Raw genomic sequence first — 144,179 nt, forward strand, 5'->3', positions numbered from 1 at the left:
AGTAGAAGTGCTCCAGAGACAAGATCCTTCACTGGCAAATAAACATGTGAGGCTGGGCCTGTTCGATGCCCAGCTCTCATCTCTGTGAATTCTCCAAGTTGCCAAACAATGGGATGGTGCTTCCCTCCACTTTCTGTGTTGAATCTGAGCCACTATGAAAAAAAAAATAAGATGCAAAGAAGCAAAGAGCAAGAGAGAGCAAGACCCATGTAGCTTTGTTGCAGGGAGATCTGGAGAGGATGCAAGGTGCTTTGCGTTTCCAAGAGTACCTGTAAGTTTTCCCGCAGACATTGGATAAAACATAAGTGGCACCTGTTGATCATAGTGGTGATCCTGCCCACTAAGCTGCAGAATCAGGCTTCCTTTTCCATACACTATTACAGGCTCATGAATTTTGCATTGTTTTCAGCTAGGTGCCTCAAATCACCTGCTCAGGCCTGGCATCATCCCTAATACCTATATAAAGAGCACTGTGAATTAGGCTCTATATCTCTAGTGATGATTTTCATCTTGCTTGAGATGAAGATTGCAAGAAACATTTTCTGTGTATTTTAGAAATTACTTACTGCTTCACATATGAAATGATCCCAAGCCTACACCCTGTAGCTTGCAGAAATGTTCTCTTTGGACTGTGGTTGCTGAAATGGAACATCTGCATTTCCAAGAGCAACCAAATCCTCTGAATCAAAGGGCTGTGGTAGTAGCCAGCACAAAACAACAGAGCAGGAAATGTTGCTGTAGCCTGTATTTTTGCTTTAACTGAACATACTTCTCAGCAGAAAACAAAAACAAAGATGCAGACAGCTGTGGATAAGAAAAAGCAAAATGTAGAATGCCATTTCTTATTTTTTCTGAATAAAGCAAGACAGCAAGTACTGACATCCAATACTGAATAGCTCAAACGCTCTAACACTTGGCTGGTAATTTGTTTCCTAACCAAGACATGGAAAATAACTTATAGTGCTAATGATTCAGGTTTCTTATTGGCAACTGTTCGGTGACCAGAGATCAATGACTTGACAATCTCTAAGCAATTTATAGTGATCTCTGTAAGAATGCCATTGCCATTTATGGAACTGCAGTGGAAGTCAAAGAACTGAAACAGTACAGTGGCCTCTGTCCAGTAATATTTGAAATCATTACTTTGCTCGAGTCTCAAGCTGACCCACAGGAAGGTCAGGTTGGACATTAGGAGGAATTTCTTCATAGAAAGGGTTGTTAAACATTGGAATGGACTGCCCAGGGAGATGGTGGAATCACTATTCCTGAAGGTGTTGTAGAAAAGACAGGATGTAGCACTTAGCGGCATGTTCTAATTGACATGGTGGTGTTTGGTCAGAGGTTGGCTACGGGACTGTGATTTTTTTCCTTATTTGAAGAAAAGATCCCTGCTGCAGTCTGAGGGTAAGGTTTGAATTGGAAACACCAGCACAGGCTGCACAGGTTACATGTTTAGTGCTGGTATCTCTTCTTTCTGTTGGTGTGCTACCTTGCTGTTGTCTGGACATAAAGCAGAATGCTTGGAACTTCTGGCACTGTGGAAGCTGGCCTCTCCTTCCCTGGACACGCACGATGGCAGAGTGGCTGCCACTGAAATGGATCTCTGGAGGCCAGCTTCTCCAGTCCCCCTGATCATGTAGGACAGAACCGCAGAATCACAGAATGGGTCAAGCTGGAAAGGTACTACAGTGGCAATCTGGTCCAATCTCCCTGCTCAAGCAGGATCATCCCAAAAAACATGGCAAAGGATTGTGCCCATGTGGTTCTGGAATACCTGCAGCGAGGGCTCACCTAAGGACCACCGACAGCGGCTGCCCAGGGCCTGGCTTTTGAAGATCCGTAAGGACGGAGTCCGCAACAGCTCTTGGGGTGACCCTCACTGCCACTTGTTCCCCCGTGCCTGTGCTCGTGCCGTGCCGAGGCGGCGGGAGCCACCAGCGCTGAGGCGCGTCCGGGGAGCCGGGGGGAAAACGCGGCGGCAACATCCCCCCCCATGGCACGGGGAGCCCGCAAAAAGGGGCGCTTTTCCCGGCGGGATGCGGCCCCTGGGCTCCGCGCAATTCCCGCCGGAACCGCCGGGCGGGGGCGGGCGCTCAAAGACAGCGGCTCCCGGAAAGGGGATCCCGGGCTGTCCCACGGGGGCCGGCCCGAGCCGAGCGCGCTGCCTCCCGCCCGCTCTCGCTTTTTCCTTCACTTGGGCAACGAGGCTGGTGAAGGGTCTGGAGCGCATATCCCACGAGGAGCGGCTCAGGGGGCTGGGGGTGTTTATCCTGGAGAAAAGGAGGCTCAGGAGTGACCTTACCGCTCTCTACAACCACTGAAAGGAGGCTGGAGCCAGCTGGGGGTCGGCCTCTTTTCCCAGGCAACAAGCAACAGGACCAGAGAACACAGCCTCAAGCTGCGCCAGGGGAGGTTTAGATTGGACATTAGGAAGAGTTTCTTCACAGAAGGGGTGATTAGACACTGGAATAGACTGCTCAGGGAGGTGGTGGTGACTACCCTGGAGGTGTTTAAGAAAAGACTGGGTGTGGCACTCAGTGCCCTGGTCTGGTTGTTACGGTGGTGTTCGGTCACACATTGGCTTGGGTGGTCTCGGGGGTCTGTTCCAACCTCACCGATTCGGTGACTGTGATTCCTTCCCAAGCGCGCGCGCGCACCTCCTGCCGCCGTCCCGTCCCCGCCGGCACCGGAGCCGTTCCCCCCCGCGCATGCGCCCCGTCCCACTGTTCAAACAGGAAGGCGGACATGTTGGTGCCTCTCGCAGGTTCCCTTGCAGCCGCCGGACCTCACGCTCTCCCCTCCCCTTAAGCCGCCTCCTTCCCTCCCCTCTCACGCCGCAACCTCGGGTCCGTCCTGAGGCGGTCAGGGCTGCCGTCCCGTCCGTGAGGCAGCGAGAGGCGGAGAGGGAGGGGCTGAACCGGCGTTGGCAGCGGCGGGAGGCAGCGAGAGGAGGAGAGGAAGAAAGATGCTGCTGCGGCCGTTCCGCCGGTGAGGTTACTCGTCCGCCGCCCGCGGGGGCAACTCGCCCGGTGCCTTCCTCGCTTCCTCGCCCTGTGCCCACGGACGGACCGACCCCACGGCGCTGAGACATGCCGTCGAGAGGATTCCCCTAATTTTTATTTTTCCATCCATTTTTGCCTTGTTGGTGTGGCTGCAGGCTTTTGTCTTTCTTCTGTTCTTTTTTTATTTCTTTTTTTCCCCCCCTTTTTTTTTTTGCTTCCCCTCTTCTGTTGTTTCTTCTGGTTCACCGGAAAGAAAGCCGCGCTCCGGAACCTGGCACCGACCCGCCGGCGCTGCAGCAGCAGGGCGAGGAGGAGGGACCGCTACGCTGGAGCCCAGGACGGCTTCCCCGGCTGGGAAAATGGGAATGCTGAGGCGGTGGGGCCCGAGCAGAGGAGGGAGGGAGAGGAAACCTGCTGCTGCGGAGCTGTGAGCATCCCGGGAAACTGCGTGCGTGCCTGGAGGAGGGGGAGAAGCAGCCTCGTCCCCCGCCTGCTGCGGGCTCCCCTTGGATTCTCTGCCCCCTTGGCGGGGACTTGCCCCAGAGACTTCTGTGATTGAAGGGATCTCGCAGGAGGCGCTTCCTCAGCCGGGTGCAGGCTGCAGTTTCTCTTTTGTGCTCGCCTGTTCCTGGTTTTTTTTTTTTTTTTTTTACTTTATCATTATTATTATTTTTTAACCTTAACTTTGCTCTGGAATAAGGGAAACTTTTTAACTCCGGAAACATGTCGACGGGAGAGAGTTTTGAGTCTCGGTTTGAGAAAATCGACGTGACTTTGAAGGACCCCAAATCCGAAGTGAACGTGGACTGTTTGCTGGTGAGTACGGAGCGCCGATGGGCCCCCGGTCACGTCTCCCCGAATTCCTTACCCTGTGGGACCGAATCTCGCTCTCCTGGCTGAGTCACCGCCCTGCTCGGCTCCGTGCTGGTGTTTTGTTTACCCAGCGTTGGGCTGAGGGTGCGTGAATGTGCCCGTGTGCCGGGAGAGCGGCTCCTGCCAAGGAGGCGCCTGCCCAGCCCTGCCTCACGCTTGTCATCTCTCGCTGCCGGCGCTGCCCTGTGCCCCGCCGGCTGTCACAGGGGCGGCGGAGCCTTTCTTTCCACAAAGGCGGAATTCGTGAGTGCCGCTCCTCTGTGTGAGCACAGGACGTCAAATAGCTTTGACACCAGTTCTCTCTACAGCAGCTTTTTTAAAGACTGAGGTCTTCTTATGCTGTGGTCATGCACTGCAGCGCTGACAGTCGCATACAATGCGATTAATAAGCCCTTACAGGTGGGGGCAGGTGTTTAAATGCATTTTAAACTGGTGGTTGTGCTAGGCCTGCTCGCTTGTTGTTTCCCTAATTGATCACACCTAATAGCTGGATCTCACCAGTGCTGTCAGTGTTAAAACCGCATAGGAAAGCAAGCCATACCACTTCCTGATATAAAACCAACCAACGTCATTTGGTGGCTGATCGACAGAATTGGATGCTCTTTTAGTCCTCATTTAGTTCACTTAGTACCGCAGTAAACTGCATGCCAAATACAAGCAATTTGCTTGGGATACTTCTGGGTCCTTAGATACGCCTAGAGATGTCCTTAAATAGTACCAAGTGTAATTTGTGCTTTCACACTGAAGTAGAGGGCTTATTTTCTTTGGAGCAAGTGATGGAAGTTCTTTAGTGTATTTTTTTCCCTGGCTTCCCTGTTGTCAGAGAGAGGAACAAATAAATTGAATTTGTTCCTCGTATGAACTCTGACATTTGGGGTTGGAAGGGAAGGGAGGTGTGGGGGTGGAGATAGCTCTTAATAGTCATTCTTCATTTTCTTCTGCATGGTTCTTGGCAGAAAGCTTGCTCGAGCATAAGGCGGCGAATAGATTACAAGAATAATGCAAGAATCTGGGCAAGTTCACAATATTGTTTACTCTCTTTAACTTATTACAGGTTTGTGAGCTTCTGAAGTGTTGGCATATCAAGCCTACATCCCTAGATAAAAGCAGAGCCTTGTGGATGCTGCTGTCACAAAGGAAAATAGCACTGCATCTTCTAGTTGGCTTGCTTCTCTTGATCTGCTTTACCTATCTGTCATCTTAGAGCCACAGCTAATGAGGAAGCCTCTGGTTCCTGGGATATAGTGTGTCAATTTTGATACCTCGAGACTTATCAGACATTTTTACAGCCAGGTACTATTGATAGGTGTCAAGAGTATAAAGTCAGATAAGAGTTCAGAGTTTACATTAACCATGGCTCAGTTTGTTAGTATGTGCTGAAGTGCTGGCAGTTCTATGGAAACCTTCCTGCAGTGGTAGGAAGGAGTTGGCAGGTATCGGACATGCAGTTGGTAGTATCTTTAACTGTATTCCTTAATCTTATAATCAGTTTAAGGATTTGCCCCATTTCAGTTATCTTAATTGTGATTAGGAGCTAAGCTGTAGTCAGTTTGGGAATGAACTTGCTGGGATGCTTCCTGTCATGCTTGTTGAAAGTTTCAGAACATGTGTTTGCATTACAGATTTTAAGGTCCTTTGAAGTGACAATTTTTTTGGTAATTTCTTTTAAACTATTATCAATTAAAAAAGAAATGCTGCTTCTGAGGAAATCACTTGGTAAGCTAACTTTGTATATGTTTGGTCAATATATCAGTCTTAACTGCTGGCAGGACATATACTTTGCTTCACTCGTTCTTGGGGTCTTTTCTATAGAAGAATTTAAGTATCCTAACATTTTCTAAACGGCTTAAATATTTTACACCAGTTCTTAATGTGATGATTCACACTGCAAGCATCATTCTTGGCCCAAAGTACTATTTATATAACAAATCCATTAAAATCTGTATGGATATGCTTTTAAGGAAGAAATGCTTAGGTGTAGGTGTGATTGATCTGCATTTGAATACCTTCTGAAATGAACTCCCCATTCTCCTCTCTGCAAGTCTCAGTTAAAGAGGGAAGTTTAAAAGACTTTGTCTAGTGGTACACTTAACAAGAAAGTTAAATCATATTCTTCTGCTCCGACTACATACAACAATTCTTTCTAGTAAAACTTTAAAAATCTAAAATATTTTTATCTTTGATTAAAGTTGTGCATTGATGTTCCTTATAACTGCTTTGGCTTTTCCTAAGCAAAGGTGGTAGCTAACTGTGTGTGTCTGAGTGGAAATACAGGAATAGCAGATACACAGACACTTCAGCATCTAATACTCTGTATGTGGAGGTTTAAAATGCTGTGGTTCATTTAGGTTCAGGGAACATTTTATTTGGCTGTACCATGAAAAGTCCCAGCAGTGCTCTTGGCTTCTCTTAGGATGGTTTTATCCTCTAACTTGGTTCCATTTTTCTTCTGCTCTTATATTTCTTCCCCATCAGTTTGTACCCTTTGTAGACTAACAGACAAGACATGGCCTAACCTTTAAATCAGCTTTGTAGCCGTTTTGGGTTTTGGTGACTGTCATAAGCTATGTTCTGTATGCTAGAAAGAGTCTAAATTTAAATGTGAAGTAGTATGAGAACTCTAAGAAAAGAAGGTGGGGGTGGGGCCTGATACAAAGGAAGATGTGTTTGTTACCGTTTCAGGAAGGTGTGGGAGAAGAGTGCTGACAACAGAGCAAGCAGGCGGAAAAGGCACACTGAGGGCCTTGTAACTTCAATTTACATGCTGCAGGAAGGAAATTCATAAAGCCCAAGTGCAGGGCAGAGATGTGTTTATTTTTCCTGTTTGCTCTTATGTAATAAAAAACAGAATAAGAAAATGAGTTTAGGTTGCAACTGTCTGTGACAAATTTGTTTCTTTGGGACTTCCATGCACTTGATTTAGTATTAGGCAGGGGAATCACAGATAAGCTGTTTTGGTGTTTTTTTTGTTTTTTTTTTTGTTTTTTTTTTTTTTTTTTTTTTTTTTTTGATGAGGCCTGAGGAGACTCAAGCCTGGCCTGATTTAAGTATAGACAATGTGTCACAGCATCATGTAGTGCATTTTCTCAAAATATTTGTTACTAGGAGTCCTACAGTCCCCAAAAGATATAATAACAGTGAAGACTGTGTTAGAGAGGTGTCACACTGTGGGGTGTACAGTGCTCAGATCTGGTAATTTCCATAAGGGTGCTGAATAGGCCCAAAGGCAGTGAAGTGACTAACTATTAACTTGAGCTAAGTGAGCTTAAACACTGAAAAGCAGTATTCAGTGAGCATCATTCTACAACAGTTTTTGGAATGAACCCGTGTTTTAGTAAATTCTTGGGTTTTATGGGCTTCCAGTTTTTGGAGAGTGGGAGGTAAGGGGTGTAATAAGTGTGGAGATATGGGACATTTTGATCTGGAATATGTTTTTGATTCTAAAATAACTAGTAAGTTTTCATGGAAATGTATTTTGGTTCTCTCTCTGTTCAGGTAGGTGCTCACAAAGAGTGTTTTCATGGTTTATACAGGCACTTGAATTATTATATACTCTTTATATGTATATAACAATATAATATTGTAATTATTCAGGTACTCAGTCAGTTACTTCCATAGTTGATTTTAGAAACTTCACACTTTTGGTGGTCTTAATCTTTCAAGTTGTCAAATATTTCATTTGCTGAGCAGTTTGTCTTCAAAATAACTGACAGCAGTAAACGTTGCAAATCAAAGCATATCACAGACTTGTTTTATCTGCTCTGAAGAGGTTTCCATTTTTGTTGCACCAGAAATGCATAGCTACAGAGCTTGATTCACCTGTTTTTCCTAGGCCTGTTTCATCAGCTAGATGAATTCATATTCATCTGTCTTGCATAGGAAAAGGCAAGATGATCTCCTCGTCTTTGATATTTGGAGTTCTGTATATCTGTGTTACTAGACATATTTCCCTTCTGTTAAATATGTTAGAAAGCACTTCTGAAAACTTTGTGATTAGGAATTTGGATAATAAAATTTTAAAAAGCAATAAATAAAAAGTAAATAACTGAAAGTATTTTTACTTTAGAGGTATCTGTCCAGATAGCTGTTGAAATCATATTGGCTGAAACCACATTAGCTCTGCTCTTAAAGTCTGAGTGATTAAATGCTAGAAAAATTTGGTGTCTGAGAAGCTTCCTTGATTGCTAATGAAGCTTCTTGTGTGTATATATATATATGTTTTCAAGAAGCAGAACTTCACGAACAGTTGCAGATTGTCAGCTTCAGGATTCTTTAAGTTGCTGAAGCTGGTCCAAAGTAAGGAAAGGTTTTGTGACTGACACAATCTCCTTGGACATCTTTCCACCATTCTTTAGATCCCAGTGGAAGGTCTGCAGTTGCATTGGGACAATCATCAGCATCACTACAGACTGGGTGTTGAATGGTTTGAGAGCAGCCCTGTGGAGAAGGATTTAGGGGTTTTATCTGAATTTCTGGTTCATCTGTCAGAAAATGTCGTTTTTGACAGGGGCTGTTAGTGTCAGGGCAAGGGTTTTAAATTGAAATGGATGCAGATTTAGATTGGACATGAGAAAGAAATTTTTTACTGGGAGGGTGGTGAAATGCTGGAACAGCTGGCCTAGAGAAGTTGTGGATACACCATCCATGGAAGTGTTCAGGGCTGGATTGGATGGGGCTTTGAGCAGCCTGATCTAGGGGAAGGTGTCTTTCCTATGGCAGGGCTTTGGTACTAGATGATCCTTAAAGGTCCCTTCTCACCCAAACCATTCTGTGATTTGGTAGTTAGATTCAAAATAAGACTTCTGGCTGACCTAGAAATACAATTCCATGTCTTCAGGTTACCATATCTGAACTTTATATGCAAAAATAATTTATGTTAATTATTATTATTAGTTATTAATGTTAATTAACATTATTAATAATGTTATTTAACGTTAATGTTATCTTCTCATCACTACAGATTATGAAATATAAAGATTCATGGTAAGTTAATGATAGAATATATCTTGATATGTTAGTCAAAGGTAAAATGCAACTCTAAGTCAACTTTGAGAATACAGTAATTAGGTGGTTTCTTATTTCAGGTTGCATCTCTTGAGAGTTTTTTAGTAATATGTTAGCCTTTAGAAATTTAACAATAGAGATGTAGAACTGTCAAAATATTAGCATTTGTTTCATGGTGTATGGTAGATGTTAGAGAGGAATTAATAGTTCACTTAGCCAATTCTTCTGCTTATAAAACTAGAGGCTGTGTAGGAATGTAATTATTTATTTTTCCTATAAAAAGTTTTAATGAGGAATGATAATAGAAAGTTGGTGTTGACACGTTTCAACAAGAGGAATAAAACACCCAACTAAGCTATAAATGCTCTTACAAAGTAAAAATATTTGTAAACAATGTCCTTTTCCCTGGCAACTACAGAGTGGTTTTTTTTTTTTGCTTGAGGGAAGGAAGAGGGAAACACCTGGAATTTGTTTGCTGGACAAATTGAAAATCAACCTGTTGGTCTGTGAATCTTTGAGGACAGTGATAGTTTCAGGAGCCACTCATTGAGAATTTAATAAATACTGAGGAGCCTTGTGAGCAGATGATGTTGGTAGCCTCACAGTTGCTGTTACCAGAATTCCCTAGGTCATACTTGAGTACTATATAAAAATAAAAAGCTTTTTAAGGTCTCTTACTAAAGAACACTGAGATGTTTGTCTTGATACAGGATGTTTATCTTGAATTTAATAGGTCCCAAACCATGTAATTAAAATCTTTTTTTGGTGGATGTTGCTTGATTCTATTTATCAAAACTTCCTTGTTGTCAAGAAATTGCAATTCCAAATAGAAATACTAAAAAACTGAACTTTTCTTCTGAGAAAAAAATTGGAGAATGGTTAAAAACTTTTCTGTCTTTGCCTTCAATTGTCCAGTCATTCCATCAGCAATAAAGCCAGAAGGATGTTGAGACAGTACTGGTGAAACTGCAGGTAACACCCAGTTATAGCTCAGTTAAAGCAAATGCAGATAACACCGTTTTTTAGCTTCCTTAGCAAGCTGCTGAAATTAACCCTGAAATTAATGCCAAGGCACATGGTGTGGACAGCAAACAGGAGGAGCAGGGAGCACTGGAACACTGGCATGGAACAGGCTCCCCTGGGCTGTGATGGAGTCCCCATCCCTGGAAGGGACGTGTGCATGTGGCACATGGGGACACGGTGTAGGGATTGTGCTTGGCAGTGCTGAGGAAATGATTGGACTCGATGACCTTACAGGTCTTTCCCAGCCTAAATGGTTCTGTGAACAGTGATTGAACAAGTGCTGAAACAGGATCTTTGAGAAGAAGAAAAGTGGTTTGGAGCTTCTCTTGTCCTCGTTTTTGATGTGCTGAGAGGATGGGATTGCCTGTGCTGGAGTCTGGAGGCAGCAGGGCAGAGCTGCCTGTGTGGTGTCTCACCTCCAGCAGGGTGGCAGGGTGTGAGGTGTGTGGGGCATCTTCAGTTACAGCTGTCTGGGGCTGTCTAGACCAGCAGGAGCTGCTTGGCTGCCCATGTTGCTACGGGAGAACCAGCACAGGATCAGCACCAGCTTTTGACTGGAGCAGGGGTCAAAGTCTATTCTGATACTCAAAATCTTGCAAAGGATTGGCTTTCCTTAGCTGAAAGCTTGCCACTCCCTGTCAATATTTATACAATAAAAACTGTCATGGGGACAGTATGTAAGATTTCTTTATTAGTGGATCCTATTTGAAATCCAACTGCAGATTTCTTTATTTTAGCTTCTCTTATGTTTTTATATGCATTCATTTTTCTGTTCTTTCATAGAGTTCAGAAATATTTGAAGGTTTGCTTGTTTTTTGTCAGTTGCATGGTCTAAGATGATGCAAAGACTGTGCTTGGAAATCTCTGTAGTAAACACTGCACACACTAAGGCTTTATTTTGGACTCTAGATTGGAACTACCTAAGAGTGTTTCTAGCTTGAGTGTGTCTGGGCTGTGGAGCTTATAATTGAACTGGAAACACAAGTGGAACATGTCCTTGTTTTTTTCTTACAGATCTTCATGAGTCATAATATTCATTAAAAAAATCTTCAAATTCTAATAGTTATGTAAATATTGACTAATTGTGTTTTTATATTTTTTTCTCTAACATAGTAGAAAGCAGCACAGTACTTAGTGCTGCACTATATTCAGATGTATTAAATGCCAAGGTATGAGTATATGCAGAAAAAAACTTGATGTTAGATAGAAGATGGCTGTTTTCCTGTGTAGTCAGTGACTGCTATGAAAATACTGTTTCTGTGGAGGCTGAGCTTAATTTTTAGCAAATAAATAATGGCCAAAAAAACCCCTGACTACACAAAACTAAGTATGTCATCTGGAATGTGCTTTTTGAAGAAGAGGAAGCCAGAAGATTGTCTTGACATCTGGAAATTTCAGCTAGGAAATTTTTTCCTGTTTTGTGGTTGGAGATGGTACATTTTTCAGCAGATGGTTAGTAAAACTTGTATTATAGCCATAATGGTTATTTCCAGTGGGAAAGTGTAGAGGAACAGTGGTTTCAGGCATTCATCTCCAACTGGCTGCTGTTTGATCATTTGTTTCTTTTGTCTAAATCAGTTACTTTGGATGGTGATTTGGAAGTCTGCCTTCTCAATTTTTATTACCTTGTATTGTGGGAAAGTAGTATATTGTTGAGTACAAATGATGTTTTTTTCATAGAATGATTGAGGCTGGAAGGAACCTCTGGGGGTCCCTCATCCCCCTGCTCTGATAGAGTGGCCTAGACCAGGTTGCCCAGGAAGGCTTTTGACAACTCTACAACCTCTCTGGGCAACCTGCAATTTTCCACTTCTCAGAATACTTTCTCTGTTGAAGCTTCACACAGCGGAAAATAAAATTCACCAAAACTAAATAGAAAAGTCATCAGTACTCACTTGGCATTTATTTGCAGAGTTCTGGCCTTCTTGTTCAGTAAATCTATTTCTAGCCCAAATAATTTTTTAAAGGTATCTGTCACAGAAGACTAGAAGAACTTTCTGTGTGGAGGCATTTGTAGATTTGGATATTTTAAGCATAAAAATTTGTATTTGAGGGGTCAGTTGCTGTGAATTTATAAGCTCATATTTAATTTGTGAGTATGGTTGAAACAGATGTAGGATTTTTCTATTGGAGCTAAAAAGAGAGTGATTGCCTTTATGTGATCTCCAGTTTGCACTCCACTAGTGCCACTTCAGTTTTTTATGGTTATGTAGCCTTGTGTTTTCTGTATGTGTACACAGATAATTTTCCTCTTGACAAGCAGTGAGGGGTGCTGGGTAGGGCTTCCTTATTGTCCTGGAAGTGTGAAAAACTTTTTGATACTGATGTGACAGGAACCTGTCCCTGAGAGACTGGAGGAGAGACTGCTTGTGGAGTTTTTGGGCAGAGTCTTCAGAGGAGAAACTTCAGCTTCAGACTTTGACTTCAGAGAAGCTGAAGTGTAAGGTGTCAGTACAACAAGCACCATCTTCCTAGAGTATGAGATCTGGGGGCTCATTTGGCTACAAGTGTTAAACTGACTCTGTCAAGTAGTTAAGAGGGGAGGAAACCTCTCCAGCCACGATCTAACCAAGTAGGAGTGGATGGGGAAGATTCCAGGAGGGGTGAGGTGAGGGTGGGACAGGAGTGAGAGTGCGCTGGTTATAGTTGTCTTGTGCTTTTTGCAGATCCTAGGTTGTACAAATAATACTGGGCAGGACATGAAGCTCTGGCTGAAAATAGAGATAATACTCATGCCTCACAACTTTGTCGTGATACTCTGCACTGCTGAGGTGGAATCATAGAATTCTCTTCTTTGTTATTAAATCTGATTATACAAATGTGCTTTTATACTAATCTCTTCTTAGAAATTAGCTTTGATTGTAGGCATGTGAAGAATCCTGTCGGTATTGAGCTGAGAGAGTTTATTCTCCCCTTTCAAAGAGGGAAGGTGGTTCTGCCACTTCACTGGTTGTTTGTTTGTTGCTCTAATACATCTTCTGTGGGTAGCTGTCCTCCTCCTTCAACTTACTACTAAGTTCATTGGCAATTAAACAAACAATTGCCAGCATAACAATGATACAATTTTTGGTGGTCTTGGGATCTTTCAAATCTGCTGTTACATGCTATATATCCTCTTTTGTGGAAATTCAAGGCCAAAAGTGGTGCCAGCCAAGTGGTAGACTCACTAGGCATTGAAGTTTTTGCTCTGCTAGTACTGGCAACAGTCACCGTGGCTTTTGAAAGAGGGACCATTGTTGCCAACATTTGTGTAGCAAAGATGGTGACATAAATAAAAAAATTGCCCATGAAGACCTGTGAGTGAAAGCTGAACTATTGATGTGATTGTGTATTTTAATGGGTTGCTTTTTGTTTGAGCAATGGGTTTGTTGGTTGGTTTTTATGGGGTTTTTTTTGTCCAATACACTGAATTTATAATTAGACATGTCATTAATGAGCTAGGCTTTCTCTGTAGCAGATAAATCAGTAGGTTTCCTGGGTGAGCTTTTGTCTGCTGTCTTTTACTAAAATGCCCATGGCTATTTTTAGCCTTTCTCATACTCCACAAACTGTTTTGTGTATATGGGTTTTGGAAGTAGCGTGACCTTAAAGTGTTGGGAGATAGTTTTGACTTGCAAAATCAGGTGGTCAGAGAAATCATCAGAGCTAGTCACAATGTGCTTCTGAGTCAAGCTATGAAGACTCTTGGTAGGAAAGCCATATTTAGGAGAATTCTGGGTTGTTTTTCCCTAAAGAAAAAAGTAACACAAAGAAGGTCTTGTATCACATAACTTGCAAGCTCAGAGCTGTTAATTGATTCTGCATGGCAGATTGGATTGGAGTAAGGAAAGGACTAAAAATCTCTCTTGTTCTTGTTCTTGATGAGTGTAAGGTCAGAGGAATCTTTGAAGTGTTTTCCTTTTGTTTTTTTTTTTTTTCTGTCCTCAAATGCCTTCTGGCTTTGATAAGAAAGCTTTTGTCCTTCTGAATGCAATGTGAACATAACACTATTATCGTTAGTGGTTTGGATTTGGGATTGATGCAGATACCATGTAGAGGCAAAACTGGGGTGTTGGATGCTGGTGCTGCAGGAGCTGCTTTGGGTCTGGGACTGCAGTGACTGTAGGCAGCTCCTCTGTGCCTCTCTGCCTTCTGTACAGTTGATTTTTGGTTGGTGTCAGGGAATAGTGTCAGGCTGCATTGTTCTTTTCTTTGGTTGCCTCCTCTTTGAGCTCCTGTCAAAGAACAGAGTCAGATTAACTTCACCTTCATATAAAGAATAGTTTCTGTCATAGATCTTTGCAAGTTCATGGGAAAGAAGGGTGTGAAAACCATGAATTCTAGAGGAGAGAAAAAGGGATTTTTTTTTTCTTTTTATATACCCTGTTTCATTGCAATTTGACAAACTCCTAGATATGGTCAGGATAAAAGAAAAGGTTCATCATAAAACCATTTATTTGCAGTATGGGAAGTTTCTTTCCAAGTTTCTGATGCCCTGTAAGTAGAAGCTTATTTTTTCAGTGTAAGATTCAACCAGAATAGGCAGCTGAAGGTTTTCATTCAAATCTGGCTGTCTTGTGGGAGGTTGACTAACTCTACCAATGCAGGACATCTTTTGCTTTCTTTCTTGTATTGTTTCAACGTCAAAAAACTTACCTTACAGTGGTGCTGCATTACTCATATTTTGTGGGAGTAAATAGCAGTGTTCAGCAAAAATGTAATTCTTCTTTCAAGTTGAAATTCTAAGCTTTCTTCTGAATGATAATTCCATTTATAGGCCCTTACATGTAATTTAAGAACAAGTCTTCTGAACTGATGGGTTAGCAAAAGTGGAAAAAAAAAAGAAATAGAGACATAAATTTTTGAAGAATTACTTCAAAAAGTTATGTGATGTTTTTACAAAATAAGTTGTTTTTTTTTTTTTCAGAGGAGTTGGAATCAACACAACCTCTTTCATGACAATGGAAAAATACACAATCTTTAACAAATAACTTGCAACTTAGAGCTAAAGCTTATGCTTAAGATTAGATAATTCTCTCTATATCTTGCTTCCCTTGAATTTCATCATGATAAACAAATGTCTTTCAAGTATAATGAAGTGCAGCTCACAGAAATGAGCTGGTTTATTTGTTAAGCTTCCTTCCCACATCCAGAAGAAGGAGGAAGCAGTGTTAGCCATAAGAGCACCTGATGAAGTTGGGCAGGATAACCATGTCTTCATCTCTGCAAAATACAAGAATCACCTCATTTTTAAATCCAGAAAGGTGGTGTCTGTTGTCATGATTTTATGTTCTTCAGCCGTCACATAATTTCTCTTTCACTTCTGCAGTAGAAATAAAACCAATAATCATGTTCTGACATGGAAAGGAGAAGCAACTAAGGGGACAGTCAACAAAAATTATTTTGTCAGTAATGCCAGTATTGTCAATTTATAGTTTCCAGTTAATTCTTAAACTTGTTCAATGGGTATTTGCCTACCGTAAATTACTTAATTATTGACAGTTATAAAAAATAACTTTATCCTTTTGATGTTGAGGTTGGGAAAAGTCAATTATTCAATTTAAATTCTTACTCTTGTTTGAGTACTAGTCAAATATCTCTTGAAAAGAGAGGAGGTGAAATGAAAATTGGTGTGCCATGTTATCCTCTTGCCTTGGTAAATAAAATATCAGCAAATAGAAGCATCAGTGCAGTATCCTTGATACTGTGATACATCTTTCTTTGCTTTTGAATATTTTAAGCTGCAGAACACAACAGATTACATTTATGGTGTGGCAGGGGTAGGGTACAAGACCAAAAAAAACACCCTTTGTGGAGAAGGAAGTCTTGTCTGTGTGGAAGATAATTACACAAATATGAGGTTTGGAAAACAGGCAGAGAAATTAGTAAGATGATAATTAAAGATGATTTTGGTGTTAGAATTGTTTGTTTGGCCTAATGTGCCTAAAGTTAGGGTTTCCTGATTTCTTCAGTCTTTTTCTGAGACTGTTTTGTATTTCTGTTTCCTGCATCTAAAATAAGGAAGTACTTCCCCCAACCCCCACAATTTGTGGGTTTGATGGCATGGAGGCAAGTTACTTTTTGTACTCCTTTTAAGGGGTAGGGAAATTTCGCTGGTAGTACCGTTAAGTATTCGAAAAGCAGACCTCAAGCTACAAGGGCATGTGTCAAACATGAATGGCCAACAAAAACCTCCACAGCAAGACTTAAAGCCAAAAGACAGGCATGAGTCTGTTTAACATTGCATCTTCACTGGTATGTTGCAAACTGCTTTTTAAATATAATTAGTTGCTTTCAAATTCTTTAATTATTTTTGTGGAATCACAGAAGTACAGAGTTGGACCCACAAGGATCACCCTGACCTTGCACATTTTACAAACCCCAAGGATCACACCATGTGCCTTAGGGTGTTGTTAGAATGCTTCTTGAACTCTGTCAGGGTTGGTGGTGTGACCAGTTCCCTGAGGAGCCTGTTCCAGTGCCTAACCACTCTCTGGGTGAAGAACCTTTCCTAATACCTAACTTAAACTTCCCTTGACACAGCTTCGTGCCATTCTCTTGGGTCCTGTCCCTGATCACCAGAGAGAAATCAGTGTCTGCCCCTGTACTTCCTCTCATGAGGATGTGACAGGCTACAGTGAGGTCACCCCTGACTCCTCCAGGCTGAGCAAGCTGAGTGATCTCAGCCACTCCTTGTAAAGTCCTGAGCCATCTCAGTGGCCCTCCTTTGGACAGTCTCTAATAGCTCTGTATCTTTCTCACTTTGTGACACCCAGAACTGCCCCCCGCGCTTGGAAACTGCCCCCAGCACTCGAGGTGAGGCTGCCCCAGTGCAGAGCAGGGCAGGACAATCCCCTCCCTTGCCAGGCTGGTGATGCTGTGTCTGATGCCCCCAGGACACGGCTGCCCCTCCTGGCTGCCAGGGCACTGCTGACTCAGATTCAACTTGCCATGGACCAGAACCCCCTGGTCCCTTCCCCTGGTGCTCCTGTTCAGCATCTCATTCTGGTCTGAGTGTACATCCAGGGCTGCCCATCCTTGGTGCAGAATCCAGCACTTGTCTTTTGTTTATGGTTTGTGGTTGCCCAGCCCTCAGATTTGTTGATGTGTCTCTGCAGGGCCTCCCTGCCTTCGAGGGAGTCAACAAGTCTTCTCAATTTAGTATCACTGGAAAAATTACTTAGTATTCCTTCCAGTCCTGCATCCAAGTAATTGATGAAGGGGTTGATGAGCACAAGGCCCTGTGGAGGGATAGAGCCCTGCAGACCCCTGCTAGTGGCAGGTTGGCAGTCTGATGTCACCCCAATTGCTACAACTCTTTGTGCCTGACCCCTGAGCCAGCTGCTCACCTGTCCCATGCTGTGTTTATCCAGCCGAATGCTGGACATTTCATCTGGTGGGACACTGTGAGACAGTACTGAAAGCTTCACTGAAATCCCAAAAGATTAGATCAGCTGGCTTCCCTTGGTGAGTTACCTTGTCCTAAGAGGGAATTAACTTTGTCGAGCAGGACTTTCCCCTCAGGAGCCCATACTGATTGTGACTGATGGCTGCATTGTCCTTCAGGTGTTTTTCAGTACCCCCCCCCCCCAATAAGCTTTTCTCTAATAGTCATTGAAGTGACATTGACAGGCCTGGAGTTTCCAGGGTCATCCTTCTTGCCCTTCTTAAACTGGGACAATGTTTACCAGCTTCCAGTCAGCTGGAACCTCTCTAGATTCCCAAAATCATTAAAAAATCATTGAGTGGGTTATCCTTTTGAGTTAGAGCTGTAGTTTTCTTAAGTTCCAGATGTTCCCACAGATGAGTAGGGAAAACTGATTTACATGGACAGATGCTTATGACTGCAAAATTCTGGTTTTGGGTAAAGAAAATTAGTTTCTCTGCATGCTAATGCATATTAGTACATGAACCTAGAAATTACTGTGCTTCAATATAAGTAAATTTTTACGATACATTAGCTTTTGTAGTAGCATGTTCATAATGTTTATCACTCTCTTTGCATTGAATGTGTGATAGAGAATTACTGTATTTTTAGGAGGGAAATTGTATACAAAGAGGAGCTTAATAAAATTTGATGCTTTCAATGGAAAAATGTCAGTACTGGCTGTTGGAACTGTGCTGTGCATGTATATGAAGCTGTTAAAATGAAGATATATGCACTTTAAGTTGCACTTAAACTGCAGGGTCCAGTGCTCAACTGATAATGCTCAGTAGTATAAAGGGAGACTCTTCCTGTTTGCCATAGTTTCCAGTGGTGTAATCACTGGAGGAAAGGAGGGAGATCACTAAAATGTTCCATTGACCTAAGCAGTTGGAGGGTTGTAATAAATAAAGTTTATTAGTTCTCAGAAATAATTTTCCTTCTTGTTAGCCTCACCTACTGAGTAGGTAGTGGTTTTGTACCTTAATGAATTCATATACAACTATTGCTTGCTTTTTACACCTGTGAAAAGCTTCATTAATCACTCAAGATCATAATTAAATAAATGCATTGGATAAAAAAAATTATTACTACCTCCACAGACTTTTATATATGTATACGCAGTATATGTGATGAAAAATATAAAATCATGACTTTCATTTTCCTTTTAAAAAAATCTGCAAATTCAGTAGAAGTACTCTAAGTTTCAGAAAAATTGATAAGAGTTTTTGTTTTCAGTACTGTGCAGTTATAATTTTCTACTCTAAATTTTATTAGAAGGAAACTGTGATGAGAATATTTCTGTATAGTGAATGGTGACACAAAAATTGCACAAGGAATAATCTACCTAAATTTTGCTAATATAGAGTTGAAATAATTTTGGTGGGACATCAAATATGTATTATTTTAAAAATAGATCAGAACTTGTGGTGGTCAGTAGGTTTTACTCAGGCTTGCAGCCTGTCACAAATGGGGTCTTCCAGAGTGGATGCTGGTCAGTGTCTTCCTGCATGACCTGGATGGTGGCATTAAAAGTAGCCTCAGTAAATTTGTTGATGGCACTGAACTGAGTAGTGAGGAGACCTTTCAGAAGGAAGAGACATTTTACAGAGAGATCTGGATAGGCTGGAGGAGTGGGCGAGCAAGAACAGTATGAAGTTTAAGGAAGCCAAGAGCAGTGTCTTACATCTGGGATGGCACAACCAGAGAGCCTGGTCCAAGCTGGCATCTGTGAGGTTGGGAGCAGCCTTGCTGACCTGGGGCTCCATTGGACAGCAAGGTGGGCATGAGCCAGCAGAGCATGGCTGCAGCAACAAAGGCAGATTGGATCCTGGGCTGCATCTACAGCAGGGTCAGTAGCAGAGTTGGAGGTGTGATCATTCCACTCAGTGCTGGTAAGGCCACATCTGTCGGAGGTGTGCAGTTGTTGTTCCTGCAGTTCAAGGAGAGCTCTAAAGGGGGGATTGCAAAGGTGATCAAAGGGCTGGAGAACTTGGTTTGTGAGGGAAAAGTGAAGGTGCTTCCCCAGAGATGGCTTGGGGGACCTCATCACGGTGTTCCAGTACTAAAAAGACAGCTACAGAGAAGATGAAAGCTGTCTTTTCAGGAGGAGAAACAAGGGCCAGCATGTACATTGCATGGGCATTGGGAGAGTTTTACGTGCAATGTCCCATGTTGCATTGGGGGAGGTTTACGTAAATAAATTTTTTACTGTGACAATAGTCAGTCATGGGAGCAATGTCCTCAGGGATGAAGTAGAGTCCCCATTGGTGGTGGTTTTCAAGACTCAGCAGGGTGCTGGGCAATGTCATCAAGGCTCCCTTTTGCTTGAACAGTCAGACAAGGTGAACTTTTGAGGTACCACCAAATCTAGACTGATCCCCCGTCTTTGGACAAAACATCTTTACAGTTTCACTGGTTGATTTTCCCTTTGCCTTTTCCTAGCTTTGTTTCAGAGCCTCAGTGAAGCTCTTAAATCAGTGCAACAACATGTTTGCAGCAGCGCTGGTTAAGCAGAAAGTAATGGTATGTGCTATATGTATAAATTGTTTCCTCAGCTATCAAGGTCCCATTTTGTGACCTGTGACACCGTACAGGATATCAGGATATGATATCTGTGCTGAGCACTGCGATGTTAATTCCTCTTTTAAGGGCAGACCTGGTCTTATGAGGGTGAAAGAGACTTAAAGAGAAAAACCTTTAAAGGTAGTGGCCTGGAGACATGGAAGAAACTCAACCACAAAATGCATGCATAAAAAATGTACTTTCTAAGTGGACAAAAATATAAATCACCTTTATTTTCTTAAATATTTTGCACTCTAAATAGCAATAGTATTGGAATTTAAAAAGGAAAGCAGCAGGAAAAGCAGCTCCCACAGAGTTAATTTTTGTCTCTTTGTGACATTTAATACTCTAGAAGTTAAGATGAACTCTGTCTGGAAGGAGGGAAAGAGTATTCTGAGAATTTAAACCAGTAAGTTCACGTTATCTATTTAGATTGGAAAGATACCTCTGTTAAGGTAAGAGGAAATTGCAGAATGATCAGGAGCAAGTAGTTTTGTCTTATGATGGTTTCAGGTGAGATTAGTATATGCCTCCAAATTAAGAATTAGCATAGAATGAAGTTTTCAGTAAATGGGATGTGATTCTTCTTTGTGAGTATGGAAGTAATACAGGTAATTTGGATATGACAGGTTGTTACCATATACAGTCAGATATAGCCAAGCAACATTTAACTTTTACTAGATGAAGATTCGTAGTTTGTTTGGGCACAAAATGAAGGCTATAGGTACACTTTCAAAAAATAACTAAAGTAATTGGTTGAATCTGTATTTCTGTTAGAGTCCTAAGAATTATATAGAAAAAAATAGTCTAAACTCTGCTCTTAAAGTGTATTTTATTTCTCTGCTGATTATTTTTCTGTAGTAAAACTTAGAAAGTGCAAGAGATTTGTTTTAGAATTCCACTGTACAGTAAGACTGGTATTGGAGGGTTCTGTAGCAGCAATCCTCAGGCCAGTCCATCAGGAGTGAGGCCACAATCTTTCTACAGCAGCCTCTTGTCTCTGTTTTGCATGCCAGCATCTAATACAGCTACTGCCTTTGTGCTGCATTCAGGAGCTGTAGTAGTTAGCCACAGGCCTTTTAGAACTTACCTCCCTCCTATGTTTTGGGTTGTGGGCCAGGAGGACACCTACCATGATCCATACTGTGATCCACCAGTGAAGGTGTATTAGATGAAATAAGAAGGCATTAGAAGAACTCAGTGGAAAGAGAAAATCAAATTCCAGCTCTTGATTATGGGCTTTTCTCACTGGCCATTGGCATTCTGCATGCACTTTTGAAGAAATGAGATGCTCCAACATCTGTGGTGCCAAACAGGCAAATTCAGTCACTGTCACTGTGGTGTTGGAAGGAAAAGAAATTAAATCAGGATGCCTTTTAGTCATCCCTTTACCATCAGGCTCCTGTTATGTTTCTGCCAGTTCAGAATAATTCAGTGTGTTGGTAGTTGACTCTTGACAGAGCAGATCTAAGCCATATTGGCCTTCTAAGGCACTCAAAGGTATGCTTCTCCCCTTCTACAGAAAATAGCATATTTATTTTGAGGATTGATAAGGAATGTAAGCTGTATTATCCCGATTTGGGGGTTGTAATTTTAAAGACCATACTGCTTGTAATTAAAAGTTTTTAAAAACTTGGTACTGAAAAGTCAAAATATGTTTTTGGCATGCTCATGACATTGAACAGCATTTGGAAACAGAGCAAGTCAGGCTGTAGGATATTCAGATGATTTTCTACTGTTAAGATTAACTTCTATGTAGAAATAGTATGTGAGAACTTAGAACTATTCCACTTAGCTTTTCTTCTGAATTTTCTTGCTCATGTCTTCTGGACAGCCATGGATTTTTATATTGGTTTTCAGAAGGAATGGTTTATCTATTCATAGACTGGTTTTCTGCTGTTTTCTTAATTCTTTACAGCAACATGTACAAAAAGAGGTATAATCTCGAAGTAGTATTACCTCAGTGTTCTTATTTATAAATAAGTTGGCTTTTAACTGAATCTGTTGTACTGGACTAAGTGTCGTCTTCAGGGAGTAAGCAGATTAAGAGGTTTTTCAATGAGGTAAGGTTAAGTAAATTGGAAATTTGTCATGTCAAAGTTCAGTAGGTAAAGGGAGTAAACTATAAGAAATGACCAATTTTCATATTTGTCCCTTAATTCTACATTGGAAGAAAAGAAGGAGAGCTCTAAACATGTGAATGGGACATGATCTTAGAGTTGATCTACAGCAGTTCAGAAAAGGGGAAATTCAGTTCTTTTCTGTTTGCTGCAAGTTACACAATGTGTTATCTTGACTGAGGCAAGTAAGGGGGATTTTAAATGTGCTTTACATGACAGTATTAGATGAAATGCTGCATTGCTATTCTTCTCTGAAGACTGCATATAGAGCTTTGCACCATGAACTACTTGTAATTTTGCAAGTGAAAAGGCGTTTGTCTCTGTTTGTTGTCTCTGTTGAAGTATTTGATACTTCTTATTTCTCTTGCCAAGCAAACAGTTTGTAAAATGTGAATCTGAATGAAAGTGCTAGTCACTTAAAAAAAATAAATTATTATTTGAAATGCTTGGTTGTTTGGGATGGGTAAATCTGTGTGTAGAGAATGTATGCATGCACACACTTTCTGGTGTTAGACCTTTCTTAATGTCAGATGGTCGGGTTTTTCCTTTTTTTTAATCTGTAGTTCAGAGTTTAGTTAAATTTAATGATAGTTTACCTCAATGCCAGTGCATTTCGTTTGAATATCACAAAAGATACAACTGCCTTCTTCATTTCCTTTTGAAGTCTCTGAGGCTAGATACATTCAGTTATAAAATGACCATGATTGGTAACAAGCATCTGTTTCCAAAATTACTGTTTCCATCCATGTTTTATGTAGTTCTTCAGAAATTGGCTCTGTCATCCAGCAGACTTCTGGAAAGTGAAGTGCAGGACGTCTGACAAAAATGTGACTCTAAATTCTCGAACTGATTATTACTCTTAATTACATTCCAGAATATCTCATGTTGATACTGCATAGTATTTAGAAATTGGAAACCTGCTTTCCTTAGTGTTTTACAAACACAGAATTTATATGAATAGGAAGTGGCAGATACTGCCTGACCTCATTTGACATGGTCTTTGAATGACTTGTTTTTTTAATATTTTTATACACACATACACTGTATCTCTAATCTCTTAGTTCATGTAGATTTCCAAGAAATCAGTGCTTTTAAAATGACTTCTTTTAAAAAATTAGATACTGGAAAAATGTTCTCATAAAGCAAATCCTGGGGTAAAAATCTTATAGAATTCGGATGGAAGTAAAAAGTAGCCTTTCAATTCCTTTTGGTTTATTTTGTAAAAGACACACTTCTATCAGTTTTGCTCTCTGCTTGATGACAAAGTAAATGACAGCTACTCAGAATGAATGGTCTGTGGGATGGAGGAACAGAAAATATCATGTTAGTGTGCTCTGATTTGCCTCATGGCAGGCTTTTATGGTGTGACAAAAATATTGCCTGCCCTCATCTCCTGTAGAGATTAAGTTAATCAGCCCAGGCTCAGTCTTGCTCCCTTGTAAGGACAGGCAAGAGAGACTTTGACAGGATTCCATGGTTGTGGCAATGGTCCAGACAGCCCTGGCTCTCTTTCCTTTTGGGTTAAGATTTGTTTTCTCCCGTGTTCTAAATCCAAAAGAAAATCATGCCTTTGGAGTCTCCTGTATCCTGTTTGGGTGTTGGGGGGTTGGTTTTCTCAGGTTCTAGAGTGCTATGGAGGAAGAATGGTATTGGGGAGGAGTTGACTTATTTTTGTGTTGTAGCTGGACAAGTTGGTAAAAGAGTTGCTTTTGCAGTTCTTTCTTAGTATTTTAGTAGTTTTCATCCTTATAATCGCAATATATGAGCTTGGTGAAAATACCCAGTGTTGTAGAAGTTGAATACCCCTGTTTTATGAAGTTCTGCTCTCTGTGTCTCATGCTTTAGGAAGTGTATTAGGAATGCATGTGTCATGCTTGACCAATGGAAATGTTGGGAAAAAACTTCTTTCTTGGTGTATGGAGTCAGTGGCTTTAGTTTTCCTCAAACTTTAGTCTCAAAGCTTGAAAAGGCACAAAGAAAAACTTAGGTGCATGTCCCTAACAATCTTGTAAGCGTGATAAATCACATCATCTTTGGACTTCCTTGAAATTAAAAATGTTGGATCCTCTAATGGATTTCTAACATTTCCTCTCCTCCTCTAGTGTTGAAATACTGTACTTGAAAATCCCAGATGAACTGGCTTACATTGTTGCAGTATTACATATGGTAAAATCCTTACTGATTATGATGAGACAGACGCACAGATTGTAGAAAGCCACCCTCAAGTTTTCATGGACAGCTTTGGTTCTGTTCTGTCATTTCAGTATTGGAATGTGGAGCCATGATTTCATGTAAATTTTTGATTTTATAGTTACACCTTTCTTTTTTCACATGCAGTCCAAAGCATTCAGGATTTTAGTCATGATTCTACTATGGTGTCAGAAAGGGTAAAAAGAGTACTTAGAGATTTGGTTTAAATCAGAGAACTGTAGAATGGTTTTTGGTTAGAAGGGACCTTAAAGATCATCTAGTTCCAACCACCTTGCTATGGACAGCCACTATCCACTAGACTAGGTTGCTCAAAGCCCTGTCCAGCTTGGCTTGAAGACTTTTGGGAATGGGACATCCACAATTTCTCTGAAAGCATCTGTTGGGGGAGTATTTTTCGACCTGAAAGTATTCACTGTTAGTGACTTGAATATACACTGAAACATCCAGTATTCATTAAAATGGTGTAACTAGTGGCATTGTCTGTATATGCTACCCTTTTTTCTTCAGGTGGGTTTTGAAAGAGAGCTTGTCTCTTCACACTTAAAAAAAAATTGCTTGAGGGTAATGGGTAAAACATGTTTTTTAAAATTTATAAATTTAATTAATTGGGTTCTGGACTCTGGAAACAATCGGTTAGCAGAACTGTTTTGGTTCTACATTAACAGTGAAAATTTCCCAAAAATGTGGAAAACTTCCTGTTTTGTTCCTGTTAGTTACAAAATCCTATTAAGTCTGACGAATCTAAGTGGTTGGAAATAGAAGTGACTTGTCTATAGCTAAAATAATTCTCATGGAATTTTTATAACCTTTTTTAAAAATAGCATCACTTGAAAGTCATTTTTGTGGGTATATTCATCATGGAAAAAAGAACAAATATGAAAATCTTTGGGTTTATGCATACAGACATCTTTTTTATTGAAAGTGAAGTTTTTCTTTTAATCAATGCACAAAAAAGTCTATGGGCTTCACTAGGGCTTGCGATACAGAACTGCCTAATGATGCACAAATTCTTAAATAGTGTTAAGTTCTTGTTTAGTTGCATATTTCAAATATCTGCTTGACGTGTGATTGCTTGTGCTGGAATGTTTATTGCAGAAATGTAGCGAGAGCTCTGACAGGAGATTGTGCAATCAAAGAAGCTTCTCAGAGTTGATTCCTTGCTTCAGTTGTGCTCAACTTCCCATATTTTTTGTTTTGCAGATTGGTTAGCATGTGACACTAAGGAAAGACATTGCTTTACAAGTCACTAATTCAGTTTCTGCAGAGTTTTTTTAGCGTAATTCTTTCATAATCTTCATTTCTGGACTTCTCTCATGTAATTGTAGAAGTGTTTTGACTTGCAGAGTTTTAGGGAAGAATTTCCCTTTTAGTGGTGGGGAAGGGGAGATTTTGTGCAATGTTTCCAGACTGCTAGAAAAATTATGATGTTCCCACTCTTTCTTGAAAAATTATTAAATTAATTGTCTGTGCTCTGTTAAAAAAATTAAGTACTTTTGTTCTCAGCATCTGTTTCCAGTCCCCAGATTATTTTTCTGTGGGGTGGATTTTATTACTACCAGAGGACTTTTTTTCCTTGATGTACCTTTTTAGAGTCTTTTTTAAAGCATAATTATTGAGCTAATATGATCTCCAAGACCAAATTGTCAAAGCTAAAGAGAGAACTTCCCTTTTTATTGTTGCATAGTTTATTGTTCATGTCTGTAGTTAGCACTTAGTTATGTTTGCAGCAAACATAATCCAGGTCAGGTGACAGCAGGTTCAGTGTGGCTGATAAGGTATTGTTGCTATACAGAAAAATTAGCATCCTTTCCAGTGACTTATTATATTGCATACTTTGATGGTAATATTTTTTGTTTGGTTTTTTTTTTTCATAGCAGAGGTATCACTTTTCAGGTAAAAGCATGATGGGAGGGCTAGAAGCAGCAATTTAAGCTGCTGATGGGAGAACTTACACTAATTTTAGTGTAATGTAAAGCTAAGAGATCTAAAGTTGCTTTACATATTTGACAGCTTTTAGAAGAGCTAAAGCAATTTTCTTGATGTTGCTTTCAATAACTTCTATGAACGTGTTGCTGTCTTGTTATTTCACATCTTGCCCAAGTGACTAAACCTTACTTTCTGAAGTCAAGTTTCATGGATACCTGCCTGGAAAAAATATGGGAGGCAGACAGCAATTTCCTAGGCAACAGATGTAGAGGGGGTTCTGTTTCCTTTGGTAAATACCACTATTTCCTAATGGAGTTGTGCAGTTTCTCTTCTTTTGTTGAAGTCTTTACTTGACTCCTTGCCGGTTGCTGCAAAAGAAGCCTTAGACTTTTGAGCTGGGACTGGACCAGTTTGTCTTCATTCTTTCCTATCTCTGATCTGTCTTTATACATTTTGTTGAAGGGAAGTTATGTACCAGCATTTGCATCCATAGTGTTAATTTTTATCCACGTTACTTTTGCTTTCTAATGAGCGTTTCTTAGAGTGTTGGCTCCCATTGATCTAAATTGGTAGTTTTGAGTGTTTGTGTTTCAAATGAAAAGGTTGGGAGTCCCAAATCAGAACAGGAGATCTCTCTGCTGCCTGTGGAAGAATCTGCCCTCACAGGATAACCAAGAAAGCTGTGGGGACCTCAAAGAGTGTTTGCTGATATTATTTACAAGTGATGTTTGGTTTAAAAAAAAATGAAGTAGTTATCTTATATCTTAGTTGAGGGAACAGGTCTTGCCTTATATTTTTGGTTAGCAGCATCACTTTGAGAAGTGGAAAGGATGTGAGGTCACTTTTTTCCACGGCGAGGTATTTCTGTGGATAGTGTGTCAGGTTGTCTGCTCATCTCCAGTTGCAGTTGTTACAGTAGCTGGGAACTCTAGACCTGTGAGGCATTTCCTAATGCCAAGTGCTGCAGTGGCTGTGGAATGCTGCTTCCATGGTGATAAACATCAGTCACTGCTCCTGACCAGGACTCCTTCTTCTTCTAACACTATTTAAATATATATGTTTTAGGTGTACTTGTGTTAATCACATTTAGTACAGTTTTCTTGAAAAGGGCCATTTTAACAAGCTGTACTTAGGCTTTATTTAATTCTAGTGTTAGTCAAACGTGGTTTAATAAATCATTTAAACCTAAAGTAGGCTATCTATTTTCTTATTTTCTACACATTAAAATATAAAGAATCTCTGTACCCTTCCAGATAGTTCTACAATGGTGTTAGTCTTTTTATGTAAAGTACTGTTTTCATGGTAGAATGTGCCACATTTGATATAGAAGCTTTGAAGTTTGGAAAACTTGTCCACAGAGCATATTAACCAATGCAAGTGAACCTTTTTTAAGGAAATGAAGCTGCAAAGATCCAGTGGTCTCACTTGCTGTGAAATGAATCAGTATAATTTGACTTAATGGCAATCAGGTTTTACTCCCATTTCACATCTTCCTGAACTGTTTTCAAATTATATGGTACCTGTTTTCTGCGTAGATGTTACTCAATACATTCTTGGTCCTGTATTGGTCTATGTTCTTCATCATCCTTGAAGACACTGCTCTCTCATCTGATAGTTGTTCCTAAAGATGCAATACTAATTAATACTGGAATTAATTCTGATGAGAAATTGCAATAATAAAGCAGTAATGTAATAAATTCAAGTTTGGATGTAAAGACTATTGACCACAAGAAATTATGTTATTGTGGTAAAATTAATGTTGTAATATAGTGTTAGAATTTGGAGTGGAAAGAAACACCCACTGAAATACATTTTCTGGAATGCATCTTCAAACAATTTCAGTTTTCCATAATTTAGCCACAAAATAGCCTCACCAATAGATGTCATTCAGAACAGATGTAGTGATTGACAATTTCTCCATCTGGTCAGTGGACAGAGAGGAGCTCTGGTGTGAAGGATCTATGACTTAGCCTCTGTTTTAGTGGAAGACTGAGGTGTGCAGTGGGTGTTGGCAGTACTCCTGTGTGCTTACTGTATATTGGTTGATTTCACAGATGTACACTACATTTTGTTTTAGTTTATTTTTGGAGATGCTTCAGGTGGTAAGATCCATTGCTGGAGTGATGAAACAGCAGCACCCAGAAATGCATGTGAAAAAAAAATTATTACTTGTATGTGTATCTGTCTGTAGACTTGCACCTGAGGTTTCCTAAAGTGCTAATATGGATATAAAAAAAATGGAAAGGTCTTTTGGCTCTGGTGTTAGTTTCAATGGATATTTTGATGTATGTGTTTGTGTATATCAGTATAATTTGAGATATCAGTATAATTTGAGCTATCTGGATTGATTTATAATCTGGTGAGTCATGTAGGAAATGCATATTCCAGGAATTTGTCAGTGCAAGTATTGAACAGCTACTGTTTGAGCAGAAGGCAAGTACATGTACTTATACATGGGAGCACACAGAATGTGGGTGAAGTTTGCAGCTACACTTGAAATAACCCTTTAAAATGGTCAAAATGAAAGCAATAATCCATACTGCTTTCAATAATGCTGCCTTGAAGTTTCAAGATCTCTTTATTCAGTTGTTAAATCTTCACTGAGTCAAACTCTTTGCTCTTTGTTGAGTTAACACCCCAGCCCCCCAATATTTCTGTTTGAAAGGCTATCTGTTTAAGCAAATTTGCAGTAACTCCTAGGAGTATTGCAGGATACTAGGGAGCAAGGAGCTCTGTAGAGTTCTGTCGTGCTGGGTGATGAATCAAGGGCTTTTTACCAGGCTCACATGTCAGTTTGTGTACTTTGCCTGCTCTAACAATTTAATGAAAATTCTTAAGTGAAGTGCCTTAACTCTGTCTACATTTTCTTGTCCACTTTAAAGATGAAGTGTTAAATTGCAGTTTTCTCTTATTTGGACAGCAAAATTAATGGCTATGATTAACTTAAAACTTAATGGGATCTTTTGTGTATTTGATTAGAGATTGCCAGTAGTGCTACATTTATCTTAGTTGACCAGAGAATTATGTGTGACAGGATGTTATTGTGAATTATGATGAACACGTGCAAAAACAAGGTGAGTCGGGTTTGTTGATTTGATAGTGAGGGGGGGAGATCATAGTGCTATAGGGATAGGAAAATGGCTACAATACAGGGAACCAAAATATGGATAGTTAAGTCGCAGATTTTAAGAGTTACTTTTGTCTCTTGGAAAAAGGAAAAGTGGCAAAGAGTTTAAACTTGGGTAACTGCCAGTCTGTCCAAGAAATGCAAATTTTCTATGCTGGTAATACTCATTAGGTATTTTTTTAGTGCTTTGAATGCTAAATAAATAGTAAAGTAATTAAGTGTCTCAATAACAAAGTTTCAACTGAATTTTGTGTATTTTTGACTTGTGCTAGATGATACTGCATCATAATGAAATGTGTATAAATAAAATTTCAAAATATAGAAATGCTATAATTGTACCCTGATAATGTCGGTCATTTATTGCATTTTCTACTTCATATCACTTATGAATCATGAGATATGTTTTGCTAAATTGGAATTGGTTGATAGTGCATATTTTCAAATATCCCTATAAAATTATATTAATATTAATTCATGCATTTGAATGAAACCAGCATTACATAATTGTAGTGAGTTTTGAAATTAGGGAATGTAGTTGCAGAGTGAAGAACTCTAGTATAGTCATAGTGGCACTGGCAGTTTGATGCGTTAAAACTTTGGAAGTAGGTATAGATCAAAATTTGGGAAAAATTCAGTTAATGTGGGACTGCTTAGGACAAACGGAAGAAAGCCAGTCAATTGCAGATGAATCTAATGAAAAGAAGTTAGCATAACAACCTGAGAAATTCAGCTTTTAGAGATTGTGTAGTTAATATATGTGATATTGGTAAGTTTTGTGTTACAGCATTCTGTATTTTTAGAACAAGTGAAGGGAAAGTATTGACAAAGGCAGTTGGGCTTGGCTACTTGTATGAATGGATGAATAGATGGAAAGCTGGTGAGCAGTGTATTCAAAACAGATTGGTAATGAAGTTTAACCAGGTGTGTGGTATTTCAAAGTCATAAGGGATATAAAATGGTGAATAATGATCAATTTATGATGGTAGAGCAGTAAAAATTAAAGATCTAGCAAGTCAAAGAAGAAATTAATAATTTGTGCATGGCTGATTAAAAGTGGTAGGTAAAATTTGTCTTTGAATGTTGATTGAGTGCATGGGAGAAAAACCTCTCATCTTTACTTATGTTGAACTAGCTTTGATTTCTAATGCCTAGTTTTGTGAAAGAATCAATCTAATACACAGTGACTATAAAAACTAAGCAGATATTTCAGTGAAGAGCTGGAAATATAATGAAGCACAGAACAGGAACTGTTGTAATGCATTGTGTACTTAGGGTGTGCTCACAACTTAAATACAACATGCAGTTTCTCCCTATGTGCCCCTGCTCCAGTTAAAAAGTACATGGTGGAAGTAACAAATCATCAGAGGGTGCTGATGGAGGGAATTGAAATAACTTTCATCCAAGGATAATTGGAAGAGAGTTGGCCAGTGGTGAAATACTTCAAGTGTGTAAAGCTGTGTCTTGGGGGAGGTGGGTAAAGAGTCATTGTCCCTTCTTTGGCTGAAGAGTGGTAAGCTTGAGATGAGGTACGCTTTTGTATAGCCTGTAGGTGGTGAAATTCATATCTGTGCAATGCTGTAAGAGCAAGAAACTAAAACAGAGAAAACATTTAGACAAAAATCACCAAAAAAATGTTGTCTAGAAAATGTTCATCATAGTTAGCTGTGACAGTGCCATTTCTGGCTCACACATACAGCTGAGCAGTGCTTGCTCGTATCCTCTTTCCTGGACACTCCTACTATCACCTCCAGAGCCAGTCTATGCATCTAGACTGACCTTTGGTTTTATTCCATATAACTATGCCTTTTAAACTTTTAATTACGGTGTATTAATGAACAAAATTCAACCAACAGAGTATGTTGAACTGTTGGTTTCATAAGGAAGAACTCTGCATTTTGTAATGACTCCCTAGTGTGCCCTCTTTAAAATTTAAGGATGATATGAGGTCTTCTAAACAGATAATGAAACTATTGAATGAATGTGATATAGAAAAGGCTGTATCAGATCATGAAACTGACTGAAGAACATTAGAAAAGAAGTTTTTTCCCTGTTCTTTTTTAATCACCTCTGAAATACTATTACCATGTAAGTGGAGGTATAGATCAATTTATCTTAGTAATCTAATTTAACTGTTACAAGGAAAATGTCTGTGTAGGTCTGAAGGCTTAACAGGAAAATTGCTCTGTAATGACAAAATAGGTAGAACTTAGTGTTAGCTGAAAATACCTCTAAGCCACAATATATGTTTCCAAGAAATATGGAATGAGCTGTATTTAAAGATACATACATGGCACCCATCCAAGTGGAGGAAAAATCCATCATAAAATTGAGGCTGTCTTGTTTAATACGGTGCATGGTTGCCTGTTATAATGACATCTTGTCATCCTTCAAGAGGAGAAGAGCATGGCTGCTGTAGGTCTTGATGGAAAGGTGATGCCCCTTCCTTTCTGTCTTGCCAGAAAAGTCAGATGACATATTGAAAGCTTGACCAAGATGCAGTGAAGAAAGTTGAGAGATGAGCTATCTCAGCAGCCACTGGCAGTAATGATCATGTCCATTTGGACTTAACCCTTTCCCTGCAAGGCATTATTTCTACAACTCCATAGTGTGTTCCCATCTCTCTGACCCGCTCCACTTTGAACCAGACTCACTCTGAGCTTGTGTACTCCTCCCTGTTTGTCCTCTAGTGATACCATTTAAAAATAGCTGTGCTTCTGTGCTTCCCTTTGTGCTGGGACAGCTTGTAGTGTTTGCAAGTTCTTCTGCTTTAGCTAATGTAACTAAGGCTGTTTCATATTTTTTGTTATACACTAGGTATCCCAAGTATTTTACTTCCATTAATTATGATTCCAAAAATTGCTTCAAGCTTAGTCTTATATTTGCAGTCTGACACTAAAATAATACCAAGGTCTTTTTTTCTTCAGAAACTTACTTCAGTTCAAGAAAAGAATTGTTTTGAGAGTTAAGGATTTGCAAGTCTCTTTAATTACAGAATATCACCCATCCTTACCTTTTTTTAATGGGAGTTTTGAACCAGTTTATTCTCTGGATACTGTAATGAAAGGGAGCTGATTCTTGAAGAGCCTTTTAAATAAGCAATTCTTGGCATGTAGCTTCCTTAGATATTGTTTGCATGATCATGAAATATGATTTCAAATGAATGGAAGATCAAGAGCTTAAATCTGTATTTCAGAGTTGTTAAGTATTTTAATTGATAGAGTTCATATATAAGAACTGGAAGGTTAAGAACAGAACAGGAAACTTTGTATATGGTGAATTCTGAATTAAACAGTATTGAAATTTGCTTTTGCATGTTAAAACTGAATTTGTATACTTTTCCCCATATTTAAATTAAAACTTTTAAAAATAACACAACAAAATACCTAACATGCCTGAGACACCAAGGAAACCATGAAGTTTTCTGTACTTTATGCTTCTTTAGCATGGGCTTATATTTTAGTATTTTGAAAGAAAAAGTATGATACAAAAGTAAGATTAATGTTATTAATTTAAACATATTGCCATTTTTCATATATTTCTTGTATTTGGTGTTTAAAACCTCTCTTTCTGTAAAGTAAGACTGAATTTTGCCTTTTGAAGCAAGCCCTGAATTGAAACAGATAATTGCACAACCCCAGAGCCAACCAGGATTTGATAATTTTGTGCTTCTGCTTGGCATGGGGAAGTTTTGTGTTAGCTGTGGACCTGGACAAATCAATTGACTCTACAGGTTGGAAGGCTTCACAGCAGATTGAACCCCAGATTTCGATAGTTCATTGCCATCTCTAATTTGCTTTTAAAAATCACTGGATGGGACCCAGCAGCTTCTTAGCTGGTGTTTTCCTACTGCTTCACACAGCATGGAGATAAAGGCACAGAAGCTGCTGGTGGACTTTGTACTGCTGTGCAAGCAGTTATCATGGTTCACCCTTAAATTTATTCAACAGAACCAGAGAATTTAAGTTTTTTCCTGGATTTCCTGGATATTTACCATGTGTCATTGGAAGAGGTGTCTTTTAGTAGTTTGCAAAGTATTTCTCACCAAATTAGTTACCCTACCTTCATAGTTTTATTTCTGTAACTGCCTTGAGTCTAAATTGTTGTTGGCCTCTTACTTTGTTATTTCTAGTACTGACTGGTTTAATGTTGTTTCCTTGCAATTTGTTTTCTTTTTTCATCATCAGTGTCAGTCCAAAAAGATGATCCTTTAGTGCACAAGATGCAAAACTGCCTTTATTTTAGAGAAGTGAAATACTGCAATGCTTTTCTTGATTTGTGTTATTTTCATTTTAGCATTTCTTAGTTCAAAATGAGCCACTGCAGGCAAAGGTAGCTAAAAAACGGAATATTTTTATGAAATTGACAATTTTAATAATATCCAGCCTTTAAAGTAATTCTGATTATCCTCGCAGGTACCCGTGTTCAAATTCTAGCGTGATTTTACTGCTTACCCTTATTATATCTGAAGTAAATAATTTCTGTCTCACATACTTTAAAACTGAGGACTGCAAGCCAGGAAATAATTTGATTTTGATAGCACTTGGGATTTTTTATAGTTAAAAGTCAGTTGTGAAGACTGAGGTGAAATATAGGTTTGAATTTGAAGTGAAAGATCAAAGACTAATATTTCAGTCTAAATCAAATGTGTTCTCCACTATATATTCCTGGAAAATAAGCTTTCAGAAAGCTTGTGCTCTACCTTTTGTTCATGCATAGTTACTTGATATACTTAGCAAAGACTTATGGATCAGTTTTCAATCGTGAAAAAAAGGATAGGAAAATCCTTTTAAAAGCTGAAAGCAATCAAATTAGGTCTAGTCAGATCTGAACTGATCAGATCAAAGATATGTCTGGTCTAATATCTCACTCCAAGCAGGTTAAAAATAGGTAACATGAACACCTAGCTATGAATGGACAATTACATCTCTTGCATACTTTGGTAGCATTCATCAATTTGTATTTTAGGACCTTTCTCTCTGTTTTTGCAGTTGTCACTTACCCTTACCTGAGGGAGAGAGGACTCCCTACTGCACTTTGATTCTTTGTTACATAATTCCTAGAATCCTTGATCATTTTCAAGTCAAAGCCATATCTGTGGTTTTCAGCCAAAAAAACTGGGTTTAGTTTTTCTCCAAGAAGATGCAACCCATTGAGGAGTTATTAATACCTAGTGACAAACTTAGACTTAAACTGTAAGTCCCAAAGTTCACAGCACTTAACAAGCCCTTAAAACTATCTCCTTCTTTGTTGTGTTTGGGTTTCCTGATGGTGTTTGGTTTGCTTTTGTTTATAGGGATGTATGCTGTGGTAGTAGTGCCAGATGGGCTTGTGGCTGTTTGTTTCTAGACTTAAATAGGAGTGTATAAAGCCAACATCTTGTTCATGAGAATTCACACTGAATTCAGTGGATAAAATGCAGGGGTTTGATTTTGTGAATTAAATTACCATCTTTGTTCTATTTGCCAGTTGCCATTTCATGTTCAAGTGCCTACTGTGTGATGCATTGTGACTTTTTAATATTACTGAACTTCATTAGAACTGCTATTCTTTTTTGTATTTGGAAAAAGTAATTATTTTCATGTAAGTATGGAGCTAATTAAGGTAATCATACATAGAAGCATATGGAATTAAATTTTGATGAGTCCCATGGAAGTGAAGGAGTAACAGCTGCTTCACATAACTGCTAACAGTCATTAAATAAATGTGAATGATTTCATTTGCATGGAAGATTGATAGGGACAACTGTTTTTTTTTTACTTGGCTCTTTAGTTAGCAGCATGTGTAATTATTTTTTCAAATACTTAATTTTGCTTGTTGTTTTGTTTGTTTTTTTTTTTTCAGGATGGATTAGATGCTTTGGTATATGACTTGGATTTTCCTGCCTTAAGAAAAAACAAGAACATTGATAACTTCTTAAACAGGTGTAAGTATTTAATGTTTAATTTACTAAATAACAGAAGTCTGTAATATCAAAAAGAAAACACCTGTTCTAGCTGTTTGAAAGGCAGCTAGGGGTTTGGAGTGCACTGAGTTTTTGGGTGCAAGAGTCTTATTTATTTATTTCCCACTGAGCAGTGACAGCTGCCTATGCAAATCTCATCCCCAGCAATTGAATGTCCAATCTGTTGCCCCTGTAAATGGCCTTGTCTGAAGTGGCACAAAGCCTTTTAAGAGAAAGGCCTGTTGTCTTTGTTAGGGCAACTCCCTAGATTCCCATAACTTGTTTTCTATTTTCATGTACTAGGATATCATAAGCAATTAGCAATAAAATGGCTTATTGATGTGTACAATGTCATGGAATCATATTAAATATTTGTTCACTAACAGAATTGGAGCATTATTTTGTAAGCCTTTGGGTTTTTTGGTATAAAAGGTCTCTTTTAATGAAAATCTTACACTGCATGGCTGGTGCATTTACTTGTGTATGCAGCTGATGTGTCTGCAGAATTCTCTGCATTTACTTTGTATTTTTCCACTGCAAGATTTCCTGCACATTATACCCTATAACAACATTTTAAAATAGTAAAGTTGATTTTTAAATAGAAATGAGTTCCATAATTTTCATAGTTTAAAAAAAATCAAGATACAAACAAAGAAAACCCCAGAAAAGGCAATTATGAATCAACACTTATCTGAAGGCTGCCAAACTGGCAAATTCTGAAGATCATGGCAGCAATGTTTGCTGATTGAAGACTTGTTTCTGCCTGTAGACTAAATGGGCAAAACTTGAAATTAAGCTAATACTGTTAAATCTTTACAGGCTTAAGCAATGCAATTCTATAATAAAAGTGGGTTTTTTGTAAATACAAAATAATTTGACTAAAATAATTTTGTCTTTGGTTTGAAATTTATGTGGAATGGTTTTTTTTTGTTTCCATGGTGTTTTCAAATGGTTTATTGGGTGCAACTGTAACCTGTAATAGTGAATTTGTGGTGATTATTTTACATTAATCTCCATTTGTGTGAATATTTGAGTCCACTAGATCTCTTTGATGGCTCATTTGCACGTAAGCTGGTTACTGAAAGCCTAAGCTCAAATGTTCTGTTTAACTTTTCACAGTTCAAACTGTATTGATACCATATGCTGAGTTACATGCACATTTTGTATACTCAGTTATTTACTGAGAAGGTGTGGTGAAACTCTTGGAGAAAAGAGAAGTTATATCAGGCAAAGGAAATACTCATTGCAACAGATAATTTGAATGTAATTTTTATGAGTAGTGAAATCATTAGTGTGTCTCAGAAAGCTTCACTTCTGCAATGGGGGCTGAGTGAAAGAAAACTTTTACATTTACAACCTGATAATGAATATCTTTTAGGTATAAATTATATACTGTGTAAGATGTGACCTGAAGTAATCTGAAGGTGGAGAACAGAACACATTAGTTCCCTTCAAACTGCCTTTGAAACATTAACTTGCAGTGTTTGCTGAAATATGAAAGCAAGCTGTGGATGTGTGAGTAGTGGCCTTAGAGAGAACTGTGAAGTCTTAGTTTGCCTTGAATTTCTATTAAAAAAATTTCATGTTTATTTTATTTTATTAGGAGACTGTTTAAAATATCTTTCTGCAGTATCAGCTGTCTGGTTGCAGAATTATTATGGCAAATAAAATGGGAGTTTGCTTCCTTTATTTTGTAGACTGATTGCCCTATGAACTACTCCTTATCCCCTCTTTACTTCTCCCTAATTTACATTGTATATTTGTGGAGCCTCCAAAATCTGCCTCTACTGGCTGAGGTTGTGAGGATGATTTTTGCAAATGTAGAACCTTATTGTTTCTCTACCATATAGAATTGAAAGAATGAAGAAATGAGTATTGCAGGTGTCTGAGAGTCCTGCTTTGCAGTGGTGACTCAGTTTATTTCAAGGCAGCATCTGAGCCTATACCCAAAGTTCAGGGCAAGTTGGGAGAGGGTGATTTTGCCATGGGAGCCACCCCAGCTGTTCATACAGCATAAACTGGGCAGGTCCTCCACTGGTCCTGGGAGATAAGGAACTGCCTATTGAGGTTTATTGCAGCCTGATAAACCTTGTTTAACAGATCTAGAATGTGGAGGTCGAATTTCCAACACTCTTGTTACTATAACATGGTCTCTGAAAATAACTGAGTGTTAGTATGTATCTCAAGCAGTAAATTTCAATTCGCAACTGATCAGAAGCTTGGCTTACATAATTTTAAAATCCTTAGTTTAGCTTGCTCTTCAGATGTATTTGCCTTAATTCTGCTTTGTTCAAAGGCAATGCTTGTGATTGAATACCATTTAAAGGATTCATATTGTGCTTAGGCTTTTTTGTTCAGAAGAGGGGAACCTCCTGTTGTGAGATTACTGGGGAGGAAGTTAGCAATAGCTAGAAAATTGCTGTCACGAAAATTGCTGTCACGAAAATTGCTGCATTTTAGTTCTGTGCAATCTTGCTCCTCCTCTTCTGTAAGCCAGTTGTCACCAGGGCAAATAAGGCAATGCATTATTTGTTGGAACTATTGAATATTTTGATCCTTATGTGGAAGAATTTGTCAGAATTTAAAATTTTGCTATAATTTACCGGAATAAGCCTGTGCTATGCTGCATTGCAAATGGTTACTTTATATTAGATAATAATGCTGCAGAGTATTTATTCAAACAGAACTATGTTTGTTTCTCTTGAGGTAATAAAATCTTATTGAATTTTTATTGTAGATAGGCAGCTTTTGTTTTAGATTGTGGCCTGTGTAGGTAGAAATCTAATGATAATTTTCTGTTAATTGTTTTGTCAGTTTTTAGTGTATGAACTTAAAATATCCTGTTTCTCTTCTGTTCTCTTCCCCTGCCCTTACTTCTCTCTAAACTTTGCTTTTAGGCCTAGAATACTATTTTTGAAAATAAAATACCATTGCATTATTTTTTTATTAGAAGCATATCTGTTTTAGTAGAACTTCCTGGCTTTTAGAAATACTAAAGCATGAAGCTTTTCTACGTAGTCTCATGCCAGTGTTGACCCACATGGATTAAAATAGACTGTTTTAATCTTTTACCAAATTTGGAATTAGAATTAGAATATCTGCCCACTGGGAGTTTGTAAATTATTCTAGTTTATAGATTGACAGGTTTATATAAATAATTGCAGTGATTCCCACTGCATGTTTTAAATTAAAATCTACTTTTTTGAATATTAGGAATCATGAAAGTGCAGAAAAGCATAACTTTTTTCAAAAAATATTTTTTCAAGTGTCTTGTAGTATATTTTCTTATACACTTTCCCAGCTGTGTTGCATATTTATTCAGAAATAATATTTGTATACTGATCAGCTTGCAAGCAGGATCATGCTGGATATGAAAGTTTTGCATAGCTTTTTATTTTTTTTTTAAGATAATTATTTTTAACGAAATTTCTAAATTAAGATCTCCTGTAATAGGATTGTACGGTAGAGTCATTGCATCAGCTTATATCAGGTTTTGGTAACTGGTTGTGAGAATAAAGTCATGTATTCTTGCAGAGAATTTTTCAATAGCAATGTAGGTTCTGTGAGCAGCAGTTCTTCTATAAAAACTATGGAAAATTGAAGTTAGACAAATGGGTTTAATTAAGTTGGCTATATAAGAAATGTAAATTTTGTTCCATGTAGATAAAGACACAGTAAATAAAATGAGAGATCTACGCATGAAAGCTGAAGATTATGAAGTGGTGAAGGTGATCGGTAGAGGGGCATTTGGGGAGGTTCAGTTGGTAAGTTGAGTTTCTATTTGTACATTTGAATGTATTCTGTAGTATTTGCTCATGCATCTGTTTCTCAGTGTAGTGTACAGAAGATGCAGTCTTAAATATTAAAGCCTTTGGCTCAGTGAAATTTTATTCCTTTACAATTTATGGAAATGTTTTTTGAAAATGTCCTATTTCAGTCCTGTCCAATTGCACAAGTACTTGTTTTGCATTGTAGTCTTCTCTCTTAAAATGGAATGTGTATTACTCATAATCAAGAAAATTAGCCTTTACCACCACTGTTTACATGGACACTTGAAGAAGTCTTAAGGGCTAGAAGAGTTTCTGCCAGTTCAGGGACTACACCAGATTTTTGTGGACATAGTTCTCACAGATGAGAGATGTGTGTTGTTTGTGATAGGTTAGCAGCCAGGCTTGTTAATCCTGCTTTATTTAATCGAGTGCTGGTGGGAGAAACTGGAGATACAGCAGCCAGTATACACATTTGCTAATGAGCTCTGGAAAATGCTTATAGTTTTAACTTTATGGTATTTAACATCAGTAACTGACAATATTTGTCCTTTTAAAGGCACATACATGCAGATTATGTGACTCCCATGCCTATGGACTTCTGTGTTAAAAAGTTCTAGCAAGTATTTTAAAAGTAATGCATTGTCAGATATAATTATTTTGTGTATGTACAGTATAGAATCCTTTATAGTAATGTGAAGAGTCTTACAAAATGTGTTAAATAGTAAAGCAGGAAAAGTAACATTTTCAGTGATGTTCTTCATGTGTCAATATGGCATACTAATTCTGTGTGTCACATTTGTCTTCACAGGTAAGGCATAAATCCTCAAGGAGAGTGTATGCTATGAAACTTCTGAGCAAATTTGAGATGATAAAAAGATCTGATTCTGCATTCTTCTGGGAAGAAAGGGATATTATGGCTTTTGCTAATAGTCCGTGGGTTGTTCAGGTAAAGTGATACTACTTTTAAAATATTGTCATTATAGAATAGTTTGGTTGCAACACTGCATGACCTGGAATTACACATTTTGAAGTCTCTTTTTTGGTTTTTTTTGGTCTGCTAGGGTGTACGTGACTAAGATAATAGCAATTTTGTACAGCAATGCTATACAAAAGAGCAGGTATAACACTTGCTTCGAACTGTATTTTGTCACATTTACATGATAAACTATTCTCTTTATTATCAAAACTCTTTGCCAGATATATTTTGGTGCATCTGCTCTGTAGTAGTTATTTGGATCATCCAGCATACCAGTAAGCATACCAGAAAGAGATACTTAAGACAGAGCTTCTGTAAATATTAATTTCTGTGTGTATCTTTGCAAATTAGGCCTGCTCTGGTTATTTTTTCCCCATTTCAGTGTTCTCACTGACAGTTTCCTGGGAGGCGCTGCTGCCTTTGAAGTTCTGAGGAACATGCCTGAACCAATCACTGAGCATTGTGTGTGCACATGTCATCTTGTCAATTTAAACTGTTCTTACCCTTAAGCATATAAATTCTTCTGTTAGGCTGGAATGACACAAACTCATTCAAGATTTACCCAAGTCAAATGGGTAACTGCTTCACTATCTGTCTGGGTGTGATTGTGCAGAATAAATCTTAGGAATTTCATCCAGTTTTAAGTAAAGAAAAATCTGCTTACACTACTCATGTTGAACAGAGGACTGGCAACTTTAAAGGAAATATTTTTATTGTTTAAAGTTTGGGCTCATTTTCTATATAATAAATAAATGTTGACAATAGAAAAATAAACATTTATTGATAATACAAATAGAATGGGGCAGATGTTTGCAACAGAGTAATTTTGTCTTTGTATGTGGGTCCACTATCATCCCAGTGAGAAGGAAAAGATATTTGTCTAAATGTAATGAGCTTTCTTTGAAATGATTTCAAAATTCATTGTAGCAAATTCACTAATCATAATTTGTAACCAGAACTCTACTTTTTCCAGGGTAATATAAGGGGATGGAGGATCTGGCTCTAGAGGTTAACTTCTTTTTAGGAGGTTTGCTGAATGATGCAGAGTTGCTGCAGTTATTGTAGCAATTCTGTTACTTTGGAAATCAGCTTGCACAGAAATGCCTTTGATTTGCCAACAAGCAAAGAACAAAACTGGCTCATTTTTTGGTTTTGCTTTTTTGCAGTTATTTTACGCATTCCAAGATGACCGATACCTGTACATGGTGATGGAATACATGCCTGGTGGGGACCTGGTGAATTTAATGAGTAATTACGATGTTCCAGAGAAGTGGGCGAGGTTTTATACTGCTGAGGTTGTACTTGCATTAGATGCAATTCACTCAATGGGTTTTATACACAGGTGAGAAAGAAAAAGATATTACACAGGGTTGTTTATTTCCTGATGCTGCCAGAATTACTTCAGTTTAGGCAGTTTTAAAATTTAGGATACTACTTCTTTATCATTATTCCATAATTACTCTGTCTTAGAAATTGAAAAATTGTTGCCATCAGAAACTGTAAGTCTGAGGTAATGCAGTCAAAGAAAAGGTTTTCAGGGGACTGATGTTCCTCTTTTTGGGGAGCAATAAAATTGTCCCGCTTTACCAAGAGGTAACGAACAAAAATGGTGTGAGCATGTTGGCCCCAAAACGGTTCTTTTCTTTTGATTAGAAAAAGCTGTTTAGGGAATTTGATCACAGTAGTATCCACTGTTAGGAATTAATTCTCTGCTAGGCATTTGAAGCCTCACTGACCCATTAAACAAGAATCTGTGAACAATGTGAAGAAAATCTCCCAGCCATATGTTTTCTTGTGAGGGGCAAGATGGAAAATTGAGATGCAGAGCAAAGGGACTTGGATTAGTTTCATATTATGTACTTGCCCTAAAGTGAAATGTAGTTTTTTGTTGGATAGGTTGAGAAGTTTTCTTTTTGATATTTGAACTTGTATCTGTTTCTAGCTTTTAATTATATTAACTGGGAGCAGAAGAATAAATTTTTCAACAGAAAATACAGGAAGAATTTGAGTAGTGTGTGGTATACACTATAGTATATACATTTTCAGTTTGTAATTTGTTCACAAGATCAGTGTTAACACATAAGCTTTTGCAAAAAAGGCTAACACAAAGCAACATAAACTACTAATCCATTGCTTGAGTAGGATCTAGAGCATCATTAATTATGGAGCTATGCTGCATCTAATGGGTAAATTATCTGGCTGAATGAACCATTTGTATGTGTGTATTGCAAGCTTTAGAAAGCAGGCATTAGAAGATGCCAGCAGCACAGAGAGGTTTTTTTCATGAAAATTTAGATTATTTTGACACCAGGAGATTTTTTTTAAAATTTGTTTTCCCCGGCAGTTAACCTGTTCAACTCTGATGAATGAAAAGGAACTAAAGAAAATATGGGCCTACTGCTTAATGGGTCAGGGCCTGAGTGACAAAGGACATGGGAATGGCTGAGGCTGCTGCCTTTGCCCAGCCTTCTTTGATAAGGTCTGCTTTCTGGCCCCTTGGGTCCTGTGCCCAGTGGCAGAGCTTGGGAGAGGAAAGCATTGCTCTGGCAGAGGAAGGCCAAGCTGAGTCCAGTTGTGCAAACTGCATATGCACATATCTGGGGCACACGGTGGGACATGCCATGGGTGGTGAGGAAGCTGCCAAGTAGCATTATGATACTGCTCTCTGTCACCTTGGAGGGTGTATTGGAATTAGGAGATTCCAGATGACTGGAAGGAAACAAATGGCACACTTGTCTCACCCCAAGAAGGGCTGGGAGGAGGGAGTCAGAGGAGCTGAAGGCTAGGCAGCCTGAGGGCAGTTGGATTAAATTGTCAGGAAACAGTTTCCAAGCATGTGGGTGGAGAGGTGATGGTGAGCAGCCTGCATGGATTTATGAAGGGCAATACATGCCTTCCCAAAGCAATTACCTTCTGTGTTGAGATGATGGGCTTCACTGATGAGGCAGAGTACGTTTGTCTTGACTTCATCCAGGTTGTAGATACAGCTGGGTTAGAAAGGCACAGTTTGAACAGGCAAAACTGTCTAGAGTAGATTGTGCTGTCCAGCAGCAGTCAGCTACCAGCAGTTCCCCCGAGGTTTGGTGCCAGGATCAGCACTGTCTCTGTTCACAACTTGAACAGTGTTCAGGAGGACAGGAAGCAGGAATTAATAAAAAAAGTGGACCAGGCTTGAAGTTGCATGATGAAAAGATGAAAGGCAATGGATGACACAAGTTGCAATAGGGGAATACCTAGCTATTCATTAGGAGTTGTTTTTTCCACTATGAGGGAGGTCAAACAGTAAAAGAGAAAGGTTATGGATTCTTCATCCTCAAAAAAAGAAAACTTGCCTGGATTTGGCCCTGAGTAATGTAATGTAACTTTGAAGTCCAATCTGACGTTGCAGCTATACTTTGATCAGGCGGCTAACTGAGAGTCTTATAAAAATCTCTTCCAACCAAAATTATTCTGTGAATGTACTGGTACATTTGCACTACATTTCATCTGACAGTTATGGCCAGAGTTCTCCTTTGAGATCTCTGAAATATACTTTCTCCTGAAATTTGTGTTATGCTATCTTGGTAATTGTTTCTTACTGCTATTCTGCTTCTGTATGTTCAATGACATCAACATGCTACACTTGACCAGTTACTTTATGAAAATTCTATAGTGGAAGTACTTGGAGAGTGCTGTAAGTTAATATTCCTCTTCAGTCATGGGAAAATATTTGAATAATAGAATTTTGAAAATTATATTCAGTTGTTCCCTTGAAATAGAAGGGGTACAGAAATGAAGCTATATTTTCAATGCCTGTTTGACATAATCAGTGAATGGTTTTTAGGAACTTGAAGTTCAAGATTAGTGTCCAGATCTATTAAATTTGGTAACTTAAGTGTTCTAATTTTAAAAAATGTTGTTGTTCAGCAGTCTCTGTTGGTCATGATACTTAGGGAAAGCAAAAAAAGTGGAGGCAATAGTGGTGCTGTAATGTTGCTGTTTTTCCATAAAATGTTGCATCTGAAAAGCAGTTGACTTCCATTGTGTTCATAAGTTAAATTTGATAAATTGAATGTTTACTTTTTAAAATACGTATTTTTCTTTCAGAGATGTGAAGCCTGATAATATGCTGCTAGATAAAGCTGGTCATTTAAAATTAGCAGATTTTGGTACTTGTATGAAGATGAACAAGGTAAATATATTTTTTTATAAGGTTAATGTATTTTAAATAATATGTTTGTGATTTGACTTTTATGTTTGTGAAAGGAAAACAACTTAAAAGTGAAAAGAAAAGATACTGAAAAGTTTTAAGCTAGATGAGAAGAGAGTACTCTGTTCTCTTATTGTTCTTCATGGCCTAGTGAAAGGAACTAGATGATCTTTAAGGTCCCTTCTAACCCAAATCATTCTGTGATTCTGTGGTTCGTGCATCTTATTCAGTGACAGTGCAAAGTGCAGAAATGGTTCTTCTGTTTTTTAGAGAAGAATTTTTCCGAAGTTTTTTTCTTTTCTGAAGTCAAGCTTTTGATTGTATTTAGATACTCAGGGTTATTTTTAAAGTATTTTGGTATGAAAAGTTAATGCAAAGAAATGAGATGATTTTTACATAGTGTGCCAGAAATGAAAGAATCAAAACTGACATGCCAGTTGCTTAATACCAATTTTATTAGCCATTGCTGACATAGCCTGAGGACAAATCTGAGGGAAACCGATGTCATGGAAGTATTTATTTTTAAAAATGCATTCTGAGGTCATTAAAAAAAAAAAATTCAGCAACAGTATTCATGTCCTGTGTAGCTCTGTTGTTCCCTACACAAAACTGCTTGGTTTGTTAGCCTGCACATATATTTGAGGAAAACATATTTGGAAATCTGAAATACGTGGTAGGTAGTAGAGTTGGTGTAATACATACAATCCTATTCCAGGAGATCTGAGTAAGTTACTGTACTTAGCTGCTAAATAAAAGGCACCAATGAAAACCAAGTGCAGGCTATGTGTAAAAACCCTGGTAGTTTTGAGCCTAGTCTGGGTTCCTCTAGTCTTTTGAAAGCGAAAGGTTATTCTCTAGAAGAAAAACTGCTCAGCATAGGAGCTTAATTTAGGATTTGCTGCATATGCAGCACTAAATTTTATTTGCTTAATTATGTATTTTTATGCCAGTTTTTCCACTGATCCATTTCTAGGAATAGCATGGGATTATTTCAGAAGTGCCTGAATGGCACTGGAAAAGGGTGTGTGGTTACACCTTCAGCATTTTGCATGTCAGCTCCAGTGTGACTGATCTCAGTTCTGCAAGCACATTCTCAAGGGTGTGAGGAACATCAAATGTTCTTCTCATGTTACCTGTTTTGAGGTCTCTCTACATAGATTTTCAAAGCCTTATCTACCTTTAGTCTTCCTAGCATTCAGTCTCTTGGGTCAGAGGCCAGAAACTTGCAGTTCAGCTGTTCCTGTTATCAAAATCCCTGATGTTGACCCATTTATGCTAACAGAGGAGCTTTCACTGTTTACAGTACATCCTGTCAGCAAATGACAAATTTTTACTGGCATGAGTGGCTGTGTGGTGTGTGCAGGGCCTAGATGCAATTCTGATTACTTCTTGGATACTAACTGAGGTTTTTAAAGCAACTTCCATTGTGTTTGACAGATCTAGTGCTTTGTTGTAGCTTAGCAGCTTAGACTTCAAAAATATATTTAAAAAAATTTAAAAAAGAATGCTTGTTGACAGAATTTTAGGTGGATCTGTTGATGTTGCTTAGGCTGCATAAGCTCATGGAACTTACTGGGAATTTTGGAACTTATATTTGGGCCTGGCTGTTTTCCTGTGTTTTGTAGGAAGGAATGGTACGATGTGACACGGCTGTGGGAACACCAGACTACATCTCTCCTGAAGTATTGAAGTCCCAGGGAGGGGATGGTTACTATGGGCGGGAATGTGACTGGTGGTCAGTTGGAGTCTTCTTGTATGAGATGCTTGTAGGTGAGTAGTAGGATCATCAGATTTGACTGCACTACTTAACTGGACTCCCATGTTAAAATCACTCTTGTTTTTTTAACATTACAGCTCTTCTAGCGTGAGCTGTGGTTTACAGATCCTGACATTTACAGAATATATTTTAGAAAAATTCTGGCAGAATTCTCAAACATTTGTCCTTGCCTCTTTTTCACTTGGTTGCATACATTGTTGTATATGTAATTCAGATATTTAATTCAAAATACAATAATTTTGATCTGCTTTTTAATGTTTGTTCTGCCTTTTCAGGTGATACACCTTTTTATGCAGATTCCTTGGTTGGAACGTACAGTAAGATTATGAACCATAAGAACTCACTTACTTTCCCTGATGACAGTGACATTTCTAAAGAGGCAAAAAACCTCATTTGTGCCTTTTTAACTGATAGGTAAGGTTTATATTTTATTCATAATGAAAATAAGCCTTCATTAAGAGTATTTCTTGTCATGTTGGAAAAAAAAAGTATTTGCTTTGTGTGCATTTTTAAACTGCTCAGGAGAGGTGAAGTTCTTAGGGCCTGGGCATGAGTGCAGTGTAACAACTTGGCAATTGCCTGGGCTGTCCATGATAGTGGAAACAGAAACAGCAGAGCTTCTGATAGACAAAAGTTAAAACCAAGCTGTGTCTGAAATGTAGCTGCTCTGCTCATATAGAGATCTTATGAAAACATTTGAGTTACATGTACATTTTACTTTAGCTTGAGAGGTATTTTATTGTCTCTGTTGTTAGATTATGCTTTAAGTGAGTCATTCCTTCAAAATAATGTATGGAATCTCATGTGTTTAACCAAAACACTCTTCAACAGGGAAGTGAGGCTAGGACGAAATGGTGTAGAAGAAATTAAACGGCACCTTTTCTTCAAAAATGATCAGTGGGCTTGGGAAACACTCAGAGACAGTAAGTATAGTGCTTTTTTGAGAAATAATAGTCTGGTTTACCTATGTATCATGTTAGCAAAAGGACTGGTGTATTTTGTTTAAAGGAGTTTACAGTTTTATTTACTCTGTACCGAGCAAAATTTTCTTAGTGACTTGAGTGATGAACTGATTATTATCGTACTGTTTTGCATTTTTTCTAGCTGTAGCACCAGTTGTGCCTGACTTAAGTAGTGACATTGACACTAGTAATTTTGATGATCTGGAAGAAGACAAAGGAGAGGAAGAAACATTTCCCATACCAAAAGCATTTGTGGGCAACCAGCTTCCTTTTGTAGGATTTACGTACTACAGCAACCGTCGGTATGTGTGCAGAAAGCAAATTAATGCTATATTCTTTGTGTGGCACTCTTTCTGACTCTTACCAACCAATATCTAGGTTTAAATCTCTTAAGATACTTACTAATCATTCAGAATACTAAAAATTACACTCTTTTAATACTTTAACAATGATAAAGTACTGCTAGACATCATTACCTTAAAATATTCCATTGTGTTGTTGAGTGTCCTATTCTGCATTGGGAAGATGCTGCAGAAGTGATGCTGCAGAAGCTAAGCAAGAAAATCCACTGTTGCCACTACCAGGCAGAGCTGCCTGCAGAGCACTGAATTGTGTGTAGACTCATGAATCAAGGTTTGAAAGTCCATTTGTTTTACTGCATATTACTGTCCCTGAGCTGAATATGAAGTTTCCATACTTTCCATCAGTGTTTCAGTGTGTAGTAAATTAAACCTTGGCTTACTAGAAATATTTCCTACTTGCCTGCTTTCTGCTTCATAATTTTTCTTTTTTTTAAGTACATGTCCACTGACAGAGTGAGATCGTGATGCTGTACGTCTTTCACTATTGCTTAAAAGACTTTTAAATTACATCAGTTAAACTGTATTAATTAATGCTTTCAACAGTCATTATTATTGTAGGCCCTGTGGATAGGTGCATCTACATTCAAAATATCTTTTTAATGCTTGGAAAGCTGCTTTTAATTGTGGTGTCAGTCAGGCTTAAAATGGGCTAAAACTTCTAGTCAAAGTGTCAGAGAGAGACTGTTAGTTTTAATAGCATTTCTCGATAGGAAAATCTTAAAGGAAATAAATCTGGTATTCGTCCTTGCATGGGAGAGGAAGCACTTTTCCAAGCCTGTGGTGAAATTCTTTCCATCTCTGCAAAGAGTTGGATTTATTGTTACTTTTTGCCATGCTGAGGTGTAGAAGGACATGTAGGCTTTCCATACACTTTGGGTGAGTTCAGCAGTTCAAGAGTTTCACCTATTGTTCTCACTTTAGTCTGTAATTTTGAAAAGTTTCCATTTTTGCCTTGCAGGAATATTTTGGAATATATTGTCAAGAAGTAGCATATTAGGAGCATGTTAATAACAGAATTTCTTCCTTCCCTTTTGGGGGACAGTATCAGGAATTTGGAGAGCTAAGTGACTGTGTTCTTGCTGTCATTGAAGAGTTCTGCTGCTCTCTGCTACTATTGTGACTTTGTAGGCCTACTAGAACTATGATGCTGGCCTAGAATGAATTTGGTCCTGTAATATTCTGCTGGTGTGATTGTCTTGAAAAATCTGAAATGACTATTCATGCTTGCTAAACTTGTATTCCTAACTTTTGTTTTCTTTTTGTACTGGAAATAGTTCAAGCATTACAACAAAAATAAGTCTGTATCTGGACATGTTAACACAGATTCTGGAATACCAGCTGAGAACACTTTGTAGCCCTATCTGGCTTATGAGTTCTCTTCTAGATCTGATGGAGCTGGTGCTGTGCCTAAGTATCACATTCTTACTGCTCAACAACCCTGGTGTGTAAAATAGGGTGGCTTCTTGTACTGCAAACAGCAAGCTTGTTTCCATAGGAAACTTTCATTTCCACTTTGTCATTTGGTTGTCTGAAAGCCAGATTGATGTTTAATTTCACCATGGTTTGGAGATGCCTTTATTTTACTCTCCTTGATCTTTTGGAGAGGTTTTTTATATCTGGAAATATCCACGTGAAACAAAAAGGACGTGTCCATCTTTCTCAGTTCATGTGTTGGAGTGTTATTTCTCATAATCTGATGCACTTAATAGATGCTTTATGTCTCTTTAGATCAGTTAGCAGGCCAAGAATATCACATCAAATAGCAAAGGAATTTGAAAGCAGTAATTTGTATTTATTTACCTAACTCTCCACATTCATTGCAACTAGAAATTTATGGTATTTTTAGAAAATATTTATATAAAATAAGAACACTGGCTTCAGGGCAAACTTTTTGTGTGTAGAACTCTTAGTAACTTTGTTGAAAGTTACACAATCTCTGCAGACTTTGCTTCATTACTGCTACTTGCTGCATAAGTGCCTGAGTAAATATTTATGGGATGGAAGCCAATGAGAGTGTTGTAACTAAGGAAAGCAAAGATTTTTTTAATGGTTATTAAAAAAAAGAAAAGTGGTTGTATTGTATTTGGCAGAAATCCTTTTTTTCTGGAGGCCTTCTATTGCAGCTTTGTACTTTAACCTTTCAATAAATTGAATTTTTCAATTAAATGTGCTTAAATCTGATTATGTTGCTATTTGATTATCCACATTTTGGAGCAATAAATCTGGGAGTTATATTTTAGGATGTCTCTATTATCTTAATCTTTTTTTAATCATCTTACTTTTAACAACTCTTGAAATATAACTTTAAAAATGTTTTTGCAGGTATTTAGGTGGGTCTGCAGAAAATTCCAATGACAACAGAACAGGCTCCAGTGTGGACAAAAGTGTGGTATGTCTTCATCTTTATTGTATTCTAATAAAGAGTCTGCTGCATATTTAAATATATACTGCATATATGCCATAAACTGTTTGAGTTAGAAATGTCTCAAATTATCTCAGTATTTGGCATCAATGAAATCAATGCATGAGTTTTAGCTCTTTAGTATGGCCTCCCTAAGAAAGTTAGTGGAAAAGCAGAATTTCACTTCTTAATATAACATTGGTTGCCCTGAATTGAATAAAATAGCCAAAACTTTTTGTGGAAAAGGATTCACAATTTTTATCATTAGAAATATCAAAGTACTTGTGCCGTGTTTCTAGAGTGCCTCATTGATCCTGGGTTGCTTTGTGGCAACCATGGAGTCTGGACTTCCAGTGAACTCAGTGGAAGGTGGAAGACAATGTACCAAACATGGGCATTCTGCTCCTTCACAGGCCTTCCCCACAGGCTGTTGGGAGTTGGGGCACTGATGATCTGCATTTCTAGAGCAGCTCACCTAGCAAGAAATGCTCTGGAATGCTTTCAGTTACATATTCCCAAACATCTCAGCAGTCAGGTTTCCAGGAAGATATGCTAAGGTGTTTGAGACTTGGTTGAGTGCTTGGATTCTATGTAAGTTCTGATATAAATCAAACTATTCCCTGAAAATGGTTTGATATGTTACAAATTACATTATTTCCAGAAGAAAACATGGTCAAAAATTGATAATTAACTTTAAAATAAATCTTAGCTTTGACTATGATTTACTGTGTTAGTATTTTGTTCTGTTTTCTGTTGAGAGTAGAAAAGATACTGATCTATGTTCCCTTTTCTCTTAAACTAGCAATGAAAAGGTTTAATGACACGTGGCACTACCCAGAGAAAATTTGTACAGGGCAGGGGAACTGGTTATGTCCTTTACTGGGCAAGTGAATTTAATCACTGAAATATCTTGATTTTTTTATGTATATTGATGTGTTTGATATACTTTCTTTTCTTTATAAGTGTTTGACTGTTGATACAGTAAAATTTTAAAACAAAGCGAGACTTACCAGTATTTGAAAGTACTTAAAACTGTGTGCTGGCTTTTGGCTGACTTTGAAGAGAGTTACCAAGTGGACTTGGCATACTCATTGGAATACTACTCAGTGTGTAGTTGAAAAATCCTCAATAGTCCTGTCCATGTTGTCAGACATATTCAAATGTATTGTGACTTTAGAAGTTTTGGGAGGTGAAGGTCTGGAAGAATTTGAGTGATATAGGAAGGTTTAAATTGATGTTAAGTCCTTATTACAAGGTATGTTTCCCCCACAGTTCTTTCTCAGCTGTTTTTCTTTCATTACATGCTGCAATGAAAATGGTAATGTTGCCACACAGTTAGCAAATCAGTTAGTTCCAGAAATATAACGCAAGATGCTACCTGGTCTCTCTGCATTTTGATGTCTGTGTTTTGAATGTCTTTGGAGAAAGACATGAGTGCTACAAATTTCCAAGAAATTAATTGTTTTGCAAGTGTGTAAAACTTAACAGAATTAGGCCACGGTGTTGTGCGAAAATAGAATTCTATATCCTTTTACTGAATATCAAACCTCTTTGAAGATCTGATTGCTTACTTTGGTTTAGTGCTGCCATAACCACCTGTAAACAGTTTAGATTTTAAGAAAAAGGAGATTAAGAGATTCTTTTGCACTGAATCTTAGGTTTTCTTCATTGCTCAGGGTATAGAACCAGACTCACTATGCTGAAGTGAGTAAGAAAAAAAAATTACAGTTCCAGAGAGATTTTTCTTTACTTCTCTGTTGCCAACAGACTTTTCTTCAGTCCTTTCCTCCCCTTCTTCCTACTCAAAATGGAAACCAGGAGCAAACTAAAGCTTAAAGGCGTGCTTTTATACTGAGTTAATTGTAACTCAGGATTTTCTGGAGGTATTCTTTAGTCTATTGATAGCAGATTGTGCAGAGCTTTGCCCGGAAGCCTGTTGTCTCTACTGATATAATTAGACTGCTCCGCAAGCTCAGATGGGTCCCTGGGGTCCAGCCTGATGTGAGAACATGCAGAGACGCAGAGGCGCAGGAGGATGCGATAGCAGCCCGGGCGAGCCGGGGGCAGTACAGAAATGCCTCGGTCGCCAGATGTCTTTGTAGACCTGTTTCTCATCTATCCCATTTTGTTCCTCTGTGCACCCTGTCTGGAAGGGCTATAACATGAGTGAAAGGAAATGGAAGAGCAATCAAATCACCCTGAACCTTTGTTATCCTCTGTTTTGGGGCATTTGCTGTGGTCCTTTCTTATTACAGTGAGGGCCTTTAAATAGTCTTGCTTCTTGCTTTATTTCTCAGTGGTTCATACCAAGGAGATAAATGTGTTGTGTAGTGGTCTTTTCTTTGTCCTCAAAGTCTAGATTTAGAAGCCATCCCTTGTTTTTAACTACAAGCATTGTCTGATCCACATAGTGTTATGTTCTATGTCACACCAGTAATTTGTTTTCCAGAGCTGCTCTGTTAAGTGTTGAAATGTCTAATTTTTGGAAGTTTTTTGAGATTTTGGATTTAAAACGGGAAACAACAAAGCAAAGCATCAGAAGCACTTGAAAATGTTGCTTTGAAGAGAGTCTAGATTAGGAATCTAGTACTTCTCTGTGCAGTTCCAAGAGCATTGAGGGAAATATGTAAAAATTAAATCGGCTGAAATTTTTACAATATCAGTGGAAAGGTTTATAAAGAATCAACCAACATGAGGTTGACTTGATGAGCTCCTTCATCATGTTAAATGAGGATTTTGATTTTGGAATGGGATTATTATGCCTAGATATTCAATAGAAGGTGGTAGATACTTTGAGACTATGTGAAAGGAATTAATTTCTGAGTTTATCCTGCTGGCAAACAGTACATGCTATGCAGTAATGTGCCATATTAACATCTGAAGTTTGTTACTGTCTTTCAAACCTTAGTACAGTTCTAGCTGTAAAAATGACCTCTGACTAAAAAGGTGAGAGCACTTTCTCCCATTGCAGTAACTGGCTGGCCTGATTCTACTTCCTGAACTTGTTGGGAGCTTGAAGATGCATTGCGAAATACACGTGGTGGTCATGCTAGAAGAAATTTTGAGACTTACTAAAGTTCTTCTTACATTTTTGCAGTAATATATTTAGCCAGGTACTGAAGATATGTCAAACAAGGAAGATTTGATTTAGCTTAGTCCTGTGAATTTTGAAGATACCTAAAATTTCATATGCATTCAAATGAAAAAAACTGTCTTAGTTTTTGTAATTAAATTGTGGGAGGGCAGGGAGGAAGGGACATGCATCACATTTTAATAAGGTAAAATGTCTTATTTTGGTAGAAGAAAGTAATCTGTGATACAATGTAAGCAGAACTGAGTATTATGAAATACTTTTTAAAGTTTCTAAATTTAATGCATGTTCTTTCATGTACAAATATATATTTAAAGCTGGAAAATATGCAGAAGATGATCTATGAGTTAGAAGAACAGCTACATAATGAAATGCAGTTGAAAGATGAAATGGAGCAAAAGTGCAGGTGAGACTTTGAACTTCAATTGTTTACATAATTTAAGTATATCTAACACTTCAGTTCTGTGGTACTGCTTTAGGGATTACCAGGATAACACTAAGAATAGTGTTGTAGTTCTCCAGGAGAGTTCCAGGCATAGATCTAAGTAATTCTAAAATTTTCTTGAGTATGGTATAGAGAATTTTTTTCTTTTCGTTGACAGCCCTGTAACACATGTTCTTTCTGAGCACTTAATTGTTTCAGTTTACCTGATATCTCCGTATTCAGATGTTTTATTGGACTAAGGTACATGATCACCATACTGATTTTTTTTTTGAAAATGTGAAATTCTGTATATATGGCATATATTGGATTATTAAAATTAATCAGGTGTTTTCTAAATACAGGGTACTTGTTGGAAAACCACCTTTTTTTCCTATGGTTGACATATAAGAGCAACAGTTTGCTTTCTGAAGTTTTGTTTCTACCACGCTGAAGTAGCAGCTATGTGAGAATTGGCATTTTTCCTGCAGTCACATGAACAAACAGTTGAGATTCCCCTTTTCTGATAATCAGACATTTCTACTGAGAGTCATGCAAATGAAATTCCCCTTCAGTTAGCTTCTCCTTTTGAAGTCTTTTCCTGAAGAATTTAATAATCCCAGGAGGCAGCACTAGGTATATGATGCAGGAAGAATTTGGACTTGTGAATCAGAACCATAGTGTGTAGCTGTACAAGCTCCTTAGGTGTAAACTGGTAACTGTAATGGTCTAGTGGGAATTTAGGCTGTGTGCCTCTGTTGCTTACTTAAACACAAGCTCACTGTTGGCACATTCTGATTGCTCTCCACAAGCAGAACATACATTCTTGAAGGATATTCAGTAGATGTCTTCATGTCTTACTACTGAAGCTGTCTGAGCACAACTGTGTCTTCTGGCTTGTCATGCCATTCACTGCAGAGTTAAGAGATATCCCTAACTATTGTAACTGCCTCTTCTTTTACCTGCCAGGCAGCCTTGTCTGGATCCTCTTTGTTGGTTCTTTGAAGAGGGATGGCTGCCTGCAGGAATGCAATGGATGTGTCAATGCTGTTGCCAGTTAAATGATTCACTGTCCATTTCACCACACTCTCTGTACTTCAGTCTTCTAATACATTGCTTCAACAGAGAGACTTTCAAATAATATTATTCATGTACCTTTATCTGTAGTAGGGAGCTGTCTCCTGTGGAATTAATGAGCTATTTTAGATATTTGAAGGTCATAACTAGAGGAAGTTTTAGCAGTTTACCAGGGTATTCTAACCTTTAGGATAGCCTGTTGTGCACATACACTGTTTTTTGCAGATTAAGGGATAAAGTGGGGCACCTAAAGTTTCGCATCTTTAATCTGTAACAAAGCTGATAAATACTTAGTGATGTATTTTACAAATTATTTGCAATGGTTGATTGTCTTCCTCAGCTTTAAATGTTCATTACAAAATAACTTTAGTCAAAATATTAACATTCACTTTAGTAATGGTCATGAATCAGTTCACTAGAAAAACAGTATGTATAATTTATCTGTTAAATGATCTTGTTTTATTTTTAGATCTTCAAACATAAAGCTAGACAAGATAATGAAAGAACTGGATGAAGAGGTAATATTTTTCTCCCGTGAAGATGCCTTAATTGGGTAAAGGGTGGAGTTAGGAATAGTACTTTCATGATTCTAAGATATTTTTTCTGTGACTAATAAAAAATTGTTCTGTGTTCAAGTTTGAGACCTAACGATCATGTTTCAATACATAACATTGGGAGATTACATTTTATTTGTAGTCATTTACAAAGACTTTTCTTTCTGTTAATTATGCTGATTTATGTTTACTTTGATGAATGTTTTACTTAGTCTTGCTTGTTGCAAGTTTTCTGGAGTTTATCAAAGTCAATTACTACAAAAATTAAGATGATTTTCTGTTGAGTCCTTGTCTCTTAATAATTTTAGTAGTTAGTTTAGATATAATTGTACTAACAACAATTTTTCTAGTAATTGTATAAATTTGTCATGTGGAAGTTAAAAAAGCTGTCTTTTCTGAAAACCTTTCCAAGGAAGCCAGAAATTCATTCATTTGAAACAATCAGTTTCCATGTGTAATTAGTTGCAGAGATCATGCAACTGGTTTAGCGATCACTCCTTAAAATGTAAGTATAAAATACCAATTCTTTGAATTTTAGGGAAATCAAAGGAAGAACTTGGAAACAGCAGTGTCTCAGATTGAGAAGGAAAAGGTGGTATTGCAACATAAAATAAATGAGTACCAAAGAAAATTTGAACAAGAGAATGAAAAAAGACGTAATGTGGAAAATGAAGGTATGCACTGTTGTCCAAACGTTGACACTGAGGACATACATGATGTGTTTTGGGGAGTAATTTAGTGTCATAGTATCTTAAGTGCTGTGGAACTTTAGGGTTTGAAAAGGGATCTTTTCAAATTATGAACACAGATTTTGAGTTAATTTTTTTATTTATTTTCAAATTCTGTACTCTGCAGCACTGTGCTGTGTTGTTGGTCTGCAAGCACAAAATTCGACATAAAAATATATATAAGAAGCAAAAAGTCAACAAAAACCTATCAGTGCAAAACAATATTTTGGAGCATGTTTATGTGAAAAAACAAGAATAAAACCCTAAGGTTTTTATAGTATGCTGTATTAATGGTGCAATTTCTCTTTAGTGTCCACACTAAAAGATCAGATGGAAGACTTGAAAAAAATCAGCCAGCATTCACAAATTACAAATGAGAAGATAACACAGTTACAAAAACAAGTACGTTGTTTGTGCTCCTTGTCTTCATTATTTCTTAGATTTGAGCATTCAAATGTAGCAAAACTGGCTCCTTAATCTTTATATTTGAGAATCTTTGTCTGGTTTATTTTTACAGCTAGAAGAAGCAAATGATTTGCTGAGGACAGAATCTGACACAGCTGCAAGACTGAGAAAGGGCAACACAGAAATGAGCAAGTCATTAAGTCAGGTAGAATCACTGAATAGAGAACTGCAGGAAAGGTGCAGAGTTCTGGAAAGCACAAAACTGCAGGTGGAGAAAGATTATTATCAACTACAAGCAGCTTTGGAGTCAGAACGAAGGGATAGAAGTCATGGATCTGAATTGATTGGAGAACTACAGGGTAATTATTCTGAATTTATACCTTACCAAAAAAAGTTGTGATAACCTTTTTTAAGTGAAGTAGAGTTTGGTCACGGGAGGAAAGCCAACCTGCAAAAAAGGTGTGACTGAACAATTTCTGAGGATTGGATCTGGGTTCCTGGTCATGTTGAGCAGCTCTTGGGAGAGAGAGAGAATATCGAAATCAGAGTGTCAAACACTGATAGTGAGTCTGGGGCTGTCCTGACCAAAAGTCTGAGTCCAGTGGTGCAAAAATATGAAGAGCTGATACAGTGCTAGAGAAGATGCAGCACTGTCTTACTGCCTTGTGCAATAGCCAAGTTGGTATATCTTGGACTTGCTCTTCTTTCATGTGTGAAGAAGGCTATTATTTTGTTAAATTGCATTTGTTTTCTTTTATGATGATTCTACATTACTTTTACAAGTAAGGTTAAGAGCACAATAAGGGATGCAGATACAGAATCCTTTTTTTCAGGATGATTAAAACTTTCTACTATTTGTCTTGATTCTTCCAGAGTAGAAACTATTCAGATGCATTAGTTCATGCCTGTGGCTGTGCTAATGTACCCTGACTCTTAACTTGCCACTTTGAACCATCTGTCTGCAGTATTCAGTTTCCATGAGGTCCTTTTGATGAGGACTCTCCTTTCCCTACTAAAAGAGAGTGTGTAAGACAGAGACTTTTTACCAGGGTCTGCAGTGACAGGACAAGGGGCAATGGTTTTAAATTGAAGGAGAGTATGTTTACATTAGATATAGGAAGAAATTTTTACAGTAAGGGTGGTGAGACCCTGGGACAGGTTGCCCAGAGAAACTGTTGTTGCCTTGTCCCTGGAAGTGTTTCAGGCTAGGTTGGATGGGGCTTTGAGCAGCAGGGTCTAGTGAGACGTGTTCCTGCATGTGATAGGGAGATTGGACTAGATGATTTTCAGAGATCCCTTCCAAACCACTAAGTATTTATATGAAATACTTAGTATTTCATATAAACTCTTATGCCACACAAGGGTAGATGCTGTGGGGTTTAAGGAATAATTACTTTTTCCATGTCATAACGCTTAAAATCATGGGATGGTTTTCTTTGGAAAAGACCTCTAAGATCGTTGACGCCAACTATCAACCCAGAATTGCCAAATCCTCCACTAAACCACATCCCTAACTGCCACATTTACACATCTTTTGAACGCTTTTGGGGTGGTGATTCCACACCTTCCATGGGGAGCCTTTTTCAGTGCCTGACTTCCCCATGGTCTGAGTCACACTTAAGTGAATACATGTTGTTAGTACCCAAAAGTCCATTTGAAACTGACTTTCTGTGTAATGTGCCTTATCTACCCGTTAATTCAGTTAGCATCACTTATAGGTGCTTGTTCCATAGCCTACCAGAATTTGGGTTAATGAAAGAAATTCTGAATATTAGATAATGGAAGTGATGGAAGGCAGGAACCATTTTTGCATGATTAGTTTTTGTGAATTGTTACTGATGATGTGCATAAAGAGTGTCTAAAAAGGTCAGTTTGCTCTACAATGTATGGCCTTTGCATGCCTGAACAATTTGAAGTATTTGAAATATTTTATGGGCCCAGAAATCACTAAAAGTTGCAAAGACAATTGATCTAAGTAATGTGACTAATATTGAGTGATACTTAATTTTTTGTGGCAGTTCGGATTACAGCTTTACAAGAAGAAGTAAAAAACATTAAAAACAATCTTGAAAGAGTGGAAGCAGAAAGAAAACAAGCACAGGATATGCTTAATCATTCAGAAAAGGTATGGTGAAATGATGTTGAGGCTGATGCTCTTTGTCAGCTTTTGACTGTATTTTTAAATGTTATTGATGTTTTCAAGTCCTCAGGTAGTTCTTACTTGTAGCATTGTGCAAGAAAATTGTGTTTGTCATTCATTATCACTGATTCAAGGATCCAATCCCACTGCCAGTAGCAAGGAATTTTTTTCTGCCTGCCTGACTATGACTGCAAAGACTTGCTTCTGAAAATCTATAAACTTTTTAAAAATCTGGTTTTGTTTTTGTGGGGTTTTTTGGGTTTTTTGGGTTTTTTTTGTTTTTGTTTTTTGTTTCTTTTTGGTGTGGGGGGGTGTTTTTTCTTTTTTAATCTTTACTGGATTTTAATTTGACTGGATCAGTGCCAGGCAGGCTTTTTAATCAACTTTGGTGCAGAATTTTTTCTGTCCTTCCTTCTAAATGTTCCTCTAACATCTCTGATCCCTTCCATATGATGGAAAAACAAGTTAACAGTAAGAGGAAATCCTACACCCTTTCTCCAGACAGACTGCAGAGTTAACTCTGTCTGGTGAGGTCAGGTAAAGACTTTCTGTGCTGTGTGGTCTGTGTGAATAAACCAGAGATAGAACAGTCGGTCAGGGAAGGGGACAAGCAATTCTAATTTGTTGTTATGTGAAGCCATTCAAAGCCCAGTGCTTGTCTCTCAAAGCACATCTCCAGTGCTTGTTTGGTCAATTACTGTTAATGCCTGGCAATCCTAGAAATGGAATAACCCAAATTCATCCAGGTAACAATAATTCAGATTCCTCTGTGCTCGAGGATGTCCGTTTGTTAGTTGTATGTTCCCAGTTTAGGTGACTACCGATTATACAAATGGAGAAGTTTCCGTTTTCTTGCAAATTTGTAGACTACTGAAAAAAAGTTAGTGAAATTTTTTCCAGAGCGCTGAGTACAGTTTTGGTCTGTTACTGTTCTTTGCTAAGCATGGAAAACAACATTGATAATCTCTTGATAACAGAAATGTAATACTAAAAAAGGGAATAAAAATGTGATTCTTCAGGTATTACAGCAATCTGATCACTTTTTCCTTATCTTTAGGAAAAGAATAATTTAGAGATAGATTTGAACTACAAGCTGAAATCCTTACAAGACCGGTTAGAACAGGAAGTGAATGAGCACAAAGTGACAAAAGCGCGGTTAACTGACAAACACCAGTCGATAGAGGAGGCAAGATCAGTCGCAATGTGTGGTAAGTGTTTCCTGCAAGTTTCAGGTGAATACATAATAAAACATGTTCTGATTATGATATTTCAATACACATTGTGGTACACTGTAGTACTCTTGCACCAGTGTTTGATCCCTTCTATAAAGAAAATGTGTATTAAAATCTTAAAACGTCAAAACTACACATTTTAAATTATTTTCTCTAACATGCTATTTCATAAAAATTCTATTGTTTCTTAATGTTTTACATACCTTACTTTAAAGCCTTCCTTGGCTTCTAAAATGCTATATTGAATCTTGAGATTCTGTCTAATGCTAAACAGAATTGAAAGAATGCATTATCAAGAGAAATGTCCTAGGGCATTCATTCCTGTGTAACTGCATTAAAAATACCAGTGTTGTATTAGGCTTGTCTGAAGTGAAATGAGATTTTTTTTTATAGATGTATTTCCATGAATCAAAGGTGTGTCTTGATTTTGTAATTGAGTATGTCAGCTTTTCCTGCGAAGGTCATCAGTACCTAAATGTGGCTTTTAGAGGTAACAGTAATGGTAGCATTTGTTTTCTTTTGCTGCTATCCATTCATGGAAATGAAACTTTGCCTTACGTCAAAATAATTACTTCAAGAATCTGTGCTTTTTATTTCTTTCACTGTTTATCTTTCAGTTGTCATGATAATATTCCAGTGCTTTGAATGCAGAATGGAATTATTTTTATTTTTTAGTGTTCCTTGTAATAATGCCAGGATCTTTTTTCTTTCAAAAAAAAAAAAAAAAGAAAAACAAACAGTAGAAAAGCTGAAAATCAAACAGCAGAAAAGCTTATATAGCTGAACAAAAAGGTCTGAAAAATATTAGGATATTTATTACTGTTTTTACAAATGCATGCTTGCAGATGCTATGTAATAATTTTTGTTATTTTTATTTCCTTAATCTTTTTTAGAAATGGAAAAAAAGATAAGGGAAGAACGGGCAGCAAGAGAAAAGGCAGAAAATAGAATAGTTCAAGCTGAAAAACAGTGTTCCATGTTGGACTTCGACCTGAAGCAATCTCAGCAGAAACTGGAACATCTTCTTCAGCAAAAGGAGAGACTGGAAGATGAAGTAAGTAAAAGGTTCATCACTAATAACTTTCTATATAAATAAGAAGTTAGAGTTGAACTGAGAAATAGAAAATTAAATTCACTTATACTGAGCTCCTTATGCAATACAACTCTCAGTAGAATTGAGGATAGTTGTTGGCCTAAGTAGGTTTAGGTAATTTCTGCTTGTTTCATAACTCTAGAATGTCTTCCATATTTGAACTTCAATTCAATATAACACTTTTTTTTGTGTGTTTTCTCTTTTTCTAAAGAAAAAATTTGCTTGTGAATTTGACTGTGCAGTCAGATTGATGTGGATGATTTACAGGTCTGAGTTTGTGTTGTCTAGTTTGCATTCTTTCCTTTTGTTCAAGGAAATGCAATTAGAATATTGAGTGTGAAAACTAGGTACTAAGAATAATAGCTTCATTCTTACTTTTTCTTTACAGGACAGTGGGAATGAAGTTTATATCACCTTTCTTAGGGGTCACAACTCATGTAAATTAGTTTTTATGTACTTGATAAGCTGCATTTTTTTTCTAGGGTGAGAGATTTTTAAGATCTGAAATCCATGGAGAGGTTTGCAGACAATTTAGGTTCCTTCACTTGTTGTCTTTCAGATAAGTTAAATTAGGGACTTTGAAATAACTAAAAATGGGAAAGCTTTATCATTCTGCAGCATCATAGCCATACGTTCTAAGGGCAGCAGCTTTGTGTGAGATTATTACACTGAAGTGTTTGGAGATTCAGGAATACTTTGACATGTGTTACACGGTGTAGCATCTAGTCAGTGGTTTTTAATATAAAATAATCCATAGGTGAAATCTCTTAAGCCACTGCAATTGGTTATTTAGCAAAGGCTCCTAAATGGAAATATTTCTCATTTAGGTAAGGAATCTGACACTTAAGCTAGAACAAGAGACGAATAAGCGAATAATGGCACAGAATGAATTAAAGGCACAAGCTTTTGAAGCTGATAACTTGAAGGGTTCTGAGAAGCAGCTGAAACAGGAAATCAATACCTTGTTGGAAGCAAAGAGATTACTGGAATTTGAGTTGGCTCAACTTGCAAAGTAAGTAAAAACGTGAAGTAAAATGGAAAAAATTGCTTAATTATACATGTACTATTTTGCCTGTTCCTGCTAGTGAATAAAGTTCTCTGGAGCATAGGCATTTTTTCCTAAACTGAAAGAGTATTTTTAGCTGCATGTTATGATTCCTATGTAGCTGCCTGTTATGATTTCCATATAGCCTTCAGTGTTGGAATATTTTTGTTATGAGCTACAATTCAGAACAGTTCTTGGCTCACCATTCTATGTTAAGGCACACACACATATACATGATTGTGTGTGTATATATATGTATATGTGTATATATATGTGTATATATATATATATATATATGCCTTTTTTATTTGAATGACTTTTTTATGGATTGACTCTGATGCTACTTACTAAATCATATGGGGGCTTTTAGTGCATGGGAGTCAATAGTTCCCTTTCATTGCCTGATTCATTTTCTTAATGTTTCTTTATCTTAAAATGAAGACATTTTTCATTAATTAGACTTCTATCATATATTCTTTCAGCTGGCTTAATGTTTCTCCATTTAGAGTACTTCTTGGCTTCTAAATTACATACTGAAAGGATCATTGTTTTAAAATAAGAACTGTGTTAAATCAGAATTCTAAGATACAGCAAACTGTTGCTCTTTGTGAAGTCATTTGTATGCAAATGGGAGATCATTGTAGAGTGCTAGGCTGTTTAGAAATTGTCTTTGTCTTTTGTTAGTAGCTGACTTTTTAAATGTTTCCCTTTTTTTTAATTTCTTCAAAGACAGTACAGAGGAAATGAAGGTCAGATGCGAGAGCTTCAGGATCAGCTTGAAGCTGAGCAGTATTTTTCGGTAAGACTTGTAAGGAATTGTGTGTAAGAAATTTTGACATAAAATCATTGAACAGTAAATAGTTGAAACTAAAATTGTTTTAATGTAAGTAACAGCCTTGCATTAATCAGCAGTTCAGAAAATCCTGCTTGAAATACAAATGAGGAACAAAATATTAGAGAACATTAGATGTATCTAAAATGTTGTTTTCTTGTTTGTCAAAACTGATATTACATTGAGTAACTCTTACCTGAATTTTTCATCAGAGTTGTTCCAATCCTGAGATTAGAAAGGAGATACTTTTCTGATTCAATTGCAAACTTTACAGAGAGTTGAAAATCTCCAAACTTACTGGAAAATAGCTCATGCTATTCATCTACCACACAGACATTTAAGAACCATAGACCCAGTAGCATTCTGTATGTATTCCCTGTTCTAAAAATCTACCTTCTCTGCACCTGAATCGCTGAAGGACCTTACTGGGTACTCCAGGTAGCCAAAATGTGTATTTCATAGATGTAGTTTGATCTGTTTCGTCTCTGTGAAAAGAAGCAATAGGGTAAAATTCTCTGTAACACCTGAATGTCAGATACATTTGTGAGTACGGACAGACTCATTTCACTTTGGGAAATACTTTTAAATTTGGGTTTTCCTGGGAGAGGCAGTAAAAAATTTTGTTTACTAAACTGCATATGATTATTATTTCATTATCTGTTACAGAGCCTTTTTCTGCATTTCTCCATGACATACTGCTTATAAGAAGATGCAGAGCATTGTGTTTCTCAGTTTCTTCTTTTTTCGCTAATTTGTAGTTTAAATAAGACATTCATAATTCAGTCTGAATATGTACAAAAGTAGTTTACTGTAGAAGATCAGATTTTAACTTTCAAAATTACAGGTGATGGTAATAATAAAAATATAATAATAATAATAAAACCCAGAAGTAATTCACAGCAGTAAGTAATTTATATAAATCAGATCTCAGCTGAATCACTTATTAAGTTTGTACAGAAAAAGCTTAAGATTCTAAGAGAAAAAGTACATGGACACAAAGAGAATGCAACAGGTGAAAGCACAGAATGATGTTGGGCTTGTTGGATGAACATTTTGAGACAAGTGATGCTTCAAGATGCAGTTTTGTCCTGTTGTGTCTGGGAGACCTGTTCTGCTGTGTCACAGTGCCTTCTCTCTTTTGCAACACCTGTATTTGTGCAGCTATGTAGGGAAACACACTAGAAAATTGAAAACTAATTTGATCAGATCAGTTCCCTACCCAACAGAAACTGTAACAAAGCATCTGGGAGAGGAAGGAAGGAGGAAATTTCACTAATGACAGTATTGGCATGTGTTGGGGTTTGACAAGTTCAAACTAAGTAGTCTGAAAATGAGGAATTTCAGTATGGAATTTGAATAATGATTTTTTGTTATGCTTTCTTTTACAGACACTTTACAAAACTCAGGTTAAGGAACTGAAAGAGGAAATTGATGAAAGGAATAAAGAAACACAAAGAAAAATGCAGGATTTGCAAAATGAAAAGTATGCCCATTATGTTTCTCACACACACCTAAGTTTTTTCTTGTAATACTTTGAATCAGATCTAAGATGTTTTAATTCCTTTAGAAAAAGGCCTCAAAAGTGTTCCATAACACCTTGTAAGTGGCAAATACATAGGATGTTACCTATACTGACTCACAAAGCCAAATATGGTTATTAATATTTGCTTTGGATATTATCATGTCTGTAAGAAGAATAATGACTTCTCTGAAAATTTACTAAGATTCAAAAATTTTTAAAAACATTCCAATTTTGGTTATCATCTCACCAACTTTTAAAATTTGATTATATTATCCTGATAATTACTTAATATATTTCTATAGTCGGTAAAATAATTTGAGAAAAAGGTAACAAAGTCTTTAAAATTTAGTATATTTCTGATTACAGCTAAACCAGTTATTATTAACAACCATGAATTGTGATGTACTATTTTCTAAGCTATCAAATAAGAAAAATAAAATTTAGGCTTGTTTTTCCAGTGTCTTAATTTATTTTATGTTCTGAAGAAGGAGACTGTGGCCTTACGCATCAAGTACAGTTTCTTCTAAAGTCTGTGTCTCTTGTTCTGCCTGAGGATTGGCATTGGAAAGCAGTCTGAAGGGCAGAGGATTATGTACAGTGTTCATTTTGTACAGCAGTTTGGTAGGCTAAGAAAGGGAGAAAGAAAAGATGTTGTGCTAATAAATATGGTGTAGGAGGAAAATATATGTGTCTCTGCAAGTTGTTCACGAGTGGTAACCAACATAAAGAAATGGGGAGGGAGGAGAAGGTAGGCAAGACCTCCCTTATTCTTCTTGTGGTTATTTATTTTCCTACTTCTTTTTATAGATGCTGTGTATTCTATTCCCTCTCTATTCTCTGCAATCTTATGTTCATCCTAAACGTTTCTCACTTGGATATAACTATGGGAATTATGATAATGGGCAAATGTGGATTAAGTATCTTTTGTTGGTCCATTCTGTACATATAATTTAGTTTTATTTTCTGTTCCTCGAAGACAGGAGAATCCATATTGGTGTTTCATGGATGATTGAAATGTTAATGAAAATCACAGTAAGCTTGCTGCTGTAGCTTGTGTGGACCATCAAAAGATACAAGTGTACAGAATGCAGTTTTGTAGCTCTTCCTTTTCTTAAGAAACTAAGATAATGACCATTAGCTGAGTGGTATAATTCAGATTTGATAGTTTTCCTGAAAATTTGGAATGTTTTGCATAGGAAAAGGAAATCTTATGTCCTTTTTACAGAGAAACACTCGCTGCCCAGTTGGATTTAGCTGAAACCAAAGCTGAGTCAGAACGGTTGGCACGGGCGCTCGCTGAAGAACAGTATTATGAACTGAATCAGGAGAGTAAAAAAGCTGCATCAAGGCACAGACAAGAATTGACTGATAAGGACATCATCATAAGAAGGGTAAATTAACTGTTATACCGGTATACATCTCTTCTGGCTGGAAACCAAAATTCATGGTTTTAATTAATGAAGTCCTGTTGTGATCAGAAGTGATAACTAATTAAGTATCTTAAGTTTTGGGCTCACTTGGAACCTTTGCATTTCATCATGTGACAAAATTCACATGATGAATGTGAATTCATCAAAACAAAATTTATTAATCTGAGCTGAAGCCAGAATGAAAGTCAAGTGAATGTCTATAATTCAGTTATTAAGCCTTTTGTATTTACTTCTTGTCATTGCCAAGTGTATTATTTAAATCTTGCAAATTTGTAGAGCTGTGTATTAGAGACTCTTATTGCAAAGTAACTTAGTCTTTAAAGAAAAAGCCACTTGAGATTCTCAAGTTTCACAACCCAAACCCCAAAATGTAATTTTTGAAGACGCATTATAGCATACCTTTTGGATGTTAATATGAGCTTGATAAATGTCTTTAACTGAAAAGTCTCAAACAGCAAGCCATAGGTAGCATAGTTATTTTTTCATTGTTTTTTCCCATTTAGCATCAGCTGTGCATGTATTCTTAAAAATTCTGGGGGTGTAAAGTTCCAGGTGTAACTGAGCTTGGCTCAGTTGCTCAAAGCTTTCTGTTAATGCTACCATGGATATTCCATCTCTGTGAAAAGATAGTGCAAATAGTGTTTATTTCATGAATTTGCTTTTTTAAGCTTGAGATTTACAGAATACCACTATTTCTTAAGCAGCATTTAGATGACTATGTCTGTGGCATCAAAGGAATGCCTTCTTGCCTATGTGTTTTTGGTTTCAAGTTCCTGATCAATTTTGTCAGACAGCTTCATACACAATTATTTGTATTGGCTTCAAACAAAACCTTTATTTAGGAATACAGTTATGTCTGGTTTTTCATAGGTATTTGTCAAGTGATTCTGGCTGTGGCAATGAACATGGTCACATATTCAAAGTTGTTGAGGTTTTCCTTTCCAACTTTTTTCTTATTTTTTGCAAGCTCTGTACATATTTACCTATGTCTGCTTTGTCTTAATCCAAATTTAGTTTTGTTTTTATCCCGATTTCATGATTCATGCAGTAAATTGCATAAATATGCAGATTTTCATGATTAGCAGTGAATGCCTTGTATCTACTCTAAATTTAATGCTGGAGTTATAGCATCTGTCAGCTACTTTTTTGTCTGGATTCATGGTATCAGGCCTCTAATTACTAGTTTTTCCAAAGTACAACAAATTAAAATTGCCACATTCCATAACTGACAATCTAACTCTGCTTAAGTTGATTTTTGTTTCCACACGACAGTGTTGTCAGTTCTGCAGTGATAATTTTTTTGTCTGGGACAGGTGCATTTTGAGCCTTCTGGTAAATCAAAACAGCACAAGAATAGTAGCATTTTTTACAAGTTCACGTAGGCAGAAGGTGTTCTAAGTAAATGGTTGTTATAGAATTAAGGGTATTTAAAATAATAGTAATATAGATAGTTTTAGAATTTATGTCAAATTCTTTATTCTAAAATGTGTTTCTTTTCATGTAGCTGGAAGAAACTAATAACACTTTAACCAAAGATGTTGATTTAATAACAAAGGAAAATACAGAAATCAGTGAAAAATTTAAGAAACAAGAGGAAGGTATGTCATATTTGGAGTTTTAACTTACCTGTTCTGAAGCATGCCTGAATCTGAAGCATATGTGAAGAAATGGGAAATGGAAGAAGACATTGCTATTTATCTTCCATATTATTTTGGGCTTGATGTTGGCTTTAGTATTTCAGCTTTTTGCCTTTCTGCTATATCCTTCTGGTCATTTTCTGTCATTGCAGTAGTGTTAAACTGGTAATTTTTGTCTTTGTAAATTGTATTTTGCTCAAAAAGGGAAGCAACAGGACAACAGAATGGAAAAAAAGATGCACTTACTGAAGTTTAAAAGTTTAAACTTTATAGAAGTTTAAATTAAGTTTAAAAATAATTACCTTGTACTAAAATACCTCAAAATTGAATATTATTTTAACAGATTACAGAATGAAAAAAGAGGAGGAAATCAGTAATATTAGAATGCAATATGAGAAGAGCATAAGCACTGAAAGAACTCTGAAGACACAGGTACAACTTTTTATGCAATTTCATAGCAATTGTTACTTTGCATTAGCAGAAGTATTTCAGGTTTTTTGCTTTTGTGAACTAACTCTTAGTTCCTTTGAAACCAAGTTTATAGTCACCATGATGTAGAATATGCATTGTTAAATTTACTTTTGAAAGAACAAGTTGTGATGCTGTATACTTTTCAGTATTACTTCAGTTGTGAGTAAGGGCCATTTGTGTTGGTGAAGGGATTTTTTTTTAAATCAGATCCTGTAACTAGAGGAACTGAGAAGTTTTTTATTAAACATGCTGCATATGTAATTTTTCTTACTGGTTCTCCTTTTTCTTAACAGGCCGTCAACAAACTGGCTGAGATAATGAATCGGAAAGATTTTAAAATAGACAGAAAGAAAGCTAACATGCAAGATTTGAGAAAGAAGGAGAAGGAAAACCGAAAGCTCCAATTAGAACTTAATCAAGAAAAAGAGAAATTCAATCAGATGGTTGTGAAATACCAAAAAGAGCTTAATGAAATGCAAGCGGTAAAATAATTTAATATTTTAATCATACTGTGGAATATATATATACACACACACACACACATATATATATACACACATATGTGTGTGTGTGTGTACATGTGTATGTATAGGTGTATATACATATATAGATATATATAGAGACATAGATAGGAGTTTTGTTTTCAAAATACTTGGCGGCCATGTTTTTGGTAACACAGTAACTATGTGTGTGTGTATAAATACAGCAACTAGCAGAGGAATCTACGTACAGGAATGAGCTCCAGATGCAGCTGGACAGTAAAGAGAGTGACATAGAACAACTACGAAGGAAAATCATGGACCTCCAGCAAGGAATGGATTCTACCAGTGTTGCCAGTCTTCCGACAGATGAAACAGATGGAAATCTTTCAGGTATGAGAAAAGCAGATTTGAACCACTTAGCTGTGTTGCATACACATAGTTCTGCAAGATATTGTTTCAAACAATTACTTGTTATTGCTTCTTAAAGTCTTCTGGCTGTCTACTTCTGTATCACATCTCCACTTCCTTTCTTTCTTTGTTTCTTTTTTTTACATTTCATACCTAGGTTGCTTATATTTAAGACTTAATTTTTTCTCACATCACACTTCCCACTGTATGGCTTGGTATTAGCATTTTTTATATGCACTTTTGAGGAAGGAGTGTCTTTACATCTCTTGTTTTCCAAATACAGTGATTACAATATGCAGTATTTGGTGAATAGAAGATAGGGCCAACACTTCTACAACATTATGATTATATTTGATATCTTGAATGCAAAATTGTCTTGATCGTATCTCTTCTTCTTCAGTCATGTAGCACCTCTGTGACAACTGGCAGTAATTGCTGTTGTGAAAAATAATTGGAGGAATTTCCATAATAAATTTATGGTTGTATGGTACTCTGATCTAGCAGATGAAAATAAGAACATGTAATACAGCATAGCCAGCCATTTCCATGTATCAGTACCAAGCACTGTACTTTGAGACCCACTGTTAGACTGGTTAGTTATTTACCTCTCCCCTTCCCCAGAGTTTGAAAAGTGTAATCAGTTAGTACTTCCACATGATCCACTTCTGTGTCTCTCAATACAGGAAAAAAAATTGGTGTAATCAGGTGTGCTTGGCAATTTCTGCACATCGTAGCTAGGTATATCTTTTTTCTATATGCTTAAGTAATTTTTAGAATTCATTGTGAAATTTTTAATATAATTTTGATAAGTCTGAATTTCATTGTAGAAAAATATTTTTAGACATACAAAACCAGAATACTCTTTTGGGTATTTTATGACTTCAGTGGATGAGTAGTCAGATAAAAGTACATAGAATAATTTTAGATGTGTCTTTTCCTGTTAATGCACTTCATGCTACTCAATTGCCACATTCTAGAGTTTTTCCAGGAGTCTTAGAGTGATTGAAATTTCAGGTAGGTTATCAGTCTTAGTACATGTTTTGATGTAGTTACTCCTTTCTGTGTCTATTTATGTTTCCTATCTTCCCCTAGTTATTTTTAGATTTTTATTTTTAGTTAATATTGTAATGAATTTCATTTTAGAATAGATTTTTGTTCAGATAATAGTATAGTCTTTTTCTCCACACCTTCCATTTTGTTCAAGAAGCCTTTGCATTCTGGAGTTTGATCTTGTAAATTGTCATCTTGTAAGGATTTTGTCTTTTGACAACATCTTCAAGGCAAACTCCCATTTGAAATTCTTAGAATTTTTAGATCGGTTAAGGAACATTTTTTTTCTTAGCTGTCACCTGCTAGGAATTTCTTCTGGTATTTCTGAATTATCAGTACTTCTCAGGAATTTTTCTCATAGATTCTCATTTTCAGTGTATTCCATTTAACAGGGATAAAAAGGAAATCAGAGGGATTTTGCTTATTAAAGTGGTTTTTTTTCTCCCTTCAAATTACAAATTGGAATCGAGCCTTATTGTTTTCAAGTGTCTTGTAATTGAAGAAGATTGTGGCTCATAATTTTACTAGAAAATTTCTGAACTCTCTTCAATTGAGAGCTTTAGGGTTTTTTTCCTACAGCAAAACAGACCAGATTTATTCTACTGAAAAGAGTAGTTTTGAACTTCCTCACTTCTCAGCCATTTTCATTTGATGGCTGTTGTGTATTACATGGAAAACATAAATGCTTCCATCTGGCCGTAGATACCTTCCCTATTTTTTTCTTAAGGGCAGTAGTGTGTCAGTATGACCCCACTGTGTCCCAGATCTTGGATGGACTGTAGGAAAAAGCTCTTTCTTTGTCTGCCTCAGTAATGAAGGTTATTTTCAGTTTTACCTCTGGAGATGTGTGCAGTCAGGCTTTTGGCTGCATAATTGCTTCCATTTTGGGGCAGAAATTTCAGTCTGTACAAGATCTTTTCAAGTCAGCTGGTAATTCCCATTGTTAATTAGAACATGGCAGTTCTGGTGTTCTTGGGTGAGGTGTCTACTTGTTAGCCCTCAACTATTTCTTTTTTGCTAGCTTTTCAATTCTCTTCTCTTTTTCACCCTTTTTTCTACACATGCCTCTGATTTTTACTACAGTTGTCCTGCTGGTTTGATACAGGTAGGACCTCTAATACATATTATTAGGACTTATCTAGATTTAGATCATGTCCCTACATGCTGCTTTGGTTTTGTTTTTGTTTTTTTTGACTGAGTTTCTGGGTTGATCAGGATCTGAATAAGAAGCAGTTTGGTAATTAAAGGAGGTTAAGTGACATTAGTGTAGTCACATTTCACACACTTGTCAAAGAGCTAAGCAGAGGGTGAAAAAGGAGTGCAGGAGCATTGTAAAGATGACAAAGAACCCAGCCAGACTTCAGAATAGAAATAACCCATGCCACAGAAAGAGGAAATTATCCAGCACATAGGTTTTTTCCTGCCAACCAGGTAATTAGTGTACAAGCAAGAAGGTGACACATTACAGCAGCTCATTTGCTACAGTTTTGTTGTGTGATGTTGATTGTCTTCAGCTGTGTGCCAAGTTCCCATCACTCCCACAGCCCAAACATGGCCATTCCTTCAGAGCACCTTGAATAGCATCTTGTTTTTAAGGGCTGGATGGGATGAGTGGTCAATAGCTGGTGCACCAGTTCTAAATGCAAAGACCCTATTAAAAATTTTTTTAGCAAACAAATGGTTGAATTCTATAATAAGTAATTATAGTATGATTTATTCATTTCCTTTTCAAAATAAAAACATCAGCAGGGGGTAAAAAAAAGATACAAAATAATAGAAGCATGTATAAAAGAATGATTCCATGGTCATGATTCTGGCAATGGGCAGTTTTTGGTTTAATTGAGAAAAATTTTTATACTTTAAAAATTAAAAAAAAAAACTCTATTTAGAAATAGACACAGAGAAATCACATGATAGCATACTTTACAGCTGCATTTCTCTTGGAGCTGTTTTCTGTCTGCCATTGGCTTAAATATTCCCTCAAATTTTGGTAGCTGCTAGGACAATTTATACTCTCCCAAGGTGGGGATTGGCCCCTTTTGCACAATCCAGGCTATTCTCAGGCTCTTGCTCACTTACATGGGAAAGATTATGTGGATGAAATTTTTTCCTTGTATTCAGTTCTAGGCATGTTTTGTAACTCTCACTTCTGATTATTGATTCAGATAGCAGCTCATATCTCAGTTGGTGTCCCCAGTGTTAACAGAGCCCTTGCTGAAACAACTGAGGTATTTGCTTTTAAATTATGCCTTTGGAATGACTCTTCCTCCTGGCTGGATTTAGGGAGTCTTTATACTTGCATGATTGTAAACAAAATTCTTTTTTGCCAAGACAGAACACAGTCAGGAACATGAGGGTTTTTTCTCCTAATTCTTACAGGCACTTAACCTGTTGTGAATTGCTCCTTTTCATCTGATTGGCAAGATCATTTAAGCAATTAAGCTGCCCTACAGGTTTAGCTGCAGCACATAATATTTTACAGCATATGTTGTTATGTTTTGCACAAAGATAAGGTGAAATAATAAATGTGTGGGGCACTTAAGCAGCAGTTTTATTGGACTCAGATAAGACTTCCTGAAGCAGCCTGAATAAACTTAAATAAACCCCAAAAGAGATCCAGTCAGAAATCCTTGGTGCAATCCACATGAAATTGTAGTAGGACAATCTGCAAAAGGAAAAATCCAAATTGGAAGAATGGAAAGAATTAGCAAGATAGTATCTACAGGTTTTTGGTTGCTGTGGAAGACTCTTAGGAGTAGGAATTCTTGAGCACTGGAAAGAGATGTTCTGCTGTTCCTGAAAGCACCCACATTACTTAGCTCCAGAGCAACAAAAAGTCTCATAAACACGTACAGTCATGGTTGTCTTGTGTGATTTTATTGAAGTCTTACTGTTAGCACTCCTGTCATACTGAATCCCTATGAATCCTGGTAGTCTGGATACTAGCCATGAAGGTGTTTGGAATAGAAATCTAAATTTAAAATATATTCAGAGATAACTACAAGATCTGTAGCCTTTATAGAATTCTTTCTTCATATCCTAGTCAGGTCCAGCTAACCATCAGATATTTTTGAGGCCTATCTTAGACTTTCTGGATTGCAAATATGAGGTATCAATTCTGGTGTTTTTTCCAAAATACAGGGGAGTTGTCAGGCAATAGTTTCAAGCCTATTTTTAAAGACAGGAATGGAAGATTCTTTTTTTAAGTCTAGATAGCCCATATTTTCTTAATTACTTAATCAGAACACTCATAAATATTAGTCTTCTGGATCAAATATTTGTGAAATGGCCAGATGAGCATTTGCAGTTATGCTAAGTCTGTCAAGAGAAATGAAAATGCACTATAAATATTACTTGAGAGGAACCTTTGTGGTGAGGTTGGAATGAAGGAGCTCATCTATCCTTTCAAGAGTACATTTGGTTCCAGACAGATTTTGGCTTTGTTGAAAAGATGGTCAGAAACTGTTACTTTCAACTGCAAGATGTTATTCACAGCTCAGAAATCGTCTCTTATTAAAATAGAATTTGCTCCCTAAAATAGATTTGTTGTAGACAGAAAAGAATGTCGGCAGATTCATTTGAAATACCTCATTTACTTCCTACTTCTTTTGAAATTGTTTTCAGAACATGCTGAAGCAGAAGGAAACCTAGAAAAACTTATACTGTCCCTATAAGCATCTTTTAAAAATCATCATCATTGGATCTTTTCAGATTTTCATATGCCACAATTTCAACAGAAGCTTTCTTTTCTTTTTTTAACAAGTCATCCTTCCTATATTCCTTTTGAGTTACACTTTTCCATACTTTGTTTTTTATTAGCAATTCATCACTTTGTTTTGCAATGAAAACCTGAGTTCTAGGATGTTTCTATAATTTCTAAAAATGGAAGAATCTTCTCTTAATGTAAAAATTAATCACAGTATTCAAAACAAGGTAAACATATCTGTGAGACCTGTAGACATGAAGGAAATAGGTTTTCTTTTCCAAAGCTACTGAATATCAATAAGTGGGGAGAGTCTGGGATAGCAGAGGAGGTAGGGTTGGGAGGTGTGTGGACCCTTACCCCCCAGTCCCCACAGTTCTTATGCAGATGTGAGAAAGCAGGGAGGTACAAATTTCCTTCATTTTTCTGGGAAGTTTTCTTACAGGAATGAGTTCTGCTAACATGCTTTTATTGCAGTTGATATCAGTAGTTCAGTGGCCCTCCAGTATTTTGAAGCTGTTCTCTGTGGAGAAATGATGGGAAATGATTCCATATGCCTAAGTGTAGTCCATTTCTAAATATTGCCTGCTGTAAGGTAATGTGGGAAGGGCTTTTACATGCCTCATTATAATGCCTTGCTAGGCCGTCAGACCCATTGTAATTCTATATAGCTAAGCATATGGACAGTAACTTTCATACATTTGAATGCATTTCAGAACTTGCTGGGTTACACCTCACACAGAGTAATTCTGGAAGGACAAAAGGAACCAGTAGCTCCTCAGGACATAAATAGTTGTGGAGAATGTTTCAGAAAAGTTTAACTTAAAGTTTTTGAAGTTTTCACTGCCACTATTACCTTGCTTCATAATTTTAAATTTTAGAAGCCACTCTCAGTTAGCTGGAAGGGCTTTCTAAATCAGCAGTGCACATTAGGCAGAATGCTAATGTTCCTGTGGCCCTTTTTTGTATCATGCTAAATTATTTCAGTAGTTTAATGGTGGGAAAATAGGGTATTACATTTCTCTTTGGATAATTTTTCACTGAAAATTTGAGTAAAACACTTGTCTCTTATTCTTTATATCTAGTTGATTCTTCCTGCATTCCTTATTTAATTATCTCCTATGCTTATCTTCTGTGAGTAATGGGACACCCATGTAGCTTTGCTTGCTCTTGTGCTGTCTCTCCTTTTTTTGTTTCCTGTGGAAAATGTGGATCTGATTTATTTTACTTCTTGCATCTTCCTGCTGAGTATTTTCATACAGCCCCTCTGAATGTTAAATTATGTTTACATTGAAAATCTCCTAATTTAAACTGTAATATATTTTCAAAGCAAAGTCTTTCCTGCCTGGCTCTTTGCAAACTATTTACATACAGTGTTAGATGTTGGCATCAAGGAAAACAGCTTTACTTTTATTGTGCAGTAACTGTGTAATCAGATGTTGGCTTGTGATGAAGCATGAATTAAATGCTCATATCTTCATTTTATTTAGCTGTGCTTTTTATTCTGCATTGCTGAATAGGTAATTGCCCATTACTGCATGTAGTACATCTTCCTTTCTAGTGGTAGTTTGCTTTTGTGCTATTCTGCTTTATTATTATAAATACACAAAATTATTAAATATGCATTTTTTAAAACCAGAATCAAGACTTGAAGGTTGGCTTTCAGTACCAAACAAAGGAAATATAAGGCGGCATGGCTGGAAGAAACAGGTACAGATGCCTTTTTTTCTTTCTTCCTCAGTTTCCTTGGAAAAGTTTCTAGGCATGTGGTGAATTGTTTTTACAACTCGTATTTAAGAAACAAACAAAATAATTAAGAGTAATTTAGTGTATGTACATTATTGAAGAAAAAATACCCCAAGAAAATTCAAGTTCAGTATGAAACCTTTAGTGATGACATTGTGCAAATTTGCAAGAGGGGAGGAAATGCTTTACAATGAGCATGTTGGAACCATTAAAAATCACGTTTCTTCTTTGAGTAAGCATCTTTATAATTCTGTTACTGAAAAAGAACCTCTTTGTGCAACTTGGCAGCACAGAGTAGGGAATACCACACTTAAATGTTCTGAAGGTCATGGAAGAGTGCATCACACTCTGACTTGCTACATATGATTTCCAAGGATGTTTCTGTCTCCCTTACCTTTAAAATGATAGGTTTCTCTTAAAAATAATTGATTTACTCTCAGAAATGGGATCTCTGTGACAGAATTCCCACTCCAAGCAAAGCAATCTTGTTGTGCTTCTGCAAAGGTTATGATCTGTTTCTTGAAACATCCAATATTCAAATTGAGGTACTTAGAACCAGTTTCTGATTATCTTTTCTGGCTTTTCAGTTCCACCCCTTTTATAATCTTTTAGAACAACTAAATACAAAAGTGAACGTGGTCTCTTGAATTTTTTTCAATTTTAAAAGCTAATTGTATTAAACAGTTTCTTTTCCTTCATCTTCTTTATATTCAAAGACTGCTACTGGGAACTACTGAGTTATTAATCACACTTTTGAAGTAACTTTCTAATTCTTGTTGAAAGGTATTTCTTAAGTGCTTGTATTTATATTCACATTCTACAGCAGCCGGAAATGATTCCTATAAAATTTAAAGGAGAAGGGATTCATTCCTGTCAGAGAAGCACTTGAGGGTTTGTATTGAGTCTTTAGCTGCTATGCTCCTTCTTTGAAGTAATGCTATTTTCAGTGGGCTTCCATGGCCTTCTTTACACACTCCAAGTGTTGGAGTTCCAGACCTGCTTATTTTTACATCAATATCAGACCTTGGTGATTTGTCTGTAAGTTAAAACCACCGCCTATTCTGGCTTGCTGGGAGTGAGTGATAAGTTCTGCCCTAGTTCAACTAATGGCCAGTCCCCTTTCCCCCACTCCTTTGAGTAAGGGAGAAACAAAAGCAGAATTTATGGCTTAACAGTTTACTAAAAGCACAAAGCGGGACTAAGACAAGCACAATAAAACCAGCAATATTAATAGCAAAAGTATACAGAAAGAAATGGTGCTTTACCCACAAAAAAGGTGTTCACCACCAGGAGCAAAACCAAATAGCAGATGTTCCTGTAGGTCTGTCTGGTTGCTAGGGCTGCTTGAATCCTCTTGTTATAGAATTGATGATGCCTGGCACAAATGAGGTAACTTTATTCTGTTCTGGATTATATAAAATACTGTGTCATTTTTTTGTCAGGATGCTTCTAAGTACCCTTTTGTGGTTTTTTTGTAAAAATGGAGATTATTTTTGCATTCTCTGACAAATGAAATTCTAAACTGCTGATAAATGCAGCTTCTCCAGTGAAAGACTATCAGAATTTCTTCAGGCATGCCCAGTATAGGCATATTTACTTGCCTCAGGATATTTTAGGCAGTTAATCCATTCCTTTCCAACACTTCCCTAGTTTGAATGTGCTCACACTTGGGAGGAATTTGAGCTGCAGATGGATGGCTCAGTCATGAAATAAATTGTACTGATAAGGTTCCTTAACTAGCTGAGGCTCATATCAGTGAGTCACAGTAGTTGAGGGACTGTGTTCACTCAGATGTGCTTCTGTTGCCTGGACTGAACTGCACTTATTTCAGCTGCTGTTGGAACTGAACTGCACTTGTTTCAGCTGCTGTTGGAACTGAACTGCACTTGTTTCAGCTGCTGTTGTAGCTGAAACAAGCTGGCAAGTGGTCAGCCTCCTCAGGTGCTTCTCTTCCTAATTCTCCTGCAGTTGCAGTTTTGTGCAAGTGAGAGGTATATGCAACCTCAAATATAGGCATGCCCAGATTAAATTAAAGGAAAAGCAAAATCATATTACGTGTGTAATTGGATTGATGCCTGAGTTGTTGCAACTTGAGCTGCTGCATTTCTGTCTCAAATGTCAGTAGTACTGATGTTTTTCCCCAGTGCCCTCTGACTTATTTAGCTTAAGTTAGAAGGGGGTGAGTGTGGAAAACTTACTTGAGAATAAACATTTGTTACACCTAAAGCTAGCACTGAAATTGATTACCCTTATTTTTATCTGGAGTTTCATTTCATCCCCAGTGAAGGTAATAAAATATCCTTCAAAAACCATTGTAGAACAGAACTACTGTCAGAATATTTTTTTATATGTTCACAACAGGATATTGACGCTGTTGTAGATAACTTTTTTTTGTGAGGTTAAGTTGTTCTTTCACCAAGGCTTATCTATAGTGTGATAATTGAATTCCTTTACAGCCAGAACTTGCATTTGTGACAGTTGTCATCTGAAGGGCTTGCTCTGATCTCTGAAAGGTGAAGTGCACACTTCAAAGATGAAAAAGGCATTAGTTTTCTATTGGAGTGGTTAAAGGAATTGAAGTACAATCTTTTTCTTCAATGGGAAAAATCACAAGAGGTTCACACTTAGTGCTTACTGAAGCTGATCAGGCTTTCTATTAAGGAATTGTGACAAAACGCCCTTTCATGGCTTTTTTTAGATGCATTTCAGTAATTGAGGTTTACAACTGTAGCTCACACCTTGCACAGCACATTTTAAAAATGCTGTTGTATAAACTTAAGGTGACTTTCATACTCAGGTTTTGAGGTCAGCTGCAATGCTGTGTACAATGAGGTTGAAGCCTCCCTTTGTAGAAGGAGTAGACATTTATTCAAATTATCAGTATCTGCATTGTGCAGAAACCCATCCAGTTACCTGCCAGTACTTGGACTCGAGATGAACTAGTGGTGCATTCACTCTCATGCTTTTCTGTCCTTCTGGGTTATATTATATGTGAATCTGGAGATCAGTGTAGACAGAGCTGCCAGTTTCTCTCCTTTTAATCCTCCTTAGTATCTTGTATCTTACAGTTCCTTCTAAAACATTTGAAACTGCAGGGGAGGGAGCAGCCACGGCTGTCACTGAGCTTATGCTTGTGGACAGTTCCAGCAAAGATCTTAGACTAGCAACTCCCAGTGAAGAGCAGCAGGCAGTGAATTCCAGACTTGAACTTACTGGGACAGGCTTAGGTTAGAGGTGTTTGTTCTTCACTATCTTAGTGTATTTATGAGTACCAGACCTCTGTTTCTGCTGATTCATTTGGGCTCTTTATTTTACCAGTCCATTAAATTGGGAGTGTAGGAAATAGCAGGAGCCATGGGACTCTGTTTTAACCAGCAGTTTGGTGTGAAGTACCAGTGAGTCCTGCAGGCCTGTAGAACTGGAGAAGTTTTTGACAACATTGTCAATAAGTGATAGCTTTTGCTTTGTGTCACACTCAGTGATACAGTAAATTTTCTAGTGACCTGCCAGTGGCAGCTGACATTTGTGAGTTTGTGTACAGATGGACTTGCAGAGTCATCACAAGCATTTTAGAGTGATCCAGGGACAATACAGTCACTGCAGCTGTAGCACTGCACAGCTGTCTGTAGTCTAGCTGCCTTCAGGGTGATTTGAATATCTCCTGATGTTAATTTGAAACCTTTCATTTATTCTGGCTTTTTATGTGCATGTGGGAGTATATTAGGATAAATTATTGCTTTTTAAAATGCAATTTCAACTATTTTACCCTTTCTTTCCACAGTATGTGGTGGTGAGTAGTAAAAAGATACTGTTCTACAATGATGAAAAGGACAAGGACCAGTCTAATCCATCTATGGTACTAGATATAGAGTAAGTAAAGTCATTGTTAGTTTTGGATACAAATTGACAAAAGAGTGTTGTGTGTGAAATAGCAGATAGCAAATCCAGAAGCTTGAAATAAAAATTCCATAAATAATTTTTAATTTCCCATACTAGTTGGAAAATGTCTATGTGTATTTTAGTGTACCATTAACAGAACTTTGACAGTACTTGCTCTTTGTCCTGTGATTGCTATAAGTTAGAGAAAAAGAGAAAGGATCATTGCTGTTCTAGTCCAAAGCATTTCTAATTTTTCCAGCTGTTTTCTGTTTGAAGTGGTAAAATATATTAATTGTGATTCCCTTATATTGGTTATACATGAGGAAAATTGTATCAAATATCACTGAAGCCCCTCACTGGTACATGACTGTGATGTTTGAACAGCTGATTGACATTATGGGATCTTACAGAATAGTAATTGAAAAAAGGTTTTAGAATTCGTGAATAGATGTATCAGGGGCTACAGTGGTCTGGAAGGACTCTCAAACTCAGGAAGTGCTTCAGCTGCCAATTGCTCATAACCAGGAAAAGAGTTATTTTTCCTTAGAACTGTTTCGTACTCTGTTTTCATAAACATCTGCTACAGCCACTGTTGAAAACAGGATCTTGGGAGAGGTGGACTTAGAGTCTTGACTCACATGATGTTTGTTACAATTTAAATAGTTTTTTCAACAGCTGGTGCCCCAGATTTCCTTTTGTGGTGTTTTGGCATAGATTGTTCATCAATGTGATTTAGTAAAAAACTACTGGATAGTATTCTACTTAATATGGTTACTTTCATCCAGGTTTTCACAAATTTTTTCTAGCAATAATGTTAGACTTCCTAGTGTTTTGAGGAAGTATTTTAATGCCTTTATCTTAAGTAAATTTACTGTGATGGATCTTGAATCCCTTGTAAGATAATCCTCTTTCCATGCTGTGAAGTATTTTGATCTTATGTGGGTAGACAAAATCTGTATGGTTTATGAATTAGTTCCCAAAACCATATTGCAGTGTTGAAGTAGGTCGTGTTGCTTGCATAATTTCTGAGAACTTCAAAGCAGTTTGGTAATTGTTCTGAACCATACATAACTTTTTAGCATTTTCTGATTCATGTTTCTTCTAATCTAGTAAGCTGTTTCATGTCCGGCCTGTAACTCAAGGAGATGTATATAGAGCCGAAACTGAAGAAATTCCTAAAATATTCCAGGTAAAAAGATATATATTCTCCTGTCTATTTAACTCTCTTGAAAAAGTGGTGGCTTCTTTGAAGAGGATGTAAAAGTACTTAGTGCTTCAACAGTAACACAGCAGTGTTCTTTTTCAGATTCTCTATGCTAATGAGGGGGAATGCAGGAAGGATTTGGAGGTAGAACCAGTACAGCCGGCAGAGAAGACAAATTTTCTAAATCACAAAGGCCATGAATTTATTCCCACGTTATACCACTTCCCAGCCAACTGTGAGGCCTGTGCCAAACCTCTCTGGCATGTCTTTAAACCCCCTGCTGCCCTAGAATGTCGAAGATGCCATGTGAAGTGCCACAGAGACCACTTGGATAAAAAGGAGGAATTAATTGCACCATGCAAAGGTATACTCATGGTTTTTTCTGTTCTGTATTCTCCATGTGTTTAAGCCAAACCTGCTGAACTACTGGAGGTGAATAAAAGCACTTCAGTTTAAAATTAAACTTAAAACTGAAGTGATTTTAGATGTGGAAGTTGTTAAAGCAATAGGCTGTTACAGTGTTTATGAACAGGCAGCTGTGGCAAACCTCTGTAGGGAGGTCTGTGGTGTAGCTGATGGAGCTCTGCTGAGGGCCCTGAGAGCACAAGGTTCCCTAGAGGTTTGTTCCCAAGTACTGGGCAGCTCCTTGGTGCCCTCACTATTCCCTCTGCACTTACACCTGACCCATACCAGGGACAATTGCAGTGGCTGCATCAGCAAGCTCTGCTGAGATGCTGAGACCTTGCAGAGTGGTTCTTCAGCCACCTCACAGACTGGAGGAAAAGTTTCTCCTCTGTGCTGCTGTGAAGTGGAGCATTCAGGGTATGTACTCTGGAACATGGCCACAAGCTCTCACACAACTTTCCAGATTATTAAAATTGTAATTAGTGTAAGTTTTTAATTTCTCGAATGCTCATGTTAGACTCAAGAATCTTAATGCAGAATGACAAATCGTGAAAAACATTATATTCATAATCCTCCCCGCTGTTTGCTGTCTTCAAAAAATATATAAACAAATGCAATACAAGAATGTATATAGGTTCCATTGTTCCTTCCAGTGACACAGTTGGTATGTCATAACTCTTACTTTGAAAAGGAGCCTGGGTTTTCACTGAATCATCTTCCTCCTTTTTCCTTGTAGTGAGTTATGATGTAACTTCAGCAAGAGATATGCTCCTGTTGGCATCCTGTCAAGATGAACAGAAGAAGTGGGTGACACATTTAGTAAAAAAGATCCCTAAGACACCACCATCTACTTTTGTTCGTGCTTCTCCTAGAACTTTGTCTACAAGATCCTCAGCAAACCAGTCATTCCGAAAAGCTGTTAAAAATACTTCTGGAAAAACTAGGTGAGAAATAAGCTACAAAAACTACAGAACTTCTTGGCTAAAAACCCCTCAGTTTATAAGTCCTACTTGTGAAATAATTCCATAGTTATGGCTGTTGAGGTGCTGATACTTAGCTCAAATTCCAAAGGAAGGAGCAGAATTCTCCTCTTATTATGGCAAATTTATCAGCTCTTCACATTTGGAAAGGTACCATGGAGGTGGTACCTGGCCTGCCAATGCTTGGGAGGGAGCTGCTTTCATTTTTCTTCGTGTGTAAAGGCAAGGCTCAGTGGATATGTCAGTAATGGCATTTAGCAGCAAGGGTGATCCACAGTCATCCCATCCATGGATTGACTCAGAGCTTGCCTACACTAGAAGTGTTCTGCAAAAGGGGCTGAAATGAGAAATTTACCGATTCTGTTTGTTGTTGGGCCAGTTCTTTTGTTGTGAGGCCAGTTAAGTATTAATTCTATTCTTCCTCCCTGCAAACTCATTCCCAGTTGTCTTCTGTCCCAGCAGTTGTTTTTGTAAACTATTTGTTACCCTGTGCATAATGGACATTTTACATCCTGTCCATTAACCAGGACATGATGTAAAATACACTTTTTTAATGCTTAGGTTGCTGTAATCTGATTTTAACCTTTATTAGCTTCCTGATACAGTATATGTGTTGTTTTCTCCCCAAATAACTGAATGAATTGACAGTATGGAGTAGAAACTAGTGTCTCAGTAAGGAAAGAGTCTTCCCAGATTGGCAGGTCTACCAAACATACCTGACAATAAATGCAATGGAAGCAGACCTTTATTATATGTTATACCCCATGTCTCCTTACATTATTGTATAAGGAGACATGGGGTATATCATGAGACATCCTTCTTGAAGGGAACAGATGAGAAAAAATATGAAAGACAAAAGGGACATCGATTTTCTTGTTCCTAAGACTTCCATCCTAAAACATAAGTGATGATAGAATGGTTTGGGTGGGAAGGGACCTTAAGGATCATCTAGTTCCAACCCACTCTGCCATGGTGGATCAGGTTGCTCAGGGCCCCATCCAGCCAGGCCTTGAACACTCCCAGGGATCATAGTTTTGAGATCATAATATATTCAGTGAAGGCCTTCAAGATAATCCCATACTTCTTTATTTCACATTTAGATGTTTAGAGTTGTAGACTTTTTCTTCCAAAAACTCTTAAAATTGATTCTGAGTATGCTCTCCATTTATCCTTGAGAGGTCCTCTGGTAGCTGTAATAACCAGCTTTCATGCATGTTCTTATGTGAGAAAAATCCATTTTCTTGAATCAATTAATTGATTCTTTTTCACTCTCTCTTAATAGAAGCCCTGGTTTGAAGTTACCTTTAGCAAGGATAAGTGGGCTGCAAATCTGTTATAGAAGGAACAGATTGGGATATTTGAAAGTTTGCAGTAACTGTTATAGGAATGGGTATGTTTGGGGACATCAGTTACCCAGACTATTGCTGTTATTAATCCTGTTTGCATTGTCCTGTTGAGAGCGTTACAGAATCACAGAAATGCACAACTAGGGAGTGGAACTTCTTTAAAAAATGAGAAACACCATTATTAAAGCTCTGTTTTTAAGATCCTAAAGGTACAATGAGTCTAATAGCTCCCCAGCACCAGAAGGAGGACAGCTGCACATTCCTGAACTTTGTCTTGTGTCAGTTCATGCTTCACAGATTACCAGAGTGAGCTGATCTATTTTTCAGCAGAAAATTAATCCAGGAATGTTTTGCCTAAAGGAAAGCCAAAAAACCCAAAGCATGACAACAAATACAATCCAACCCTAACTCCACAAAAGAAAAGCTTGTGATTTTCTGTTGGGTTCAGAAGTTACAGAGGTTTGGGGCAGAGTCTCAAGAACAAAAGGAGGAAGGATGATGGTGATGGTCTTGCACAAGTGGATGTCAGGTCAGATCAGCTATTCCAAATACTGCAGCCTTGCGTTTTTCCCAGCTGCCCTGGTGTACAACCTCTGCTCACACCTTTTTCCTTCACCCAAGGAGATCTTCCAAGTTCTTAGGAAGAAATAAAGCTCTTAGGTTTTCTGTCAATTCAGAAGTTAATACCTGCATGATGTCTTACTTCTTTAGCTTCTTGAATTTATCTGACAAGCTGTGACATGGATCAAACAGTTAACATTTACATTACTCTTCTAGACTGACCCCAAATCCATCAGTGAACTTGATGACATAACTGATATCTTCCTTCTTGATGATATCAAATACTGACAGAGCTTCTAGAACATGTAATTAATTACAAGAAACTCTGTTTCAATGCTGCATATTGTAGTTGCTGATTGTGGAGAAAGAGTCCTGTTGAGCACAAGCCATTTAGAGAGGCACAGCACTTGAGCAGCAGGGGTGCTGGGTGTGTGTGTGCTCCTGCCTGTCGTGGTGCCTGGAGATGTCTGCAGGAGGCAGGTGGGGCCCTTGGAGGGGCTCCCTGGGTGTCTTTGTGACACTCTGTCCCCATCAGACTGCTGGCACTGGGTTGACTGGAGTGCAGTGGGTCCTGCATGGCACCTGCAGAGCAGTGAGAGCCAACAATGAAAAGATTCAGAGTTCCACTGAGCAAAGAAGCATTAGGAAAAGGCCAGGCTGGAATTCTTCATTCTGGCAGCTACACTGTGGACATTTTTGTGGTTTCCTCAGACAAATATTTTGTGAGTTGTATCTATGAACTAGACAAGTACTGCTCTGATGGACTGTGCCCAGCCTGTGCCCTGATACCACTTCATATTCTGTCCTGTGTGTTTAAAAAGAAGAGGTGATGGATTTATTTTAGGAAAATTCCCTTCTAATGTACCAATATTTAAATTTGGCTTATTAAATAAATTCACAGTGTGGCTTATATACTGAGCAGTTAACTTGTAGCTCAGCACAGTAGCTGAGCTGATTTGACAGCCTGTTGCTACTTAAAGGGGGGGATTTTCCCTCTCTGTCTTCTTTTCCTTCTTTTCTGTCCTTGGATCCTAGATAAGTGTTCAAAATGATCCATTTTGGACCCTTCCATGAAGGTACACAATTCAGTTTCCTGACTGTCAAAAAAATGTAGACTAACTGTGCCAAGCTAGTGAGTAGATCAGTGCACTGAGAAGTGCAGGGATGGCCAAAGCTGAGGGACAGGTAAGTTGGAGGATGCTCTGCTGGGGTCAGGGATAAAGCAGAGGAACACCAGGCTGTTCTCCTCTCAGGAGGCAGTCAGTTATTGGATCAGCCTCTATGGACTCATGCATCCTGCAGTTCTCCTCCTCCCTCACCACTTTACCTAGGTGTGGGAATAAAAGAAGCAGTAATGATTTTTTATGGGATATACATATCTGGCTTTTACTGAGTATCTGAAAATTGTTCTCTTGTCAGACAGTATAGCAGAACTTGCCCTCGGTGATGGAGTCCTACCATGTAAGCAGGCATTAACTGTTTTGTTGAATGGATACAGACTTGAACACATGCTTGAAGACCTTTCAGTACATTTCATTCAGGGTCTGACCCACCTCTCTTTGCAGTCAGTAGGCAGTGCTTCCTTGACTTCATGGAGAGGTGTCTCAGACCCATTGAAAAGAGCTTTGCATATAAAAGTTCATCCTAAGTTCTATTCCGCATTTTAAGAACTTATCACTAATGACAATGAATCAGAACTTCATGATGAACTTGCTGGCATTTGCAGTACTGCTTCGAGATCAGAACCTACACTTTATAGCTTCCAGTCTGCTGATTTATTCACATTGTATTAGCACAGCTGAGATCTTTTGTTTTAATACAGTTGGACTTGGGCACTTGGTCAAGTTAATGCATGTTTGAAGAGGAAAACAACCAACCAGCAAAATGTCTGTGCATCAGATGAGCTCTGCAACTGCATGTGCGTGCTCTTAGCCTAGAGAGCCTTTTCTTGTCCTGCAAGTGAAAGAGGGTCACCTTGCATTTGCCATGAATACACCCATGATTGTTGACTCTTAATTGCTTACTTGTAAAGCTACAGTAATACTATCATCTGTTTGATCTCTGTGTTTGCTTAATGTTGTTTGAAACTGAGAACAGTTTGTGGAGGATGATGTAGGTATGATTTTAGTATTGTACCTTGTCAGTTGAAAAAGAATTCTGTTAAAATCAAGTATTTTCTTCACTGAGGCTCTTGGCAAACACGCACTAGTGTTACAAAGCTAATTTTTATATTTGTTATTAATTGTCTGTTTTCTTTTTTGTTCCAGCTAACCACATGTTCAGTGCTTAATGGAACCTCATGGGATGCAGTCAGAGAAACAGGGCTTTTTTTAACCACACAGAGCAGTGCAGACGGGCTGTTGTTCCTTTCAACATAACTATCACAGGCTTCAGGGTTAAGATTGCTATTACTGTCTACTCCTTGCTTTGGCACAAAAGCACGCTGAGGGTGTTTAATTGCGGGTTTGCCTCAAGGTAGATTAGATTAATTATTACTATGTAATGCAAGTTAAAGCAAATAAAGCTTAGCTAGGTATATAAAAAAGGTGCTGCCTTTTGGATTTTTTCAAAAAAGCCTGTCAGTCACAATGAAACGCAGCCAACTTTCTTCGTACCAGTGAAAGAAAAAGACTGTTAACCCTGTGAAGGGGATATTTATGTCAAGATGAGCATATGGAACGGAGTAGAAGAGGAAGGTTTCTCAGTGAGAAGGACTGCAATTGCTTTCAAGACTCTTAAGTTGTGCTCTTGAAGACTGCAGAACTAGCTTAAAATGAAGCCTTATCACTTGAACTTCAGTGCCTTCACTGCAGAGTTCTTTACAGCCTTAATGCTAACCACCCACTATGGAATGGATCAAAGTGTTAAATATTTTGCATTACGCTTTACAAAATACTGGTGCAGCAGGTTTGTAAAGGGGGGAAAACAAGCAATTGCCTTTAATCTATGCATTTTTGCCAAGCCATACTGAATCATTTTATTGTTAGAGGCATTAGAAACTAACAATAAAAAGAACCACCGAGTTTGGAAGCATATTTTGGGGTACATCATTTTTATTACTGTATAATGTATTGCCTTACAATTTTAAGTGATAACATACATTAAGTTAACAAACATTTAAGAATTATATGCACTGTTTGAACTGTAAATTATTCTTAGAACACTTTTACTTGGTTTTACATTGTTCTTTTAGTGCCTTAATTTGAGATAATTGTATTATTGCCATGTCAATAAATGTAGAAACCTAAAACTAAACAAAAGAAACCTCTAAAAAGCTGTTGCATATCAGTAGTTTTTACTGAACTATAATTGGTTGAAGTATTGTAGATGCTAGATACATTTCTAAATTAAGTACAATCTTTGAGTGAGAATTCCTCTTACAAAGAAAGACTGATTCTTTTTCATAAGCCAAGAGATGAGTAGGCAATGCAGAAAAAAAAAGACAAAAAAGCTCTGGGTGAAATTCAGGAATTTCAGTAAATGCTGTCAGACTCTTGCTTTGTAGCAGGAATACATTCATGGTATGGGCAGTATGGTTTTATTTTATTTTATTTCTTAACCAAATACCTCCTCAATAATTTATATGGCTTTGCAGTTGTGTATTAAATAAGAAGCACTGGAAAACTGATTCGTCCTTAGGACGATTTGCATGTTTCAAGTGGTATTGAAAGCCGCACTGATGGATATGTAATAATAAACATATCTGTTATTAATATGGTAATGACTCTGTGCTCATTTAATGAGAAATAAAGTAATTTATGGAAAGACCCATTTGAAAATGACTGGCATGGTGTTTTCTCCTGACTGCAGCTTATACATCTTTCTAAGCATTCAGACATTGCAACAGTTTCCAAGTACAAGGTGCATTTGCATCATAATGCCCAGGGCAATCTGGAAGGTTTTGTTTTCTTCTTTTACTATTCCTCATGAATAAGTAAATACCATATTAAATGTTTTAATTTCCTTATTCTCATGGCCTGCTGTAGTAGCCTAATTTGTATTTATTATTCAATCACCACCCTTAGCTGGCCTTGTGATTGCTTCATCCTTCATGATGCAGGTTTGGAGTTTCAGAAATTCCACTTATTTGTGGGAGGGAACACTGTTGAAAAGACAGGGCAGTTTTTGTTGGTGGGGGGTTTTGGGATTAGGCTTGTTTGGGCTTTTTTGGAACAGCCATGTGCATCCCATGAAGCTAGCTGTCCATAAATCTCCCTGGGGAATCCACCAAGGCCTGCAGAACAATAGAGCAGTAAGGCCAAATTACATGTGAATCATTGTGCGTCCTTTGAAGGTCACAGAGCGGGGAAGTACAGATAAATTGAAGGCATTGATGTAACTTCAGCAAGTTCCTCTGTGTTGAGCTCGCTGTATCTGAAATGTCAGCAATATCAAAGCTGTGGCTGGAGCTCACTGAAGACAGCCTTCCAGATCACCACTCACATTGACAGTGAGCTTGTCAAGCAATATGAGGGATAATTGGGACCTGCTTTAATCTCCTGTCACATACTGGGAAGGGAAAAATATAGTAAGATGATCAAATACATCTACTTAAATATGTATATTATAATAGGAATTTGGAAGAGTTGGAAAGGCCTGTGGTCTCTCCACACTCAGATTAGGTTGTGGATTACTTTTCTGCTTTCCTTTATGTGTAACTGGCTACCTCTGCAGGCTCAAAATCTTTTGCTTGAGTAATTTATTAATAAATGTAGTATAGTGTAATTTTGTATTTCATTAATCTGAAAAATAGCATAAGCCCTGTTATGAATAGCTAGTGACTAGTGAGAAGAGGAATTGTAGAAAAATGGTTTTTGCTCTACAGACTGGCACCTACTGTCATTTCCAGAGTGTTTTAGTAATGCTGAAGTTCTGCAGGTTTTTTTTTTAATGCTGATTTTGTTTGAGAAAACAGCAGCAGACATAATGAAGTGTGAAATTACATTGACTTGTGTGTCTGGGATAAATTGCAACTGAAATGCTGTAATAATAAAGTCTAGACGTGCAAATTACAGTTTGTGTGTTCTGGTACACTGATGTTGGCACTTATTTACTGTAAGCAAGGTGCCTATCTACAGGAATAGCTACACTTTGAATAAAAAAAGCAGCCAAATTAGGAAATGTAATGCTTACAATCTCAACTGAAAGTCATCAAGATAGCTGAAACATGTAAGCTGTGAAGAGCCAGCATAAAACACCATGACTGCCTTTATGCTGGTGAAGCTGTAATTTTACAAGCTGCTTGAGAAATCAAAAAGTTCAGATTCTTACATGATCTTTGTTGTTGCTGTTGATTTGCCTTCACCTTTTAATTTTTTTATGACTGTATTAGGTTCACTGATATTAACAGAATGCAAAAAATCTGATTCTCTCTTCAAGCCTCCCTATTCCCGCTGAAGGCAACAGGAAAAAAAATGGAAAGAGTAGCTAACTGTAGCTAAACAGCCTGGTAATAAAAAGATAGGGCCTCCTCCACAGGTGGGATTTTCCTACAGTAGCCACTGAGGCTGTAGCCAGAAGCAAACTGGGAATTATTCAGCAAGAGGAGGGGGGTAGCAGCTGAGCTTCTCTCTGAGCTTGTGAACGCTGCTGGGATTTTTCTAATGTATTTTAAAAAATGCAGGTAGAGTTTTGTTCTTGTTCCTTCCCCTGGATGTACACTTGTGACTCAGAATGTAAAACGGTTGAAAACTGCTGAAATGGAAGATGTAACACAAAATGGAAGCAGGGGTTGTTGGTACTCTAAACACCTCCTGGATTGCTACATTTTCTTTACTGAAGATACACAGAAGATACACTGGAGTGTGGCTGCCTCATCCCCAGAGGTGTTCAAGGCCAGGTTGGATGGGGCCCTGGGCAACAGGATCTAGTAAATGGCATCCCTGCTGTGGTCCCTTCCAACCCAAACCATTCTGTGGTAGACAGGTTCCCAAGAAGATGATGCTCCCTACAGAAAATAAAATATACGTTAAATGCACCTGCCAATACGTTGAATGAGGGTAACTCATCTTGACCTTCAGAGAAACAAGAAATGTAAATGCAGCATTTTAAATATGCACTGTTATTTGAAGTGAATCTGTTCTGTCCCAGGCACCACACAAGTGCCTAAAGCACCTGTGAGCCCTTGACCCCTTGTCAAGGGGTTTGGTTTCCTTCCCCACACCTCCTGCTGGATGGCAGCACCTGCTTGTACTGTCTGAGGATTCACCTACCACTTGTGCTCCTTGGAACTGAGCCACGGGAGCTTCCCCAGCATAAAAAACCTTTTCTAAACAGATCTGGACTTGCTCTGAGCAATCCTCCAGCACCATAAATCCTGCCAGGCCTGTTGGCCGATGTGCACTACAGTGCTGAAGACACAGCCCCAGCTTTTGGATCCAAGCTGGCCTGGATCCAACCAGCTCAGGATGGGAAGGAGTCCTGCTCAGATGGCCCTGTCACAGGCCACAGCGACACAGCATTGCAAGCACTTCTGGTGTCCCCCACCCAAGGTTGCCCTGGGGCTTGCCTTTAAAAGATGCATTTAATAATGTTCAACCAATCTTTTACCATTTGACTGTCATCAGGTTCATATTTATACATCAGGCTGCACTCTTTGTCTCCTGATCTCAGCACTCCTTATGTGAGTTTGTGTAAGCTTCAGGAAAACCAGTGTCTATCGATCCCCTCCTTTAGGAAAAAGGCACACGGCTGTTACTGCAGGAAGGGGCCTACACGGTCTCAGAGGAAAAAAGATGGAGACAGTGGCTCTTCACCTTGCAGAGGTCAGGATGGTTTTTCCTGCTGATACAAATCCCGTTTCTTCTCCTTCAGCACAGCACCCTCTAGTGCCTTTCCCAAATTCTGGAAATGCCCGGTCTGTGACTGCCTGAGTCCTGATCAGCTAAGGGTTTCCCTAAAGGGAAGGATTCAGTGCAGCTTCAGACCCCAGAGCACTTCCATTGAGCTGGCACGAGTAAACGTGACTCTACGTATGTCACTTTTGGTACAAAGAGCAAAACATCCGACTGGAGTTATCCCACATGTAAATTCATAGGCAGGCAGCTGGGATCTGCTCTCTCTTGAATAGATGGTCTGCAGGATCTCACCCTAGGATTGGACCAAAGCTTTTCTAGAAAGCTTCTTTCAGCAGGTCCAAGTAACATAAGATTCACCACTTTTGCTGGTCAATTTTAACAATTAAATCACTTTAGTAATGGTAAACTCCATCTTTATTCAAGATCCAGCATAATCCAGCAAAATCTCAGCATAACACCCTTTGAAGCTTCTCTGTGAAATGTAATCCTTGCTTCCCCAAACCTCCATGTCCCATCTAGGAGCCTACACTGAACAATAAAATCAACTTTTGCTCTTCTTCTCCATGACAAACTGAAAAGACAGAAATTTCTAAGTCTTTCAAGTTAAGGCTTACATTCAAACCCTTACTTTTATGGCCATTTTATATTTCATTCTTCTACTGTTTCAAACTGAAAATCACATTTGGGGGACAGCAAGGAAAAGATCCTTCTTGTTGAGGATTTCAACTCTGGCAAAAGTGTGGCCAGAAGTGCACATGCCAACAACCAGGCAGGGGTTAAGCTGTGGCAGAAGCTCTTCACAGCTGCACCTGTAAGCAGCAGAGGAGTGTTGGGAGCTAGGAGGGATCCAAGGAAGGGACACTTCTCTCTTGTCTCATTCTCTCCCTTGCATCTCAAAGCACTGCTTTGGTTTCTTTAAGCATATCTGAATACCAAGAGTTTTTGTAGAAGCAGTTGAGATTTGGGTCTCCATGTCTACTGGTTTTAATGTTTACAACTTGGGGTTTATCACACTGAAGGCTCCTGGCTGTTGCCATCACGCCCATCCTTCAGTGTTTCTTATCTATCACCTGAGCCTAAAAAATATTGCTGGTTGATTACTCATCTCCTCTCCTCCCGATGAAGTTCTTCTGTTGGTAATTTTAGCTCCTACTTCACCCTTCCCTATAAACCTATTTCATCCACAAGAGCCTTTTTATTTTTTCTGCCTGCCTTCCCCTGCCTTGTGCAATCACAGCTTTTGGGCAGGCCCCTGGGGGTGCAAAAGCCCAGCTCAGGTCCCACAGAATCGCAGCGTCACAAAATGGGTCTCCAGGCTGGGAGGGAGCAGAGCGGGTAAAACCTCCAATCTCATCCAACCTCCCTTCTCGAGCAGGGTCATCCTGAAGCACATTGCACAGAACTGCATGCAGGTGGCTCTTGAGTATCTCCAGTGAGAGAGACTCCACGACTGCCTGTGAAATCTGTTCCAGTGCAGGGTCACCCACACAATAAAGACGTTCTTCTTGTGTTCAGGTGGAATTTTCTGCGCACTAGCCGCCACTAGTTGCCTCTTGCCCTATTGCTTGCCACCTCTGAGGAGAGCCTGGCTCCACCCTCCCTTTAGATATTTATACACATTGACGAGGTCCTCTCTCAGTCCTCTCTTATCGAGGCTGAACGGGCACAGCTCTCAGCGTGTCATTGTGACAGAGATGCTCCTGTCCCTTCATTGTCTTTGTTGCCCTTCTCTAGACCCAGGAGCTCCAGGAGCTCCCTGTCTTTGTTGCACTCGCTCCAGCCCTGCGCCTTCCACACCGACGTTCCTTGCCCGCGGCACCAGCCCCGCCTGCTCCTCATTCTGGCGGTCGGGCCCGCTCCAGACCCCACCCCGACCCGCTCGGCCCAGGGCTCGCAGCACTGACGGGATCCAGCCCGGCCCGCTCTGCCCAAGGCTCGCAGGAACAAGGGGATCCAGGCCGGGTCCGCTCCCAGCCCAGCCCGCTCTGCCCAGGGCTCGCATGACGAACGGGATCCAGCCCAGCCCAGCCCAGCCCAGCCCAGTCCGCTTTGCCCAGGGCTCGCGGGACTGACAGGATCCAGCCCAGCCCGACCCGCTCCCGGCCCGGCCCAGCCCTGCCCAGGGCTCGCAGCACTGACGGGACCCGGGCCGGGCCCGCTCCCGCCGCCGGCCCCGCCCGTTCCGGCGGTGCGCGCGCACTGCTCCCGCCCCGCTTCCGCCGCCCGGCCGCGCTTGCAGCGTCATCCCGGGGGCTGGTTTGAATGAGACCCCGAGCGGGGCCGGGACCCGCCGCTGCCGCCGCCGCTCGCCCGCGCCCGCCCGCCCGCGCCGCGCCCCGCCGCCCTGCGCCCGCCCGCCCCGCCGTGCGCCCGGGCCGCGCCGCTCCGCCATGCCGCTCTTCTCAGGTGAGCGCGGCGCCCGCCCCTCCCGCCGGGCCCGGTTCGGGGGCGCTGCCCCGGCCCCGGCGGCGGCGGCGGGAGGCGCCTCGCCTCGCACGTGCGCGCCCATCCCGGCCGGGCCGGCGGCGGGAGCGCCCCGGGAGGCGCGGCCCGGGCCGTGAGGAGGGAGGCAGGGAGGGAGGGAAGGGAAGCGGGGAGGCAGCGCTGGCCTGGCCCTGCTGGCGGCAGGGCGGGTGTCAATCGCGGGCCGCCGTGCCTCGGCATTGCCCTGACTCGGTTTGCTCTGGGTTCCTGCTAAAAGCGAAGTGGTGCTGTCCTTGCGGTGAGCCAGAGCGCGCCATCTGCGCCTTCCAGGTGTGTCTGCCTCCGCTCTTTGAAATCCATTCCATCCTACAGCCTCCGATGGGTTGGAAAACCCAAGTCCAACCTTTGGCCAGGCACCACCATGTCAACTAGACCAGGGCATTGAATAGCACATCCAGCCCTCTCTTTAACACCGCCAGGCATGGTGACTCCACCGCCTCCCTGGGCAGAATATTCCAGTGTCTAATCTCCCCTTCTGTGAAGAAATTCTTCCTAATGTCTAGCCGAAACCTAAAATTAACGCTTTCTTAAATTGTACTTCATCCTGCTGGCCCTTCTTGCTGTGAGGAAAGGTTTCCGTGGAAGACTTCAAGAACAAAGCCGCCAGTGACACTTCTGGGACCGGTTACTGCCTTGATGATATCTCACAGATATGGCCTGTTTGGGCCTTCAGCTTTTTAGGTAGTATGCAGCCTTAGTACATAGCTTGTCCACTGTTTTGGCTGTGGTTAGCAAATTGGGATCCTTATGTCAGTGTAATAATTTTTCCTGAATTCATCCAAATCTTGTGGAGTCTCCCTCACTGGAGATACTCAGGAATGGTTTGGGCACAGTCCTGTGGCTTGTGCTCTGGGATGGCCCCCTCAAGCAGCGAGGTCGGATGAGATGAGCCTCTGTGTTCCCTTCCAACCTGACCTGTTCTGTGAAGTCTATGTACTGTGTTTTCTGATCAGCAGGTAAATACGTCCTTCCTCTTTCTTACTTAACATTGTTTTCAAATTAACGAGTTTCTCTTTTGTTTTGCACGAAGTCTTGGTTGCAGTCTCTGAAGACAGTCATGATCTTCCATTCTTCCTCTTGAGTGCTGCATTGTCAAAACCAGCGACACTACAGATTAATAATTGCTAACTCTTCTGCATATTTAGCAGTGGAAGCATGACTGTTCAAAAATTCAAAACCCAAAAGTCTGTGCAGCTGACTTGTTCAGTGACTGAGTGGGTTGTCTTCCTGGAAAATGGGAAAAGCCTTGTGCTTCGTAGGTCTTAAATATGCAAAATAATAAATGTGTTTTTTAAAAAAATGAGAACATTGGGCGAAATATAAGATGCTTTCTATTAGAAATACTGAAAAGTTGGTCATTTGAGTTCCTTTGTAGACTAATTTAGTCCAACTCATTTAGACTTGCTTTTGATTATTCTGTAATACTACACATCACAAGCATTGCATACATCTGAAATCTGAACCTTTTTGAAAGGGTTTTTAAAATTATGACTTCTAAGAGTTTTGTGTTTTGAAAAGGTATGGTTGCTGTAATATATTTATGTAAAACCAAAGCAGAGGTAGAAGGATGTGGCTTTCCTAAAGTCTGGTATTTCAGCCACTTACTATGCCCTGAGGATATTGGTGTGTGCTCTCTTTTACACGTTTTCAGTAAAATCTCAGCTTGCTAAGGAAGCCTTATGTACCTGTGTTAGTTCTTGGAAGTGGTCAAAGGTGTGTTCTGTAGAGGCACACAGCTTATTCCATGCATTTTCTGTCTGCTCTTGGTCATTACCACAGTGAAGTTAACATTCCATTGTGCCATTCTGCCTCCTGTTTCTGCTAATGGTCTCATTTCCAGCATCGAGGTTTACATTTTCTGTGACCAAATTTCACTTTGCTTCTTAATTCCAGTCCTGCACCTTACTGGGGTCAATAGCCCTGCTTTTAAAGAGTGCTGTATTGTTTTCCTCTGGAGGAGGACGGAAGTGCTACGGATAACTGAGCTGGAATTGCACCTCTGAACTTCCCTCAGAAAGTTCAGTTGTTTGCAACAAGCAGTGAGAGAGAGTGGGAGAGTTAGTTCCAAACTGCTTTTCTGAAGACCTGCAGAAGGATTTCTCATGCTGTTAGACAAACTTACTGTTTACAGGGTTTCTCTGTATTTTACTTTTCACTTGTTTTGTAGGATTTTTTTAGACCTGCTGGAGGTGCTGTGCTCTGATGGATGAGGTGCTGTATAGTAAAGGTGTTCCCTACCTTCATTATTGACAATTTTAAGAGCTGAAAACAGAATGTTTTGAGACTGTGTGAAGTCTTGGTAATCTTGGTAATTGCATTCTTGAGTATTAGGAAATAATCAAGTTTCAAAACATTTTGTTTGCAGTGAATGTGAAATGGGGAAAAGAGAAATTCGATGGCGTGGAGCTGAACACTGACGAACCTCCAATGGTCTTCAAAGCCCAGTTATTTGCACTGACCGGAGTTCAGCCAGCCAGACAGAAGGTTATGGTTAAAGGAGGAACTCTGAAGGTAGAAATCAGTTTTTTATATTATGTCTAACTTTGTTATGAGTTAACATGAACAATGATGGTGCTTCTGGGTGTTCCTTCCGAAGATCTTTGGTTGTATGTGTTAAACTGACTGCACTTTACTCATTTATACAAAACAGCTTGGTGGGACACCTTTTGTCACTTTTTTTATGTTCATAATCTGAATGCAAATTTTTTCTTTCTAGCTTGTGTAAGAGAAGTCTATTGGGTGCTTCTCTATCGGAGAGTTACTGGTTTAATGAGACGTAGGCAGTTTTGCTGCAAAAAGTTGTTTACATTTAAGCAGTGTTGAACAATGCATGGGAAACCTAATTGAAAACACAGCTTGGTTGCTTTTTATTTTAGTCAGATGAGACTTGATAACATGTAAATAGTTAATATTGTGTAACCTTGGATGAAACACAATTGTATATTTAGAAATGTGATTAATATTAATGAAAATACTTGCTACAAGTATCTTGCTACAAGATAACTAACTTGTATTTTATTTTATTTCACAGGATGATGACTGGGGAAACCTAAAAATAAAGAATGTAAGTTCTGAGCAGTAAATTTTACTATTCTGATTTTTTATTTTGGCATTCAAAGAGAGGCTTGAAAGTGCTTGCTGTTTCTGTGTCAATGGGCAGTGCTATCTTAAAAAGTTATACCTTGATGAAAAATAATTTTATAGATGTCATATGTAAGCATGCTTAGAAAGATCTCACCATTGATTTATGAAAAAACTTTTTTTTTTTTTTTTTGCATCAGTAGGGAGCACATGCTATCTTTTCTGGAGTAGTTGAGTGCATATATTTATTTATTCCATACAAGAAATGTTCTGGATCAGAGCAGTGCTGTCTTATCTGTGATCATAAAAATAAGTGGTGTTGTTTAGAGAGATCTGGTGAACCTGGGTACTGTCTGCAGACCCTTGTCCTTGCACATCCCCAGCTTGGACAGATGTGCTGGTGATGCCAAAGTTACACCTCTGCTTATGTCCTTTTTTACCAACCTGCTGAAATGTGCTCTCCTGTGTTAAATAGCTGCTGTTTTTAAAGAAAGCATTAGTAATGGTAATTCATACATTTGGCTAGTTTAAAAAGAAAACAGAAAGTGTTTGTGTTGCTTGCCTGTATAATATTGCATCAGCGATTCCCACAGATTTTTGTTGGGGGTTTTTTTGTGTGATTTTTGTTACTGTGCATCTCTTGTAACCTCTTGTAACAGCTTTACTCCAGTTCTTCACTGGGCAGATTGAATTCGGTAGCATTGCTCTTACCCTTGTAACTAGTTAGCAGCCTGTAGCTGCAGCTATTGTAGCAAAATTATGCAGCAAAAATGCAGTACATAATATTCTTGTCTTTTTCTGCATGTGGTTGTGCTAATAGCTGCTTTTTTTCACTTTAATAATGTTATATACAATTTCTAGGGATTTATTTACACTGTCAAAACAGTTTCTCTTCATTCTGTTGTTCATCCTTTTCCTTGGCACTGTATGTTTCAAGACTCCAGATAGTCATTTTCTCCTCCTTTAACAGATCTTACTGTGTAGATGTGCTCCTGTTGAATGCTGAAAGATTCCTTTTCATATTATGCTAGTTCAGCAAGCATGGAAACCTGATTGACTTTTTTTTTTTACCCCTTAAGTGTTAGTTCTCATGTCTAAGCTGATGTGGTAGTTTAGGTTATTTTTCACTTTTCAACTAGTTTAACCCAGAACTCAGTGGAAATATTTAGCATGGATAATTCTAGGTGCTTCCTAGATAAGAGGAATTGAGGTACACCCTAAAGTCACAGTAGTGCAGTATTGGTTCTGTTAAACTAGGAGATAAATAAATAAACACAGAAACTGTGTTTATTTTTGGGGAAATAGCTGAAGTGTGTTAAGAGCTTGAGGGTTTGAGTGGAGATAAGTGTCCCTAGACATGGATTGCTGTTTTTGCTGTGTTTCCAGGGGATGACCTTGCTAATGATGGGTTCTGCCGACGCGCTTCCAGAAGAGCCGGTTGCTCGCCCCATCTTTGTGGAGGACATGACAGAGGAGCAGTTGGCCTCAGCTGTAAGCATGTTTCCAACTTCAGTCTCTTGTAAACCTTAGCAATGGCAAGTTCTTAAATGCTTGCAGTTGCTTAAAAGTGGGTTTTGAAACTGTAGTGTCTGTTTAGCATCTTCACCAAGAATCACAAATTTACATCAATGACCAAACTGGGAGCAGTAAAAAGAAATCTGGGATTTAATTTAAAAATCATACAATTAGTGCTGTTTTTCCTTTGAGCACGCAGCTTAGTAGATTTTCTAAAAATAGCATTGTGATGTTTGTAAAGGTGAAGTTGTATTGCCCTTACTGCATCAGTGTCCTGTATTTTGCCTAAACAAGGCCTCTTAGATATGCAAAGTTATTTCCTGCCTCTTTCATATCTGTGAGGAGAAACTAGGATTTGTTTTAGGGTGGGGTGTATTTGGGGATTTGTTACTAGTATTAGGTCAACTTTGTGAAAAATGAAAATAAGTTTGACACATGTGTTTTGCTTTGTGGAAGTAAAGTCTGAAAGAGCATAAATAATCTATTATTTTCTTAATGAAGAAACTCCTGAGTTTCCTTTTTTACAGCTTGAAAGGCTTCATTTTCTCACCAATCATTTGAACTGCAAGCTTTTTCATATTTAACAGGCAAGATTGTTGTCAACTGTGCATGCAGAATAGAAACACTTTGGTGCATGTCTGTATGAAAAAGGATCTGTAGTTCATGACTGGGTTTGTGTGCTTCAGGATTTAGTGCTTTCCAGGCCACCTGCAGGTGGAGGGTATTTATGGATTTTGGAGTAACCCCATACTGAGAGGCAAGCAAGGAGGTGATTTCACTATCAGATAACATTTTGAAAAAGTTGGTCACATGGGAATTTTGTTACACATCAAGATTCAGTTGTTTGCAGTGCATGTGTTCACTTCTGAGATATGCTGAATGAGTTCTCTCTTCCTAAAATAATCTATTTGTATTGGTATGCAGTATCACTTCAGTTTCATTAAACTGTGTTTTTCCCTGACAAATACCGAAGTATTCAGGATTACAGAAAAAGAAAGAAAAATTCTATTAGGTGGTGATTTATAGTTGTTTCTGAAGCTGGCTAGCTTACTATTAGTTGGCCTTTACATTGGTCAAAACGTCAGAAATTCACAAGTTGTCTGAAAAGATCAAGTTAATGATCTGTTGCAGATTTCTGGAGAGAAGTTTAAACAATGCTTTTGTTTCCAACTATGAACTCCATCATTTTCAGAGTTTTACTGAAAACTGATTTTAATTAAAACATCAGTGTTTTGTACAAATGTATTCATGTGGAAATTTCACGGAAATAGAATTTTAAGGTCAAAACTTGAATGGGATTATAGTTGAACTTTCTGAATAATTGCATGCTTGAAGAATATATTCATTAAACTAAACATGCACAGAAAACCCCCAAAGCATTCCTGAATGTTCCCTAAAAGTATCAAATTGTGTGATGATAAATATAATCATAAAGTGGATCTAGAAAGCCTCATAACATTTGATGGAATATTCCCAGTTTTATGCATAATTCATGTGCTCAGAAGGTGATGTCACATTATAGTGTTTGTACAAAAATGGTTGCCACTTCTCTCTGACCTTCAAGCACCCTTGTGAATTTTTTTGGTAGATGGAATTGCCATGTGGATTGACAAACCTTGGCAACACTTGCTACATGAATGCTACGGTTCAGTGTATCCGATCCGTGCCAGAAGTGAAAGAGGCCCTTAAAAGGTAGGACAAAAGTACTGTGACTAAAATGTTTCCTTTAGCTTATGAAGATATTTTGCAGAATAGTCATCTTAATACTGGTATGGATTATCATGACAATCTATTACTCTTCAGGTCTATTCAAGATTAACAGAATGATCAATTAAAGTTTATCCTATGGCTGTGTTAGTCTGTACTTTAATTAAAAAGTTAAGACTGTGTTTCTTGGAACTGGCTTTTAATAGAGAGAATGTGTTTTGCTCAGCTAGAAAGTAGTTCCTGTCAAGACCAGTTTAAAATTCTAAAATAAGCTACTGAACTCTTAACCCTGTTTTTTTGCTGTTAGTTTTTATGGTCCTGTTCTGGATAAAAGAATCATATGGGAGTCCTGTTCCTTTGAGGAATATTTCCTGCAATGGTTCCATTGCACAGTATTTTCAGCTGTGAAATTCTGAGATTTGCTACTTGGAGGTACTGCAGGAAGTTCTAAGACATGTCTTCATGGAATTTTGTTTTTGCTAATTTGTTCTCAATGTAGGATAACTTTTCTGATTTTTGTTTGTTTTTGTTATTCTAGATTGAAATGTGAAAATGGCTAGTGGTTTTTTGTGGTTGGTTGGTTATTTTTTTTTTGTAAGAAATACACAAGAAACTTGAAAGTCATAAATGTTGAAGGAAAAAAGAATACCTGCCAATGTGGCTTGAATATGTCCTCCAGATGAATTGTAATGAGAAAACAATGAGTATTTATAAAAAAGTGAGAATTAGGTAGAGCATTATTGCCATCTTAGGGTTAATTTAATTCCTTGTCCCCTGCTTTCTCGATTCCCAGCTGGATATTCTGTGTTACTGTAATCACTTGTTATTTAAGTAGTTATAAACAGTTTTTCATTCTGTTAGCAGGTGAACCTTTATTATTGAGCACTGAGAACTACTTGTGAAGTACAGAAATTTGGTTTCAGGGTTTTTATTGGCTATCAGTGTTATCATTTTAGGCAAGTCTTTATTTCCATGTGAAGGACTCTTGAGTTATGACGCTGAATCTGAATATTGGACAAATTTACCATAGCAAAAAGCAAAATGGAGCCCATGAAACTGGCAGACTGCAATACAAGATGTGGCCGTATTGTCTGTGGGAAGTCAGATTCACACTCTGGTTCAAACTCTGTTTTTCTCTGGAGATTTAGCCTTTTTTTGGTCTTCCTTGCTTGATGACTGCGTGGCAGGCTGTAGGGTGCATGGCAGTGGGAAGGTGTGACAGGACTCACTTGGGAAAGCTGTTACAGCTTCTTCCCTGAGGCCTGCTCTGTTGATCTCCCCAAGGAACTCCTCCCTGTTCTGTAGCATGCCCGGGGAAAGTTTCCTGCTTGTCATCTAGCAATGGTCAGAATTTCAAGAGTCCAGTCTGAGATTAGAGAATGTGTGAGTCCCTCCTTTTGCTTGAAGGCTTTGGGGAGTCCATCTGTTCCTCATCCAGCTGCTAAATTAGGAATTTAAAGAAGAGTGGTAGGTTCTTGTCATATAGGTGGATTCCCATTCCTTTTCAGTCTAGGAAATACTTCCCCAAGAAAACATCTCACTTCTCACTGTTTTGCTTCTGCTGTGGAGGGAGGAAGCAAGCTTGCCCTCCATCTCTGTGCATTTTATCTGACATCTATCCCTGAAGGTGTTTTTTTTCACATGTATCTGAAGAAGCCATGGCAAATGTTTCAGAAATGGGATAGCTTTTGTTCAGACTTTCTCAGTTTCTTTAAAAATAAAACAAGTCTTTGAGGCAAAAGGATTAGAGAAGCAGCAGTGATGTAGCCAGACTTCTTGGTCTGCCTTTACTTACTGTCTGAAACATGCCAGTTTTCCTTTGCTTCCATGCTTGCAAAATAGCTGAAACGTTGAGGTAAATGTGAGTGAATCTTACCTTTGGTTACTTCTGGCTTGGTGATAGATTTCCTTTAAATGAATCCAGCCTGCTTCAAAAACCCAACTGTCCTTCCTGTTTGTGTTTAATTGCATGCAAATTATTTTTCTTCCCTTTTAGGTATGGTGGTGCCTTAAGAGCTTCAGGAGAAATGGCCTCTGCTCAATACATTACTGCAGGTTGGTGTTTAGAGTAGAAAACAGGGGTTTAGGCAAGTGTGTGATTTATTGATAACTGCAGATGAAATTTGCAGTTAAAACTCTGTGTATTGTTCTTTAGTGCATATGCCTTAGGAATGTCAGATCTGCTGGCACTGGAGGATTCATTTTGTCTTTAAAGGCTATTCTGCCCCTGCCTGCAAGGTGTTTATCTCTGCACATTGTCAGGCTGCAGGCTAAGGGAAAGATACTTCAGAGTCATCTAGGCTTAGATAGAAGCAACTTGTATCTCTAAATTGTTTTACATGTAGGCATGAAGTAATTGGAACTTCCTAAAGCAAATTCCATCCATCCATCCATCCATCTATTGGTTTGATCCCTTTGTGCAGAAATACTTTAGCTCTTTGTTTCACATAGTGGTAGGCTAACACCATACTCCTGGGATATGTGTGTCACTGGTGGTTTTTAATATGATTTATTGCCTGAGCATTATTGTTACAATGGAAACTGATGCTTTATCAGTGATCTTAGCCTTTGCCCTAAAGAGCCATATTTCATAGCTGGAGTGGAAAGGAGAGTCTTCAAAACAGAAGTTACTCTTTGTTGTGGTGGTGTGGGTGCTCACACTGTGGGAGCCCACGGTGGCCCTGTGTCTTCAAGCTCTAACTAGAGTCCTAGTTAGACCCCTTACACTTGAACAAGGGTACTACTTGTCCACTTTTTCTTTTTTTACTCTATTTCATTGCCCCACTAAGATGCTGGGCCAGGACACTGGGATTTCTACCAGTCCATTTAAGGAAAAACAAAACAATATAAGGAAGGAAAGGTCCAGTTTGTGGGTATGCCTGCTGATCGAATTTTGGGGTGGTAAGTTCAATGGTTACTCTATACAGCCATGCCTGCCCCTCCCCTTTTCACTGCCTTTACTTCGTGTCCCTTGTTTTCTTTTTAAGGTGACAGCTCTGCTTCTTAGGAATTTTAATAGTTTAAGTAATTTGTAGTTAATTCTTGGGTGCTGAGCTGTTCAGGAACTCCTGCATGACACTTATGGCATTTTTTTTAAAATTGCTGTGTCATATCAGTTGCACCTCTTATCAAGGTCAGTGAAGACATTTCTGAAAGAGGAAGCAACTGACCTTGGTTCCCTGTAATCTTGCCTATGTTCACTTACTGGAGAGAACAATTCATTAGTCTCTTCACTTGTAAATTAGTGACCATGCAGATTGTTGCCTACCTCACAGGGTTGTTGTGAGGATTAACAGGTACCTTTGGAGTGATCTGTGGATTTAAAATGCTGTAACTTGGGTAGATAAAACGTATGCCAGAGTATGGAACAAAAAAGAAAGCCATGTGTGTTGTCATGCAGTCAGTATCATTCATTGGATTGCACATAGTTATGAGCTCTCTGCACATATGCATACACATACTTGTTTTCCTGGGTCTTAAGCATGGGTTTTTCCTAGATATTTTATTAAAGTTTTTTTTCCTTGTAGCTGGTGAAACTTAAGTTGCTCTAGAGGATAGATTGTGAATGCCTCCTGGTTTCTCTTGTGAAAGCATTGTTCCTCAGATGTGTTCCAAACGAAATCCTAATTGCTCAATTTTTTTTCCCTGCTGTTAGTGGCCAGGAAAGACAAGGCAATATGTGCCAAATTCTCAGAATTGCCATCTTTATGCTTTCAAAGTTGTGTTCAGAAAGGAGATCATAGGTGCACCTGTTATGCCACCTGGAAAATTTGGTCCTGCTTTGGAAAGATCAAATTGGACGCTGTTAAATGATCAGTCTTTAAATGTTGTTGCTGTTTTACTGTTCTTTTTACACTTCCTGCCATGTTTGAATTGTTTTTTCGCTTCTCAAAGCATTCACTTTTTCTTCAAGCTCTTAGAGACTTGTTTGATTCCATGGATAAAACCTCCTCCAGTATCCCACCTATCATTCTCCTGCAGTTTTTACATATGGCCTTCCCACAGTTTGCAGAGAAAGGTGATCAAGGCCAGTACCTTCAACAGGTAAAGACCAATTATTAGCTTATTTTTTAAAATTCTATAGTATGTTGGAAGTTGAGAACAAGAACATTTTAAGACTTTCCTTCTCCTGTGAAAATAATGACTCCCAGTAAAGTGGGGTGGTTTTTCTGTAGAAAAGTTGTATAGAAGTTGAATGTAGTATCAAGTGCTAGTTTTGAGAATGGAATTGGGAGAAATTCTTAGTTAAGGAATCCTCATGTTTGGCTTTATAATTGATGGGTTTAATGTTACTAAATCATAATGCTTGTAGTCAGATTTAATCCTGTGCTCCCTTCCTAGGATGCCAATGAGTGCTGGGTGCAGATGATGAGGGTACTACAGCAGAAGCTGGAAGGCATAGAAGGTGATACAATTATGGAGGTAATTGTAGTCTTACTCTAACCAGAATAAGGATTTATAGTATTTCACATATGTTTTGTTAAGTATTATCTGTTTGTGAGTTCTTTAACATGTGTCTGGAATTGTGAAGTTGCTTTCTGATGTTTCTGATCAGCATAATGCTGCTGTGGTCCTGTCAGTGATGCTGTGGAGTGTGCTAAAGGAAACCCTTCCCTTTGGGCTGTGTAAGGCAGTGTTGCACCAAGCTGGTGGTGACACCTTCTCATGTATGTGGTAGTTGGCCCTGATAACCTGTGAATTCAGCACGAAGAACTTTTTTTCTGAAAAAAGTGTGCTACAGTTTTAACTTGAATGGTTAATCTGATACAAGAAATTGCTGAAAGTTTTTCCCAAGATTTTACTTTCTCTTTTCTCTGTAAACTGTTTTCTGGAGACTCTTGGCAGGGCCTTGAAAAACTATGCTGAAACTTAAGACAGATTTAAGTTGGAGGGCTAGGGATTTATGTTTTTTTTTTTTTTCCTTGCTTGTTAATGGGCTTCAGGTTGGATTTAACAGCATGTTATAAGCATATTTGTTTTGAAACTTCTATGCTGTGTAAGATTGACTGACCAGAAGAAAATGGACGTATAGAAAGATGAAGGAATGGGCTTTAAAGAATTTAAATAAATGGGGTAATTTTGTCAGTAGAGAAGACTGTATTTACATTCTGTTTAAAGTTACATCATCAAGAGATTTTGTTTTACAGACAGACTCTGGAGCTACAGCAGCATCCTCTAAAAAGAAGAGTTTAATTGATCAATTCTTCAGCATTGAATTTGAAACAGCGTATCCTAAAGACTAAGGCAAGACATAAACAATGGTGATTTCACTCTTAACAGTTGAGTTCAGGGAGAATGAAAAGCATTGTTCAGAATACTATGGAAAGTGAAGGTGTAGGTTGGGGAATGGGTCATGATGTTGTGCAGGAGTACGCAGAACTTAACTTTAAGATTGGATGTGCTTTGAGAGAGAGGATGATGTGGGGAGAAGGAATGGTAATGAAAATCTACGGAGGAAAAAAACCCTTGTTGAATTTCAATAGCACATTTCCTCCCCAGAGAAGATTGGTCCTTACCAGCTTCAAGGATGCTCACATGCTTTATCCAACTAAAAGTAATTGTTGCCCTAAATAGGCTTTTTTGGCTTGTAAGAGTGTGTTGCTGACAAACCTGGTGTACTAAAGATGCACAAAAGGTAGCTTGATTGATTTCTTAAGAAATAAATTAGGTGTCCACAGTTGTATGAGTAAGAAACAAATGCAGCTGACAACTTTCTAGTGGGTTCTTTATAGCAAGAAAAAGAGGATATGACCACATGGGGCACACATCTCATGGCAAGTATTGCTCTTTTCCCATTTCTCCACCCGAAAATCCTGTCTGTCATCAAACTGAGCACCACTTTCAGAAAGAATTATACACTGTGCATTTTGCTTGTCTGAAATAAGGAAACATCTCCTTAGATGAGGTACTGTATCTCATGGTTTGGTAGTAATGAGGAATAAAGGCCTTTTTTAGGTATAGGCCTTTTTCTCTCCCTCTTCTGTGACGTTTGTTGACCTTAAAATAGTTGGGAGTCTTGGAATGTGTAGCTAAGAGGAATGATGCATAGGCCAGTATCAGCAAGAAGACTTGTTAGAACAGTTGCAGGCTTTCAAAGTGTGATTACAGCAGCATTTGTAGAGTAGCTGCAGTCAGAAAAATACCTGGTTGGAAGGAGATATTTGAGAGAAAAGCATTGGGCTAGAACTATGAAAAGAGGAGAGGACAGACAGAACAATTAAAAGAAATGTGTAGAAAATAATGAAGGAATTAATTTCATTTCAGTGAAGGGGACAGATACAAGGCAGAGAAAGGAGGCTCTGCATGTTGGAAGAAGCAGGAAGTCTGGCCAGCAGCAGCAGTAGAAGAACTTTATTAATCATAAGCAACAATGGAGTGCAGTGTTGCAGGAGGGCTTTGTAACTGTGTGTTGGCAGCCAGTTAGTGTGTTCTGTGTCCTGGGGGTTGGGTGGTGATGGAGGAGAAGGAAGAAAAAGCGGGCCTCAGGTTGAATGGTGATCAAAGACTTATTTTCCTTTTTTTTTTTGGTGTGCTGTCTGCCCCTGCTGCCCCTTGTCCTCAGCCACGAAGGAACAGATTGCTCTGAAGGAAGGGCTCCTTCAAATCTTTTTTGTACTATGAGAAGTAAAGGTACTTTCTGCACAAGCGCAGAATTACCTGAATTGCTGTGTGCTTGGCATGTTCTTTTCACTAGAGCAGTAGTTCAGCTCTTGGTGCATGATGGTTTTCCTTAATTTTGTGAAGCATGAAATGTACAGAAGCCGAAGAAGAAGAAGTAACTAAAGGAAAGGAGAATCTCCTTCAGCTTAGCTGCTTTATCAATCAAGAAGTGAAATACCTGTTTACAGGACTAAAATTGGTAAGCTATTGCAACTTTTATTGAATTGAAATTCTAAATGGCCTGTGTATTTCTCAGTTGAAATTCTAAGTGACCTAAATGCACTTAGTTCTAAGTGCATTTAATCTGTGACTTGGAATTGATGTCTGCTGTCCAAACATGAAGTTTCAGGAATCTTTTTGGTGTTCATTGGGAAGATGGCTGTGAAAAGGAATTGCATGTTAATGTCAAACAGACTTCAGCAGAGCATTATCTTGACCCTGACATGGTGTTCCCCATGTAGGTAACCAAGTGCAAGGCAGTTTCCTCTTTGTCTCTTCAGCTGGGTTTCACTCCAGACTGAGCAGTATCATGATTTATGCAGCAATCAGTTCCCAGAAGGTCCAAAAGTCAACTTGGAAGTGGGCTGGCATTTTGGTTCCTAATTAAAACCCCACCAGATGATGTAACAACTAAATTTGATATGGCAGATTTTAAAGGGGGCGTAATTTTCCACCAGACAACATCATTCTCAAACTTAAAGTAGAACTCCTTAAGGTTGTCTGTGATTTTTAGGTGTGTATGTATTTTCAAATTGTAAGGGCTTTTTGGGGAGTCTGAAGTAGAAAAGAGAGGAGCTACTGCAAAACCTTTGTAGTAACTGTGTAAGACTAGGGCAGTGATCTGGTTTGTACAGGACTAAAACCAAGTTGTATGATTCTCAGATAATCTTTGTGTATCTCTGTCTTCTTTTTTTCTTTTTCCTAACAGAATTTAGAAGGAAAAGTAGGATAAAATAGCTAATGCTCACAAATGGAAAAACACTATAAAAAAAGAAACTTCACTTTCAGGCCAAAAAAAATCTACAACTTATGCTAGATTGCCTGGAGCAAGAGAATTGCAACACTAAGAACCAAGCTAGTCTTTCCCAGAATTTTGTTAGGAGACACCAGCTGTCAATTTAGATGCAGCTCTGGCTGCTTGAGACTGAGAGCTGAGAAATGTGCAAATATTCTTCTCACAGGAAACTCCAGATTTTCTTCAGTTGTGTTCCAAGCATACGATACATTTGTAACCAAGTCCAGATACAATTCATAATAAAATCCAATTGTGAGTTCTACTCCTGTGGAGCAAAATTTTCTGCAGAGAAAAACTCAGTGTTGTCAGGGCTCAGGAATGAGCCTGGAGCTGAAGGAATGAATGGGCATAGTCCTTTCTGCCAAGGAATTTCAAAATCTTATGTGTTGTAATGGCTGACAGCAACACAAGAGACTGGCAGAACAAGATTTAGTTTATGGTTTGTTTACCCCTGTTGTGCTTTTCTCTAAGCTGTGTTTTCTGATGAACATGTGTTCCTTCTTTCTCTTGCAACAGCGTCTTCAGGAGGAAATCACCAAACTCTCTCCAACACTGCAGAGAAATGCACTCTATATCAAATCTGTGAGTGATACTTCCCTTGCTCTTTACAATTCTTTTCATTGTCAGTTTTCTGTTCCAAACCACGAAGTTATTGCCGCAACACCATGTGATTTATGTTTATAAAGCATCTGAGTATCCACTACCAAGAAATTTAAGACAGAGCTTCAGAAAAGGAGACCTTCTTTTATTCCTGTGGGTTTGTGTACAAATACATTCCCAGAATAAACAGTAATTTAGGATGAGCAGTGTTTAAGGTAAAAAAGATCTGTGAATATTTAAAGTAATAGCTTTTTCTAATTTTTTTTTTTGTAGTCCAAAATTAGTCGCTTGCCAGCGTACCTGACTATTCAGATGGTTAGATTTTTTTACAAAGAGAAAGAATCTGTGAATGCAAAAGTTCTTAAGGTAAGTTTTTTGCATATTGAACTTCAATTCCTCTTTATGTTTTCTGTGAGTTTTTATTAAAGGTAGACGATGAGGACTTGAAGACTACTTTCTTAATTGTTCACCTTTAAATTGCATTTAAAAACATTAAAGAGTGCAGTTTCTTTGCTCAAGTGCCAAGTAGTTTTGTTCCCAGTTGTGATGGTGTGTGGCAAACTACACTACCCAAAATAGACCGAGGAAGGAGGTGAGGGGCAAAAGTGAATTTCTCCCAGTACTGCTAATATTACATCATGACAAAAACCAAGATGTTTTTTGGTCTTTTCTCACCAGTGGTTCTGAGAAGAATGTTTAACTAAGGAGGGGGCCATGCTTTCAAGCTCTGAACAGTGTTCTAATGTTGATGGGAGATGTTTATGCTGTCAGACATTTCCTGTATTAGTTATTTTAATTGTCTGGCTTTCTGATGGACAAATGCAGGAACCAGCTGGAAACAGCTGAATGTTCTGTTTTGCTTTCTGTTGGCCGTGGCTGACAAACCTCCCAGGCTGCCCAGGAGCATCATGATAGATGAGATGCTCCTTCCTTACAAGAGGAGGAAATGAAATAAGGATTGAAGGTACATGTTAACTATTTCAGAAGATAGTTTGGATAGCACAAAACAACATTTTTGCCAGGGTACAGTCATTCTACATGCTTGCCTCTTTTTTCCCTTAGGCCTGTATAGGTATTTCCATAGTGTGAAAGTATGACAGCTAGCAATAAAGAATCTGAATTATTGTTAGTCTATGCTGAATGGAATAATTTATAGTGGTTTGTTTGTACTGAATTAGACATTCTTCAGTGAAAGCATTGTAGCTCTTTTGGTAAATACTAAAAGAATCCCAGTAGGTCAGGTTGCCATCAATTTGAAGAGGGTTTAATTTCATTTGATTGTGTTGTCTTCCCATGGGAGAATGCTTTAATGTGGAGTACCAATCCTACTAATAAACCTTTGTCTTTTACTTCCTAGGATGTCAAATTTCCTCTTATGTTGGATGTGTATGAGCTGTGTACTCCAGACCTGCAGGAAAAAATGGTTTCTTATCGATCAAAATTCAAAGATCTAGAGGACAAAAAAGTAAATCAACAGCCAAAGAACGTAAGTCTGCTGACACTTTCACTAATTCATACATCTGAAACTGGGCTTCTAGTAAGGACTAGAGAAAACTTGATGTCCCTAAATATATTATTTTCTTACATAGCAAACTCCTTGGTATTGAGCTTTAGATCTTTTTATCCTGTATTTTCATGAAAATGGTGTGTTTGCTTGATGAGAAATGTTAAATGCTGTAGTCAGACAGCATGTATTAAATACATTACAATGTAGTGCTTCTGTTTATCAGTGCTGTGCCTAAAAGTTTGCTGTAAGTTACACAGAATGATTCTCTTCAAATATTGCTGTTTGGTGGCTGCTCCCTGCTTCAGTGGAGTGTAGCAAGCTGTTCCCTGCTCAGCAGCTGGAAAGGGTTGCACAAGGCACTGTCATGTGCCTGACTGGTAAAAATTAGAGTATGTGTACTAGTGAGCTTAAAGTCAGCACTGTAACAACTTGAAAAGTGGTCTCATGTCTTATCCTGTCTACATAATTCTGACTTCCCTGTCTTTATTGAAGACAGAAGTAAATGAGCTAAAACTGTCATGTTTTAGGCATTTTTTAAAGTTTGCTGGTATTTTTCCTTGCCTAACTCATGACAAATTCTTGTAAGCATTTGGATAAGGCTTGCATCCCCTCTTACACAGATGGGAGCAAGAAAAGAGTGCTATTTTTGGACAGAATGTATTGGCACTGAGAGTCTGTCTCTGCTATTTTCTTATTGTCACTTCTGCTGCTAGCAAGCCCCCACCAAGGAATAAATCTGCAATTGCAGAATTGTTTCATAAACAAACCCATAAATCTCATGGGTGAACACTGCAGGCAGTATGTGCTAAAATATTTGCTTTAAAACTGATCTTCTTCAGATAAGGGTTTTGTATGTCCACCTATAAAATACAATAATGAATTTCTTTCAATTTGAACAAAAATGTTTAGACTTAGAAATATACTTAAATTAATGGAGACTTGGGATTTGATGTGATTGTGCTAGAGCTTTTATTAAACTGCTCCACATTAATTCAACTTAATCTCTTTTTTAGTCTAGTAAAAGTGATGGTGCACAGAAAGAAGTTAAATATGAACCATTTTCTTTTCCTGATGGTGAGTACAGGGAAGCAAATCTACACTAAAGTAACTTCCTATTTACTTGTGCTTAAGTGTACCTGATGGTAGCACTGTTTTGAGTACTCTGTCTCTTTAATGCTTTTGAAAATTAATCTTCAGAGACTGACAGGAATGGAAAGATTAGGTAAACCAAAACATTGAGATAGTGAAAGGCATAATTGCCATCCATCTGACAAGCTGGTGATAATAGGAGACAGGCACATCAAAAGACATTTGCGTGTAATGTGCACGCTGACTGGTCAGTGTGTGGTGGAAGGCTGAAATCCAAACAAAAACTTAAACTGGACTTCTAAAAGTGCTCTGGTGGTGGTGGTGTTGCCTCAGTTTTGGGGAGGCTTGGAGCCTGAAGGCTCAAAGCACTCAGCCTGTGCATTAATTACATCAGTAATACTTTGGGGTACATATTTATTTCATAAGAATGCACACCATCTTCAGTTTCCTGAGACTCTCCTGGCTGAGAGCTGCTGCTTTCGTTCACAGTGGTTTTGTACTGTAGCTGGGCTTTGGCACACACGCCTGCGGTGCTGTGGCCTGGCTGCTGCATCAAGCAGGACTCAAGGTTACTTTTTCTCTCCCCTTCAGATATTGGCTCTAACAATTGCGGCTATTATGACCTGCAGGCAGTGCTAACTCATCAAGGCAGATCAAGTTCCTCTGGGCATTATGTGTCTTGGGTTAAAAGGAAACAAGGTAAAAAATAATAAACAAATTGCAGCCCTGTTAACCATCTGCACAGCTCCTTTCAGCAAAGGGGCTGTTCAGCAAGCTTAGATTTTATGCACCTAAGTTACAAATGATGCACTTGTTCTCCTTGCAGATGAATGGATTAAATTTGATGACGACAAAGTCAGCATTGTTACACCTGAAGACATTTTGAGGTTATCTGGGGGTGGGGACTGGCATATAGCTTATGTTCTGCTCTACGGGCCTCGCAGGATTGAAGTCGTCGAAGAAGCAGCTGAACAATAGTCTTCCGTTCTAGCCATTCTGCCTAGGTGTGAAATAAATGTTGATTACTGATCACTTCTTTAACCCCAGAGCTTTAGCAAGTGGATAAATAATTTGTTCAAACCTTCTCATGTGCAGAGGGATATTGGTTTAAAACTGATCCATGTACCAATTAGTCACTATGGGACTGGACTGCCCACTGTGGTGGTGACAATACTTAAAATAGCTTTAATGTCTTGCAGAAGATAATTTTTTTTTAATGAGCCTCTCCTCCTCCTTCTTCTCTAATGTCATCAAGTATTTATTACACACCTACTCTCACATTTGTTACTCTTGCATGGTTTATACCACAGTTCAGTAGCTGTCCATCATTTGCCTTACCTGGCAGTTCTGTTAGGAAGGTAGAAGAGAAACTGTTGCCTTGTTGTGTAACTCAGTGCTGCTGCCCGTAGCCAACAGCTGTGGCTACAATCAAGTATTTGTCCAGCCTGACCTGCTGATTCAGTCTGTTCTGTTGCTGGCATCTCATGATTTCAGAATAAATTGTGATCAACAATGTGTCTCCATTAAAAACAGCTCCTGTCCTGGTACTGTAGTCAGTATGCGTTTGTTTTCACTTCTTGGGCCACCACTGCTGAATGTCTCAAAGCAGTCATGGAATAAAGTACCTTTTTTTTTTAAGCTGTAGGGATGTGTCTCCTGTCCTGTTACTCATTATTCAGTAGCTAAGTCCAGTGTGGTGGCTGCAAAACTGGGCTTTGCTTATTTACAGGACCTTCTGCAGTAATGGGATGTGTGTGACTGCTGTAAAAAAATCATTTCAGGCTACAGCCTAAAAAGCACTTCAGGCTTTCAGGCTACAGCCTGAAAAAAAAAGCCTTTAGGGTACAGCCTAAAAAGCACTAGCAAGGTCATCAACCCCCTCCCCCCTCGATGTACGGGTTCCCAGTGCTGATGTGTCCCAGTGCCTTCTGAAGAGCTGGTCCATGTTCATATGAAATACTCTCACTTCTCTTGGCAGGGTGGTGAGTTTGCCTGTGCCTCACTTGATCAGAAAGGGTCCTTTTACCCTTCCCTGGGGACACTAGCATCAGCTGTGGCTCTCACACTCAGCTCTTCTGCCTTGCAATTGTTACTCCAGTGCCACTGTCCCTGCACACCTTCACCTGGGAGCACACCAAAAGCCTGGGGCCCTATTTTAAGTGAATGCCTCAAGGCAAGCATCCACTTAAAATAGAGCCCATTAAAGAAGCCCCCAAGGCAGTACTGGCTCTGTTCCTGCAGGCCCCACAGAAACACCTCCAGGGTTAAGTTCTTGTTCTGCATCCTGTTGCAGGGAAAGGCAGGATGGTGTTGGTGCCTGGTTACTGCTTTAGGGAACTACATCCTCCCACTGTCATCCTCAGTTTTCCCAGCACTGAAGTTGTCAGTCACGCCTGCACAGCTCCACTCCCAATATGCTCAAGTCCCTTTATCAGTTGAAACTGTTGAAGTTCATGCCTTCTACCAGCCCCTACCTGCAGCAGGAGCCGTTTTCTGTATCTCTGCCCCTACCAACCTTCACTGAAGCACCCTAATCAAATTCCTAATCACATTTAAGTCTGAAGTGGGGCAGACACAAAATCAATGACTCTGCAGGCAGGAACTCTCCTTTGAGGTAGTAGCTAATCATGCTGGAAATTCACAGCTATGAGTGAATAGCTGAAGAAATACAGAGAAGAGTTCAGTGACAGAAGCACTACACAAACTAGCCACAGACCAAGTTGTAGCCAGCTGCCACTTAACACCACACAAATCTCACAATTTGAGGGAAAGTAGCTTGTACCCAGACAACCATGGCCTTAAAATGAAACCTTCAAAATTACCTGTGACAAAAAAACTTTGTTTACCAGTACTCAGGGGTGTTCCTACACAGCCAAAGAATGAGAAGCTAGAAGTAATCACTAACAAAAACCAGCATGGAAATCCCATGATCATTGACTGAACCAGTGCTTCAGTGGGAGAGCAGGACAGCACTTCTTCCCTGGAAGGCAGTGCTGTGCCTTGGAGTGCCATCTCAATTCTCTCATTTTACCTCTTTTGACAGTCCCCAGCTCCCACGGCCCCAAAGAGTGACTCCAAAGTCCTTCACACAGAGTCCTTCCCTGCTGTGAGGAACAAGCTTGCCAATTCTCTGTCCAGCGGGAGCAACCTTAGTTCTGCTGGTACCAAACTCCCACAGCCTGCCCCAAAAGCTGCCAGGACTCTCCATCCTCCCTTTCATGTTCTACCACCAAAGATGAAGCTTCCTAGTTCCAGGCCACGGCGACTAATCCTTTTCTCAGACACTCTGGACAATCCCACAGTAATATTAAAAAGCTTTATATCATTTACCGAACATAAAATACCTATCAAAAATCTGTTACCTAGTGACAAAAGTAACAATTATCAATGGCAAGCACCAGAAGAGTCACAATTACCAACCCCCCAGCCCCAAGTCAGTCAGTTGGCGTCCGAGGCGAGTTAGCTGCTGCCCTCGGTGTCGTTGGTGAGGCTCTCGGCCAGCTCCCCGAGGCCGGCCTTGGTCAGCGCCGTGATCAGGTTCTCAGGGGTGGCCTGAGAGCCCTCCTGATCCTGCCAGGCCACCAGCAGCTGCTTGGCTCTCATCTTCACGTCCTCGCTGTCCAGCTCGATCTGCCGGATGTCAGACTCCTTCATCTCCAGGTAGGGGGCCAAGGCCTTCCACTGCTCCCCCAGCCTGCTGGCGAAGGACTCGATCTGCTCGCCCGTCATGGCTTTGTCCCGTTGCACCTCTGGGCCTGGGGAAAACACAGAAGGCAGCAGTGAGACACAGGGAGCACCTCCAGACACTGCAAATGAACCCTCCCCATTTTAAATCCTCTGCTGATTTACTGACAGACTGACTTACACCTACTTAAGCTCCAAGAGCGGATTTTTACAGGTGTTTACCTGGGTTTCAAAAGCTATGTCCCTTAATGCCCATAAATAAGGAAAATTTTGATTTTTATTTTATCTCCTTTTTCTTGCTTTTTATTTTATCTCCTTTTATATTGAGAGAAGTGCCTAAGTCTTAAATACATCAGAACTGCCTCCTCCAAATGAAAACAAGGATTTTGACAGACTTCAACACAAGTCAGTTATAGCATTAAAATACAGAGTGATCTTTAAAATTTAGCTGCATTTTGGAATTTTTTAGTCACCTTACTCAAAGTCAAGCCAAGTAAAAAACCCCAAACAAACAAACCCAGTTTCATTTCCTTTTTTCTCCTGTTCCTATTGGCAGAAGGGCTGTGACAGTAAATTTCAAGTGCAGTCAGTACTTTAAGGAATTTTCTATCATTCTGGCATTGACATAAAACCCATGGAACACTGGGCTCTGCTGGGAAGCCAAGTGCTATAGTCATTACAGATGGGTTTGCACATTCACAGCTTATTGTGGTCTACAATCTACAGCTTACCACCCGTGTTTGTTTCACAATTTTAAAGAAAAAACACCAAAAATTCAAATACATAGAGAAATTAATCATACTCCTATTTTTTTTAAAAAATATATATATTTTAAAAGTAATATCTTATCAAAAATTAGTCCCTTCTTGTGCCACCTGAAGAGAGGTGGCACGGAGTAGAAATTTCAAGTCTCTCCAGCCCTTATCAGTCACAGTCATTTATCTGACCTAAAGTCACATCCAGAAAAAGGACAAAAGATGCAGAACAACAAAACAATAAAAGCCCTCAGATCATTTCTCTTATGTCTAAGCACAGCAGACCATGGCTCTGCCATCATTGCTTTAAGACAAGATTTAAAGAAAGATGTAAATCCCCCACAGTGACACCACAAAGGCTGTGTGAATTAGCATTAAGCTGAAGAGGAAAGAATTTTTCTACTATTGCAAAGGAGACTGTGGAGAAGGTCAAGTGCTGGATGGAAAAGGGCAACATGAGAGAGATTCACAGAAGCCCACAGGTAGCTTTCCACTGACAGAAAACAGCTTGCAACAGAGGTACCCAGTGTTTGGCTTCTATGCCCTGTGCATCCCATCTGCCCGTGCTGGATCCAGGAGCTGGGACACAAGGTTACAACCCACAAGGGTGAGATGAAGGCATGAATGAGGATGGAAGATGGCAGATTCACAGACAAAGGAGATGGGGAAGGAGACCTAGGAGCAGGACATGCCAGGATTAAAGGCAAGAGACAGACACAGATTGTGGAGAACAATGAGTGAGATGAGGTTTGCCAGGAAGGTTGCTCTTCTTCCAGAGAAACTTTTGCCTCTAAGGTATTTTAAATGAAGAATTAAAGATGTCAGAGGTGGAATATATCCATTTCTGAAAGTTCCAGTTACTACCCCAGGAGGGGCCAGGGGAAAGTGCTTACCCCAGTGATTAAAGAGCAGAGAGAACAGGAAAGTGGGTGAGGAGCACTCACACAGCTGACATGTCAGCCCTGAACACCCAGTGACACTGGCAACACAGACTAGATAGCAGAAAAGGTGAAAGAGGCTCCTAGTGAAAGTGCTAATCCAACAGGCTGGAAGCTTTCAGCACTGCAGGCCAGGACACTGGGAGGCTGCTCCTGTGTCCCAAAAAGGCTGTGCTTGCTGGTGCTAATGCACTGGGCTAAGCAGGACTGACGGCCCTCAGTGGAAACTATGTTAAAACACAGATTCTGCAACACACATCAAGAGAAAAACTGGTAAGACTGAGAATATGCAAATCTTACTTTCATTGTTTTCCTTTAATAAAGCATCATTATCTTCCTCATCTTCATCTTCACCTGTTTTTATTTCTTCAGAAGGAGGCTACAATGAAAGAACTAAACATCACTGGATGAATTTTGTGTTCAAAGAGAAATTCTACAGCTCTGTGCTTGTCTCTGGAATGTGTGTTAGAATGGAAAGCCTGACACAATCCCACATGAGAATCAAAAATCCCCAAGAGTCTGCTAAACACCAGTAAGTTCTAATAAAATATATTACTAACTAAAAAAAAACTCATCAAAGCATCCACTGATTTAATAGGATTCTTCCTTTTCATAGTAACAACAACTAAGCATTCCATAGCGAGCTTTATCACTTGCTTAAAAAAAAAACAACCCAGCCAACCAAATTTAAGATCACTACTGATGATCTTTTTTTTAAAAAAATTATTATTATTGTTATTCACTAATTTTATTCCACACTTGGGATTTCCCCAAAGTTTATGTACTTTCAGACTTCTGGAAGGTGGCAATCAAATACGCAAACAACAAACTTTTCACTCCCTCATTCAGGTACTGATCAGCCAGTAGGTTTCATCTTTTTCTATATTTCAGCCATGGGCCTTAGGTACACAGTTGTTTCTTGCCATTGCTTTTGGCACATGACAGTACCACCAGGAATATTGCATGCAGCCACACCTTAATACATTCAACAAATTACAATCTTCACATTTTTTGTGAACTTGCTCTTAGCTTACAGTTAACTCTGATGGCTGGACACACAAAACAGCCATTTATTAAACTCCAGCTTTTAGACCTCACATCACAGAGAAGGAAGGTCTCGGTAGAGAAGCAGGGGTTTGTATCTGCAAGACATTGCTGAGTTGTGTGCCAATTCAGAGGTGCAGAAAGTGCCCTTTCCCCACTGGCAGCCTCTCTGATCACTGTGTATAAAGCCATCTGAAAGGCCCCACCTGGACTCAAATTTGTACTGTTGAACAAGCAAAGAGTTAATGCCTTAATCTTACAGCTCCACAAGATTTATTCTTGTTTTGCTTATTTTAGAAGTCAGGGAGCTGACAGAAGAACTCTGGCAAACCTTGCTGTAAAGTTCTGGTAACACTTAGCACAGCACCATCAGCTGCACACGCTGCCTCTTTTCCTGCCATCCCTGTATATTCAGGAGCCATGATTCCAGCTTATACCTTCCATAAGAAATTACACTAATTTTATTTGCAATTTTTACTTCAGTGTACAAACTTTTTTCCTGTTTTTTTTTCTCCCCCTCTGTCCCCATGTACCAAATGGACTGCAGAGGGACAACCAGAAAGTGAATGAATTCAGCATTTATTATTATAGGATAATATTACTTACAGGCAGCTCCTTGGCTAGTTTGATTACCATGTTTTCTAGATATTCAGGTAAACTCTTGAACTGTTGGTTTGTTGGCTGGAAGAAGTGGGGACTTCTGCGTGCCAGAAGCCTCAGTGCTCTCCAGCCATAGTTAGAATTGTTCACAGCCCTACAACAAAACACAAGTTTGATTATTAAAGTATGGCATCTATAAAAACACAGAGAAAGATTTGAGACATTTAGTAATATAATTCTGTCCAAATTTAATCAGTTTTAGTACATTTCTGGAGTCCTACACAGATACTAGTAATGCTGAGAACAGTCTGTTTTCTTTAACAATACAAACATGAAACAGATTAAAATCAAGTGAAACACAGCAGAGATGAACATACTTATACTTATTTTCAACCATGTTTTCAGGGTCTGCTTGTTCAATAGCTTCCTCAAAAAATTCCTCCAGTGTTGGCATATATTCCCTACCAAAAAAAAAATAAAAATCAAATAAGGAGCTTAATATGCTTCACAAACTGCTCTAAAATAGATAATCTTTGTTCCTGCAGACACATCTCAAACTCATCTACTGAGGACAAAAATACAAATCCCAAACCAACTCACTCAAATTCAACAATTTTAAATAAGCAAAGAAACTGTTTGATACATGTTGCTATAAAATTATTAACTGCATAATCACTAGAGTGTGCCAGCAGTTGCTAGCACTGCCTATTATATACATTTAAACCTCCTGCCATACAAAGAGGTGATATCAACATCTGTCAGCAGCATTTGCACAGCTCACAAGCACTCAGGAGTCTAAAATGGTTGCTAGTTTTGTGCCATTTGACAGCAGCAAAACATGGCTGTCGCTGCCACCCCCCACCTCAGCTCCATCTGCTCTCAGAACCTCTTGTGGTGGGTTCTGACAGGTACCCAAAGCAGCACAAAAGGAAGCCTGACCTAAAAACAGAACAGAAATGAAATTTCACACCATCAGGATGGTTTGCTGCTGAGAAGACTCTACCCAAGAAACACAGATTGTGTGGGAGCTGTAGGTTACTGAGAGCCAAGACTCTCAGTGGTGCAAAGCAAGCTCATAATGATCTGTATTTCTCCTACCCAATGCTGACAGAGACACACCTGCTTCTGGAAGGGAGTCTAGCAAAGGGCTGGAGCAGGGGGTAAGCACACTGGTCTATAAATTCACTTCAATTTTGTTCTGAAAAAGGCATTTTGCCCAGGGCAGCAGCGCTCCATGGATTATCACTGACTACTGGAAAAAGCCAGCACCTTGAAAACCCATCTGAGTCCTGCCACATTATCCCCAGAACAACCATCTAAAAGGGGGACAGCTAAGGAAACATTACCCCATTTGAATGGAGAAGTGAAGAACCAAAGCAAAAAGCTACACTTGACCACATACAGTCACAAAAAGCCCGTAACAAAAACCTGCAACTGAATCTGGATGCCATGGCATCTATTTTGTGTTTACCATGCATTTTTTTTGTTTATCTACATCTGTTAAGGGCCTTATTTATTTTTATTTAAAGGCATTGCAGCACAATACAATCACATACATAGAACCAAAAGCTTTGGTTCCAAGCACAACTCCACCTTCATCCTTTGGACTAGTAAAGGCAAGTATCCTGTCAAAGGCCTTCCCGTACATCCCAGCCTCACAAGAAAGGAGAGCACTTCCTCTGCAAAGCTCTGAACCTCTAGGAAAGCAATTCCTCCACCCAGGAAATCTGCACAGCTTGCACCTCTCCCCACACAACCAGACTTTACAGCCACTATTAGCAGAGTTCTCTTTGGGAACTGTCCCATTCCTTCTCCAAATTTTCTTACTCTGTATCATGTCTGCACAGTAAAAGAGATTTTGGTATCTGTAACAAAGAAAGTTGTGTAGCAGAGTATATTTTAAGCATTTCCTACAATTGTGCAAGCATAAGGGACAAGCAATAATTACATTTTTCTGTATCTGCCCCACAAACAGACACAGTATGTGCTGGAACAATGGCTGATAGCAAATTTCCTCTTATCTAGCATTGTTTAAAGCACAGGCCTGCTCGAAAATCATAGCCAAGCAGCATGCTAACTTCATCAGAGCCAGACTTGGCAATCTTCCTTCATTATATAGGGTAATTAATTATACAATCATGTTCTACAAAAGGGGACTCTTCATCTGGTTTTCAGCTTAGATTTTACTTTAGCAAGCAATGAAAATTACTGGCAGCATAAACACTCGAAGAAGTGAGGAAAACTGTAAAGAGGTTTCAGGGCAAAGACTGATACAACCACCTTCTCTGAAAGTGTAAAATGCACATCTCCTGAGATCATCTTGTACATCTTCCTTATGCCAATTCTGTAACTCTTTAATTAGAATGCTAATTAGTTAGCTTTAAACAATGACACACCCATTTTTTACCTACCTACTCTCAGATTTACAGGCTTCCATGTTATCAGGACATAAATTCCAAAGGCGGGTCAGCTCCTCACTGAAAAGAAAAGCATAAGCACACATTGTTTATGTTCATCATCCTACCATGCCACACTCATGGACTGTTTTAAAGGGATCTGTAAAAGATGGTTATAAGGAAAGAAAGCCTACTGCAAGTTTTAAAAGAGTGATATATCCTTTGGCTGTTCGTTGGCAGTTCCAAAGTAAGGATGTTTGAAAATTGGTGTACAGAAAAAACAGTGCGGGGAGAAAAACCCCAAATACAAAATCCCTCCAATCAATTAACTAAGCCAAATCCAGAAATTTTGTAAAGGAAAGAGAAACCAACATACTTCCCCATAAGGATTTTTTTGTTTGATCCTTTTCCTAGGAAGTCCTCTGGAGCTGGCCTCTTCCTCACAGGCCTCATTGGCTTAGAATCAGCAGGTCTAAAGAAAAAAAAAAAAGATGCTCCTTAGTGTCAAACCAGTAACATCTCAAGAACAAAAAAAGCTGTTTCACCTTCACCTTTCACCTTGAGATGGTGCCAAGTTAAATCATAATGAAAGGACTGAGGGACAGTGAGTCTAAGGGTGGAAGGAGGCAGTGGGGAAAAGGAGAGAGAAGGCAAAGTAGAGATATAGGATTCTGCCAGACACCAAAATTAGTTCACTCAAAAATGTAAAGGTCTACCAGAATCCCAATAAACAGAAGAAAAAAAATCACAATTGTGCCAGCAGGACGTGATCTACCCTGCTGCTGGTATCATGGTTGCAAGGTCTCTTTCCCCAGCTGCACCTGATTTCATGGGATTAGAGAATGGAGGTCCCAGAGCACTGAGGTTAGGGCAAGACCTACCCAAGCTGAAACTCTGGATGAGATCTAAAGGAGACAGAATATTTATAAAAGTCAAATTTCATAATTTTACTTCCCCACAATCCCCCTGAAACAGTAATTTCTCTCTTCTAACAGCCCCCCATCCTTTCATTTACAAACAGCTAAAGTCATGAAGAGGTGGCTGCACATCATCTCTCCAATAAAAGGGAATCTCCAAAGATATAACGACCCACATGCTTCTTACCACAAAGAGGCCAGTCTGTGTGTACAATGAAGAAGGGTGGAAGACAAATGTTTGGTCATCCCCTCAAGACAGTCAAGTAGACACACGGAGTCAAAGTTCAAGTTTTGCCACTAGTTAGTAACACAGGAAACTTTCAGTGGTGAAAGCCATCTAATTGTCATTCTCTTTAAGGTAAGTGATCACCATCAAGTGGCAAACTAATAAATAAATTGTGTAACAGAACTGTTACACAAACTCCAGGTATGCTGCCCTGCCCAAAGCCATAATGCCAAAGGCTTCATTAGAGGCAGTCCAAAGGGATAAATGGAAAAGTCAGGCACTAACCACTTCAACCTAGGGTCTGCTGAAAGCAGGAGGCAGCAAAACCTGCTCCAGTCCCCTGGACCACTGGATCCCAGTACCACAAAACACTGCTCTGAGACAATGAAGAATCCTCTCCTGAGAGCAGACACACTCAGAAGCACCTCCTCCCTGACACACTGCAAGCCTTATGACTTTTGGCAGACATCTAAGAGCCTGCACTCACTGAAGGGACAGGCAGCTGTACAGATCTCCAAGTTGTGTGAGTGGTTAATGCTCATATACACCACGGGTACCGAATTCTGAAGTGGAACAACCATTTCAAACAAGCAGCAGAAAGCTTCTGCTCCATAAGTTCTGCACAGTAACCTGCACAGTTACCTTTCTTTCACAAAGCTTGGGCAGCCCTCATTTTTCCACGAGTTCCAGTTCTCTTCAGTATTTAATATATGCTGTAGAAAGACAGAAAGTATTGCACATTGTTAGGGTCATAAGCACTTTCAGAGCTGACCCCAAAGTTTTAAATGGAGTTATTAAAATTAAGGGGAAAACTTTGTTCTAGGTTGTGTGGTTCAGTCACTGTCTTGAAGATCATCAGTATAATCTTAGGCTATAAACTGGACTGATTTACGCAAAAATAGTGTAACTCCTCTCTTCAAAAATTGTGGGAAAAGCTTTATCTCCCCTGGTCTAGTCAAGAAAACAGATGCAGTCAAAGTAAAGGGAAAAAGGAAAGCAAAAAGACAATTTCTAGGGTTTTGATTAATTTCATTTGTATTTCATTTCCATGTCTTTTGGCACAGGACTCCTATCTGCAAAAACTTTGAAATGTTTTTTGCTTTCCAATAACCCACCATCCTGTATGTACACATGCACATACAGGCACATCTCTGTTTCTCCCCCAAAGAAGAAAGAAAGAGTATTAATGAAAACATGGGATAAAATATGACTACAAAATAAAAAGACACTTTTTTAAAGACCATTTTTTAGTAGGATGAGGTAAAAGTTTTCTCAGATATAACAGGTGTGTTACAAAAGCTAGTATAAGCTGAAACTGCTTTTTTATGTGCTATATAGACTTTGTTCAGGCAGGCATCAAAATACTCACCTCTACCATTTTTGAGAATCTTTCCCCATCTGGAGGATTTTCTGAAAGAAGCTATGAATGAGAGAAAAGAAGGTGAACTTTTTGCATTGTATCTGTTGCAGAACATGTAGGAAAAGAACTCCAGAGAAAATGGTGGCTACTGCTTTAAAGGTGGTTGATACAATATTACCTGCTTAATATTCTTCCATGTAATTTTAATGAAAGTAGATACTGTACCAACCTGGTAGACTGCTTTTGTAGTATCTTCAATCCAAAGAGACTGTTCATCTGTTAGAACATAGTTTGAACTGGAATTGAAAAAAAACCAGCACATCAGAAAGTGTGCTGAGGACACAGAAGTTATACTACATACCTTCTGAGGGGTGTTAAGAGGAGATCTGAGGAAAGTGCTTTGAATGTGAACTGCTCTGGTCCCAGGGCACTTATTAGTTTGTGGAATTAATTAGATGTGCTTGGGGACTACACTTTCAAGGTGTAGATTCGCCCAACAGGAAGCCCATTGAGTGATTCAAGATCAAAACTCAATATTGGACCCAAAATACAGCAAATGGGCATAATGAAAAGATTTACCTCAAAAACACTCAGCAAGTGTTATACTACACCATCTGTACCTCATGCCATCCTTGACCACCAATAAGTGACCATTTATAATGAACATTTTAATGCAATGACATTGAAATGACTGTCACCTCAAAAGGACTGAACTGGAATTCAGAAGACTTGAATTTCATTCCTTCTCAGCCACTAGACTGCCTTGATAAATGATCTGTAGAATTAGGATAATGATCCTAGCTTACAAAGTTCTTTGAGAAGTGTTTACAAAAAGCAATATATAGCAGGTGGGAGACAGCTGCCTTGTTAAGGATGTTAATTATTATGTGCACATACAGCCCAGGGCACAGGAAATGAGAGAGATGGGTTTTTCTTCAGAATAATGTTAGAGACTAGGAACAGATGGGGTTTGGTTCTATCCCATGAATTGATAAAAGCAATAATCACCATTGCTATTTCTTGCCATTTTAGACAGAGTTGTGCAGTGCACTAAGGAAAAACAAATCAGCAACCAGTGCCACATTGCAGAGTCAGTATAGATTCAAAATGATGCCACACACAAGTACCTTGCTCTGCTCTTAACAACTGGGTGCTGCCAAGGAGAGTCTCCTTCCCTCTCATGGCTGGCACTCACTGTAAGCAAATTTTAATGGCCTCTACTTCTCTGAGACCCCACAACTCACCAACTTGGCAGAAAACTTACTCTGCAAAGATGAGCAGATTGCATTTCTGCCTGTAGAGTAAATGGCACAATTTTGAGCAAGTCCAACCAACATGAGAGCACAAGAGGGCAAAGAATCAGGCAGAGGACCAGAGAAATTAATTGAGACCTCTGCTTTCCTGCTGTAAAATAACTTCAGCCATATCCTGTATTTACCAATCCAAGGCTCCAAGTTCCACAAACTCAGAATAAGCAGGCAAACTATTTTAAAATATTTTGGTTTATCTCCAAGTTCTTAGTTCCCCATCCCCAAAACACAAAGTATTTTCACATTACCTCTTAAATTTGACTTGTCCCTTTAGATACTGAAATAGTATTAGGTACTGCAACAAGATGTGACGACGGAAGTTACTGTCACTCAGCTGTAAATCCATCAGCTAAACAACAATAAAAAAGCAAAAGATCTTTCAATATTTACTCTCTTTTAATTTATCTTTGTAAAGGCAACATTAGAAATGAAATCCAATAAACAAATGGCAGTGTTACTGAAGACACTTATTCCAGAAATAGAAGCCCTTGAGTCATTAATTAACAGAGGCAACCCACAAAGAATAAAATAGAAAAAGGAACAGAATAAATCTATCTAAATAAAGCAGCCAAACAGTGTAATGGGATATCCAGAGAAACTGCGGAGTCTCAACTGGGCATAGTGCTGATCAACTGCTCCAGCTGAGAGGTTTGAGCAGGGAAGCTGAACCAGACATAGGTTCCTTCCAACCTCAATTGGCCTGGAATTCTGGAATTGGCCTGGAAGGGAAGCCACGTACCTTTTCACTAGTTAGGAACTTTGCAAAATACACATGTTCTCCTCCTGTTTTTAGTTCTTCCAACTTTTTTCGGGAAGCCTGAGTGTCATCCAATTTGTAACTTTTGAAAACAGCCAAAACTTCTTCTGAGTACTATAAAACAGAGTTATTTACCACATGAAAACAATACTGAACCTTAGCAGATGTAAAGCCAAGTAGTAAAATACTTGGTAGATCTGCTATCAGCCCATTGAAACAACCCATTTGTTACTGATGTGCAGGACTGCTCTGAACACCACAAATGAAGTGAAAATGTTATCACATCAGAACATTTAATCATGTAGAATATTTAAAGTATGCTAAGAAAAACAACATTTTACATTCTGAACAATGATTTGTTGTTTAGACATCATGAAGAAAAAAGATTCACATGATGACAGTGCTACAGTAAAAAATTTCATCTGAAAGACCAAAGTCTGGCCTTGATCAGTTTCTGAACTGCACCTGTGGTGGTTTTTGTGGGTATTTTTTTTTTGGCCCCATTAGTAATGTCATAAATTAGATTTATATTAGGATGTCACAGCAGATGTCAGCTCTTATTTCCAGAACACAGAGAATGAAGATTAAAAAATATCTAAGCTTCTTTGAACTAAATAAATACGGAGTGACAAATTTTGAAGAAACAGGACCTCAGCAATAAATCCTCATCAACATTCATACTAAGCAAAACTGAAACAGCTGGCTGAAAGGGACATTCAAATCATTGCTTCTACAAAGAGATTTGCTTTGTTAGAAACCAGTAATCTTTAGGATGCCACTGGCATCAGTATGACTACTCAAAAATAACAGCAATGACTACATAGAGCTATTTATCTTCTTGGGGTAAAAAAACCCACCCCAACCCACAACTTCTGCTTTTTGCAGCTAATAAACCACAAAAGAAGAAAAAAAAAAAAAAAAAAAAAAAAAAAAAAAGAAAGGGTACTTCTGGCACTGTTGCAACATATGAAGTATTTCTGGTATTGACATACAGTAGGAAATTTATTGTACATTTCAACACAATATATTCATTTACTGTAAAAGGCTCACTTAAGAAAACAACAAAATGCATTCCCTCATGCACTATCATTTTCCAGCAGCCTGAGCCTTTGAACTGCTCCATGCTCATGCAGTCACTGCTACTCATGTAAACAATGACCTTTACTTAGGCTGAATGGTTGAAGCATGAACTCAGATTACCTTAAGAAATGTTTTCCATGACACCTTCTCATAGCACTGCACAGGATTTCTAAAATAATCTTGAAGTGACCAGAATTTTCTATACAGGTTATAATCTATTGGAATGGAACTGTGGAAGAAATAATGAAAAAAAAAGAACATATTGAAAAGCAATATACTATATTCAAATTCACTCAGGAATGTACAACCCCAGAAAACATTATTCACTTTGGAAGTAAATTAGTGAGTCAGTAATGAACCATCACAGAGGAATCTGTAACTCAAAATTTGTCCTTGTAAGAGTTTTCCATTCAGTCTGTTGTTACTTTCTCACCATAAAAGCAAAAAAGTAAACAAAAGGGATCTTAGGAGTTTTTCACCATCTGTGGCATGAAGGGGAACACAGCTTTTTCTCCTTAAGCATCTACTCAAAATCCCTGAATACATCTTATCACGAGTTTTGTGAAAGGAATTTGTAAAACTCTCAAAACCGGAGTGGTTCTCAGCCAGGGTATACAACTTTTTCAAATCTGTACATTTCTGTTTTCCAGACAACTTAAACAATTAAGACATTGCCAGGAGGCTTCACTGATTAGATACATCTAATCTTCAGAGGGCAGAAGATGAGGAGAATTTGGATCTCAACATTTAAAGATATTTCCCAAACAGCATTTCTCCTTTCACTTTATAAAGCTTTGCTTCAGCTTTTAAACTTCTGTCAGCTCACCAACTTGTTGGTGCTTCATCATCTCCCATTTCACCTTCTTCCACATCCATTCCTTCTTCCCTCTCCTCGGTGTGCTAAATAGGAAAAAAATATTTAAGATTTATAAAAATGCCACTACAGTTTACACAGAGCTCTCACAGTGTTTTTTATTGTAAACATTCAATTTGGGAATGCCTATTCCCAAAACAAGAGCTTCGTCTGGCAGAGGGACAACCAAATTATGACCTTACAGTCCTAAACACTTTTTGTGCAAACAATCTTACACATTAACTGCAGAATCAGTGAAAAATTACATAGGAATTTTCACCTTCTGTCCCAGAGTGCTCTCATGTTCATTGGTATTGAAAACAGTGACATTTTCCAGGTTAAACTGACTCTGTAGGTTAAGCCCTGTGAAAAACAAAGAGAAAGTCTTAGAAGCTGTGAAGTTCCCAACTCTGTTATGAAATACTGATATTCAATTCTCAGAGCAAAAACTTACATCTGAAACCAAAGCAAATAAAAGTCACAACATCAAGGAAAGACACAAGAACTAGGATGCAAATGCAAAGTGATTTGGTCCAACTGGAATTGGTCTGCAACCATCACAGACTTGAAAGGTTCAGCTTATTTAGTCTCAATGCTAAGTGTGATGAAATGCAAAAAATCTCACCTGACTTTTCTGAAAGTGGAAATAACCTAGCCAAGAAGAGCTGAATTCTTCCACAAAAGACTGTGTTTTGTGACTTAGACAATCTTCTTAGGAGATCTAAATATTGTAAAAAGTAAATAATATTAGTATTTATCCCTCTTTTAATTTCTCATGCAACAGAATTCAAGACTTGCTAATTACATGACCTACAGAGCTAAGGAAGCTCATAATTGTAAATTCAAATGCCAATGACTCCCTCTGATCAGACACACTTCTTCCAAATGCATTCTGCCAATTCTCCTAACACCTTCAACACCAATAAAAAATAAATCTGAATGAATCCTACTCAAATATAGCCTTGGATACAGGCGTTGTCATGGCTGAGGAATGACATTCTTTTAAAATGATCTCCACTGATGAAAAGTTCCCTGAGGCCTGAATGACTTTTACATTTATAACCAAGAATAGGTATCTGTTCAGAGCGATGCACCTTTTAACTTCATTACTTACTGAGCACATCTGAATTTAAATCAAATTATTAAACTAATTTTCATTTCCTGAGATAGGAAGCTCTTTAGTACTGCTCTTCCCTCCCCAAAAAACTACCACTCACCGTTGCACATGCGCAGCAAGTAATTCTTCCCCGCAGAGTAAAATGTGTTCTGAAACAGAGTAAAAGTATTTAGAACATTAAAAGATCATAAAACCTTCTTGAGCAGATTTAATCCAATCACAAGACATGAGTAAGTATGAGTCACTCCTACAGATAACTCTAAATTTGAGTCTTCCCTTACATAACAGGCAGGTTTCACAAAAAGGCAAGTCCCACAAATTGCAAGAAAGCATGAAACACATTTACATGCAGCCTTCATGAAGAAAAACCACGTGTGACAATGAACTGCAAGAACACCAGCCACTTTTTTTTCTTGGAATGCACTAATTTTTACACTCATTTCCTTTATTACTCCATGTGTGATTTATACAAATAAGCAAAGATCACACACAAAAGATTCACAGTGTTCACAATACTGGTGATCTGGAAGAAGAAATTGGTAGACACTTGGATTAACAAGTTTGTGAATATTTCAGGGGCCATAATGTAATCGGAAACAAATCAACCTGAATGACTATGGGAGGAGGTTCTAGTTAGAAAATCCAGATTAGGAAAACACTGAGACATTAGAATGCTTTTCAGGTGCTGTCTCTGGAGTTCCTGACACTTAAGTGTCAGCCACAAAGACAGTTAAATTCTGTTCATTAAAATGGTTCTTGTAGACAAAAGCTCTGGCCAAACAATGCAACATTCTGCAAAAATACCCACCGATTTCCATGTAGCAACATTTTTCTCCACAAAAGTAAAAATTTTGTCACACTGATCCAAAGGGAGGCAATCCAGAACATCCCCCAAAAGCACAAAAGGAGTTGATGCAGTGCAGATACCTATAAGGAACAGGGAATTTTTTATTCAACAAATTTGAACTGAAATACAAAACAAAGAGATGAATTACACTTGAGGGACATTTTATTAAAAAAAGGTAGAAGAAAGAAGTTCTTCTGGGTTCTTACAAATCCTAACAGAAAACTTAGGCTAAAATGTGAACTTTCATTAAAGTTATTTCTACACATATTCAAATGAGATTTGCAAAAGCTTTGCACTAACATAAAACAAATATAAAAAAAAATCACCGTTATAACGACCTCAAAATCTGAAACAATGTCCCATCTTTCTGCAGACTGCAAGCGAACTTTTTCAGACTTCTATACCCACAGTTAGTCCCTCTACACACATCCATGAAGGCTGAGAGCCTTTTCAAGCACCACTAAAACAGTGCTCCAAGTCCATCCACCCATGCTCTGCAGGCAGTGCCTGCATTCCTCACAGCACAGCTCTTGTTATTCTACAGCTCATAAAACACACATGTAACTGACCTGTACTTACTGAAACAAACAATTCTTGATGAATAATGTGAACAAATAAACTAAAGGAAGAGAGCAAAAGTCACTTCAGAGGAGAACAGCACACTGATTTCTGACACAATCTGTTATTGAAACAGATTCAGGTATCTAAAAACCAGCCATATCCTGACAGGAGATGAGCTCAGATACACAGGAGATGTTATTTCTGCCTCTGCCAAGTCATTTTACCTCTCTGCCTCACTGGTCTCATCTCTGAAATTATGATAGGAAACTTCTATCATTTTAGAGTGCTGGACAAAGAAACTGCTAATCATGCTGCAACCAAATCCATTCATCTTTCTTTCTTAACAAAGAAAAAAAAAAAGAAAAAGATTCCAACACAAATGTCACATATATAATCAAATTGAATTATATTATACTTAATTTCTCTTCTGAAACTAAACACTAGCATAAGAGCCATATATCTCCAAAGATAACCACAGTAGATGATTTACAGAAATCAAGATTTAAAAATTCCCCTAAATGGTCCCTAAAACTGCCAATAAATTTGAAAGAGAGATGTCCTTTCAATGCTCACCTTCTGTGACTCCATTAATAGCAAGAGAAATAATTGCCAGGAGATTCTCACATGGAGCTTTGTTTATCTAGAGAAAGAAAACACTGTTGAAATTCTCCAGTCTGACCATAATGTATCTAACAAAACTGAAATTCTTGTTTCCAAGTAGGTATATTTAAAACAAATACTGACATTCAATTTCCCAAAACAATCTCTGAAATCTGACCTATCAGTTAAGTGTAGTAAGCTTTTATTGAGAATTAAACTGTTCCTGACTGCTTCCAGCCACTAAAGACCCAAATGCACAGTCATTTGCCTCTGAAAATTAATATCCCACATCCAGACTTCATTCAAATATTATTTGATCAGACACTATTTGACTCCTTTCATCAGTCTTTTCAGCTGACAGGGCAGCTTTGTTACATAAGTAACAAATCACAAAATAGTTTTGATTTGGGGAGGTCAAAATATCTCATTGTTCAAACCCCCCTTCCAGGGGCAGAGACACCTTTCACCAGCCCAGGTAGCTGAAAGCCCCATCCAGCCTGACCTTGATCACTTCCAGGGATGGGGCATCCACAACATCTTGGGACAACTTGTTCCAGTGCCTCACCACCCCCACAGTGAAGAATTTGTTTCTGACATCTACTCCAATCCTACCTCTTCCACCCACTTTTTAAGTACAGTTATTGAACAATGCATGTTTATGAACTGAACTGCTAGAAAAGGCTCAGACAACAGGTCTCACTACAGTGTGATGTCTGTAAAATACAAGGTTCTACCTACCTCCTTGAATCATCTGTATTTAATCTCAATTACCTCACCATTACATAGCTCCTGTTTTTAATAAAGTTTTCTTACACTAAAGGAAGTTGCTGCTACATTAATCTACTAGCCTGCTAATAGAAATGTGAGCTTCAACAAGAGATAAGCTTCAGCAATTTAAAATACTTACTATTTCTTCTTCTACAACAACTCTAAAAGCTTGATCCAACGTACACTTCTTTTCATTTTCACTGCAAATGCAAACATTCCACCTTAGTTAGTAACAGCCCTCAGGCACAAGATTCCTAAAACTTATCTAAACAGGCAATTTAAAAAAAAACAAGTGACCTTTACTTACCTTCCAGGAACCTGGTTAAATGCATTCAACAATGGCTTGATGCTTTTGTTAATCAGAGCCTCTCTGGTGGATGTCTACCAAAATGCAAAGAGAGAAAAGTTACAACATCAGTACAAAAGTAAAAGGATCTTCCTCCTTCTTCTGGCATTGGACAGAAATAACAAGGAATCTTTCTGCCACACACCATGCGTTAGTTTATAGAGAGACCTTTGTAACAAGAAGGGCAAATAACAAGCACATAGGAAATTGGGCACATGAGCTAGTAGAGCATCTCACCTCAAACGGGGGCTAACAGCCTGGTGAAAACAGCATTTCTAAAGGACACACAGAGGATCAGGCTCTTGTGACCAACACTGGACCTATCATTGTCTCAGCTGGCACATTCACAGCTTCAGGTGGTTATGATGCTTTGGGACACAGATCAGGGAACACTGAGTCCAAGGGACCCACACGGATCACAGAGCCTAACTCCTGGCCCTGCATGGACAGCCCCAAGAACGGCATCGTGCGCCTCAGAGCCTCTCCCTGTCTTCAAGGGAGTTAACAGCTCCTCCCAATTTCCTACCAGCTGCAAACTCGCATGGGATCCCTGCGAGTCCTGCGTTTATGAAGATGTTAAAAAGCACACGACTCCTGCTAAGAAGGTGGTCTAAAAATGACTACTTCCTGTTACAAAATCGCTCTAAGGGATCGAGTGCTTGTGCCTCGAGCACTCCTGTGCAAATCCCACCCTCTCATCTGACAACCTGAGGGGCTCCAGAGACCGGGAACACACGGAGCCCCCCAACTCTGGGAAAGGAAAAGCATCCTTCAGCAGAGGCAGCAAGTGCAATACTCCCGGACGTTTTGCTGCTGGGGGCACGCTCCACTTTCATTGTCTTGCACATTAATTTTTGCTAACCTGAAGACTGATCCCCCCACCCTTGGCCGAGCTGGGGCGCAGCCCGCCCTCATTCCCACTCCCACCCCGCCGTACCCCGGCCGCACTCCGCGCTCCATAAAGCAGCGCCCGGGCCGCTCCCGGCAGCAGCTTCGGCCGGGCCGCGGGCCCAGAGGCGCCGAGGCACAGCCCGGCCCCGCAGCTTCCCGTCCTAGCGGCAGGGACGGAGGGAAGGCTGGAAGGACGGAGGGAAGGCAGGGGGGAGGCGGGGGAGGCTCACCGTGAAGCGGAGCCGCGCCTCGGGCAGGCTGAAGAGCGGCGGCGACATGATCCCGGCGGGCGGGAGGGGGGACGGCGCTGGGCTGCGGGCGCGCGCCGATGACGCCGTGGCCCCGCCTCCCGGCGGGAAGAGGGAGGGATGCGGGCGCCGGCGGCTCTGGGAGCGGGACGGTGCTGGGAATACCGGGTTGTGCCAGGGTTTGGGTCGGGAAATACCTCCGTGATGGCCGGCTCCAGCCGGTAACCCGGCACTGCCAGGCCCGCCACCCAAACACGTCCCCAAGGGCCGCATCCGCACCCTTCCAGGGATGGTGGCTCCACCGCTCCCCTGGGCAGGCTGTTCCAATGCTCGGCAGCCCTTCCTGTGGGGCGATTGTTCCTGATATCCGGCCTGAAGCATCCCCGGCACAACCTGAGGGCATTGCTCCTGTGCTGTCACTTGTTGCCGGGAGGAGAGGCCGACCCCAGCTGGCCACAGCCTCTGAGGTGCTGCAGGGGTGATGAGGGCGTCCCTCGGTGTGCAGCTGTTAAAAGGATAAATATTTGCATTTAATACTTGTCGGTAGAATCGGGTCGATAAAGTTCAGTATTTGACATGTTTCAATGATCTCGGATGCGGGGATGTTAAAGCTTGGGGAGAAGGAGATAGCACTGAGAGTGGATGTGGAAAAATGCGTATTATATGATTGTCTTTTCGCAAAAATTAAAATGAATATTACATGTGTTATGTTAGAAAGTTATGCCGTATTAATTTTTTAAAGTAGTGCGTTAAATATAGCTTTAGGTTATAACATAATGTTAAAATAGAAACTGTGTATGTGAGATATTTTTTAAAGAAAGGAATTAGGTACTCGCACCAGATAGCAGCCACAGGACACCTAAATCTTTCAGAGAAAAAAGAATTTATTGCTCCATTTTCAGAAGAAACAAACTCTTCCCACCTCGCTCAGCTCTGAAGATGCCGTCAGGATTAAGAGGAAGAAGTTGATACTGACTAGACAGAATCCTGTGTGTGAATGGAATTTATGCATCATGTATGAGGTGTATGAATATGCAACAGGCTATTTTTTTTAAGGGTTAATCCTCTGTTAATGTGTGTCCTTTTTCAGGCTTATTTTGCCCAGAAAAGGTACCTGGACCATCTGTAACTCTTCGTTCTTATTATCTCGTATTGTCCTAATCACAATTGTCCACATTTTTATTACTCTAATTATATTACTAATTTTATAATAATTTTATTACAATTAAACTTTTAAAATTTTAAAAGCAAGTGATTGGCAGTTTTCACAGTGGACACAATAGGATGCAGAATTTACAGGCCACCAAAATGTTTGGCAGAACTCCTGAGATAAGGATGGAATTAACAAAGCCAGCTCTGCAGCTGTGCTGGAATCAGCTGGAGCTGGGTAAAAGGTAATTCTGACAGGGAGATTGTGATTTACGGGCTCAAGAAACCCACCAGCTTAGGAGAAGGCCTGACCATACAGACTAATTAGGATGAGAATAAGGGAATTATTTAACCAACAGAAGATAGAATACAAATTAATAAGAGAACTATGTAACTTGTAGCCAGTGAGCATTAATACCTTTGTTTGCTAAAATGTATAAATACTGAAACATCCTGGTAGTCAGCATGCAGGCTTTGTGGATTTGCCCCTCAGCAGCCCTGTCTGCTTGGGGCTGCAAATAAATAAAATACCTCGACTCAGCTTGTGGCTTGGCTTCTTGAATATCAGGTGAAATAAACTATTTTGAACAACAACCTGAGCCTCCTTTTCTGCAGGCTAAGCAACCCCAGCTCCCTCAGCCTCTCCTCATCAGACTTGTGCCCAGACCTTTCACATTTCACTATTGCTAAAGTGGAAATGACTCTTCAGCTGTAGGTGTTGGTTAATTTTTTTCCTGATAAACAGCCCTGGACCACAGTCCGCCACCATTTTCAGAGTATCACTGAAGTAAAAATGATTAGGGACTTATTTATATCATCAGTAAAATCACCTATGTGCTGACAATATACAGGTTGAACAATATCCTACAGATACCTCCTGGGCGACAGAAATATTTCCAGCAGAAATTACATTTATCATGACATAGAATCATGGAATTGTTTGGGTTAGAAAGGATGTTGGTGTCTGGCCAAAAGCACAGGCGCTGCCAGACTCTTGTTCGAAGATGGGAAAAAGCTCAAACATCCAATATCCCGTTCGTGTGGGAATAGGCGAGTAATATTAAAATTAAATGTATTAAATTAAATGCAAATATTTAGAGTAACGCATGAAAGGATAGACGGGAATACGTGGGGGTTTTTTAATGGTGTGGTGTGGCTGTAGTTAGCTGTTGTACCGGGAGAGGGAAGTGTTTGCCCAGAAAAGGAAGGTGCAGCGGGAGGGGCAGCCTGAGCCGCGCTTGGGGAGCTGGTTCTTGGGGTGGTGGAGGCGCCCTGCCAGCCCAGCGTTTGTCACCTCCTCTGTAGCTGAAACCATTGTTTGACACGGCCTGGAAAATGTGGGCTATGCCAGAGCCGTGCCAATTCATGTCAGACCATGGGGAAAGGGGCTTCATAACTGAAAACAGGCTCCACACGATCTGTCTGTCTGTCTGTCTGAATGAGTCACCTGCGTGTGCTGTGCAACTTGCTGAATGTCGATCATTCAGGCTTGGGAGAAAGTTGACTTCCCCCCTCACCCCATTTCTCATCTCTTACTTTATATAAATTAAATCGTATTATCAGCTGAATAAAGGGACACTCTAAATGAATAATTTGAGATTATTCTAGCCCCCATCTCTTGCTGTAAGAAAGAGAACCAAAGAAGAGCTCTCTGAATTGATTTTTAAAAAAGCTTTAAAAAGATGGTAGAAAGTGAAAATAGAAGTGTTCTAAGGAGATACTGCTAAAGAAAATTGAGTCTCTCTTTGACTAGAAATATTCCTTAAGCCAAAACTAACGTTTTAGATAGAGAGAAGAACTGCCAACATACTAAAAAAAGCAGCGCAGTATGTTTGTTAATGAGTACAATATGACTGAGGAGTTTTTTTTTTCTTGGGGTAGGAACAGATAAAGGGTAAGAACAGTGTGATTTAATAGTGATTTATAGCCATCCCTTTTTCTGTACCGAATTTTCCCTGTTTGGAATGGTGTTGCTTTCTCACAGAGAGGGGATGAACGCTGAGCTGTTAGTGCCCGTGTTGGGCTGTGGGCAGATGAGGCTGCGGTGCCTGAAGAAGTTCTCGTCCCAGCAGCTGCTGCACACCCCGGGCAGAGACCGCCCCTTCCACTGCAATTTACAGTCAAAGAGAAGCTCAGCAGCGTGGCAGCTCTGCTTGCCACGTGGTGGAGTCACCGTGCAGCATCTGACAGCATCCCTTGGGGCCGTCCTCATCACCTCCTTAACAGAGGTGCCAAACCCTGCTCTGGGCTGGCATACGAAATCTGGTTTTGGGGGTCAGAAACTCAATCAGAGGAGTAGTGCTGCGTACCTGTAAATTAAAATGCTGCAATAATCCTGGATACAGAGAGGAGCCAGTGATATTATTAATGTAGCTAATTATAAATTAGATAGCAGTATGTTAGAAAAAGCTGTGTCTTCTAGTATTTGCTAGGTGGGAAGCGAAGGGGGGGAAAAATAAGTAAATATTGCTTTCTGTAGAAGTATTATAAGCAAAATAATTTTTCAGCCCAGATTTAAAGCTATCAGCAGCTGAAAGCTCAGATGGATGAAAGCAATCAACAGCAGCAGTATCTCAGGACACCTCTGTAGTCAGAGGTCAGTTGATAGAACAGGTGTTCTATCATCTTATGTCAAGAGGCTGAGTAGATGGAATTACAAATCTTCACCCAGATGCTGTCTTTTGGAGCAAAATCCTGTTCCAAGACCAATCTGAGTTTCCATTTTAATTTCTGTTACTCTGAAGCCTCCCACCTCTGAGGGCACTGGGGCTTAGTGCTTTGTTCTCACTCCTTGGTGCCAACCCTCATGTTTGTGTTGTTCTTCTCAACCCACTTCCTTCCCCACCACCTTGCACACCCTCCAGTGTAGAACTAGAGGCATGAAAGGTGGATAAATTGCCTTAGGAACCGGGTTTAAATAGCTTACCTGTTATTTCCACAGCAGTCATGGGAAGTTGCACAAGGCAGTTTTATCTTTTAAACATTGATGAATACAAGGTGTCCCACCTTAGGCAATTAATTTTAAGGTGGCATCCTGCCAGCAACTGTAGCTTGTTACTGACTGTGAGATACAATTAATAATGTGTGGACTGATGAAGGAGAAGCTAGATTAACACAAAGCACATCCCCTCAGGAAAATTTAAATAACATTTTAATAAAGTGAATAATAGAGAATCTTTCTGCATTTTATTAGTGTATTACACTTTTCACCAGAATATACATATAAGTTTTATATTTGTTGAATCTCATGGTGATTTTCTGGTGCATTTAATACTTTCAGGATTTCCTCTTGATTTATTGAATGAATTGCTGGGGATTATATACCATACGATTCCGTTCTCTCATACCAGTTACAGCAGAAATGTTTTACTGATATATTTTGTATTTTGGTGGCATTTTTCAAATAATTTGGTAAGAGTGCCTAAGAAGGGTTCATTTACCTGGTTTCACCTAGAAGACTGCTTCACATGTGAATCTAGGAATGACTGATTTTTCTGCTTCTCATCTTTTATCTGGGACATGGGACTTGCTGGCATACAATACCTGGAATATTGCCAGGTATTATACTTTATTTATATCAATTTATAACTGCAGATAGGTGGAAGTATGGTCACAAACAGCAATGATTGTCAAATGGCCCACTAAGGATGTAAAGGACCAAGACCAGGGATTTGACCTTAGAGTCAAAAACTTGCAAAAGTGTTTACTGTATATTGTTTTTTTTATCCCAGTGTAGAGAATGTGGGGTGTTGCTGAAAGAATTTTCTAAAATTCCTATCTGTGTGCTACTAGGACTATGGAAATCTGGCATTTTTTTCAAGAGCAGGGTCTTACAATATGGTTGCTACTTACAAAAACCATGCTATCAACAACCCTTCCCATCACGTAGCAATATTTTTTGGATTCTAACCTAACAATACTACTGTGATTTCAGCAGAGAACTTGGATTAGTTGGACATTTTTAAGCTAGAATTTCCTTACAATGTGCCTCTCATTTTGAGCATACTCTGACATGGAACCCCTTTAATTGAATTCATGAGGGCATTATAATGTCAAACTTAGTTATTAAAGAATGCAGGAAGACATCTTCTGGACCAGATATCTATGCTTCTATACCACAAGTGCCTGGGGTTGCTTTCACATCTGCCAATGGTAAGAATTCTGAATGAATTCTGGTATGAATGTTGTTTTGTGATTATGCTACTGAAAAATGATACCATTTTTGCAAATTCAGTTCCTGTGGGTTGCACTACTGAAGCTCATTACTTCCTCCTTGTCATCTTCTTTTTGACCTTCCTTGTTAATATTCAGAAAAAATACAGCTCCGCCCCAAAGAACTTCTAGTTCAAACATACACATAAAAAACCATACAAAAGCCAGTGGAAGAGGTAGGCAACTAATTCTGATCATAAACTTTTGAAAACAAGCTTTTCTTTGACTATAAATTTGAAAAGAGAGAGCAAAGATACCCAGAAATCCAGGACTGGGGTAATAAGGAGGAAGTCAAGAAAGTAAGAATAAGAAGACAAGAGAGGGAGAATCCCGGAAAGATAGGTGAATGGAGGGAGTGTGATGACCCACTTTTAAGGGGAAGGAAGTGGGAGTAAGGGGTAAGAAGGGGTCAGAGTTACGAGTGCTGGAGGGTGAGCTTGGTCTCAATGGAAAGGGAGAGAAGGAACCCTTGGAGGAATGAAATAAGCTAAAGCAGGGAGAGCCTATCTTAACTCAAATGTTCAGCCTGCTTTGGAAGAAATCCACCACGCTGCAAATGTTTCAATTTGGGTGCCCAATAGTTCTCTGTGTGGGGCTTGGTTAATGAGGAAATGGTCCCCACCAGTGTTTAGTCCAGTCCAAATAACCTCTGACATGCATAGGCAAGAGGAAAAGAAGGAATCAACTCTTGTATTTCAAGCTACAGAGATGCAATCAGGAAAAGCCCTGCTGAGGCTGCATAGCAGGAATTCATCCAAAAATCTCCCCAGATGAGGAAAACTATCTGGGTGAAGTTTTTATATCAGAAGTTTTTGCTCTCTGCTATATCTCTTCTGTACTTCAGCACAGGGTATAATTTACAAGAGGGGATCCTCTAGAGCAGTTGCTGCATGATCACTATACGCTGTTGTCATATGTTGGTTCTCCTTGACAAAGAATAAAGAAAGAACGGGAAAATGTTTTTAAAATGTAGTGAAATTCAGTATAGTATCTTAGAATATGTAAGGTCAACAGGTAACAATTCTATTAAGATACTTGAAAAAAAACCCAAAAAGCATAGGGAGGACCAGCAGCAAATTGTACATGTTACATCTCCCAGCTCACTTTATGAATATGTTCCTTTTTAGTAAATCTGTGTTTGGGTTTTGCTTTGGGTTGGTTTTTTTCAACACTGCAAAACCCATAAGTTCTCCATACCCACATGGAAGTTTGCAAAGTACCTTGCTCTTTGGGACCTGTGTTTCACCTCAGCCTCCTGCTCTCTAAATGTCATTTTAGATTGTCCATGCATGGGGGTTTTGTGTCCCCCTCTTAGATGGATTGTGGCTGGAAACTGCCAGCCTACGGCAACTGATGACATTCTTTAAGAGCCATCTGAAAACAAAGTGAAAAAATCCAGCCATGTCCATGTGTAAATTCTAACTAAGGCATGTGTCATTGATAAACTTTGCTATTGGGACTCTCTGTTATACTTTATTTATATCAACTTAAAGCCTGAAAGAATGTTGCTTTGGCTGCCTTTCAAAACCTGAGAACTGAGCATATGTGGATTCATTGAAAGGGAAATTAGTCACTCTTATTGCTTTAGAGAAACCAGTCACTTTAAAATTCCTGCAATATCAATATGCCTCCCCATGATATAAATGCCCCAGAGGTTTTCTTGTTTTGAACATTCCCTTACTGCAACTATCTAACTCCAAAAACACAGTTCACCTACCGAAGTATGGAAAGGCATTTGGAAGTATAGCTTGTTCAATCAAAACATCTGAACAGACTTGGAATCAGTGGAGTGTTTACATTTTTGTCAGTTATCTCCAAGTGCTTGCTGCTATTAGAAGCTATCTTTTTCCAGGCAGCCTTGCTTGTCATTCATTACTGGAGAAAGCTCATGGAGAGATCCAGTGTTCTTGAACATTGCAATTTGTAGAAAACCTAAAGCTGTTTACCCTCACTCTCACACGCATATTCATCCACACTTTTGCCAAGGTGAGCTGTTTCTCTAGGTGGAAGAAGACAGTGCAAGTCCAGAAGATCAAGTGTTATTGCCATGGTGCAACCCACTACAGTGATGCAATCAAACTCCTTTCCAAGGACTCCTCATATCCTGTGTGACCATAATGTGTGGCAAGCAGGTTGCTGTGACTCTGTCATGGAAAGTCCTCTCTAGTCTCCCAGGAGGAGAAACAACCCGAGTGACAACAAACGAAAAAAGGAAACGCTAATACCCATGATGGCAAAATGGTATTGGTTGATAGCAGAGCCCTCTTAGGCTCTGAGACTGCTCAAAAGATGTCCCTAGTCATTGCTGGGCAGAAGGGTAAGGCTGCTTTTTTCTTGGGTCCCTCCTGGATGAAGAGCCTTGAAGCTAAGCTCTGGAACATCACTCCTGCAAAAGATGTAGGAATGGCAGGCTCCGATGCGTTGAGATGAAAGGTGAGGGGTAGAAGACCTACTAATTTGTATTAAAATTTAGGTCTCATAAATAGTATTCATTTGTATTCAATTTTTAGGTCTCATAAATAGCTGTGTTCCTTCAACAAAGCCAGATCCCTGTCATGTGTGGAACTAAGTGAGGATTCCAGCCTTCATAAACACATCTTCTGGCAAAATAAAGGGGTCTTTCAGGATTTAGGCGAGAAAGTGACACTGTGGTGGTCTGTTGCCCTTACAGAGGGCCTAGGAGAAGTATGCTTATCTGTTAGGCACTCAATTAAGTACCATAAACTACATGAGATGGATCTCAATGACAGAAATAACTTAATGAACTCCTCTACTTCACTTGTGCTGTGTTCTGGCAAGTGGAGCACACCAGCACACTGGCAGGATGCTTGCACACACCCCACCCTTCAGCAGGCTGCAGCCTAGGAGTAATGGCTAAATTGAATTGCTCAAGATAATCTCAGATCTGTTGCTTTTCCAGATATCTGCTGACCTTAGATGCTTCTTACAAAACTGAAGAAAAATTTTATCAACCTTCTCACTTTTTCTGGGACTTGGTTATGGTCCTGGGACAGACAACCATGAAACCTGATTGCAAACTGCATGTATCAAGAGATACATCTAACACTGTTGAACCTGCAATGTCACTGTGATTCCTCTCCTTAGTTAGCTGGTTCCTCAGACTCTCACAAGTCTGGATTCTTTGTGTATTCACAATCATTATATTAAAAATTTCAGTTTCTTCACTACATTTGGTATTGAATTATTCATAATGAGACTTAAATTCTCTAACTATTCTAATAGTTTGGCACAGTTACTGGCCACTGGCCTTTTTATTGTTGAGGAATTTCACAATTATGTGATTAAAACAAGAATGTTTGTATGGCAGCGTAAGAAACTGAGCCCCTGAGCTATGGTTTTGGATTTTAAACCAGAGGTTGGAGCTTGTGCTCAGAGGTGTGACAGCAACAGATTTGTAAAAACAATTCAGGAACAAGGTTTCACTAGGTCATTGTTAAGAATACAGTCTGCCAGCATATATTTGAAGCATGGAGATAGCTCCAAAGAAAAATTCCTAGACAAGTTCCTGTGCTTTCCTTGGGATCTGTGCAAACAGCTGAAGGAGAGCATTCGCTACCGCACAAGAAAGTTCCCCTGGCTCTTGGGGAAGAAGTTGAAGGGGAAGGAGACTCTGGAATTAGTTTCACTTTCTCTACTTTCCCTTGACTCTAAGTGCCAGTTTAAGTGACATTGGGGTACATTTTCTCCTTGTTTTCATGTTGTTTTGCCCTCCTTAAGAGCAGGTGGGAGGAAAAAAAAAGAGAACTCATTTCATGGAGAAATATGTGCAAAGAGTTGCCTAACACACAAAGTCAGTCCACCAAGCAAAATATATTTCCCCCTGAATTTTTAGGTAGGATTAGTAATCTGAGGTGCCACAGCAGTAGGGATGCTCAGGTAACAGTGTGGTTTCTAACCTGAAGATAAAATACCCAAATGACAAAATAAAACACCTGACTACAGCTTTCTATCAATCACATTGTTTCATGTTATATATAACTCACTACTTAAGTTTCATATATAAATTACTTCCCTGGGTTACCCAAGGGAACAGTAACAATTTTCCAAAGTATTCACCTGAAGGTTCCTAAGATTATTCAGGTATCTATTAGACTCTAGAGAGACTAAATATAACCACATGGAGTCTTCCTTTAAGATCCATGTCTGGAAGAATAATTTCTGCTTCAAGAGCAGGCAGCAGGGCCATTTTCTTGGTGAAGCTGTAGATCTAAAAAATGTTTTAAAACTTCTGTGGCTTCTTCACATGAGAAAAGTGTAAATCAGAGAAAGATGTGTTGCAAGAAAGGCCATCTGAAGCAGAGCAAGCAGTACACACAAATCTTATCCCAGTTTTTTGAGCTGGGGCCATTTGGTGAAGGGGAAATTGGGAAATTGCTGCTGGTGGGATCAATCTTCCTGGAGCAGTGGTGATGCTGTTTGCAGCCAGTCAGTGTTGCCATATCTCACTACTTCTGTGCCCCTGTTCTCACAGGTAGGGGCTGGTAGACCTTAGTTTCATAGTATATATAGCAACAATGCAAGCTCATATTTTTCTCTACAGATACAGCACAACATTTTTGCTATTTTTACAAAAGGAGAGATAGAGTCGACCTCAGAGAGTCCTATTCTTAAATCCTACCCCCTAAATTCTGTCTACCTACTCAGTATAGGCCTTTCATGTAAGGAGAAGCAGTAATTGCTTTGGCCAGCTGCTGTCTGTTTTGTAAATGAGGCAAAGGGTTGTTTTCCTTAGTCAGTTACAAATATCTTGTGAACTAGTGCATCTTTTCTGTGTGTTTATATTTCTACTCCATCTTTCAGCCAACTTTTTAAAAATATTTTGCAGGTGTTTCTGTGGGAATACTCACAAACCTGTTCTTTGGTTGAAAAAATTCACCAGCATCTGCAGTGAATAGTGAGAGAAAATGGAGTGAAGAGTCTTTTAGACATTGATGAATAGGACCAATGATCTGTTTAAAGCCAAGCAAAAATTTAAGTGATTTACCACACCAGGTCTTTAGATCTTTGCCAAATGTCATCAAGAAAACTGATGGTAGTACTCATATCTCCTACAACTCTGCCAGCCTCAGACTTTATGGCAAACTACTGTTTTATTTAGTAAAAAAGAAATCTGACAAGCAAGAAAGAAAAATGAACTATTTTTGTGACAGACTGCTGTACATAGAAATCTTGTGTGACAGTGGCAGGATTTAATCTGGTTGAGTCCCCTGGAGAAAGGACTCTATAGCCTGAGTGTGTTTGCAGAGAATCTGTGAATAGAGGGATGGACATCTGCTGGGTAAATCCTCTGTTGCCAGGCTATTGAGTTTTTAAAGCACAGGGCAAATTCCACCTAATTTCCTGGAAAAACATTGAGATACCTCTAACTTCTGTAACCTAAACTACAATGGCATTCAGACAGGGGCATGGGACAGTCCATTTTAAACCTCATGACCATGGTATGAGCACTACTAGAAAAAACTGCTCCATTAAATTCAATTCTGAAGTTAAGTGTTATACTCACCACAGTGCTCTCCAAGATTTTTCCTTCTCTCTCTGGATGGTATGTAAATGACAATTTACATGAGAATTTGCTCTGATATATATCTTTGCTCTGCAACGATATATAGTAGCAGGATTAGAAGGCAACTCAAAATATCCTTTAGCTGATGTTTCAATTAATGTATAATTTCAAGTGCACACACCTCATGCTCTAGAATTTCATGTTTGTGCCATTGCATAGTTGCTATTATATGAACCACACCAAATGAGGTCCAGGTTGTACGTGGTGCTGGATGGCATTAGGGATGTGTTTGGTGAGCCCTCTCTGCTGTCACCTAATGGTGCCACAGGTTCTGTGGGGTGGCTGAGATGTTCACACAGGATGGCATATCTGACACAGCTGGCAACCATGCCCTTGGCAGTGGGAGAAGATAGCCCTGAGCAGTAAATCACCAGGGAGTAAATGTCTGAATAAATCCCTTCCTCTTGGATTTTCATTCTCAGGCAGCAATCCCTTTTGAACAGAAGCAATGGGTCTGATTCTGTCCTCCCACAGGTATTATATTTGTGTCTTCTCAGGTGTGTCATCTCATGTGAAAGAGAAGCATGTGGTGTGCACTCCCTCCCAGTGCCTGACAGCCCAGGTCACACTGACAATAAATTACAACAAATACTTTGTTTTCCCTAATCTCTACTTATCACATATTTTAGCTAATGATAAAATAATTTACCTGTTCTAAGTTTGGTGTAGTTTCTATTTTTGTTTTTGTTTTCCCAGCAAAACTTCAGCTTCTTCACCTGATTTCTTCAACTTCTTTTTCAAAATGTTCAATAATTAGGGCTGTACCTTGCAAGATGCTGCATGTGCATTGGAAAAAAGCTGACCCAGTGTTATCTGGGGTCTTTGAGCATGGGAACACCTCTGGCTGCAGCATCAGCAGTGAAGGGAGAGAGCTGCCTCCATCCACTGTGGTACAAGAGCCATGTACTTCTCAAATGGTGACTGAAGTGTCAAAACAAGGCTTGCCTGGGCTCCAGGAAGCTCGTTCTTGGCGCTCCATGTGGAAGGACTGTCATTCCTCATCCCATACTCATGGTGTGAGTAGCCCAGAACATGGCCAGAGTGCTATGGGAGCCAGTTCCAGATGGGTTTGTGCAGCCTATTACATGGTGTACACTCATTTTCACTGTCTCTCTGTGCTTGGAAAGAGAGTAGTATTTCTGGCTCTTTTTCCTGCTTTCACAGCCGCATATTCATACAAAGTTTTTACCCTGGCTGGTATGATCACAAAGGAAATAGTGCAGTAGCCTCTCAGATTAAGGGAAAAGAGCAAATCAAAACACATCAGTGTCCTGAGCCAGAGTCCCAACTACCAGAGGGTTGGGAAAAATGCCATGCACGTGATTTTGCTGCATGCTAGAATAAAGGGAAGGGAAATGAAAAAATATATCACCATGTCCTTTAAAAAATTGTACCTACAGAGTTGAAGCAACCACAAACTATGCTGTACAGATGGTTTTTCTCTTGCCAGGGAGAAGTGCAGTGAGGCCAGAGTCTTTTAATCTGTCATATATATAACTGAAGATTTGCAGTTGGAATCAGACTTGAAAATGTAAATGGCTTTTCAATTGCAGAGTCTGGTCCTTCATAATGGCTTTAATTCAAAGCTTTGTCTGGGTAGAACAACAGCTGTTCTGCCTGTGGTTTTCCTTGCCTTATTTTATTTTTAGAATTTCCTCATATGTAAGATGCCACAAGATGGACGCAGACTGGGAGACCTCATAAGACCTGAAATAAATAAAGTGCTCTCCTTCTCCACAAAAAGATTTAATTTACCTAGTGGAGAGTCCTGGCCTGGACTTTTGACCACCTTCCCTCTCCTAACATGGCTAATCTGGATAAAATGATATCCAGAGATCCGATCTGCCTTTGAAATTAGGGGTTTTTCCATTGAATCATCAGCTGGTGACTGCTGAGAGTCCCCAACTTTTGCAGCTTAAAGTTAAAAATTGGGGAAAGTCAGTGATTGGTCATTTAAAAATGCTACCATTAAAGCAAATTCAAGGGTATTTAGAATTGAAGTGTTTAAATTCAGCAACTGTCTGTTTTTAAAAATGAAGGTATCTTCTCTTTGTATCCTCCTTTTCAGCATGTGTACATTTCTGCAGCTCTTGTTTATTAAAGATCCATGTTTGATTTCATAAAGTGCATCTGTTCAAATGTTGACACCAATGAGAATTTAGTATAAAAATGGGAGCTGCAAGTCCAAATACTGCTGTGGACATATTTTCCACTGCAGACAGTGTTTTGTTGCTTGGAGACCTACTGTAGGTTCTTGCTTCTGTTCTTTCTTCCAAAGTTGAGTTTTGTACTTCTAATACAGATGGAAAACTAGAAAATATTCTGTGTTTCAAAACTTGTGTAGGAGGAAAAGGACACGTAGGAAAAACCAACCAACCACCAAAACAAAAGCCTCAGCCCAGCTCCCA

General features: G+C 39.0%; 3 protein-coding genes across 10 annotated transcripts; 2 read left to right on the plus strand and 1 right to left on the minus strand.

Moving 5' to 3' along the window:
• Nucleotides 1-3,217: 3,217 nt before the first annotated feature.
• On the plus strand, nt 3,218-86,794 carry ROCK1 (Rho associated coiled-coil containing protein kinase 1). 8 transcript variants are annotated; one of them, XM_054284665.1, is made up of 34 exons: nt 3,218-3,818; nt 35,095-35,176; nt 38,858-38,958; nt 39,773-39,910; nt 41,107-41,282; nt 44,027-44,111; nt 45,755-45,899; nt 46,182-46,320; nt 46,738-46,829; nt 47,011-47,170; nt 49,553-49,619; nt 53,040-53,128; nt 54,690-54,738; nt 55,313-55,448; nt 55,813-55,904; nt 56,020-56,266; nt 57,926-58,032; nt 59,105-59,255; nt 60,173-60,333; nt 61,200-61,384; nt 62,147-62,216; nt 63,638-63,732; nt 64,997-65,162; nt 66,706-66,799; nt 67,182-67,270; nt 67,603-67,791; nt 68,016-68,181; nt 74,592-74,662; nt 78,480-78,568; nt 79,688-79,766; nt 79,884-80,145; nt 80,923-81,130; nt 84,493-84,534; nt 85,341-86,794. In XM_054284665.1, exons 1-33 carry the CDS (start codon nt 3,726-3,728, stop codon nt 84,518-84,520), a joined length of 4,101 nt encoding a protein of 1,366 aa, XP_054140640.1. In that variant the 5' UTR covers nt 3,218-3,725; the 3' UTR covers nt 84,521-84,534; nt 85,341-86,794. The 8 variants fall into 8 exon arrangements, 6 of the variants coding, with proteins under 6 accessions (XP_054140640.1, XP_054140639.1, XP_054140641.1 ...); XM_054284664.1 differs by having other exon boundaries at nt 84,493-86,794; XM_054284666.1 differs by lacking the exon at nt 84,493-84,534.
• Nucleotides 86,795-92,210: 5,416 nt separating this feature from the next.
• On the plus strand, nt 92,211-111,172 carry USP14 (ubiquitin specific peptidase 14). The gene is made up of 16 exons (XM_054284880.1): nt 92,211-92,276; nt 94,720-94,865; nt 95,386-95,418; nt 96,822-96,926; nt 98,539-98,642; nt 100,654-100,712; nt 102,571-102,701; nt 102,999-103,079; nt 103,805-103,884; nt 105,402-105,516; nt 106,849-106,914; nt 107,206-107,298; nt 108,290-108,418; nt 109,453-109,513; nt 110,120-110,227; nt 110,355-111,172. The coding sequence occupies exons 1-16, from the start codon at nt 92,261-92,263 to the stop codon at nt 110,504-110,506; spliced, it is 1,479 nt and encodes a 492-aa protein (XP_054140855.1). The 5' UTR covers nt 92,211-92,260; the 3' UTR covers nt 110,507-111,172.
• Nucleotides 111,173-112,830: 1,658 nt separating this feature from the next.
• Nucleotides 112,831-130,876, minus strand: THOC1 (THO complex subunit 1). The gene is made up of 21 exons (XM_054285208.1): nt 130,809-130,876; nt 129,649-129,722; nt 129,481-129,541; nt 128,547-128,613; nt 127,374-127,492; nt 126,666-126,714; nt 126,074-126,169; nt 125,729-125,811; nt 125,422-125,495; nt 124,716-124,824; nt 123,498-123,629; nt 123,007-123,107; nt 121,678-121,744; nt 121,458-121,508; nt 120,731-120,801; nt 119,322-119,417; nt 118,961-119,026; nt 116,927-117,010; nt 116,556-116,703; nt 115,206-115,284; nt 112,831-113,283 (listed from the first exon to the last, which is right to left on the minus strand). Exons 1-21 carry the CDS (start codon nt 130,854-130,856, stop codon nt 112,988-112,990), a joined length of 1,971 nt encoding a protein of 656 aa, XP_054141183.1. The 5' UTR covers nt 130,857-130,876; the 3' UTR covers nt 112,831-112,987.
• Between the last annotated feature and the right edge of the window lie 13,303 nt (nt 130,877-144,179).

This window comes from Melozone crissalis, unplaced genomic scaffold, assembly GCF_028551555.1.
Source record: "Melozone crissalis strain CALT ecotype California unplaced genomic scaffold, PUWL_Pcris_2 ptg000042l_1, whole genome shotgun sequence".
Taxonomy (NCBI): Eukaryota; Metazoa; Chordata; class Aves; order Passeriformes; family Passerellidae; genus Melozone; species Melozone crissalis.

What these genes read in the sequence shown, in the direction of transcription:
- ROCK1 (XM_054284664.1), top strand. Translation starts at nt 3,726, where the DNA reads ATGTCGACGGGAGAGAGTTTTGAGTCTCGGTTTGAGAAAATCGACGTG. An exon ending in AAGCTGAGCAGTATTTTTCG is followed by an intron (nt 62,217 to 63,637) that starts GTAAGACTTGTA and finishes TTTCTTTTACAG; the next exon opens with ACACTTTACAAAACTCAGGT. An exon ending in CAGGATTTGCAAAATGAAAA is followed by an intron (nt 63,733 to 64,996) that starts GTATGCCCATTA and finishes TCCTTTTTACAG; the next exon opens with AGAAACACTCGCTGCCCAGT.
- USP14 (XM_054284880.1), top strand. An exon ending in TGCTCAATACATTACTGCAG is followed by an intron (nt 100,713 to 102,570) that starts GTTGGTGTTTAG and finishes TTTTTCTTCAAG; the next exon opens with CTCTTAGAGACTTGTTTGAT. An exon ending in TAAATCAACAGCCAAAGAAC is followed by an intron (nt 108,419 to 109,452) that starts GTAAGTCTGCTG and finishes TCTCTTTTTTAG; the next exon opens with TCTAGTAAAAGTGATGGTGC.
- THOC1 (XM_054285208.1), bottom strand. Translation starts at nt 130,856, where the DNA reads ATGTCGCCGCCGCTCTTCAGCCTGCCCGAGGCGCGGCTCCGCTTCACG. An exon ending in AGGCGCGGCTCCGCTTCACG is followed by an intron (nt 129,723 to 130,808) that starts GTGAGCCTCCCC and finishes GCATTTTGGTAG; the next exon opens with ACATCCACCAGAGAGGCTCT. An exon ending in TTTAACCAGGTTCCTGGAAG is followed by an intron (nt 129,542 to 129,648) that starts GTAAGTAAAGGT and finishes TTGCATTTGCAG; the next exon opens with TGAAAATGAAAAGAAGTGTA.